General features: G+C 41.0%; 3 protein-coding genes and 1 pseudogene across 4 annotated transcripts; 3 read left to right on the top strand and 1 right to left on the bottom strand.

Annotated features, from left to right (window-relative positions):
* The first annotated feature begins 9,708 nt into the window (after window positions 1–9,708).
* On the top strand, window positions 9,709–19,042 carry gata4 (GATA binding protein 4). Its single transcript, XM_061091285.1, has 6 exons — window positions 9,709–10,425; window positions 15,127–15,293; window positions 15,390–15,515; window positions 15,847–15,928; window positions 16,100–16,263; window positions 16,800–19,042. Exons 1-6 carry the CDS (start codon window positions 9,909–9,911, stop codon window positions 16,923–16,925), a joined length of 1,182 nt encoding a protein of 393 aa, XP_060947268.1. The 5' UTR covers window positions 9,709–9,908; the 3' UTR covers window positions 16,926–19,042.
* A 2,475-nt stretch (window positions 19,043–21,517) lies between these two features.
* fdft1 (farnesyl-diphosphate farnesyltransferase 1) lies at window positions 21,518–27,499 on the top strand. Of its 2 annotated transcripts, XM_061091556.1 has the most exons (8): window positions 21,518–21,692; window positions 23,536–23,633; window positions 24,808–24,991; window positions 25,093–25,221; window positions 25,845–26,036; window positions 26,201–26,377; window positions 26,731–26,883; window positions 26,975–27,499. In XM_061091556.1, the coding sequence occupies exons 1-8, from the start codon at window positions 21,594–21,596 to the stop codon at window positions 27,200–27,202; spliced, it is 1,260 nt and encodes a 419-aa protein (XP_060947539.1). In that variant the 5' UTR covers window positions 21,518–21,593; the 3' UTR covers window positions 27,203–27,499. The 2 variants fall into 2 exon arrangements, with proteins under 2 accessions (XP_060947539.1, XP_060947538.1); XM_061091555.1 differs by lacking the exon at window positions 21,518–21,692 and having other exon boundaries at window positions 22,899–23,633.
* Window positions 27,500–28,188: 689 nt separating this feature from the next.
* LOC133024886 (uncharacterized) lies at window positions 28,189–53,331 on the top strand (annotated as a pseudogene).
* An 11,903-nt stretch (window positions 53,332–65,234) lies between these two features.
* On the bottom strand, window positions 65,235–86,329 carry kcnk2b (potassium channel, subfamily K, member 2b). Its single transcript, XM_061092047.1, has 6 exons — window positions 86,126–86,329; window positions 78,524–78,641; window positions 73,038–73,198; window positions 69,568–69,754; window positions 67,409–67,554; window positions 65,235–65,579 (listed from the first exon to the last, which is right to left on the bottom strand). The coding sequence occupies exons 1-6, from the start codon at window positions 86,312–86,314 to the stop codon at window positions 65,235–65,237; spliced, it is 1,146 nt and encodes a 381-aa protein (XP_060948030.1). The 5' UTR covers window positions 86,315–86,329.
* Window positions 86,330–112,148: the final 25,819 nt, after the last annotated feature.

Below are 112,148 nucleotides of genomic sequence, written 5' to 3'. Positions count from 1 at the left end.
AATTTTCGAACCCTAACAAGACACGTCCATGAGGAACTTCTCCTGAAGCTCAAATACATCGTTTGAGCTAACCTCTGCTAAACCCAGAAATAAACAATTTCAAAAACTGCACTGGATGAATTCCCCTCTAAATCAAACACCGTCTCGATGTTGCACTCTGATCTGTTGCTCGGCCTGCGCAGTGTTTCCATTGGGTCGGTTTACTTAAGCCTGGCATTTGTCCAGGTCACGGACCGATCTAATACAAGTGCTCTGGACCAATTAAAAAGACTAATGAGGCCTGAACTGATCACAACACCTCAGGGGGAGAGAGGAGGGAAGGCAGGCAGCATGCTGCAAAACCAAGAGAGCGAAACGGACGGCACACTTTTGATTGGAAGGTGATCACATACTGATTAGTCAAATAGAAAATTGTTATCTACAAAACAAGAGCCGGACAGTTCCGTTCAAACTATTGCAGACCTCCAACTAACCAGTTTCCTGCTTTGTGACCTGCTGTTTGCAGAGTCACACAACGTGGAATATGAACTCAGATCCCACTGAGAAAGATCATTTATTCCCTGGTTTCTTGATTCAAGCAGCAATAGTTTGTCTTGTTGTAGTAAACTGCATTTGCTGTTAGCCCCTGTACGTATACAGGTGTCGCCGAATCAACCAGCTACTGATATCTTTTCAAAATGCCACATAAACATATGCACAAGTTACAGCTGCTGCATGATTTCCCACGCATTGTGCAATGTTGAATGCCCAGTTGTTCTTTAGCACATACATGTGTGCCAGTACTATTATGTAATTATTCATTATTACTGATTTATGTGCAGGAATATACTCAATGGGGACTGCAGGAGGGCTACTGAGACTGTTGCATGCAAAGAAATCACCTTTAACCGCTTATTTAATTAAAATACACCTGCAAAGTCAAGTCAAACTCGAGTCCTGCACACCACTGATCTCCAATTGTTAATCAAAATCGTAATGAGTCAAATTGCATCAGGTAAAACTGGAAAATAGTTGTTCAGATTTGTATTTGTTAAGAGCCTTTTTTGTCAAACCCATTCTGAGAGGTTTGGTGGTACAGTGCACAAAGGTTCCTGGTTGAAATCCCGGCTTGGCCTTTCTGTGTTTGCATGATCTAAAGGTGTGAATAGTTGTGGGTCTCTGGGCCCTGTGATATGATATTTGTCCAGGATATACCTCACCTCTCATCCAGTGACAGACGAGTTTAGCTCCAGCCCCTCCACGTCCCTCAAAAGGATAACGGTTGAATGGAATCATTATGATGCTGCCACCTTTACTGGCTTTTTGAAACCTTTCCTCCTCGTCACTTCTTCGACACTGATACCCCGATACAATACAAAATAATTCATAAAAATGTCCTGTGCATATTTTTCTGAGCTCCTATCGATAAGGCTACAGTATTTCTATATGAATCCACAGAGGATTCAGCTTCTGCTGCCAGAGTGTCATATCAGCATGAAGTTGTATTTTCTTCTTTTCTCCACACATCAAACCGTTTTACAGTGAGAGTGCACCATGAGTGCAGCTATCATTTTTCCTTTCGCACATCCATTCACCTCCACTCCCCAGTCTCCCACTTGTTTTACAGTTATTTACACCCAAGTGCGCCATGGCCACTGGTGAAATTTAGGGAGTGTGCGTCTGACAAAGAGAGTGAGAGAAAAACGACAGCGAGAGGTGGAGGATAAGCAACTCAGAAACAACGCTCCCTTTCTTTTCGCTGCTTCTTATTATACATCTCACCCTTCCTCTCGCACTGTCAAGGCCACTCTTTTCTTCCTCCTACTCGCTCAGCCAAGAGGAGGTCAGACTGAGAGAGAGAGAGAGCAGCAGACACACACACACACACACACACACACACACACACACACACACACACACACACACACACACACACACCCTCACACAAAGGAGAAGTCCAGGACTGACCGACCGCAACCATTGCAAATCTTCTCCACCTTATCCAGGACAACACACTGATAAGTGTGTCTCCACTCCCCATCCGACAGATCCATCTCCGCAAACATCTGACACACACGTACGAAGATGTGGAAATATATATTTGTATGTGTGTGTGTGTGTGTGTTTGTGTCTGTGTGTGTTTGTGTCTGTGTGTAAATGGCAGATTGATGCTTCATTTCACTCCCATTCCCTATAAATAAGTCACACATGGGAGTTAAGACTGATGCTTTTTGTGGATATACCCTGATGTTGCAGGATGATAATTAAATAAGGTTGTGTGTGTGTGTGTGTGTGTGTGTGTGTGTGTGTGTGTGTGTGTGTGTGTGTGTGTGTGCGTGCGCGCGCGCGTGTGTGTGTGTGTGTTTGCAAGTTTTTGGGAGTGCTGCACCTGCAACTAATGATGTGAAACTTGCCAGCTTGCTGCAGACCTCCACTCACTCCCCACAGATCAAACTTGCACCTGTTGACCCCCCCCCCCCCACCAACATACACACACACACACACACACACACACACACACACACACACACACACACACACACACACACACACACACACACACACACACACACACACATGACAATAGCCATTCCACCACTCAGGGCTAAGTGCCTCCTTAACCTAGACTCTGGTAATTAATTCCCAGATTTTTTCCCCTTCAGTGAATTAATGTTTCGTGGCCTAATACCGACCCTGACATCAGAATCTGTCAACCGCCTTTTTTATGGAGATACATGGGCTGACGACCAGTGTCACAAAAAAATAACCATTGCTTCATCTTTGACCTAAACGACAGCTTCCTTCTCCATGTGCTGTCAGGTTTAACAAGCTGAGGGGGGGGAGACATAATGTTATTTTTGTCAAATGAAAGTCAGTCATGATGGAAAATAATATACTGTTTAAGACCACAGAGGCTCAAATAGACGGGTCCATGAAAGTGGGGAATGCTCATATCTGAGATAGATGCACATATAGGGCTCAGCGATACAGCCAAACATGTTAACAAGATAACATTTAAACAATCAGTCAATATCAGTAACTATCATGATAAAATGACAGATTCATATTTCCTCTAGGTTTAGAGGCTGGTTTTTGCTCCTGAGTAAAGGTTGTGGTTTTAAACCTTATGAGGAAATAACAGACAAAACAAAACATTTTACAAATCAATGATGTGTTTCACCTCTTCCCCCATGTTTACACAGTGCACCAGCAATACATCGATATGTATTGAGTTTTTGTCATATTTCCACACATTTTCTCTTGAACTGTGCAAGATTTATCAGTCGGGATGTGGAGAGATGCACATGGATTTATGTCATGGGCCCCAGCAGGGATTTTTTTTTATTCAGATTTTTTATTTATAAAACACAATATGTAACAATTCGTCAGTAAAATGTTTAAAAACTAGAATATCCATTGTTATGTATTTTTTTGACTGGTGTACTAAATATCGAAAATAATTCCAACAATATTCTGCCATATATCTACGTATGATGAAGGGAAAACACATTGCTAGCCAGTTAGCCAGTAAGCCAGTTAGCCAGTTAGCCAGTTAACTTTAATACAGGATTTGCGCCTGCATGTCAGATAGATAATTCATTCATCATCAATAGTGGTGATGACAACAACTCCCATGATCCCACTCTGCTTTACGATGTCAACAAACTAGGTATTTTGGTATTGTTTTAATTGAGAGACCCCTAGTGGCCAAAGTTGAATGTTGGTCCTTTAAACTGAGTGAATGTGAAGATACTGGTGTCATCGTGAAAAATACCCATCATGTGTACGTATATAATTGTAGAAACGCTCCCCAGATGTACAGAACACCACAAAGGCACAAAAAGTGTGTGTGTGTGCGATTTGTCAAATTAGCCGCACATTTATGTCTTGGTGTTTGTGTGTTTTGGTGGTGGACGTGCAGGGCCACCGGGTCGAGGTGGGCTGGGCCCGCAGTTCCCACAGCCTGTGCGGAGGCAGCCTCTGCCGCGCTATCAGACTCCGTCTCCGGCCCCCCTAGCACCAGCGGGCCCCCCTGACGTCAGCCTTGGCCTGATAACGGGGTCCACAGCAAGCATGGTGGAAGGGGGGGTGGAGTTGGGGATGGAGGGATGAGGTGGAAGGAGAGCGGTCGTCCAGCAGGGAGGGAGGGATGGAGCGGAGGGAAAGGGGTTACACTAACAGAGCCGGCGGTGGATAAGACCCCTCAGTCAGATAAGACGGAGCGGAGCGTGGAGCCTCTTTTGTTTTCCATTGCTCCTCCTGTCTGGTGTCATCTCCCTTCTCCTCCTCTCTGACATTCCCTCTCTCTTTCCCTGTCCTCTTTCTCATTCTTGAACCAATTTGTTCCCCGAAGCCCCTCCTCTCTTTGTCCAAACTGAAATATTCCTGCTGTTATCTGGCCTGTGAGCTGTGACAGTCCCTGGATTGAGGCACCTTTCCTCCTCAGGCTTCCTCATTGTGTTTTTGTTTTCTCTTTCAGTGCTTTCAGAGCGGGAGGAGCCAGCTTATAACGGACAGGAGGAGAGAGTTTTTGACGTTGACAAGAACGTTCACACACTTGTTTCCAATCCTCATTCTCTCGCCCTCCCAATCTGCATCTTCTTAGAAAATTTTCGCCGCGGTGTCACATCTTTAACCGTCTCTGCGTGAACTCTGGGTGAACTCCTCGAAGACGCCTCAGTCCATTGTGGTGATGATGTCACCTCACCTTTGCCTAACCTGAATCTTACCCCTGACCTGCCCCTGGACGTACGAACAAACAGCTTTCCATCTGCCCGCCACATCACACTGCAGCTCAGTCCCATGTATCAGCATATTAAACACAATGTGTGTGTGTGTGTGTGTGTGTGTGTGTGTGTGTGTGTGTTCCATATTTGTTCTTCAGACCTTCTCTTGCCTACGGACTTTGGCCACTTCTTATCACAGGGAGAGGTACTGGGATCCCTGAGTCCTCACTGCTAAAAATAAATTAGCTCAATAGCTTTTAGCCCACACACTCTTAGTATCATGGGATGTCCCGCTAAGAGATATTAGGCCAACCAAACTGGTTGTGGAGCTTTGAATGAATTGGATTTCGCTTACTTTATAGCTGAGCTCTTTGAGGGAGCAACACCCAGGAGTGGAATTTCAAATATTAGCGTACGAGCGTCAAAGAAATGTTCAAACGTTAGTTTTTTGTGAATTGGTTAAGTAGCTTTACAAACTTTGGACACCACGGGGAACAAAGGAGATTTTGATAATTGGATTCTTATCATGTGTAATTGAGTGTTGGCTGATTTGTTTGCGCTGCTCTTCAAACAGTGTGAACCAAGAGTCCGATTCAGCCCTTGAGCCCGACACATGAGAACCTGCAACCGAGGAGTTAATAATTTATTCAAAAAAACACACTCCTGGTTAAAGCTGTGTGTGTGTGTGTGTGTGTGTGTGTGTGTGTGTATGTGTGTGTGTGTGTGTGTGTGTGTGTGTGTGTGTGTGTGTGTGTGTGTGTGTGTGTGTGTGTGTGTGTGTGTGTGTGTGTGTGTGTGTGTTTGTGTGTGTGTCTTGCTGAGAGGACTTGGGTCTCCCCGGTGTGACTCCCTGACCTTACCTGCTCAAACACACTTAATCCACAAGCATAACACACAGATACCATAGAATAACACACAAATCCCCATGTAGGATCCTATAAGAAATTTGTGCCTATTCAATTAATCAAATTATCACGAATGCTATATAAATATATGTAATGTAGTACCTCATTGAGATGTGACCAGGGTGCAAATGTGTATTTAATATTAAATTAATTGAATTTATGTCAGTGAGTTGAACTAAATGACTTATCCTACCCTCAAACTCAGCTTTAATGTCCAGTAAGCCAAGAGTTTAAACAATCCATCCATTAGCTGCATCTCTTATCCTAAAAGGGTCGAGGGGGGCACTGGAGCTAATCCCAGCTGATGTTGCGTGATGCAGGGAACACCCTGGACAGGTCGCCAGTCTATCGCAAGGCTGACATTTAGAGACAAACAACTAATTGGACACTCACATGCTCCTATGGGAAGTTTAGAGGAAGAACCTGTGTTATATGTTTTGTTGACTTGTGTACTTACATCATCCAAAATGTTCCCAACAATGTTCAAATCCAGAGAAATCCAAATCAGAAATCACAATTTTTCTTTCTTTCTTTAATTTTTAATTTCACTTGAATTGCGTCATATCTGCTTTAACTGTGGCTTTGGCCGTCTCTGTTACAGTTTATCTTCAGGTGCAAACAGAATATGATAAAGGAAAAACACACTATGAGTAATTTAAGTTAAAGACAGCAGTCAAACAAACAATAAAAAACTATGTCACTTGTCACTAAAGTCATCCAGAAGCTATAAAAACCAGGGGGACAGTCACATTTAAAATTGATTTCCAGGACAAAATGAGATATTTTTGAATGTAACAAATAAAACAATGTGAATTGAACACATGTTTACTCAAATTGTAAAATACCTGATTTGAAGTTCTGACTGAATAAATAAAATAAGTCAATGAGGTCAAACCGAACAAAGGGGAGTAACGTGTGAGTCATCAGATGTAATCATGGGTCTTTATGAGCTGGTTTCACACACTGAGGAGATATTGATTAGCACTGTTTTCACATTTTCACATTATCACATGAGTGAATCCTCAATGATCAGTGCTGATCAGATAAAACAGTTAACGCCAGGAAGAGCTGATTCAGAAAAAGATGAGAGAGCAAAGAAAGAAGAATTTCAGCTCAGTCTGCATAACGAAGAGTACAACTGAGTGACGTGTGTGTGTGTGTGTGTGTGTGTGTGTGTGTGTGTGTGTGTGTGTGTGTGTGTGTGTGTGTGTGTGTGTGTGTGTGTGTGTGTGTGTGTGTGTGTGTGTGTGTGTGTGTGTGTGTGCGTGTTTCCCTCATCTCTGCTAACAGGGTCTTCTGCCTCCTGGGTTTTTCCTGCTTCTCCATTTGAAGTCTTCTTCCTGGAGCCAGGAGTCTACTAGCTACACTGTGTGTGTGTGTGTGTGTGTGTGTGTGTGTGTGTGTGTGTGTGTGTGTGTGTGTGTGTGTGTGTGTGTGTGTGTGTGTGTGTGTGTGTGTGTGTGTGTGTTTGTGTGTGTGTGAGGAAGAAGGGCCAAAGAAAGTCACCGACCCCAAATGATCGAGCCACTGCCCCAGCCAGGACGGGGACAGTTTTCCTGGTGCCTGGTTTGGAATTGGAGACACACACAGACACACGCACACACATGCATACGTACAAAAACACATACACACACTTTCTTCTGCAACAGTCGGCTGCTGTCTGCCACATTCCAGCATCTCTATCTGGTCCCTCACCTAACACCTCCTCATTCATACACACGGACAGCAAACACACACAGTTGCAAAGAATCACGGTAATAAACACACAGACAGACACACACACACACAGCTCTGGCCTCTGTCACTGTCAGTGATACAGCCTGGCATGTTCTAACACATAAATCAAAACACAACCTGTACAGTAGAATAACAGAAAAGAGGATGAACTGGGATTTTTCCCTGTATTTTTGTAAACTGTTCACCCTTTATTCTCTCAGATATAACAATAAAGTTCTATTCATCTCCTCTGCACCACCTGACCTTCTATACATTAACTGCAGCCATAAAATCATGAATCACCTCTGACTGGTGTCCAACTTTGCGCCCTCGCAGGTGAACAACACCACGCCCTGATATTATTAGCCGGCAATTGGTGGATGTGTTATCAGCCTGCAGTTACACATTGATGACAGTTCCCCATTTCTGCACCGCCTATAGATAGATAGATAGATAGATAGACAGATTACCATGTGTAAACTATCCCTGCCAGCCACACAAAATAACACACACCCATAGATATTATTTTCCTGAATAAAGCTCTCTTTTTCATCAAGATATCTGCATTATAAATTTAGAAATCAAAAAAATCCTGGATCCGGGTTCTTTCCTGACCTCTATCGCATCCTTCCACCAAATGTCGTGGTAATCTGTCCTGTAGTTTTACAATAATCCTGCTAATAAATAAACAAACCATTAAACAAACAAACAAACGCAGATGAAAACATAACGTCCGAGGTTGAGTTAAAATGTACAGAGAGCAAATTTACATCTGCAGGACCCTGGAAGGTCAAAAAGCAAACTGTCCAACCTGAGTTTAAATTTTTGAAAAGAAGGAAAAAGGTGTGTTTCTTCGAGGACACTTACATTAATCAGGTTTTTCATTTGATTTTATTGGTAAACATCTTTTACTTTTTGTTTTCAATATGTCCCTTTCTGGCAGGAATTGGAAATCATAGCTGTGATCAAGCTAACATGCTGGGAACTGCAATGCCATAAAATATAGTGATATGAACCGATGGAACAGAATCACAGGGAAAGTTATTTGTTATAGAGATTGGAAACATATATAACTCTAAAAGCATTATTAGTTAGAGTTCAACTTTCCTAAGTTTGTGTATTTTATGTTTCATCTTTTTTATTCCAGTAGCATTACAGAGCAACCTGAATAGGACTGTATGCTTATAATGCAATTATTACAGTTATTACATTACACACACACACAAACACACACACACACACACACACACACACACACAAACACACACACGCACGCATTATTGGCAGCTTGTGCAGTCACATAATTCACTGGGAGGTTGTCAGTGGGAAGTGGCTGCACAATGAAATGGCCTCGTGTGTTTACGTTTCACTGGTGTTGATGACAGGTATAAATCCGACCAAAGGCGTCAAGCATCCATGCGCCATTCATCATCTTTGTCATGACGAGAAAGAAAAAAACAACAACACTGTGGTGAAAAAGTTCTTGAAATAAGACAAATCAAACCAGTAATAACGACTCGTCAGATCCTGCAGGTCGCAGCTGATATATCCACACATGCAGAGAGTTATCTTTACTGCAGTGTTCCTCGAAAATATCTATTAATGTGTAGAATATTTATCCACCACACCCAGTCCTGTTTCTATCAGATGAGATAAGTGTCTCTCCCCGATTATTGAGACTTTGAAAAGGTTTAAAAACTGATAAGCTTATGGCCACGTGCTTATAATCTATACAGGTCAAACATGTATTGATCACTTGATCAAACCTTCGTTTATGATCTAATTTATCCTCTAAAATGTACAAGTTGTTTTATTCTCAGTTAGTGGGAGAAATGTTTTTACAACTCTATGAGATTATGACTTCAAATACCAGCAGGGGCCAAAACGGAATCGCAACAGACACACAAGAAACACTGACGAGTCAGGAACAAACTAGATATTTATCAATTTAGTCAAAAGTAATAAACAGCATCATTTAGAAATAAAAATGTATCTGCTTTTACAACCTTTAACTGAAAAGAACAGAGAGATACTCGTTAATTTAAAAAAAGGAAAAGCATAAAATTATTATCAAACTCCATAACATCATGGGGGTTTTTTTTCTTCATTTTTTTTTAATTTTTATTAGTAGCAAGTTTATACGAAAGTATAAGTGTCTTTTCTCTTTATCAATCAGCATCAATCAAATACATCTCAGATATTTGGATTAACATAAAAGTAAACTCCAATCTGGTTAATCGATTCTGAAAGTCGAAATGATCAAACATCAGGGAGAGAGAGAGAGACAGAGAGAGAGAGAGAGAGAGAGAGAGAGAGAGAGAGAGAGAGAGAGAGAGATGATAACAGCTGGATCTTGATCACAAGGTGTAGTCACTCACTCCTCCTCCTCTCTCATGTCTCTTCTCTCACTTTCCTCTTACTTTTTCTGCACGTTGTGTTTGACTCCACAACACATCTGATTTTTCACAGGGACCCACAGGTGATTGTGGATCTTCCGCGTTAACACTCGGTCATTTCGTGCGTAAAAGCATCCATCATTCCTCCATCTGTCCACACGGATGTGCAGCCTCAAGGAGAGGATATGTACCCGGGCATAATGACCACCAACCACGGACCCCCTTCCTATGAGGCCGGGTTTCTGCACAACGCCTCGGCGGGCACCTCCCCGGTGTATGTGCCCACGACGCGGGTCGTCACCCCCATGATCCCGGCGCTGCCTTACCTCCAGACCCCCGGCGCGTCGCAGCAGAGCAGCCCCGGATCGAGCCACTCCGCCTGGGCGCAGCCGGGCGCAGACTCGGTGCCCTCGTACAGCCACTCCCCGGTGTCGTCGCGCTTCACCTTCTCCAGCAGCCCACCCATGTCCTCCGGGGTGGTCGCGGCCCGGGAGGTGGCAGCCTCTTACTCCAGCCCGCTGAACATCTCCGCGAACGGCCGGGAGCACTACGGGGCCCGGGGCCTCAGCGGGTCGTACCACAGCCCGTACACGGCCTACATGACCCCGAACATGGGCGGGACGTGGCCGGCGTCCCCGTTCGATAGCCAGGTCCTCCACGGTCTCCAGGCCAGTGCTACTCCAACACGGCATCCAAACATAGGTAAGCAACCGGGAATAAAACACATTTTTAAGAGTCGTACTGTAAATATTCTGCATTTCCCGCAATAATATGTGATGCAAATATACGAAAGGTCAACCTATCCGCTCCAAACGAGAAAGGAATACTTTAAAATCTTTTTTATGCTATTTAGATTTGTCAGGATTTAATTAAAATGCATCAATGACCATGAAAACACACGTGAAGGAGACGGAAGTTTGAATCATTATTATTCTGAATTAAAAACCAAGTTCTGCTCCAAAAATCATTTCAAAATGTTGACATGCATCAGTGCAGTGAATAAATAAAAATTATGAGAACATGTTTGCCTGTTGCTGAAATAATCTCTTAATTTTTAGCCAAAAGATTGAGGCTTTGACAGTGAACCACTATTTTTGCAATTATCTTAAAGTCCTGAAATAGGTTAAAATACAACAATAAAGCAATATAAAACGATACCTTGTATGATTTATAGTTTCTCAGATAAAAAATACAAATTGATTATACGTCATTGACTTGATAATGAAAATGTTATCTTTACGTTTTGTTTTTTTATTTGAATGAGGAAGACTTTCATTTACTATATTGAACTCGTTGCACCCTCATTAACATCATAACGAATTTTAGACAGTTATTCAGGCTATGATTTATAGTAATATAATTATTTATAATATATATTCATAGTGTTGGGTCAGAGAACAATTAAAGTCTGAATATCACTTTGTATAAAATGGATTCATTACGTGATTTATCGGGAAAACAAATCGAAAAAATAAAAAACAATCTTGTTCTTATTCCTGAACTAAAAGTGAGAAAACAATTTGATTGTCACCATAAACCACATTTTAATAAGCAATATAACGCATACAATGCAACATTTATTACTTTTATTAACTAAATAGATCATCTTTCTGTCTAAACTCAAAGCAACATTAAGTAGCTGATTTAATTAAATCCCAGAAAATGTATACTCTTAGCCTACTGATGAAAGAAAACATTTAAATATGTTCAAATATAAAAATGGAAATTTCTTTTATCATCAAACAGATAATCTGTCAAATTGGAATATAATAATTAGATTATATAGATATGGAGTTATAGAGTAATTTAACCTGTCGGGTTTATTAAAGTGTATTGTTGAATGTTTAAATGGCGTAAAAAGTTAACGTAAACATTTTTCTGAATCAAAGTGATTGAAGTGATAGAAATTAATATTTAACTAAGGCTGAATTGATAGCACTGTTTATTAGGATTATAATTTATGAGCTGTGTCATGAGCCTGTGGATCAGTAGAGATCGGCCGCCCTTTCTTTTACTGAGGATTCAATACATTTTTTATATTATACACATATGTTATTTAACAGTGGACTGCAGCCGAAGCCCTGATCTGACTGATGGATCCTTTAAGTCCCAGCTGGAAGTCAATTTGGCCTGTGCACCCTACGGGATCACAGCTATTTCACAATGCATTGATTGGACTCAGGTTGTCAGGTTCCTTTCCTGATGCTTTGACTTGCATCTTGTGTTGTCTACATAACTAATCGAGTAGGAGTTAGTTGGACCTAAGACTGTTTTTTTCCAATGAAGTATCACTTCACTTACATCCAATTTCCATCAGTTTAATCCCTCATTCAGTGCTATTAGCTGCTCTTACTCTCTGCCCATTAATGGGTGACCCGTGTGTTGATTATGTGAACAGCTTTAAAAGTCTCATCTACAAGGTCGTCCCCTTGAACTGTTTGATGAAGAAACATCAGCTATTAGAGATAAAGAGCATTGATCCAATCTGACCTCTTCATCTGATTAGGATCACGCTGAACTCACAGTGTGGCCTCTTCACTGATTGCTCCTGTTTATTGATGCAGGAAAAGACAGAGACTGCACCTCATTGTTTTATAACAATGTCAAATGAAATCAAACATCAGAGATTCATACAGTGGCAGTCAGTCTTAAAGTGAGAGTCTCTTTTGTTTGTGAAAAGAACGGAAATGTAACTTTTCTTCTGTCAATGACAGAAGGAATAATAACACAATTGGCTTTATTTTAATGATAAGTACATTATTGTATTTGAATTTAATATTAATGACATGCAAAAATCGAATTCTTATTTACCCTGATACATGAACTTAAAGTCTTGCTTTTGAAAATAGTTTTAATTTCTTTTATAGTACACTATAAAAACTACTTCAATGGTTTATAAGGAAATAGTTAAAAGCTTTAAGTGAAGTTAGTTTTAGGGGGAACAACATTTTCCTTCGATTTTTTTAGCTTTTCTATATAATATTTTATAACAAATGGTCTTAAATTGTAAATGTCAACAAGAAAAGAATTCCTTCAATGACAAGAAAAGCTTTTTTTATTATACTTTATGTATGATTTTTAATACATAAGTAATAGTGATGACACTTAACTTTAAAAATTATAATTCCCATCACAAGAAAAGCGCCCCTTGTGTATAATATCTTAATTATATATCGATATTATTAACAAAGTTATCAACTTTGTTTATAATATGACAGTTTAAAAAAGTGACAGAATAGATTTTATCATTAGATTATTACTGATACAGTGACTAAATTTTGCTTTTAACAGCAGCAGTTTAATGTAAAAGGTCGCATTATACTTTCAAGGTTCAACATATGTTAAATCTCAATTTGCAAAGCAACTAAAGTAGTGGAGTAAATAGATATTATTTTAAGTAAACAATTATTTTATTTATTTTTGGAGAAAGAGTACATCAATATTTCCCTCTGATGGAGAGTTTAATGCACCAGACTACAAAAACGTTACCTTTGTACTTAAGTACAGTTTTTACTAAATTAATTTAGCTACATGAAAAGGGCTCTCTATGTGTTAAATTGTGAAAGCAGTATACTGATATAGTTTTGGTTTTAAATAGTTAATATAATAGTAATGGTTTATTAAATTAGACAATTTGTGATATTTTAATGACATGTTTGTAAATTACACTTATCCCAAACAGTGTGTGACCTCAGCCATCAGATGAAGTGGAGGAAAAAGTACAATAATGCAACCTGAAATGTACTAAAAGTATAAAATATACATTGTCTTACTTTTAATTGTTGTCACTGAAACATATTCTTAACTTCACAATGGTCTTAAATATGAAAAAACCTGTCCAGACAGTGACTCTTCTATTGAGTCTTTCACTCAATGTTCACCTTTGGTCTCCTAAAGCATTAGCGTGGCTGTTTTTAAACTGCACCCTGATAGTCGGCCTGTATCTGATAGAAGATACACCCTGACATTCGTACAGCGGAAAAAATAAAACCTCTGTTCAGATAGATGTGGAACGCTGCGGTCATCTTCCTTTTGTGTATTGTCTCCGTGTTGATGCGTTGTGTTGGCTACAATTGCTGCCTGGCTCAAGGTTAGCCTGCCCCAATGTGTCTTGTTTGGCTCTCGGCCTTGGTGGAGGCCTGCGTGCGGCTGTGTATCAGTTCGGTTACCGTTGGAGGAGCAGATGGTGGCCAGGTTTACACTCTCTGAAGAGGAGTAATTATGGAGAGTGGAGTGTGTGGTTAAAAACACATTGTGATGCCAGTCAAATGTACATTTTTACGAGTTTTACGTTGAGGTTTTCTGAAGTTTCTCAAGCTATGTTTTAGCAAATTGACGTTTTTTCCCCTCTGTTTCTGTGGAGATGTGATGTGTCAGATGAGCAAGGGACAACTACATTCATCAGACATTGTGCTATCTGGGAGGCAGAAGGAGATGTGACATACACAGAGTCTCTATTTGAATACGATGAAGCGCTACTCCGTCTCTATTTTCAGCCTGCTCTTTATCTGCAGGGGGAGTTGGGAGATAAGGGGGGAATCCAGGCTGCTGTTGTGTGGGCCTGTTGTTACTGTGGGTCTGCGCCTCCTGCTGGTGTACAGATGTTCCTGTACCATATAACCAGCCTGTCAGGGACTGTTTATTAAAGAGAGGATGGAAAGAATGTCTGTGGCACGAGCCCAATTGGAAGTTAATTTTATCTGAGCATAAGGGATATAATTCTTTGGTTTCATGAAGTGAGGGTTTGCTAAGTAATACCAAGGCCCTATAGTCCCCTTCTGAGACCACGTTTACATTCACTGGATCCAGATTTCGTCCCTTATTCATGAAAGATTTTTGTTTCATCCATAACCATGTATTATTCTCTGAGATTCAACGAAAATGTTGGAAATATCTCAAAATGTTAAAGAAAGTGTAAATCCTTGACCCGCCTGCGGATCCGCCCCACAAATGAATTGGTTCTTCCCTGATCTGTACCGCAAACTTCCACCAGTTTCCGTGATAATCCGTCAAGTAGTTTTTGTCTTATCTCGTTCACAATCACACAAACCAACCCACGAACAAACAGACTGGGGTGAAAACATAACCTCCATGGTTCACGTTTTATTTGTCATATGTAAGCTAACACAGGGTCAACGCTACAATGACAACTGTGGGTCGAGAGGCTCAGGTCAGCTCAGCAATGCAATAAAGTAAAAGAAGCTCAATATAAAATAGCCAAATACAATACTATAATACTTTTTTACAGAAATCAAGTGTAAAAACAGACAATTAAACAATGATTAAGATGATTTTAAATCTTGGACTGATTTATCCTCTGGGCCGGGGAAGATATTCAGTCAATTATCCGTGAAGCAAAGGAACATTTCCTAACCTGATTTCTTCCTTGTCATCTCTGATCAGATTTGTTCGATGACTTCGCTGAGGGCCGAGAGTGCGTGAACTGTGGGGCGATGTCGACGCCCCTCTGGAGGCGGGACGGCACCGGCCACTACCTGTGCAACGCCTGCGGGCTTTACCACAAGATGAACGGCATCAATCGGCCCCTCATCAAACCCCAGCGACGACTGGTGCGTGACAGCCTGACTCACAATCAGCTCGTTCTTCACAAAAATTTTCTTTTGTGACAAATGAATTACTGTCTTATTTCTCTTTACTTGAATCAGTCTGCCTCGAGGAGGGTGGGTCTGTCCTGCACCAACTGTCACACCACCACCACCACCCTGTGGAGACGGAACGCAGAGGGCGAGCCGGTCTGCAACGCCTGCGGCCTCTACATGAAACTCCACGGGGTAAGAGACATTGGATCACATAGTTCAGACAAATTCTTAGTTGACCCTAAACACGTCATCTTTTAGGCATCATATTGGTGAATGTGTGCATGTCATTCCAATAATAATATAACTAAATATAACTAACAGAAGACAAGTAAATCATGTAACGTTTGGTTTTTCTAAGAGCGTTAGCAAAAAAAAAGATTAGACCACTAGGATGACAGGAATCCATTTTATGTGATAAACAGCATTTATGTTTTTTTCAATGATATCTTCAGGAATTAGCAGGACATTTTTTTCTTGATATCAGATTTCATTTAGTTCTCTGCTCGCCTTGGTGTCTCGACAGGTACCACGACCCCTGGCTATGAAGAAAGAGGGGATCCAGACCCGCAAACGCAAACCCAAGAACCTCAACAAGTCCCAAACCGGTGAGCTTCAATGATTCAATGGATTTGAATCAAACCTTGAGTCACAATCCCTGCAGACGTTTAGATCCCTCCGTTATTGACCTTACCGGTTGAGTGTGTATTTCATGTCTCAAGGCCCACTTTTGTGTTCTGACTATACACGAGACATGACCACAACTCTGTGCCTCACAGGGACTCCAGGCTGTGAGGGGACTCAAGTCCCACCCTGCAGCACTCCCCGCCACGCCACCGGCAGCACCAGCATCAGCAGCGGCGGCAGCACAGAGGAGCCTCGTCAGATAAAGACAGAACCGGAGGCTCACAGCTTGTTCTCACACCACAGCGCACACTCACAGGTGAGACGCTGAGAAATATCAGAGAATATTTATCTGTCTAATTATGGCCTTATGGCATTAAAGACCAGGAAGAGACAGTTAAACTATTGTAAGACCATAGTCTGTACATAAAAATAGACGTAGACTCTGGTTCTGTAAAGTGAAACTATTGCGGAAGTGTGTGAAACACGTGTCCTCTTGAATGACCAGCAGAGGGCGACTCCACTGGCACCAGAAATAAGTCTGTTTCTATAGAAGTGAATGAGAAAACGAACAGTGTGACGATCATTTAGTAAATAATGGTCCAATTTAGAGTCAAACAGACGATAAAGCACCATTAGCACTGGGGCATGGATATCGCGTGTTTGACAGACTATAGGTTACAAAATGGCCGTTCACAAACCAAAGGGTGACGTCATGGCTTGGACATAATTATTGTAAAACAAAATCTACAATATTTAATTTGATCTTTTCCTGTCTTGGAAAGGAAAAGTGGATGTTAGAGGGGTAGACTAATTGTATGGGTCGTCTAATCGGTTTCTTCCGTTTTTCTATAGATTTCCACACTGCCGGCCTACATGGCAGCTCAAGGTGGAGCCATTCCTCTAAAGATGCCCCCCGGGGGCCACAGCGGATCTTCTGGATCCAAAGCTGAGCCGTGGAGCAGCCTTATCCTGGCTTAGAAGACCTACAAACCAGAACCAACTTATCTTTGAACTCTCCTGATAGACAAGAGTGCTGGGAACGTGGACCACTGCTGTGGATGAGGATGATTCCACCCAGCCTGTTTGTACAGTGCAAAGATCTGAGACATGAAAATGGAGGGCGCTACAAAGATGGACGTCTGACGGGATGGAGTTTGACAGTTATGAAGGAGCAGCTCTGTGATTCGATCCACACGCAAACGTTTGATATGAAAAACTGCAACTTTTTTAGACAAAACGTTTCTTCGCCATGCGAGTGTGTGACACAAACTGTGACATAAACCAGTGACAAATAACAGTAATGGTCAGACTTTATCTCACTGAGTTCTTTTTAATTCAATAGATTTTTTCATTTTGAGGATAATACTGAGGACAATCTCCCAAAGAAATGAAAGTAATGAATTACAGCAGGACATGTTAGCACCATGGACAATCCATATAAATAAGAAAAGTAGCAACCAACGTAAATTCTTTACACTTACCTGAGTAGTACATTTGTAAAAGATGTCTGATGTCTCAGGATGGGACACAACATATGTGCTGCTAACATAATGCAACACTATGCAACTTTTTCACATTAAAATAGCAGCTTTAAAATGATTTTAAAGGTTCCCTGACTTGGAATAGGGAGATTGTTGACACTTTAATTCCCACTCCTCACCTCAAACATCTGATCTTGCTCTATGTAACTTTGGTGAGAGGTTATGATCTTCTATGAGAAGTGTGGAATTAGTCGAAGCTTCAATTGCCAAAATCAGGTCTAGCAAGTTCCAGAGGAGTAATTAAAAAAAACAGTGTTAATCTTCAATGTTCAGCAAAGAAACATTTAAAATATGCAGAATTCTCAACAGAGTTTTGTGCATTTGTTACAGATACAGCTTCCTGTTCAGGAAGCCGGGGATCATGGGTAATATCCACTGTTCAGTTGTGTTTCAGTTTGGTCAGTGGAACTACGCAGTCTTTGTTTTTCCTCTACATGAAAACCATTGAATCGCTCAAAATGGAGCTCAACAGAATGAATCACTGCCCAAGGCTGCAGAGGGCGCTGCTGCTCAATAACAATGACATAGTGTTGCCTTGATAACCCACACGCCTCATTTTTCAGTATTTTCTATGTGACTTTGTGTAATTTCCCAAAGAAACTGTTGCATTGTTTTGTTTTTTAGCGAGGCAAGTTGCTGTGGAGCTTTTTACTGGTAGAATTCTACTTTATTCAAGCACCTCAGTTGTATTGGGGCAGCAGCCAAAGTCTTAGCAGCTTTCACCTCCACATTAAGAAAACACAAACATGGCCAAACATCGTGTGATTAGGTTTATTAAAGATAATCTTATACAGTCGGGTTTAATCACATATATTTAATTCCAATGACTGTGAAGTCTAATTAAAATTTCACAGCAAGACTTTTTAGCCGAACAAACACATCAAAAATAATTTCTGGAAAACTTACTGAAACTAAGAGAACTGCTCTTGACATCCATCACTCCTCAACACCAGTGATTATATGACCCTCAGTAAAAGAACACATGACCCACTCATTGCAATATGAGCTGCTCCCTGGTGGACTGGATCAGCTTCACTTTGTGCCTTTGTCCTTTGGATGTAAAATACAAAACAACACATCAGTATTGTCAACTGTATGAAAAGATACATGAAAAACTAATATGAAAGATGCACATGACCAATATGATGCGGATGGACTGCCACACAGCCCCCTCTGCTGAAACAAGTACAATAGTGCATCCACACGAGGAGCCTCCTAAACACTTCAGAGCCTTTCCAAGATAAACAATCCTCCACCTACTTATTATTATAGACCCAACTCAAACCACATTATCATCTAATAATCATCTATAATATATATATCAAGGTTGTTTGATAAACTATATGAAGGAGAAGTTTACAGTATGATAGCAATACTGCTTGAATTTGCTTGTGACAAGCATGGAGGCAACATGTGTAAATGTGGGATTCTGCCACATGTAATTTACCTAAATAAGCATATGAGCGTGTATGTAAAAAAAAAACTCCACTCCAGTATAATTGTGTAATACACCATTTGTGATATATTGTAAGTAAAGACACAATGAGAGACAAATGTTTGTGTGTATGTGTGTGTGTGTTTCTCAGTCTGTGCTAACACTACCTATCCCTACAGCTGCTTTTAGACAAACACCGAAGAATTCCTTAAGGGGCTGTATCACTCTGTCCACACTGATACGGATACAACAAACTTTCCCCACTTAAATTGAGATTTTTACAAACTACTTTCAAAGTGCAAATAAAATTTAATCGGTTGCTGCAGACATTTTCCAGAACATTTCCTGCCAACCATTTATAAAAATTTCCTGAAAATGTCAGAGTGAGCACATGTGAGAATAGAGCGGGAATATTTCCTCAAAATTCCAAGCGTGCAATGGACACGAAACTGGATGAAGTTCCTGTCGGACCCAAACGATGTCCTGCTGTATTCTTCGCATGTGAAAGGCAAACCCAGTTTTTACATTTTCCTCCCAGTTCATATCTTAAAACATCATCAGGGCGTTTTCACACCTGAAAGTCTGAAAAAAGCTTCATGTCATTGTTTCATTGTTTAGATTTGACCTGGTAAATTGTGGTTTAACATTGTAATTCAGGGAGTGTGTGTTGTTGTGGGTTTACAGATGAATATTTAAAATAATGCTAACGGTATGAATGAGGTGGAGGTTTGTTGTCAATCTTCCTGCTTTACAAGCATTCCAAAGTTTTGTTGAATCAAACTTCCTTGTGTTGAGTTACCAATAAGCTTTTGTCCTTTTGACTCTTCTTCCGAAAACTGTATCCTCCCGATGTGCAAATACTTGTTTGTGAACTTTTCGATATGTTTGATGAAGAGCTGGACGGCAAACCGGTTGAACTCTTCAGTCGGCTTCCCCCTGAGGAACTTTGCGTATTTGTCCTGCACCATCTCCCTCCAACACCGTTGAAAAGTGAGACTCACTTCATTATGGACGGCATCATCATTGCTGAACCCAACAGTTTGATTTAGTGTGAACGCCTTCCCGCTTTCTAGATGTTCTTCAAAACTTTTCTCTGACAGCAGAGCTAGAGCATCTCCGATCTCAGTATTCAGCATCAGTGTCAAGTCTTTTTTCTCGTCCTCTGGTTTGCTTTCATAAACGCTGTGCACGTTCTTGAAATAACTCTTCCAGTCCTGTTCCTGAACGATACCCATCAATGGTAAACTCAGATTCACAGAATTCAAGAGGCGTTTAACTGCAGCACTCTGATTTTTACACAAAGGATTGAGATCAGTTCTATTTGTAGCTGCTTTGACATATTCCTCATGGTTCTTCTTAGTCAGATTTATACAGTTCACTTGGCTGTAGGTGCGTCCCTGAAGAGAGTTCCTTTGCTTCTTTTGAATCCCCAGTATCTCACAAAGCCAATGTCTTAATTCCGTTAACACTCCACCACTCCTGAGCTTTCCCAACCAGCTTTATGTGCAAGTAAGAAAACTATAGGAAGAAAATGGTAACAGCAAGAATCACCCACAGTACAAGACTTATTGAAACAATGAAGGAAAGTTATGTGATGGAGAAACTGAGCTTTTCTGTAAAGCTGCACATAAAGAGGTCAGTGATATACTGGGGTTAGTAGATGTAATATATAAGTGACATCGAACCTGGGAGTTTCAACTAATAAATCAAATCAAAAAAACTTTTTTTACCATTATCATGTGAAGGAAATAAGTGAATGAAATGCTTTTAGTAAAGTAAGTTGTCCTATCTGAAATGTTCTCAAATTAAACATAGGTTCTTCTCCCTATGTAATTATTTGTTTCATTGTTTTTTCAATTTAATTTCTTACTGATTTATTCTTATTTGCAGGCACTGTTTTGTCATTGTAAGTTTGGCTATTTAGATTATATACACGTGGAAAAAAGGAGTTTAATAATGTGGAAGATCAAACATGCAAAGAATATTTTTGGGAGGACTCTCAATAAATATATGTGTGTTGGTGTAACTCATAGTGTCCATGCAGTTGGTAAATTCATAATAATAGACCATAAATATATATATATATATTATATACACAAATTAATGTACTTAATATGTTATATACTTATATGTTCTGTCTACTTATGGTTTACACCGGGGATCAGAGAGAAACTGCATTTCAATTCTTTCTTTGTCCTGCACATATTTCAGAATTGAAAATAAAGTTGTCTTTGACTGAATAACAGACCAACCTTCTTTAAAACACATATTCTTTTAAATAATTATAAATCTCCGTACGTTTTAAAAACATCCAGCGAACAATCTAATACAGTGTGAACACAGCCAGCAGGTATAAGCCCTTCGTTATTTATTTTATTCATAATGTCAGATATTATTTCATTGAGCAGGTATGTTTCCTCCATGGATAACATCCCCGACCAATCAGAGGCCGTGGTTTGTTGCGAGTCGGCCGGGGCGGGGCATCACACCAGACGCTCCGGCCGCCCATTGGACGCCCCAGCCTAAGCCCATGACTCTCCAACCAATCAGGAGCATCATTCGATCTGACGAGCTCCTGTGACGTGTGTGTGTCTGGTGTCTGCAGCTGCAGCTCCTCCGTTCATGGACACTGCGACTTGACAGAGACACACCTGAGACACCGGCAGCATCATGGACATCCTGAAGTCACTGGGTCACCCGGAGGAACTGTTCAACCTGTTCAAGTTCAAGATGGGGGGGTGCTCGACCGTCATGCCGAAGTTGGACTATGTGAGTAAAACGCTGTATGAGTGATGTACACATGCAGGCGCTGGGACAAGATGCGTGGTTGCATTTGTCTCACGGATCGTGCGGGACACGCTGTCCCCGGTGTGCACAGCATGGACATTATCACTGGAACCACACGGGCCAGCTGACCGCAGATCTGCACATGCTCAGCTCAGGCTGCAGTGTGGATGGATTGTCCCCGACTGCTGCTCACTTCCGGTCCTCAACCAGAGTCAGATCACAGGGATTAAAGTCAAATGGTGTCACTCCTGTGCTGGCTCACACTCACTAAGACAGAGGTGACCATTGACTTGGGATTTGTGTTACGTAATGAGCTTGGGGGGGGGGGGGGGGGGATATGCTCTGCGCATGTTTGACGGGTAATCTCACTATTTAAAACAGCAATGTGACGCTCAGAGAGACAGTGTCTCTGCAGTGCAGACAGCTGGTGTGTCCAAGTTTTAACCAGGCTCTTACTTTGATAGGTCACATCACAGTTGCCTCAGTGATGATCAATGGAGAGAGAGAGAGAGAGAGAGAGAGAGAGAGAGAGAGAGAGAGAGAGAGAGAGAGAGAGAGAGAGAGAGAGAGAGAGAGAGAGAGAGAGAGAGAGAGAGAGAGAGAGAGAGAGAGAGAGAGAGAGAGAGAGAGAGAGAGAGAGAGAGAAGCATGGTATCAGCACATAACACAATAAGCTCAAATGTAAAACGATAAGATCAAGCCTTCCACAGTAGAGTCGATGGGATTATCATTATTATTATTATTTTATATTACATGTAAACCATCTAAACCCTGGGTTACACACACACACACACAAACACAGACACACACACACACTGTCGCTCTTTGGCCTTTTGCCACAAGTTCCCCTAAACGTATTTATACTTTTTATTATTACTATCATTCATTTGTATGATAACAACTCCTCTACGTCCTACTGTCTTTCCCACTGTGGGCCACCAGATGTCAGCACATTACACTTCCTGTATCTGCAGCACACACGTTGATACAGACCTAGAGAACATCTGATTACTTACAGTGTTGTTATGATTTATTCTACATTAACGATAGAAGTAAATGGCTGTTTTTATAATTCATGGACTTTCTGGTTAGTTGAAACCAGAATATAATAGTTCCCCTTAACTTATTTATCATTTTCTATTATCTCTATTTCTTATTTATCTACTTTTGCCCAGTTACTGAGAGAAAACATTAGCTAATACGCATATAAAAAGGCCTTTTGCCATTTTAGATCTGACTTTTCCATTTAAAACACTTTATGAACTATAATCTAACTTTGTTTAAAGCAGTCACACGAATATTGTGGTGAATCCGTGCTACAGAGGCATGGACCGGGTTAGTAAACAGTGAGGAGGTGACGGTCGTGTTTTGGGTCGAAGTGGGAGGAGGAGCCATGTATTCACAACATTAGATCTACAAACGCTCTGCACACACTACGCTTCACGTACACAGCGTTTGTAGATCAGCGGCGCGCTTGTTTCCCTCACCCTGACGTCCTCCCAAAAACATTTGCACGTCGCTCGCCCTCCCCGCGCCCGTGTCCTCTGCATGGACTTCATGTTTGTGTCTCGCCATGGCCCCAGTCGTCTGGTAGCTCCTCGTCGTTCCCATGGCCGGAGCTGGCTACAAGTGTCCCGTCTCCCTGGCCGTGTTCAAGCGCTCTCTGTCGGTGGCTCCGCGGGGCTGCGGAGGGTCGGCTCCCCGGGGGCTGCTGCCGGGCTGGAGGCTCGGGGAGCGGGGCCTGCAGGAGGCCGCCCGCCCCTCCAGCGCCGTGAGAGCCGCCAGCTTGTACCGACACAGCACTTTCTCCTGTCTGTCCTGCCAGGAGTCCATGAGCGACAGCCTGCGGACCTGCTACCTGTACCTGAACCAGACCAGCCGGAGCTTCGCGGCCGTGATCCAGGCGCTGGACGGGGAGCTGAGGTGGGTGAACTGGGGGTTACTCCAGGTGAGGGGCGGGAGGGGCGTGTCTGCAGGCATGGTGTCCTCTAGTCTAGTGCGTAGGCTGCAGCAGCTTCCCTTGCAAAACATACAAATGGAGAAGAATAGATCTAGAGTGGAAACTACTATCAGCTGCACACTGACTTGACTTCAATCCATCTTTTGTATATTTTTGCATGTGTCCTGCTTTACCCTCATAGAAACAGTCCATACAGAAACCAATGGTGTTTCCTGTGGAGGGTTTCCTTGCTCGCTGGAGTGATTTAACAATGGCCTAAACTCTAGCACATTTATTAGAAAGATAACGTATCAGTTCGATCACAGACTATGGAGTCAGTTATCCTTAATGCTATGAAGGTCATGAATGATCTAATTCTAATCTAGTATTATACAAATCAAATGCACATCAGCAGTCTCGTGTCCACTCTGTTGGTTTGCTTGTTGTTGCAGGATAAGATCTGATCTCTGATCTATGGAGATGTGTTTAGGTGTTGTGCAACATTTCGGCATAAAATGAAAATCTATGCAGCAATGTTTTCAAATAGCTTCCTCTGGTCTACCAACATTCAACGGTTCCCAAAAGTTCAATATTGAAACAGGAAATATTTGCTTTTTGTAGAAGGATGCTTCATTTATTATTTCATTATATAATTTAATATAAGATGAAGTCCTTTGGGCGATAGGGGTCGCTGCCAGTGTTGAGGTCCTAAACAAAAATACATTATTCCTGCAGCAGAATGTATACGTCATGTCCCGCCTTCTGCATGCAGTCACACAAAGACATTAATAACAAATGACATAAAAATCCTCATTGTAACCTGCCGCAGGAAACTGATAATGTTGCAGACAGATAACTCTGCTGCTGCTGCTGTTTCTAATTTAAGCTCCCTCTTTAGGTCAGAACTGTCAGGAAAGAAATGACAGCTGTTTGTAAACACACATCTTTAGTGAGTGAGTGAGTGTATGTGTGTGTACTTTAAATATCCTCGGACTCTTCTACATTTAGGTTAACCTGATCTCTGAGCTTTGACCCCCGAGTCATGTCTGTTATTTTTGTCATTTAGTAAATCAGTGACGAGGCAGCTTTTCAGCCAAGTCACACACACACACAGCTCCACGCTGACTCTGTGTCCTCCCTCCTCTCTCTGCCATCCAGACATGCAGTGTGTATTTTCTACTTGGTGCTGCGAGCGCTGGACACAGTGGAGGATGACATGACCATCCCCCTGGACAAGAAAGTCCCCATGCTGAATAATTTCCACACCTTCCTGTACCAGGACGAGTGGTGCTTCACCGAGAGCCAGGAGAAAGATCGGCAGGTCCTGGAGGATTTCCCCACGGTCAGTGGTTCAGCATGGTCACACATGAAAGGGTATTACGCAGGTGAATCAGGTACTCACGTTTTTTTTTACTAAAATCTTCTTGTGCCCTTTCAATCCAGATATCACTGGAATTCAGAAACCTTGCTCAGGAATACAGAGACGTCATCTCAGATATCTGCCAACGTATGGGAGTGGGAATGGCCGAATTCCTGGAGAAGAAAGTGGGATCCATGAAGGAGTGGGACCTGGTGAGAGTTAGCCTTTTGTTACTGTATATTAGGAGAATAGCAATAATAACTCGAATGGCGCTGAATTATTCCCTGGGAAATTGGTGAAAACATAAAAATAATCTTGCAATGTTAAGGGATCTGAAAAAATAATTAAGGGGTCTTTCTTGGCTGAGATCCCATTCTTCCAATAAGTTTAGTGAAAATCAGTTCAGTAGTTTTTGCGTAATCCTGCTGACAAACAAGCAAATGGGCAAGAGCAAGAACAAAAACACATCAACATAAATAGAAATTTAAATGCTAATACATTTAATAGATCCCTTGACGAAAGAAATAAGCAGAGATACAAAAGAAACTTTGATTAAACTACGATCTTTGTTTTATCAGGTTGGTGTTCGCTTGTAGAACAATAAACCTAAAAAGAAAAAGTCTTAATAATTTTTGTTATAAATATTTATGATGTTTTAATGCTTACACACTTGCGCACTTGTTTAGCAGCTTTATTCTGCATTAATAATATTCTTCCCATACACCTCAAACTGTGCAAAGCAGCGTCCTTTTAGCCTGATATAGATTCAACACGTCTCTGACAGTTTGTTTGTTGTGCATGATACACCTGTAGAACTGTATTTTCCTCTGTGCAGTATTGCCACTATGTGGCCGGGCTGGTGGGCATTGGCCTGTCTCAGCTCTTCTCTGCGTCCCAGCTGGAGGACCCTGATGTGGGGCGGGACACCGAGATGGCCAACTCCATGGGCCTGTTCCTCCAGAAGACCAACATCATCCGGGACTATCTGGAGGACACGCAAGTGGCACGAGCCTTCTGGCCACAAGAGGTAGGAGCCTGCTCTTTAGTCTGATATGAGAGTGTTTGTATGTGAGTGTGACCTTTTAAGTTGTCACACCACAGTCTTGGGCAGATTGCATCTTAGATTTTTTTATTGTCCTCAATTTTCTGTTATGATGTTGTTTTAACCTGCGTCCTTGTGTCCCCTTGCAGGCTTGGAGTCAGTTTGCGGGTCGTCTTGAGGACCTGGCCCAGCCGGTCAAGCTGGAGTCGGCTCTGTCGTGTCTCAACCTGCTGGTCACCGATGCCCTGCGACACGTCCCAGATGTTATCGCCTACCTGTCGCGGCTGCGCAACCAGAGCGTCTTCAATTTCTGTGCTATTCCACAGGTATTGACTGATGTGTCACTCACAGATTCATTTGTTCTATGAGCTCTCTGCGCTGACAAAAAAAGCTTTGCCAAGATGGACTTAAATAAGATACAATTCCCTGTAGGGTTCAAACTAAGAGTTATTTTAATGTTGTGCTTTCTTTTCTTTGTAAATTGGAAAAGCAAATGCCTTATACAAAATCACCCAGCCTCCTCTGTCCAACCCTGTAGAAGTGAAAGTTATTCAATGCACAATCATGTCAAACTGAGAAATTTCAACATCTGAGAAAACAAAACCAGGAAGTGTTTTGTAAAACCAAAAATGGCATTGATTTCTTCCCCTTGTCTATGGGCAATTCCTCTGATGACCAGGTGATGGCGATAGCTACATTATCAAAATGCTACAACAACCCCATGGTGTTCCAGGGAGTGGTAAAGATCAGGAAGGGACAGGCGGTCACCCTCATGATGGAGGCCACCAACATGAGAGCTGTGCACACCATCATCAGCCAGCACAGCCAGGAGGTGGGTGTTTTGCTGTTTTTTGTATCCTCTGCTAACGTTTCATTTCAACACTCCTGAACCAGATTTTACCCTCGTTCTCTCCTCTCGGCAGATTTTACAGAAGGTCTCCCTCACCGACCCGTCACGGGACAGAACCCTGCACATCCTGGCTCTGATCCGAGAGAAGTCCGCGCTGTCGCAGTCCACCCTCCCCTCCAGGACCCACCACCTGTCGCCTATGTACCTGTCCGCCGCCATGCTGCTGGCCGCCCTCAGCTGGCAGTACCTCAGCACCACCGCGGCACAGGCCCAGGGCACCGGCAACATACAGGGACAGTGAAACCCCTTCACCCTCACCTTCCCTGGGGGGGCTACAGACTCAGAAACCCCCTCTGCCCACTCTAGAGGTCTGGCTCTCTCTCACTCGAGGACTCTGACGCACCTTTTCCCTCACCTTCAACTCGTTGATATGGCCGTCACAGAACCATGGACACACGTAGACTGCAGGGGGCGCTCTTGTAGCAGGCTGGTCTCAATAGGTTTGACTGTGATTTGTCGTTGTCCTCCTGCATCTGGATTCATTGTCACACAATGTTGTGTGGTTATATTCACCAGCATAAATAGCACATTGAAACAATTCAGGGGTGTTTTATCATCATTTCATGTTTACCCTGATCATGTGTTTCCTCTATTTTTGGAAAAGTTTAAAACATTTTGACCCATTGTTTGGATGGATTGGAATTATTGAGCAAATGTGAATATTTCATATAATATTTCATATTTTCTCTTGATGAAATGTTTAAATATGCTAAACACAACATTGCCTACTTTAGGATTTAGTTAACGCAGTCACCAACCTTCAAGTTCTATTTTAATAACTCTCAAATCCTATTTTTCATGTCAAATCAATGTGAGCTTAAAGGAGACATATCATGCTCATATTCAGGGTTATTACCTGAATAGGTTTACATGCTCTAATGTTTAGGAAACTTTCCTCATACTGTCCATTACTGCAGCTCCTCTTTTTAGCCTCTGTCTGAAACGCCTGGAAGGATAAATGTCGCTCTTGCTTTACCTGGATTTGTTAGGCGACGTACCAGACTCATCAGGGCTGTTCGGATGAATTTTCTCTAATATAATTCAAATATTTAAAAAAGATCTATTCCATTGTATACGATTCTGTTCCAATGCTGTTATTGCTATAAGAATGTTTTTTTTGTTGTTTATAAATTAGCTGACACTGCAACCTCCGTGCTGATGTACTGTGGCAGGGGCGTGCATCGTGTCCACATAGGGAGTGGGCCTATACTGCGGCGCCACTGCTGCTATCTGTCTCTATTTTTAACAATGTAGTTCTTTTTACACTTGTTCCGAGAAAGAGAAAGAGTGTGCGTTCCAGAAATGAACAAAAACTGCCCATGATTTTCTCTAGAGATACAGACATCGCAACCACTCCTGGAGAAAATAGACGAGATCCTGAATCTCTAGAGGAGCAGACTGAGACACGTTGCCGTATACCTGGTGTATGACAAGAATAAGAAAAATGTTCTAAGAAAAATTTATAAAAAACATTTATATAATTTGAATTTAAAAAATGATAAATAAAGTAAGAAATTTGAATGGGATTATAGAGGAAGATCCCTAGTGTGCATTATTATGCAAATGTCGGACTATCAACGAGGTGTTTTAGGAGCCTCAGTGATTTTGGTGGGAGAGAGGAGTTTCCTTTACCAAGACTTTTTAACTTTTTAACAAACAACAAAAACCTAAAAAACACACTGGAGGAAGGAAACACTGAAAACCCGAAATATGTCTTCTTTAATATTCCACTTATGTTTCTGTACGAGAAACTCTTTACCTGTTACAGCAGTGCACTTCTCTCATTAGCACTGTGTGTATGTGCTGCGTAGATGTGTGTAGCATCCCAACACTCTTCTGTCTTTGTTGGTTCTACTCCAGGTACTTTGTAATAGGAGGAAGGAAAGGAAGAAGAAGAACAGTGTATTTCTGAGGTGGCTTTGTCAGATGTGGACTGTTGGTGTGAATTGTATTGAACAACTTTAATGTCTTTATTGATATGTGAGAGAGAAACGCATATTGAGACTGCTATAGCTGAAGTGTCCTTAAAGCAGCTTTGGTGAGTAGAAAGGCCGGCACACAGAAACCTTGCACCGATCCAAAGGAGAGCTACAAACATTGCTATGTAATGTGAAACTTTGATTTGTATATATTTGAACAAATAAAGAGTTGAAATTATGGAAACGGCCTGAAAGTTGACTGTGCAGAAAACTCATTTACAGATGGTGGATTTTAGTGGACTGACCTCGATGTTATATATTCTACACAGTAAAATTATATTTTTTATTATACAGCAGCAGGTTCAAAGTTCATGTATATAATTAGGTGCTTTGATTTGTGGTTTTATTTCTGTCTATGTGTGCAGCAATAGGAAAAAACACATTAAACATGTCAACCTTTGGAAACAGATTGTTGGTCACATGAGATTTAAACTGATGATGAATCCATAACCCAGACATGTGATGATATAACGAGTGGCTTGTAAAAAGGAGAGAAGTAAAAAGGCGGAAAAGGAAAGGTGATTGTTCAGTGAGGAGAAGGAACTGCACAGAAGAAGAGCATCAGTCAAGGAAAGAAACAACACAGGTAAGAGTTTAGACTTAGTTGAGAGTTAGCGGTGCAATATTTTGCTTTTCAGAATTACGGCACATACATTACCTACAACTCTCTTGTATTCTCTAGTTATGTTGAACTTGTTTAAATACCAGACAAGTGTAGCTCTGTCTGAAAAAACGATGAAACTGAAAAATCCATATTTTAAATACACTTAATTTAAACAGTTTTGAGGGAATCATAGTGAAAATCATTTTAAATATTCTGTGAAATCTTCATGCTGTCATGTCTCACAACTCTAATTTTAAAATCGCCTGTGTTGCAGGATGCATCGACTCGTCCTCCTCTGTGTGCTGGCGACTGTCTCGGTCTCCTGGTCCCGGCCTCACCTCGGCCTCCTCTCCTCTGAGATGGTCAACTTCATAAACAAGGCCAACACCACGTGGAAGGTGAGATCACCTCAAACCTCTGATCGTATACTTCAGGGTATTTGCTGTATTTCTGGTGACCTCTGCAACTGTTGCAGCTGCTATGTGAAATGGAGGAATTGCAGATTTCAATCAAAAAGAAGACTTGATGGTTATTTGATGAGAACAATGGTCTTTTGCTCCAGGCGGGACAGAACTTCCGTGACGCTGACATCAGCCATGTGAAGGGACTGTGTGGGACCATACTGAACGGACCCAAGCTGCCAGAGGTGTAAGTTTGTACTACCACAGGCCGTGTGTGTGTGTGTGTGTGTGTGTTTGTGTGTGTGTGTGTGTGTGTGTGTGTGTGTGTGTGTGTGTGTGTGTGTGTGTGTGTGTGTGTGTGTGTGTGTGTGTGTGTGTGTGTGTGTGTGTGTGTGTGTGTGTGTGTGTGTGTGTGTGTGTGTGTGTGTGTGTGTGTGTGTGTGTGTGTGTGTGTGTGTGTGTGTGTGTGTGTGTGTGTGTGTGTGTGTGTGTGTGTGTGTGTGTGTGTGTGTGTGTGTGTGTGTAGTCTCTCACATGTCCAAGCAGGTGAGAGTCAGCAGGTTGGTCTTTATCTGCAGTGCTTCAGTGTCTCGTCCTCTCTCGTTTACAGGGCTCATAATATTGAACACTTGCAGCTTCCAGACAACTTTGACGCACGTCAGCAGTGGCCCAACTGTCCCACCCTCCAACAGATCCGAGACCAGGGCTCCTGTGGATCCTGCTGGGTGAGACTGGCGGATTATGATATAAAGATTTAACAGTGCAGAACTAGATTCGTATTTTGTAAAGTGCATACCTCCGCCAAGGCCAAACAGTTGCCTTAAATTCAATCAAACTGATCTAAATTTTACACACTCAGAAATACTGACATATTTCATCAAGATTAATGAATGATTCCCTGGGAAAATGTGAAAAAATCTGTCTATCTCACAATGTTAAAGAAAGTTAAAAAAAAAATTCAGGATTTGGACCTTACTCTGGATTTGTGCCAAATCTGATCCGTAGTGTTTGCCAAAATCGGATAACATACAAAAAATGACGATATAACCTCCTTGGCAGAGGTAACAAAGAAGAGGCCATAAAGGTCAAAGAGGAGGTCATCAATAATACAGGCGTTCCTTTTTGAAATGTCCCCCAGGCCTTCGGGGCAGCTGAGGCGATGTCCGACAGGTTATGTATCCACAGCAGCGGTCAGATCTCTGTGGAGATCTCAGCTGAAGATCTGCTTTCCTGCTGTGATGATTGTGGCATGGGGTGAGTGTCTGTTGAGCAAATAAACCCAGTGTAATTATGGTCCTTCAAGAGTAACACCGAGCAACGCATGTGGTGTTTTTGTTGGTCGTAGCTGCTTCGGTGGTTATCCCTCTGCTGCTTGGGAATTCTGGGGGAAAACAGGACTCGTGACAGGAGGCCTGTACGGCTCTAAAGTCGGTAAGTGTGCACGGAACCGGGTTTACAAAGCTGCTCGGACAGACTCAACTGGGACTGACTGTGGTGTTGTGTGTTAAAAGGCTGCAGGCCCTACTCCCTCGCTCCCTGTCAGCATCATGTGAATGGAACTCGTCCTCCATGTCAGGGGGAACAGGAGACTCCCAAGTGTCAAGAGATGTGCATCGATGGATACTCACCCTCCTACCCGAAAGACAAACACTTTGGTATTCACATTTAAAATAAAAACAATTCTCCCACACTATGTTTTATATAACATTTTCAACTTTGAAGAGAGTGTGTCTTGTTTTTCAGGGAAACGCACGTACAGCGTCCCCCCCCAACAGGAGCAGATCATGAACGAGCTGTTCAACAATGGGCCCGTGGAGGCAGCTTTCTCTGTGTATGCCGACTTTCTGCTGTATAAGACTGGTGAGGCTTATACTATATATAATGTACGCACACAAACTTCTACCCTGCTGATGTTAACATGAACCTGGATTGTGTATTAATGGTAAATCTTTTGCTTATACTTTGCATTCATGCTGAGACTTTTCCAAAGCATTTCCTCAGAAGTTAAACTTAAATTCAGGGTAAAACCAATTTGTTGCTTTGACTCCTCTTCACAGGTTACCAAAGAGGCATTTTCATTTTTAAATCATTTAATTCAAAGGATTGACACAGAGGGATAGAAGGGATCAAATGAATTTGCATACACTCTCTTTTTAATGTTTTCAACTGTTTCTTGTCCTACAATATAACGTATATGAGGGCTCTCGAAGCTTGGACGCTGTTATTTGAACACACCCCTAGTTTAAGAGCCGAGTTTCTTTAGAGCATCTTAAAGATGCAGCGTGTAGAATGTAGTGACATCTAGTGGTGATGTTGCAGCTTAATACCCCTCATTAACTCTTAATTTGTTAGCCTCCGGTTGTCGTAAAAACTCAAAAGGTATTAAGTTTGTCCAGTCTGGGCTACTGTAAAAAACATGCCGGCCTCCATTGAGAGAACCCGTCCTCGATGTTTATATAAAAAGGCTCATTCTAGTGTAAAGAAAACAACATTTTGTACAATTTAGATAATTACACAATAGTAAGAAGATCAGTAGGGTTATCTTAAATTTAAATTCTGACAACAGATTCCTTTCACCTCAATCTTTCACACTGGACCTTTAAGTAAATGACCTTAAGATATGAAAAAAACATCACTCCTCTGATCCTCCGATGTAAATGTTTAGCATTTTTATTCTATTTTTACTCCACTTAAAGTGCATGTGCTATTTGTATTACTGTAGGTGTGTATCAGCATGTGACAGGGGAAATGCTTGGTGGTCATGCCATCAAGATCCTCGGCTGGGGGCAGGAGGACGGGACGCCCTACTGGCTGGCTGCCAACTCCTGGAACAGCGACTGGGGAGACAAGGGTACGACAAAATGTCACATTTTCTCTGTCACATATTCTTTCACGTGCAGAACATGTCTATGTGTAAAAGCCAGGAATGTGGTGAGAGAGATGTTTTGGCCTCAATTAACATTTTTTTTTGTGTCTTGTGATTTCAGGTTTCTTCAAGATCAAGCGAGGAAATGACGAGTGTGGTATTGAGTCAGAGGTGGTGACAGGAATCCCACTCAACTAGATACTATGAGTCCTGGCTACTGAGGATGACCTTGTTGTTCTAAATAAACCATTGTATCGATCTCGTGCTTTTATTCTGACATTTTTTTCACATGGGTTGTACAGTAGTGTAACATAATCCAAATTGTTAGAAATAAAGGCAAATTCAAGGAAATCTAAAAAGACATGAGTGAGATGTTTTAAATGAGCCTATATGTAAAAGGTCATTTGTTGTTATGGCTCCTGTGTTTCTTCATGTTAGTGGCCATTATAATGGATGTTATTATAAGAGCTGCACAGAGGCAGCACTTCCTGAAAGATGAAGCTCAGGGAAATTGAAACATAAGGACTGTAAAAAAGTTACAAATGATTCTCCAACCCAACAAATCAGAGATGCAATGAATCTTTAGAGTTAGTGCTTAGAGTTAGACCATGTTTGAAACCACCTATAACAAAACTGATAACCCAACCATGGGAAACTAAAATGACTTGCAAGGGTTCCCAGCCCTTATTTAGACTGGACCCATCATGATACATTAAAACGAGAGCTTTCACTGTTTGCCATGTGTAGGAGTCACAGAGGTGACATTATCCTCCAATCGAAACATTTGAGTTCTGTTGGGTCCCTAGTTACAGCAGCAGACAGTTCAGAATGAGGTATAGACAAGAGAATACAAATATGAAAGGAGTCAAAATAATATCTATACTAATAATAAGTGAATAAATAGAAAATACAGAATATGTACAGAATATATGTACCTTTCACTACAGAAACATTTTTTTGTATAGTAAAATATATTTCAGTAAATGGCAATAATATATTATAATATAATCCTATATGAGTCACGCATGTACACATTGAAAATGTTATTTCTGAAATACCTGAAGCAAACACAGGGGGCGGGGCAGCGCTGATGCTCCCCAAAAATATATAGAATATGAAAAAGAAGAAGAGAGGCGCATGCGTGTTTGTTGACGTCCATGTTTGGAGTCCCCCTGTGTGTGCGGGGGGGCAGTGAGGGGGCGGAGCTGGACATTTGTCATTGGTCCAAGGTCCGAACAGACGATCTGCGGTCACGGGAGGAAGCAGGAACCGAGTCCGCCGGAGGACCGCCTACTGCCGGGGGACGAACACCGCCGAGAGGAGCCTCTCACCGGCTCTGTATCCGCTTCCAGGGGCAGGACGAGCCGAGAGACATCTTGCTGTTCGGCTGCCGGTGATGAAGACGGCGGGTCGCGCTTCTCTCCGGTCCCTGTGCAGACAGATCCCAGCAGGTCGTCACCATGTTGTTATCCCACTTGGATCTGTGGAGGTTATACTGGGAGTGTGTCACCAGACCTTCCACCGTGTTCATCTGCTCCATCACGGCCGCTCTGTACTATCTGTGGGGCCGCCAGTGTCAGGTCGGTGCCTCGGCTCCACAGCCGCCTCATTGTGTGTTTCATAGTTGTCTCCTTCCGTTGTCATAACATCCTCCTCTGTGGCTTCAAGTTATTTTTATAATTTACTTTAGTCAGTTAGTACTTTAGTTTCATTGTATTCTGCTCGCTTTGTTATTTTATTTGACTATATTATTATATTTTAATATTTAAATCGTATTAAATGTAACCTTATAATTGCTTTATTTTTCTTATTTAAATTGTATTTTTTTATCCCACAGTATTTCGTATTTTTTTTATTTTTGTTTTACTTTGTGCTTCTTTTCGTATTTGAATTAATTATTTGTTATGCAGTATTTTATTTTATTTTTCTTATTTAAATTCCATTAAATTTGAATACATTTTTTTTTGTATTTTATTGTATTTCAATCAAATATTTTTGTATATGCTCTTTCAATTCAGTTTATTATGTCATTTGTTTGTACAAATTTCATTTAAGTTGTTCATGAGCAGGCAGCACAGAGCTTTACGTGGATAAAATTAAACTTCAAGCTCAAATGAAAAAACTGAAACAATAATAATGTATACTTTGTATATGTTTGTTTTCAGACAATATACTTGAGCTCTGAATAATAGTTTTTTGGTGAATGTTTACCCTATCCAGCATTAACAAGCAGAATATAAACAATCAATAGATGGTTCATAATGCGCTATAACACAGACAAGAGGGTATTTTTAAGTGTTGATGAACTTTAAACATCCATAAATGTTGTATAACACATTATTAATACTTGATAAGGTAACATAGCTGTAGTCAAAAGTGTGCAAATAGTTGTGTGTACATATACATAGTTACAGTTAAACAGTTTTTAATGACATGTCTCTTGTGTCTCTGGCTCAGACACCAGCTCTGGTTTGTAGTGAGGCGTTCAGTGCATTCCTCCACGAGCACTGTCCCCTAGTGTCCGAGCGCTTCAGTCCCACGCCGTGGTGCTGGGGAGGCCGCTTCCAAACCCTGGTCTGTTCTGTCCTCAAATCCAGACCCCACGTCACGTATCGCAAGTAAGTTGAGTCTCCCAGTATCTTTCTCTGACTGGTGGAATCACACATCTATAAAATTGTTTTTCAAGTTCAGGCCATTTCAATCCTCTCCCCTCTCCCCTCAGTGAGCTGATCCGTACAGGTGATGGCGGTCAGATTTCGCTGGACTGGGTAGACAATCACGCCAGTGCATCCTACCCAGAATCCTCTACCCGCCCCACAATACTGATCCTCCCAGGCCTGGCAGGGAACAGCAAGCAGCCCTACGTGCTCCACACCATCAGCCAGGCCACCCGCCGTGGCTACAGGTCAGCCGTTGGAAGGGATTCAATTATTTTTCCTGTGTGCCAAAATCAGAACCAAACATTTGTTTGAGTTTAAAGCAGTGAACTTACATGACCCTGACTGAATGGAATTTACTTTGCTGGTCCTGTTTCCATTGACATTTTCTCCTCTAGATGTGTGGTGTTCAACAACAGAGGGGTCGCAGGAGAAGAGTTGTTGGTAAGAACGATGATTACATAATGAGTTATCGTCATGTTAACAGACTTTGTTTGTCAAGTAGCTTCAAGGTTTAGAGTTTGTTTGCTCAAAATCTGAAACAGAAAAAATATTTTGGGTTAGTTAGAGCAGACGAAATCAAGATCTCAAACTCTATTCAAATTGTACTGCAGTGAGAGGAAGTGAGTCTTAAGCAATGATTTAAATGTTTCACAGTCTTAGCGGTTCCTACATAAATAGATTAGCTGATTCCAGAGATTAGGGGCAGCCAGAGGCCTGCTCACCTCTATTTCAAGCCTTGGGACATTAAGCCTGATCTTATTTCTCTGTGTAGATCTCCATTTCAACGAATTTTGGAAACAAATTAATGAGACACATTTGAATACTTAGCCCTGCTGCTGGGAATACTCATAACTGCACTAAATGTTAAATGTTAATCCGCAGCTGAAAATAGTCCCCAACAAATACACTATTTGCTCATGTTTGAGATATTAAATTTTAGCTGATTTAGGAATCTTTTTTATTCTTTATATATATATACTGTGTGTGCTTATATTTTGACACTTTTATATATTTACATTTTAAATATGAAGAAATGGGGTTTTAAATGCTACAGATATGCAGTTGGAAAGTACTGACAGAAGTAATTACGCTTGTTGACGACCTCTGTCCTCCTGCTTCAGACGCCTCGTACCTATTGTGCAGCCAACACCTCAGATCTCGAGCATGTGGTGCAACACGTCAAAGGACTCCTCCCACAAGCCCCTGTACTTGGCACCGGAGTGTCGATGGGAGGGTGAGTTGGCGTAATCTTTCAAATGTCTTTCCTTTTTATCTGAAAAACATTATTATATATTATTTTCTCTGCCCTTTAACTAAAGTCTTCCTCTTCCCTTTAATTTCCTAAGTTATTTTTCTTCCACCCTCTGAAAGAATGTTGTTGTTAAACTACCTGGGCCGCAAGCGCTCGGAGTCGGGGCTGGTGGCCGGATTCACCGTTTCCGTCCCCTGGGATGCGCAGAAATCCTCCGTCTCTATGGAAGAACCACTCAACTGGCTGCTCTTCAACAAGTACCTCACGTCTGTCCTGTGTGGTCTGATCACCAGGTCAGATCTGTTGCGGTTCTTCGCAAATTTGTGAATTTATTTTTTTAATCAATCTGCCACGCTGACTCCGGTGTTTTTTCGGTTTCTCGCAGGCACCGGAAGATTCTGGAGAAGGTGGTGGATTTAGACCACGTCCTGAAGGTACGCTCTCCTTTTAACATGCACACCAATATCCTGGTTATTGTCAGCTTTGGACCAGTTTTTATGTTTAAGCATTAAAACATCACACCCTGATTTCAGTCACCTGGATAAGCCCTTATCCTGGTTTTGAGAAAGATGATTCTACTATATAGAGTACTCTGAAAATTACCAGGATATGGGGACGAATATACATAATATTCCAATCCCACCAGTCAGGCCTCCATATCTTCTTCCTTTGCATCCTGGTGAAGGACATGTTTAATATTTGCTGTCTCTCTTGGATTCCATTGCTGACAATAAGATGAATAAGCCAAATCTGTAACGGTGTGTTGGCTTTTAATGGAGCGAAACCCGCTTTCAGTCAAATTGGCCTCATTTTTAATAGTCACGACGATGCCGGAATCAAAATTCCCTGGAGGCTGTGTTGCTGTAACCGTGGTAACGTTAAAGATCACAGGCACCTGCACAGACAGCACACAGTCACAAGTAGTCTGGATACTTGTATTTATTGCGTGTACGTGGATATGAAGAACCAGATTTCTCAATCTTCCATTTAAATTCCATGTTCAAAACCAGGATAAGCCTCATCGTGATGATAGCAGTGGTTATGTAAACACGGTCTGTGTCATAGTTTCTCATCTCTGCCGCGTTTTTGTCTCCCCTCATCTGATTCCCACCTTCTGTGTTCCAGTCACAGTCGATCCGTGAGTTTGACGAACGCTTCACCTCTTTGCTTTTCGGATATAAATCTTGCGAGGACTACTACATGGACGCCAGCCCAGACAAGAAGCTCCACAACACAGCAGTCCCCATCCTGTGTCTCAATGCCGCTGACGACCCCTTCTCTCCTAAAAGTAGTGAGTGGACGGCGCGAGGAGAAGAGATTTTTAAACGCTTGAATAAAAATAAGTTCCGTGCCTCGTGCTAATCTCTAGTTTTGAGGCCCGATTTTTTGTTTTCTCCCTCACAGCGTTCCCACTGTCGATAGTCCAGGACCTGCCGAACGTGGCGCTGCTGCTGACGGAACACGGCGGCCACATCGCCTTCCTGCAGGGTTTGTTCCCCCGCGGTGAGAACTACATGGAGCGGCTGTTCAGCCAGTTCGTCCACGCCGCCTTCGAACACCCGAGGGACATCAACAAGGCCTGTTGCATCAAATAGAGGCCGACGAGCTGATGATCATTCCCCTCCTGTACGTACTCTTGAGCCCGATCGGATAACACGATAACTTTCCACTGCGAAGAATACAAAGTCGGTGGCGTTACGGCAGCAGAGGAGCGATTCACAGGAATGCGTTGCTCTGTTGTTCTGCCACAGAAAAGTTGCGTCTCCTTCACCTTACACTGAAAATGACCAACTGTATTGTACAATCATGTGACCTCGATGCAACTCATCTACCTCCTTCAAAATTGGATGTCTCATCAGGTAACAAAGAAATCTGGTAACAAACTGATAAATTTAGGTTCTACAAACAAACAAAACGAATCCATGTTTAGTGATTTGGATATTTAAATAGAAATGATTTGAATGTGTAGTAATAGAGACGTGTTGTTGTTGGATTCTTTTGCTTCTTTGGATTTTGCAAGACTTGTTTTCTTTGAAATGTGGGACCGGATGATTATACGTCTTTCAGGTCTTTGTACATACTTTACACACTTCATTCCAGACCCCCAGCAGAGGTAATCCTGGTCGCTGCTCAGTTGCTAGAGCTGTAATTATCCACTGGAAAACAAGGGGGGGTAAATTGCATCTTATGCAACAAACCCCAAACGGACACTGAAGTCAGAGCTGTGTCACTGACAAAGCCTCACATCTGGATGAGGATGTATCAAAGCTCAACCTCACTGCAGAAGCACCATGAATTCTTTTTAACTTTGGAAACATGCAGCAATAGGGAGAATCAGAGCTGCTCACAGATTATTACAGTAAGAGATGTTGGTTAAAATGAAGGATCCAAAACGATGAGTGTTTTGATAAGTGTTAATATACTGTCTGATTTGAACAGAAATGGAATCCTATAACAAAGAGGTTTAGACGAAGGAGCTTCATCCATCTGCCAAGTGTCTTCTTCACAAATTCTTCCTCACTAACACGTTCACTGGCCTGTTCATATAAATACTAGTAGACACCCAAGTTAATGGAAGCTTCCTTTTAAATTTTTTAATGAAATATATGCAAGCATATATGCTTTTAATGTAAGGAAATATTAATTTTAGAGTCAAGACCAACCAACAAGAGCCTTTGTTATTGAATCTGACTTAACCACACACTATAAAACATTTTTTAGAAAGATTTCTCAGAATAAGAATCTTAAATGCAAACAGTCAACTTTATCAAATATTTGTAGACACAAATAGCAGCTTGATTCACTTGTTATAAAGAACATAACAGTAGATTCAATAATCAAATTAGCTTGTCCCCATAATTACTGTCCGGATTTTTTGAGTTGAAAATAATTCAAAAATCGTAAAGATAAAAGTGATCAACAGTTGTTGGAGCTTTCGCAGGAATTTTCCTCTGTGGCATCTTTGTATTTGTTGTCTGTGGTTCGGTTGAGCTTTGATACGACCTCATCCCAGGGTCAGACCCCGGTTAACACCGATGTAGAAAGTACTCACTTATAAGTTAAGGTTTAGCATTTTCATATTTAATTTTAAATGTCAGACACATAAGTAAATATTGTATGTCTTTAAATGCTTTTGCGGTATATATGCACCCTTGCAATGTAAAGTATGCAGCACAAACTAATATTTCTCTTTGTGGTATTTGAAGTATTCTTTTTCCTCTGTGTGTTTAAATTGCTTTTTCTTTCGTCCTTTTCGCACATTATTGTTTGGAGGGTTGAGTGACAGATGAAGGATTATCACCACTTTCAGTCCACATGTTAATTATTTTACAAAATTCACAGAAGAGCTGCAGTTGTTTTTGACTCGACTTTGATGTAGAAGTGTTTTTAATGATGACTCATGAACAAATGAAGATTGTGGCAGATAGTGTTGCTGTTGTGGTTTCACTGAATTTAACTATTATTAACTCACCATTTATTTGCAGATATAAACTATGATCACTTTATTGAACTGCTGTGTATTTGTGGATGTTTTTTTTTTCAGTATTAGTTCTGTTTTTACAAAGTCTGTGAACAAAGACTTTTGGACATTATTGGCTATCTGATTGGTTCCTGAATTAGACTTGAATTAAAGAATTATACATCTACTTTGTTTGATTAATGGTTTTCTTTTGTTTGTTTTATCAAATGTTTATTGGGTGTAGTATTTGAAACATGTGTTCCCTGTACAGTTAGTTTGGATGGTTTGTATTGAACTGGTCTAGATAACAGACCACATGGATATGTATTATTATATATGATGGGTCATTTTATTTTATTTATTTTATTATTTCTAAAACCTTGTGCTATAAAGAGATACAGAATTGTGTCTTTTGATTAATGAGCACTTTCCCCATAATAAAAAGAAACAAAAAACTTGAAACATACCAGTAAAAGTAAAAAATAAATGTTCAAATTAAATTGAAATTAAAAGTACAAATACAAATGAAAAAAAAGATAAGTGAAATAAAAACAATCCTTTTAATTCCAGCTGAATACTGAATTGAAAACTGAAGCAATTGTGAAGAGTTCTGTGGCTGTGATCAATAGCAACACTTGAGCCTGGGTTTGTTTTAGTTATCACCATATTGCTACTAATGGAAAAAAGTCTTATCACTCGAAGTCCCCTCCAGCTCCACCGCTGAAACCAGAGCCCTTTTATCTCGGAGCGGTGGGGTCATTAATGTCGTTGATTAACCAGACGACGTATCAATAATTAACCCTGGACAATAAAGGCCCACGCCCTCTGTCACAATGCTAACCCTTCAGCCTCATTTAGATTCATGTCATTCAGCCTGGAAAAAGTCCAGCCGTGTTGAGTCTGTGGAAAAAGAAAAGAAAAACACACTTTCCAAATTTGGTAGATGAAATCTGTGAGTCTGAGCTGCTTTGTCTCAGCTCTGATCATTTCCCACAGCTCTACCTGTTGCTTCACTTCACTTCCCCTTTCGGCCGTTTTACGCAAGAGATTTACACTGATGAAACATTCACACTGTTTACTTACGCACTTTGACTTGTCACCATGACACACATATTAGTGTCAAGTCTCAACTCTGTGTCAGTGGCGGGTACAGTAATACACAGACTCTAAAACAACGAATAATAAATCACTGCTGAATATCACAGAAATCAGTGTCTTTCAAAATATGAATAACTAAATACTCTGAATATATACTGGAAATGTACATGTTCCAGTCAATCCACTGTCTCTTGGCTTCAGCTGGTGCAGAAAACAGCTGCTCGCATTTAAACACCAAATGTATACGTTAATTTATGCCCAGTTAGATTTAGGATTGATTTTAAGAATCTTTTAATAACTTTTAGAGCTCAGCACAGTCTGGTGCCCAGTGACATTAAGACAGCTACTAGCTCCCTATGCTCTGAGCTATAATATAAGATCTTCCAACCAACACTTATAACTCAAGGCTGGCAACTGGTTTTGTGCTGTGTTGTTTTATTCCCACATATTTTGTAAAGCACTATTGAAATGAAGTTTATTATCATATTATTATAACAAAATCACACTTAATCAAACACTGTCAACTGAGCTGAATGTATTTGTACCAAACTTCAGCTATTCTCCATCCTCCTCTTCCTCCTCCTTCTCCTCCTCCTCCTCCTCCTCCTCCTCCTCCTCCTGTCTGTGTTCCTCTACCTGGTTTGATGGGAGGAGCCGCGGGTCACAGTTAATGATTCAACACCATGAGCTGCTGAGACTGATAGGTAGAGAAAGAAGAGGAAAAATTGAGAGTGCGAGAGCACAAAACTGAAAAACATATATATGTGAGAAGAGCAGCCATGGCTGTGTAAGCTGAGGAAGAGCAGCAGAAGGAGGAGGAGGAGGAGGACAATGCTGGAGACGGGGCTGCATGTTGGTGTCTGCTCAGGTGTGCACAGTCTCTAGTCAATCTGGGGGTCAGGCAGGTCGCAGGAGTTGCTTATGTACGAAGCAAAAATACATCTGTACGACTGAAAGTGGAACTCGAAAGTGAAGTCCAGGGAGATTTGACTTGTTCAGCTTCTGGAATCCATGCGGCTTCGGGCAGGAACTCCTCATCTCTGGTGATCACACACAGCCTGCAGGTGAGTCTACTGACTCATATCATTCGTGTGTTAGGTCATGTAAAGGTATTCTGGCACTTTATGTTGAGTCTGTGCTGCAGATCCAGATGTTGTCCAGTGTTTGAAGTGCAGCTTTAAACACTTGCAAACAGTGAAATACATATTTTTTCAAGTATTGGGTGTGTAAGTTATCGCAATCACAATTTTAACAAGTAAAAAAGACGAGGCTCTGCATGTGCTAAAAACTCTGACTTGCCGTGAATGAATGCACCACCGCACCAGGCACTGGTTTCTGTTACACAGCATCTTATGAGAATCCAGCTGTAGCTACACTTGTCCATGAATTAGTAATGAGGGAGTATAGAGTGTAATGTATGCTGCCTGTATCTGAATAACCTGCTCCAGCATCATGTTCCTGCTGAGAGAAGCAAATCCTTCTTTCTCTACATCTCATTCTTTCCCCTGAAATAAACCAGATGACAATCTGCTTATCTGAATGTTTACGACTTCCAAAGAGTCAATGTAAAAGTGTGGCTAAACTACACGTTAGAAAATTGCATCACGCAAGACAAGAATAAAGCAGCTGACACACAACCAGCCACTACTTCTGGGTATAAAATCTCTATTTTGTTTCTCCCGGGCTAAAAGTGCAGGGTTAAACTAATAGCGGTTTAAATAGTTGACCAGCAGGAACTAAAGGTTATCATCTCTATGTGCCCAGTTTGTAGCTGCAAGTTCCTCGACAGCGTATAAATTGTGTTTGTGCACTGCTCTGTCTCTGTATGAGTTGACAACGGGTTAATAAAACACCCAGAGGCACAATTGACTTCCAAACATGATGGGGCAACCTTTTTTTGTTGCTATTATGGTTCCAGTAAAATTTTAATGGCCGTGTGCAACGACGCACGCTAAGGTTTTATGCATAGGACTTTTCTTGATTGCCAATCATAGGTGTAACGGAAAGTATGATGTTGTAAATGTGTTATTTAAACATCGTAAATTCTTGTCACCGTCTGCATAAAGACACACTGTTTCTCCACGGGTGGGACAGGAGCCATTTTATATTTTCCCCGTCACAGTTTGTTGCTCGGCGACTTTATGATCCAACATCACGTCTAATCTCGGAGCTGTTCAATGTTCAGGGTGAGGAGGTGGTAACCGGGGTCATGTGACGAGCACAGCGATTGAACGGCAAACAAGACCTCCGCCGCAGACTCTGCTGAGGTGGATGTTTGGTGAATTAATCGTATGACCGGCGTCCTTGTGATTCTGTTGATTGTCGTGTTTGCCCTGTCAACATGAGCCCCATCATCTGAGCCAAATTAAAAAGGTGAGGACGCCTCGTTACCAGGGTGATGTTGGCTGACCTGTCACACACAACAGTACCTATGAATCTTACTTTTACTTTTTTGCATGTGCATACACACATTTTGCTGATTGCCGGCTTCTTCTCTCACATTTCTGCAATAAAATTATACAGCGGAGGCGGTTAATGTCACACATTATTGAAGCAGCACACAGGCATAAAGAATAAAGTAATGCACATACACACATTCTGCAAGGAGGGAGCCATTAATGAAAAGTTTTCGACTATTTTGACAGTTTCTGTGTCGTTATCAGTCATTGGAGAGGTAATAGATCTGTGGGAGCAGCTGGAAGGGTGCGACAGGATTTCAGAAAGCACCCCGTTGACTGTCCATCATTAGTGTGCATTATTCAGCGGGCCTCTTGCTGTGTGCAGGCACAGCAGCAGAGCTCAGTTCCCTGTGAAAAAGGCACCAGTTTATTGAAATTTAAATATGACGTCCAGGACTTTGCTTGGTTTGTCTCTACACAAATCAGCTGCTCGGCACTGTGTTCTTTGTCTGTGTCCAGATGCGTAGTTTAAACCTCCTATGGTTGTACACACTTCACTCTAGACTCTGTAGATTCCTCTTTTGTAGGTTTTTTTTTACTCAGCGCCACCATTGCCATGAGCGGGGTGTTGTTTTTCGCCCATGTATGTGTATATGTTCAAAATAACTCAACAATACATTGACAGATTTTTACCAAAGTTGGTAGGGATATTGCATAGGAGAGTGTTCCCAGATGATTCACTTTTGGAGTTGATCGGTTAAAAATTGGGTTTCAGGTTAACAAAATTATGGTCCAAAAATACATTTTCCATTATATATCCAAAAATGATGGTGAGGCAATCCAAAGCTATCATTGTAAGACAGGTTTATCTCTTCGCCTTAACTAACTTACATAAAGCTGTGGGTTAACAGGGACAGATTTGTCTGTTAGACTCCACACACGTTTGAAGTCAGAATCCAACAACGCAGATCACAGTTGCACATCACATCTTACATCGAATCACTCAATGGTAAACATCACTCACATTAGATGCATGTGCCACATTATAAAGGTCCAGCTCTAAATTGAGGAGAAGAATACAATATATTTAAAGCATAATTACCCTAATTAAATTAGGTAAATTCTCTAACATAAACTCTAGTAATCTGCAAATATGAATCCCCACCAAACACAAGTCGCATATTACAGTATGATGTCATAACATCTTTAACTAAATTGAAAAAGTCACAAAGAAATAAAAAAAAATCACCTCATGTATATTTAAAAAATAAAGGTATATGAGGTATGTCTACATCATAAAGGATTAGAGAGCTTGTATAGATCAAAAAATACTTATGATAATTTGCGAGGACTGATGTCATATAGTGCAGTAATGCATTAACTTATACAACCAATAACAAGTTCTACAGCTTATTTTATCATATAAATGATGTCTTAAGGATGTCATTGAAATGGCAATGTTGCAATATAAAAATTCAGCATTGTCTGATTGCGATATTCCATTTTTTCTCTCTGCAGCCATGGAGAAGCAACTGGAGGACCTGAAGCAGCAGCTGGAAAAACAATGTCTGATCAATCAGGAGCTGCAGAGGAAAAACACAGACCTGGGTGAGCACAGACATAACAGCACAGACAAATTGTGGAGGAAGAGCCCTGGTAAACAGGCTCAGACCTTTCAGTCTGCAGTGGAGTCACCAGCTCTAATGTAGCAATGCACCCACTTGTACCTCAGATCAGTGGGTACATAGGTAGTTGCTTAGGAACAGGAAGAATGCAATAGCCACAGATTTGGCCCATAAACTCTCACATGGAGAGATAAAGTTCAACTGTGTAAAAACTATCAAGGTTGTTCAATTTAAAAAGTTAAGTTCAATTGCTGCCTTAAAAACATAATTAAACTCAAAATAGGCTTTGTTTCCACTCACAAAGTTAAGTTAAACAAGTTGTTTGATTAAAGATGTGTCATTGTTTAAAGTGGATATTCTGTGTTAAAACTACTAATATATGTTACATTATCCATTCAAGAAAACATATTATATCTTGTCAAAGACACGTAGAAATTCCACAACAATTCAAACGCACATTTTGAAGTTAAGATAACCAACATGTACTACAGTTTTCATGCTAGGTAGACTATTGTTTTTAAATTGTATCAGTTATCTTCACTAATAATCAACTTTACTTCTCTTGAATATAAACTTTCAACTCATCTGTTAAACATTTATTTGAATAATTTCCTTTACTTACAGCCTTCATCTCAATGTCCTCTGATATTTGCTTTTTTCCCTCACAGAACAACGACTGCAGGAGAAAGATATCATTTTGAAGGAACTGCAGAGTCAATATCACGAATTGGGTAAGAGGCCAATGTGGGAAGCAGGGACAGACTCACACACACACACACACACACCCGCACCTGCACACACACACACACACACACACACACACACACACACACACACACACACACACACACACACACACACACACACACACACACACACACACACACACACACCCACACACACACACACACACTCACACGTATAATAAAGGTGAACTTTGACTTTACATTTGGCTGAAACATGGCAGCCGTTTACAGTACTAAAGGCTCCATTAGTGTGACTGTGTTTGTCTGTCGCAGAGTGCCCCTCCAACAGCGGTAATGAGATTGAACCCCAGGTCAGGACGAGCCGTGCGGCCGTCATTGCCTCCGAGCCAATACACGAGAACCTGGAGATTACAGGAACCGGGGTCAAGAAAACTGTCAGGTTGGTAATCAGGGCTGCTGGTGAGAGAATATCCCATTTTAAATAGGCGGCACCGGATTTGGCAAATCCACTGTGACTCTCCAGCACATGTCAAACAAGTATTAAATCTATGAACTGTTTGTATGTTTCATTGGAGCTCTTCCCATGACCTTAACTCAACATGACCCCTCTCACCCCCCTTAACCAGCGAGAAAAATCTGATCGTGAAATCCATCCAGAAGAACGACTTCCTGAGCCGCCTGGACGATGAACAAACCGCCATGATGGTGGAGCTCTTGGTGGCGTCTGACTTCAAACCGGGCAAGGATGTGATAAAAGAGGGCTCTGAAGGCGACAGCATGTACATCGTGGCAGGTGGGGACACATGTAAAACAATACAATTGTAGAAGATGTTCCAGCACTGTCTGACATGAAAACCCTTTATCAAGAAGAAGCATCTATGCAATATTTATAATGTGTAGAAAAAACATTAAAATATATTGAAACTTCCACATGATTCTGTAGCTGGGGAGCTCCTTGTTACGCAGGCGGGCCAGGACCTCCGAACTCTGACCAGCGGCGATGTGTTTGGGGAGCTCGCCATCCTGTACAACTGCAAGCGGACAGCCACGGTCAAAGGTCAGCCTCTGTCATGGGACAGCTTACTTTTATACTCTGGCCATTCACAGCAGTTTATTGTGTGATCTACTATATGTGGCTCCATGGGATTACTTGTGTGTGTGTGCACTGAAAAAACACAAAACTGTTGGACCAACAAAAAAATCAAAAAAGCATGCAGATGAATGAAGTTTGTCTGACGTATTTAAACGCAATTAATGACTTTAATTTGGAAAATGAATTGAAGTATTTTTTTCCAAGTTGGTAAACAATTTCCTTTTTTCAGTGTGCAGTGGAGTTTGGGCTAATCAAGGACTAATCAATCATTCTCTTTGCTAACGACTGTATCACTCACGTCGCAGCAAAGACGGTGGTGCGTCTGTGGTGCATGGAGCGTCAGACCTACAGGACCATCATGACCAACAAGTCCAAGAAGAAACGTGAGCAGCTCATGGGCTTCCTGAAGACGTGAGTTTACTCTAAAAACATTTTGGAAACTACTATTGCACCATGTTGCTCTACTCATATAATTCAGGGGTATACTCCAACCATAAAATTCTAACAAAACACTGTTGCAATTCTTATTCTTTGCTTAATGGACCATGTAACAGCTACTTCTGACCCTTAAGCTCTTTCCTGTGTATTCTGTCTCAGGTCTCGTACTCTGAAGGACCTGAATGATGTCCAGCTGTCCAAGATCCTTGACTCCATGGACGAGGTTTGTCAGGATGTTGTCTTCTTGTGGAAGGACAATAAAAATCAAGTTGTGATGATTCTACCCTGCATCTGAGATAGCAAAACTCCTCGTAAAACACATTAGAAAGAAAAACCTCTGACATATCTACAGTCGGGGTAAATATAAGAATGTTTTTCCAGTTTGCAAAATGTTAAAATGTGGAATTACAGTATTCAGGATTAAAGGCATTTTCTGTGATTTGCATTTATTGTTATTTGCACGTAATATCTTTTGCATGACGAACATAAGATAATGTGGGTTAAATATGTGAAAGTGACTCTTAATTTGTATTTATGTGTTGTGTTCATTAGGTGAAGTACCAGGACAAAGACGTCATAGTTCGAGAAGGAGCTGAGGCGAACACATTCTACATCATCCTGAAAGGAGAGGTAATACACCATTGTGTGTGTGTGTATGTGTATGTCTGTGTGTGTGTGTGTGTTTGTGCATTGACTATATATGACCTCCATGGCCTCCCCCTTCAGGTCCTGGTGACTAAGAACGTGAACGGGCTTCAGAAGCACATTCGCAGGATGGGGAAAGGGGAGCATTTCGGCGAACAGGCCCTCATACGGTAACCGTGGCAACACAACACATGCCTCAGGACTTTTGTCTTATGCAACATCCAGCGCTCTGTGCACCCTGGCTGGCTGCTTCCAGGTGTTTTCAGTGTAACAGTCATTGGCAGAACTTTAAATTGCTCTAATAAATTAACCAGTTTTCAAAGTTTCCCAAAATGACTGGTGCTTGACAATTTCTGTTTGTAAAAACCAAGAATACAGTTTGTAATCTGCAGTTTAGTAAAGTACATATTGATTTGATTATATGAAGATGAAACTAACTTTAAAAAAAAAAAAATACATTATCCTGCTTATATCTTGGTGTGTTAAGACGATTTATATTGCAATCACGTGCAATGTGTCTCCTGTTACAGGGAAGTTTTGAGAACAGCCACCTGCACTGCCGACGGCCCTGTTACCTGCTTCTCCATCGACAAGGAGTGAGTGTGACTTTAAATGATTAACATTAAACTCTGAGTGTAAATGACGGTGATGTTCCTGTTCATGGCTGCAGTTAAAGATTCCTGAAGGAAATTCCTCCAGGGTCTTTGTCCTCTGTGGCCGTGTGTTTGTTTTTCATGTTGTGTGTTTGTCACTGCAGGGTATTCGAGGAGACAATTCCCATAGAACACCTGGAGCTGTTTGATGAGTACGTATCATAAATCATCACTTCTAGTCTTCTCTCCACCTCGCTAAGATTAAAACATATTGACTCTCCTTTGGTTTTTAATCCAAAGCTCCAAAGTGCTGCAGGAGGCACAACTTCCAGAAAAAACAAAGTGAGTCACTGTGGATGGAAAATGTACCACAATCACAAAAATCACACAAATAAGTTCCTTGAAATAAAAAAAAGTTCCCATTAGCTAAAATGTTTCTGTCCTTCTCAGTCCCACAGTCTCCACTATGAGGTTTAAGGATCTGGTTTCGGTGCTGTACCAGGAAGGACGCTACCAAGGAGAACCGGTCACACTCGGAGTCGGAGGGTTCGGACGGGTTGAGCTGGTGAGAGTTTGTATCTCTCTGCTGCTTAAAAAGGGAAATTCATCACTTCTTTCAGACATAACCTCACTGGGGTTGTTGTCATATAAAAATCACTTTGAGAAAAACTTAAATCCTCCTTAAACTTAAGTATATTAGACTCTGGCCCAGTAAGACAAATGAAAGGGATCGGACACTGACTGGCAGATACTTAGGGAACTCAGTTATCTGTATGATAACATGGAAACTTTCTACCATACTTCTATACTTGTAAAGTAATACTGTTAAATAAACTGTATTCATATTACCTGGATGATTTTATTACGATAAGGGAAGAATGATTAACAAAAACCCTATCTCCCCCTCCTGTATAATTTGCATACAGTCCACAAATGACTGACCCTGTTGACCCAGTTCAAATTAAATATTAGCTGACATTATCTGGGTGTTTCCGAACACTTAAAGTTAAATATTATAATGATATTTAGAAAAATTGGCCCTGTACTAGTTGAGTTTATCAGCTGACTTGTAAAGTGTCGAAAAAAATGTCCAACTATAAAAACTCCCGTAAACTGACACCAACAACCAGAGTCTACAACATCATCCGATATTTCTGTGTGATATAAGTATGAAAACCTACAGGATACAATACACTCTAGTTGTTTTTAATTAGAGTTTCTTTTGTATTCCTAAGATGACCACTGTGAATCATGGGAAATATTACGCCGTGAAGCGAGTCAGCAAGAAGCACATTGTTGCCAAGAGACAGGAGGAGCACATGCTGTTTGAGAAGAAGATCCTGAAAGCCACCCAGTGTGACTTCATCGTCAGGTATCTGCCAACGACTGGAATCATTCATGAACGTGGCACGGGAACGTGTCAGTGAATGATTTATATTCTGCTTTTCCTTTCTCTTTGTGCGACTGCAGGCTTCACGCATCTTTCAAAAACACCCGATACATCTACATGGTGATGGAGTTCTGTGGTGGAGGGGAGATCTGGACCAAACTCAAAGAAGTGTGAGGAAACGAATGAAAATATATTTTTCAAGCAGTGTATTTGGCATCTTTGTTCCTCATTGTATATTATAGGATAATCTGAGAGAAAGGCAATTATAATTTAATGGTTTCATTGGTAGCCAACTTCATTTATTACCTTTAGGGTATCTGGAGATCACCACTTAAATAACAGTGAAAATACAAACAGTGACTGTAGAGCCTGCGCTGATGTGATATATACAGTACAGTGGTGGCAACGATGAAATAAACTTTAATTCCCAGCAGCAGCTTGTGCCCAGACAAATGAAAATAGCAGCCAAAAAAGGTGTCAGGATGTAATAGCTTCATTTGAAAGCAAATCAAAACGTGTGTCTGTGATTTCAGAGGGCGCTTCGACGAGCCTGTCGCTGTGTTCTGCACTGCCTGCGTGGTGGAGGCCTATGCCTACATGCACAAGAAGAACATCATGTACCGAGACTTGAAGCCTGAGAACCTGATGCTGGACATTAGAGGCTACGTCAAACTAGTGAGTTGAAGAGGAAAACTGTTCACTTATTTCTACAAGCTTATATCAAGCTTATATAATCAAATGTTTAGTTGTAATGCATCTGAATGTGAAGTATGTTATCATCTTTTGTGCTTTGCTCTTCCATTTGTCCTCAGGGTGTTCCATTCTGTGGATGATCTGCATATGCTGTGTATATTGATATGTGTGTATCTGTGTGTATCTGTGTGTGTGTTTGTGTGCAGGTGGACTTTGGTTTTGCTAAGGAGTTGGTGCGTGGGGAGAAAACCTACTCCTTTGTCGGCACTCCTGAGTACATGGCTCCAGAGATCATCAAGAACCAGGGACACGACTTTGCAGTCGACTTTTGGTCCCTTGGCGTCCTGATATTTGAGCTACTGGTGGGAAGGTATTACTAATACTAATTCTAATACTAATACAAAAACTAACACATCTGCTTCATCTGGATTTTGTCTTGAATATTTTGACAAATCTTCGAAAATTAAATCTATTAATTGTTAGAATTAATCAAGCAAAACTCAAGGATTCTGTGACAGTAGTCACAAAAATGTATCTTGAGCGACTCTAAATATCCACCAGTAGATGGCAGCAGTGAAACACATCTCTTCTCGTAGTCTGCTGTCACAGGTTCAGTTTAACCTGAGAGCTCTTACATACATGATTTCTGAGACATTTAATTCCGATTGTTAGATATTCGTATTAATAACCTAAATAACAAAACAAACAAAAAACGTAATTTTTTTTTTTTTTTTTTGTCAGTCCTCCCTTTTCAAGTTCAGAGCCCCAGAAGATTTATGCAAAAATATTGGACGGGGTGATGAAGTTTCCACCTTATCTGAACGAGGCAGCCAAGTCCATAATCAGTAAACTCTGCAGGTGAGAACAACACAGACATATAAATATATATTAATACATTCTTTGGCTTTGTTAAAGTTTCTTTAATAGTGGAAACTCGTCTCCAATTCACGTCTTGTACTTTGTTTGCAGACCTCGGCCGGGTCAGAGGTTAGGAAACACCAAGAATGGAATCAAAGACGTCCGGCATCACAGGTAACAAGTATAAGTACCTGTGTTTGTGGTTGTATTGAGTTGCCTGTTGCAGTTTAAGTTTCTCTACTGTCGACTGAGCTTCTCAGTTTGGTTTTAATGATGCCCTTCCTCTCTGACTGTATGAAACTCTTCTCTGTTCAGGTGGTTCAGCAATATGAACTGGCACAAACTTCGGGAGGGTCAACTCGACGCCCCCACAGTGCGACTCATACGCAAGGTAAGTCAATCACCAGCTGAGGGTTTCCTCCACCCAACCTTTCCTCTACACCTTTTTGTCAGTTTAAGAAATACAGAAACAAAGAATCCAAAAGTTTTTGAAGAGCAAGATTCTCAGACTTCTAAACTGCAGACTTTTCAAATATTCTATGTTTCATGGATTTGCAATTTGACTTTAACTTTAAAACAATGCCTCTGTGCTTCTTCAGGATAATGTGGCTGCACTTTACAGAAATATCCCACGAGACTAATTTCTCAGGCAAACGTCTGTTTTCTCCTCCATCAGGGCCCCTGCTACATAAACTTTGATCAGTTCCCTCTGGACCTGAGCAAGGCGGAGGAGGAGTTCTCCGGCTGGGACCGCGACTTCTGATCCTGCAGATTTCTAACGGATCAAAAGGCCTCATGATGGTAGGAGCTCTAGGAGCTCTACACAGAAACGGCATAACCCACATCATGATAAATTGGTTCTTCGGAGCTGCAGGGAATCACAATTTCTCAAAATATTTATCATGGCTCCATTGTTTCGACTTTAGATAGTGAAGCAGGTGGCCAAAAATATGTGGACGGGTAGTGAAAGGTGGTTAAGACGTTTCGTTTCCAAACGAACAAGTGACAATAACATCACCCGTATGATACCAGTGCCCTGAAGTGGAAATCAACGACAATACACAAACCACAACATAAGAAAATGGCAAATAACATTAACTTAAGCTTATTTGCTATTGTGTTTTATTGATTTACTGTTGTGTTTTCTTGTTGTTGTTATGTTATGTTATTGGGATTTGGACATCAGGGCCACCACCGTAATACTAACGCTTATCCCTGATTAGAATAAAACACCTTTCCAATTTGCTAATAAAGGCTTGATATGATACATTATGTATCAAAGGTCGTCTCTCGCCAAACCTGAGAATAGAACAGAAAAAATCAATTCTACCACATCTGCCATATCTGTGTTGTACTTTAAAGTTCATTGTTCTTTTGGATCTGTTCGTTTTTTAGAGATTACACGTGTTTAACAGCTCATAGAAAAGCTGTTTAATGCTTTAGTGTTGTTAAAGTTGTGTTTTTATTGTAAAATGTCACTTTTTAAGAGTTTATCTTTGTTTTTTGGAAAGTCTGCTTCAGCTTAAAGTAATTTAAAAAGAACAAAGACTGTCCTGATGAAAGATTTCTACTTGACTCATGTTTAGTAAATAAAGGTGCTCTTATTGGATACTTTGTTTGTTCCCGACTCTAACTCGCGACCAATAGTGCATATCTTTTGCTGGTGGGTGGCAAATCGCACACAAACAGTACATCCAGCAGCGAGCAGTAAGAGTATTTGGAGATTAGGGGTGAGATATAGTTGGAGAATACATGAAGGGGAAATATTGAGCTTATAAAGATGTTATCAGTGAGGAAACCAGCCTGGGACAGAGCGAGGGATTTACAGGTTTAATCTGATGTGTTTGACATCGGTTGCAGCTGATTGTGAGGCTCTGGAGGGTTTCAGCTGTCCGTCACAGCGGCACCATTTAAGGCAGGAGGAAGGAGTGATCCTCTTCCTTCCCGTTGAATGGGAACCAACAGATGAGATCAGTTTTCCACATCAGGACATGAAAGCCATCACATGTTCCATAGGGGGAAAGACACGCTGCCAGATGTTTCCCTCCTGCCGAAAAATACACAACATCTATAACTCGTCCAGAATTTAGTGCAGTGACAGCAGAGGCCCAGAGGATGCACGGTATAGTACATCGTGATCTCTCCGCAGCAGTGACCTGTGGTTTCCTGCTGTCCTGCTTGTAGGACAGAGTTTTCATTTTGGACAAACTTGTTTTACCTGCAGAGAATATGACATCAAAGAAGAGGATTAAAGGATAAAGCTGAAATCCAATGAAAACAACCAAAAAAGTACCAAATACAGTCACAATTAGAATAAGCAATAATTGAAAATCAAAGCTGACCCAAGTCATAATCGGACTATTATATGTAATATGTCAACAGGAATATGAATGGAATGTTCATTCAGCAACTCTTGTAAACATCATGACTGAAATAATGTCTTCTTCATTATCAGGTCTTTAGTCAGATAATCGGTGTCCATGGTAATGTAGTAACGGGCAACTGAGTGTCTCCAATTAACCTTCATGTCTTCGGAATGTGGGAGGACGTCGGACTAAGTGGAGAAATGCACTGATGCGTCAGTCGTCTATAAAATGTTTTCATTTCACTATATATATGTTTAATACAAAAGAAAAGAAAGAAAAAGTGAGAGCACAGGACATTTTTTTCCAGCCGGTCTCTTAAATTATTAATACTGCAGCAGTAATGCTTTTCTTTTGGACTACCAATAGTAGTATATTTTACATATTTCATAAACGTGGATATATTCTCCTGAACATTTGTACACAGCAACAGGCAACCCAGTTTGAGCCTGACTTCTCTCTGTGACTATCCTCAGTTCGATCCTGATTTAAAATGCGTGCTGTTCTCAGTCTGACTCCTGCAGCGGATCATTTGACTGACAGCAGCTTCCTCTGTTTCTACTCTCACCTGGTTTGTCTCTGTTTGCTCTTCCTGGTTGAGTTTTTCTCCTCGGAGCAGCCTCCAGTGAATTGTTCTCAGTGTTTACACCTGTGTCGATGAATTATTGCTCGCTGCCCTTGCTTGTCACTTGTGTCCCAGGCGTCTGAGTGGGCCTCTGTTTGTGTGTGGGCAGCTCTGATAAATGATCAGCTGTCGCCGACAGACCTGCAGGGATTTATGTTGTACAAAATGTTTGTCCTTCACATCCATTTTCCAAAAAAGACTAACAGAGTCCAGGCACTCTCTGTTTTTTGCTCTTTTATACCAAATTTCCTGTTTGTCGACTGACATTTTATGACCAGATACTGCAGAGAAGTTTTGCAGAGAACGAGCAGTTTTGATGTCAAATAACCAAAACCTCTGTTAATGTTTTGCAAATAATTTGTGCAATTTAAGTTGATGTCTATCATCCAGTTTCATTTCTGTTAGTATCTAAAAAGTGTCCATCAAACTTTCTGAAAGTGAACAAATTTGAGTTTTTTTAGCATGAGACAAACATTCGATTTCTTTTAGCTCCATTTTTGGTCTCCACTGACGCTACAGAAATGTCTGCTTGTCTTTCTTCCTGTCTTTTAGTTGCAGTAGTTGTAGGTCTAGTGAAATGTGGATTGATGAGGGGGAGAGTTGATGAGAAATAAAAACAAATGAACTATTCAATGCTAAACTACATAGAGCATTGATGTTCTACTGGTTGGCTGCAGTGTATTAATGCATCCAGCAGACACATGGCAACATTAGACTTCACCAGTTGGGTGAATATTGGGTAATGTCATGTTCTCATCATATCATTCAGACATTAATTATGACCAAAAATAAATAAAAGAACATGCACTTCAACCTCTGACTTCTCATTCCTCTCATTCCAAGCAATGCAAATGAACTAAAACAAACAAACAAACCACCAACCCAAAGCTCACATGTACAGGAAATATAACATTATTGAGAAAGTCAAAGATTATATTTGATGATATTCTGTCTTTAGAAGCTGCTCTCGCTCTGTTCTCTCCTCTCCCTTGTTTCACTTTGACTGCAGAGTCAGGACTCTCATCTTGTTTCAACTCATGTGTGAGATTTCCTTTGAGATTTCCTCCTCTCCGTGTTTCCCCAGACTGAACACAGACCACTCTCCTGGGTGTTTGATCTGCTTTGAGTGAAGAAGTTGACAGCAATCACTCATCTGACGCCCCTGTCCCCCCAAACCTGTTGCACAAAGCAGCCTGGTGTTCTTAGTGGCTTTGCTGAAATGTCAGATTTTGGATCCTGCTAAACTGGGCTTCACACGTTCAGTGGTGAATCTAAGAGCGTTTCCACATCTGAAGGTTTGCACCATGATCTAAAATAGGGCTCACGTCTTTGTTACAGACGTCACGTTGCAGTTTCGGGATCGGACTAAAAACTTTGTATGACATAAACTGTAAATGTCATGTCATTGTTATCTGTGAGGGCTGCATCTACCTAATTTTGGATTGTATTCACAAACTTGTTTTAATAAAGTGCATAGAATGAAGTAGTCTTTCTGTTTGAATGGAGAAGATGAGTGAACCTCTTAATTTTGTTGCCACTGTAATAACATTATGGTATGACTACCACTACTAGCCAAATCGAACATCCTCGTTGTTCAAACATTATAGCATTGGAGGGGATAATTACCATAGATAATTACAACCAATCCTGACACTTCCTCACACTTTCTTGTATTGTTTAATGCTGTTTCCTTTTCCTGAACTTTAAGTCCAACTATCCCAAAGAGTGCTTTCACACAGCAACCAAACTGATCGGTGGTTCGTTTGATCCAGACGTGTGCATCATGACTTTCTCCCCCCCCCACCCCCTATCCTTCATCTCCCAACACTGATTGAAAGGAAACTTACTTAAAAATAAAGATTGCTGGCAACAGCTGAATGAACATTGTGCACATCTAATCCTTTGTGCCGATCTATTGTGTCTGTAATGCCGATGTTCCGCGCGTAGCTTTTCCCAAGAGACCAGCGGTTGTTACAGATTTTTGGGCCAAGGCTTTGTGCACAATCACATCAAAGTTACAGGAGCGTGTTTGTGCATGGGTTCTCTGTATGTAGAAGCTGCCTACTTATTTGGCATCATTGATTGGATCCTCTTCTGCATGAATGCACTTCAATCCCTATGGAACAGCTGCATTTAACAGGTAACTACCATGTCTCATTTCCCTTACAGAGGCTGAGAAGGTAAGTAATGATACGCTCTGGTTCACCCGGGAGGAAAAAAGTGAAATGAACAGGACTTTTAAACTACATCCAGCTATAAAGCTGCACTTAACTGCACAGCAGTTGCGTTTGAAATGCCATTATAGGACAGCTCACGGGTAATGTCTTTGGCATCTAAATGCAAAAGAGACATAATTTATTTTTCTGTTTCTGCGATGTCAAATCAAAATGAGTGAAAACTAGAATTACTGCCCTGTGGTTGTATGCTTCTGCCAACCACTGAGATTTCTGTCTGCATACAGATTTCTTCCAGACTCATTTTAGGCCCCTGTGGCACTTAAACTTCTACCCCTGAAATCTTATCAGTTAATCTTTGAAACAAAATAAACCTTTGTGGCAAATTTGAAAGAATTATCTCGAGGTAATGTGTTCTTGAGGCAAATAATGGTTTGTGGGGTCACAGTGACCTTGACCTCTGTACCCCGAAATCGAGTTAGTTCCTCCTTAAGTCAAATTGAACATTTGTGCCAAATTTAAAGAAATTCCCAGGATATGTCTTGAAATATCATGTTCACAATAATATGATGTGCGGACTGAGCTACAACCTGAAAGTATAATGCCACCGACCACCGGCTGTAACTTAATTTTGGCTAAGGTTTTCTCTTGGTTGCTATGTTCCTCTAGCTGAAAGTCTAAACTAATCTCATGTCTGTCCGGAGGATACTGAACATGATCTTAAAGACTGGAAACAGAGGATAGCAGACTCCATCCAAAATATGCCAAACTCACAAAGCTCACTCATTTGCACACTGTATCTTGAGTGTTTGAAAACACTCGATGCTTGCAGTTATTGCAGAGTTTTTGGCATCAGTGTGCTGTTACCAGGCAACCAGTCCAGTGGAGACTCAATGAGAAATCATTTAGAAGTACTGACATACCTTTCTGTCTATTTTTTACTTTTCATATCCAGTTCAGATGTACGAGGAGTCTATCCCAGCATCTTAACTCCGAAAGACATTTTTTTGAGTTTCTATGTCTTTGGGTTTTGATAAAGAAACTGAAACCACCACTATGAAGGACTTTTTCTCTTTCTTCCTGTCATGTACTTTATCATTCAAGGAGAGTACAACGGTGTGCACTTTCGGTCATAACAACCATTACATATTCTCAGTTATGTGGAATGAAACTGTTTCCATTTACTTGGTATTTACAATACTTTTAGCCCTGTTTTTGATCTCCACCTTCTTGAGTTGCCATTAAGGAAAAATCTCGTTCAATGCTTCACTAGCTCTTTGCCTTTAGTTGCTCTGCAGGCATTTAAAGAAAAAATGCCGATTAGTTCAATTTTAATGGGCAAAAACTTTCCTTCACTTCTCCACTTCTTTCAAATTCCAAATACTCCCTAAAACAACTTTTCAGGAATTCCACGTAAGAACTCTTTTGATATCTGGGGCAACTTGTTCCTTCAACCTGGTTCAATTATATAACTAAAGCATCAAATAGCTGAAGCTGCTAGTTCCTAAAAAAACCTCTCCGGCTTGTGAGCACCTCCACATCTCTGCTGTGCTGTTAAATCACAACTGTGTATCCTGCTGCACAGCCTCCATGCTTCGACATCTGAGGTCAAACAATGAGATCTCTAAAACTGTTATATATAAAACTTTTGTATATAACAGTGATAGTTCAAGGAAAAAAACTAATTAAAATAGTGAATTCTTAATTAAATTACACAAAAGCTTATTTTGATTTTGGATTGCATAAATTATTTCATTTATGCAACTTCTATGTAATAGAACATGTCAGCGACACGCTATGCTTCCCAATGTATATTAATGTATTGTCGGGTTGCTGCCATTAGTATTTATGAAGGTCACTGTCTCTAACTATACTTCTTCACACTCCACAGGGAGTATGGAAGCAGAAAAGGTCAGGATGTCATTCATCCTCTCAGTGTGGGAGGATATCCTAATGGCAACAGCCTGGACACAACAGGAAAATGCTGTTAAATCCAGCTAAAGGTCAAAGTTTAAATGATTCCTGCCTGGATTAAAAAAGCTGGACTTTGTAGTCGGGTTGACTTTTACGCACAGATTTGTGATTGGACGATTTAAAAGGTCAAAATAAGGGACTGTCACTTTATTTGGACGTTTTTTCAGTAAAGAGTAGAGTTGGATGTCCATCTTCAGATTATTGGGTTATTGTATAGTTGTAAATCTTACACACTGGACCTTTAATACATACAAAATATAATGTGGAAAAATAACAGGTTGTGGTAATAAATGTGTTAGTGAATAGACTTTGTTTTATATTGCCAGAGACAAGCAAGCTGCCCAGACTGTGCTGAGCTTTAGCCTATCTAGCTGTCAGCTAGTTTTATATATATATATATATATATATATATATGCATAAACTTGTGTGTAGGTGTTAAAGAGAGAGAAATAAAGAAAAAAAGTCTTAAAAAAGATTTAAGTATGGTGTGAAGCTTTATTCAAAATATCAAATTGGATGCGATCTTTCAATGAATTATACAAAAAATAATTGCAGTTTAAAAATTTAAAACAATCCCCCAAAACTCCAGCGCTAAATCATTTTTTTAAATTGTTTTTATGGTAACCGCTTTTTGGCTCAGGACTCTTTAAAAGGTGCTTAGAAACTACTTCTTTAAAAAAAAGGGGGGGAAGGAAGAAAAGAGACATTATTAAGCCAATTATAAGCTAAATAATCATGTAGAAAGAGGCAGACTGGACAGGACCTGTCACATGAATTTTACACACACACGCACACACAAGCTACACTCACACACAGTCGAGCTCGCTCTCAACCTGTGAGGTATTCGCCTCTCTCACTTTGTTCCTCTCCGGCCCGATATAATGGTGGTTGCTGGCTGAGTCACTGGTTTTCTCTGAAGTCCCTGCAGACAGAATCACTAATGAGCCGACCCGTCTCCAACCAGGATGATTCTGTGGTCCTCAGTATACAAAACCCTCCTGCTCCAGTGCTTTGTGGTACTTGGATTCACGAATACAGTTATGACCAATAAAGATCTACTCTGTGCCATGTGCTACGAGTGCTTTAAAAAAAGAAATATCCAAGGTTTTTCTAAATTCTAATTCTTCTTAATTTACAGTATTGACAAGAACGAAGTGAGACGGTTGTTTACGAGCTCAAACAAAAGGCTGGAACCTGCTGCTTCCTGCTCGTCTATTAATTCAATTTACAATCGGAGTCATTCTGTCTCCCAGTTGAAGGGCGCTGAGTCGTGGCTGGAGCCGTCTCAGTGTAATGCAGCCAGCGCTTGTGGTTCTATCTGAGCGTTGACAGGGCAGAAGCTGGAAGGTGACGCGACGTGTCACTCCCCATCTTCAGAGTCATTAAGTAACCTGTCAGCTCGTATCAAAGGAAAACCGCCACGGGCTCTGATCGGAGCACGTTTTGACCTCCATGTTGGAAGACGTCTCCAGGAAAATTGTCCTTGTTTGTACAAACGGTACAAAATGGAATCATCGAAGAATGAGATGTTGTGATATCCAAAGTGATCGAAGGTGTCAATGCGGCGACTCATGAGTGGCAGCTGTGCCAGTGAGGCCCAGAGAACATTTTGTAACTTGTGACTCAGATCACTTTGTCAGCCGTGATCCATTATCTGCTGTTCGAGTGATCGGAGCAACGTTGGCTCCATCACCGTCGAGCTGCAAAGAACAGCTGCAGGTTGTTTATCCGGGAAAAAGGCTGCATAATTAAAAAGAAGAAAAATAAAAACAAGGGTCTTTTGTTGAAACTCACAATAACAAATGTCTTAGATCGATAGAATATTAAATGAGTGCTTTCTGTGCACAAGAAAGTCTTCAGAAATAAATGTTATACGACTCTGGCTTTTATCCCAATGAAAACAAACAAAACCAACAATGAATTGATTCATCCAACATCAAAGTTTTATCAATGCATCTAATATAATATAAACTTAAAATATATAGATGTACCTCATCTCTGCAGGTGACGTCTTATTTCTTCACATTAACATACATGGTTTCATTCCAATCAACACCATCCTGCTGCCTGAGATAATCACAAGAGCAGCAAATGTCTGAAATAATACATTCAAGTCATGTTGGAATAATCGGAAAAATGTGTTCCCGATTGGTAAAAAATCCTGTGAACGCCACTTCAAGCTGGAACAACAACTCTGACGATTGTGAACATTTTGGTACACGAGTTGCTGATGTAGTTCCTTTCAATGTGAACAGATGTTTTTAGGATTAACATGTGTCTACACAGCATCCATGTTTTTTTTCACAACCCGGCTTCAAAGCACAGGAACGACGACAACTCGGGAAGTGGGACATTCCGAGGAGCATGTGAAGTCAAAGTTAACCTGCCACTGTAAATATCCCACAACAAAGGCACAATCCGTAAGAATAAAAACTGAAGCTTTTATCCAAATATCTACAATCTTTTTTGAGAGATTGTATGTATTCCACAGACAGCCTGGGGAATTAGGAGGGAATTGAGCAACAGACTCATTTTACTGGTCGTTAAATTGAAATTGTTGAAAAAAAAAAATCAACTAGGAAGAAAACAGTGATCGTCAGTGTTTTTGAATAGAAAATTTTATTCTAAACCTTCTGAAAAGTTATTTGAGGTGACATACCCACAGGAACATATCGACATACTGGAAACACATGGTCGCCATACAAGGAGAGCCACGTGATTATAGACCCACTGGATCTATAACCACTGGAAGTAACACTTAATAGTCACATGCAACACCTGTGGAAATCATTTATCGTTCTAAAATGTACAATTGTAAGTTCTACAAGTGGCTTTATTCCAAATGTAAATGTGAGAGATGTTGCTTGGGCCCAATTTAAAAAAATTATCATGCATAAAGTTTAGACAAAAGACCAAACCATAGATGAAAACATGGATATTGACTCCACTAATGCACATTTATAACGACTGCTCTGAAACCACGTGACTCCCCTCTCGTCTGTCATCATGTCTTTGATTGGTATAATCATGTTTTTTATGGCATTATGTTTTCTCTAGGATTAAAGGCTTGTGGCTTTAAGACGCCTGGAGTCGTCTCCACATAATTAACCACAGAGCTAATTGAGCTGCTCTGCCTACACATGCATCGCAACGTTAAATCATGAATGCCCTTACATTCATTAATGTGGCTCGTGTCTTCCATTGTGAAAGGAGCGATACATTCAACATGCTAGAGCTGGGATGTTGACGTGAGCCGTGGGTTTAATTAAAAACTGTCACCCTGGGAAAGGAAGAGGCTGCCACATGTGAGTGGGTGGAGATGAGATGAGCTTCCTCAAACCCCAGTGCACACACAATATTCACATGTTCATTCATGCACGCACACACACACACACGCACACACACTTACTGTAAACACAATAATGCACATGCATCCTGGCATGTGGCCTCACATGGACTGACATTTCATGCAACGCTCCTTTTACAGCACATTGTGTATTGAAAGTGTGACATACAGTAGATGCTGTGATGATATTGATTGCCTCCCATTAATCCCATTAAAATGGCCTGATGCTATTTTTAGTCCCACATCTTTACAATTACTTTCTCAGTGTCTTTCTGTGACTCCTGTTTGACTTGATTGCACATGACAGCAGTTGACCTGACAGTACAGCCGGAGCTCGAGTCGGCGGCTGTGCTCACGGTGGCAGAGCAGCTGTTTGAGCCCGTGAAAGAAAACAGAAGATCCAAGGAGAGAAACTGTGAGACAATCTGAAGGTTGCAACAGCTATTTGTAAATCCATCGCCACATTTTATCTTTCATTTGTGACTACTGGCTAATTTCAAAATAGCGATTTACTAAATCAGATTGGAGCTAAGGCGTAAAAAATCTCCAACATCTGTTAGTTTTTCTATTCAAAAGTAAACAACTGTATACTAAGTAGCGTCCATTCGATAGATGGGAAAATACAGAATGTGTTTGAGATTATGGAGATAATAAATCAGGTTTAGAATAGTGGGATTTATGTTGCTCCTTTGTTGGCTCATTATCATTATTTTCTTGATGTCAACTTTGTATTGTCTAATGTTGTGAGATCGTAACTATATTATGTAGAGGCTTTATAATAAGCCCACTTGGCTTTCTGCCTCCCCCTACGCTGTATATTATTCTTTGTCATTTTTCTATGTGATTTTTTAATGTGCTAATCAAACCTAAACTAATCTGGTCGGGTTTGGTTAGTTGGTTACCTCTTTCAGTCTTTATTCCAAATTGGTTACATTTTATCATGCCAACGTTAGCTTTGATGGTTGAATGGATATGTAACAGTTACCTGGCAGTGAGTGTAAATAGTAAAGATCGCTACGTAAAACCTAATTAGTTTGGTCAATTTACAGAATTTAAAAAGAGCTGGTGCAAGGACATTTATTTTCCTTTAGGGCTGATGCTCGGAAGCAAAATGTAAAAAACCCATGAAGTCAAGTTTACACCCTATACCCCATAAATTAAAGACACTTGGTATAAAGTAGACTTGGTTTGCCACATGAAATACTGTCTTGCGAGATGCAATGAATTTAAAATGTGCTTCATAATGCTACAAACTGAAAACAGCTTTATCAGATGTATTGAATATTCCAGCACATTATGCTGCATGAAAGCACTGAATAAGCACTGGAAAAATCAAAACCATTCAGCTGGCAGAAAACACAACCTTGCATAAGAGCATCAAATGCAATCCGGCTTTTCAGAAAAACCTTGAATACCAAACATAAGACCAACTTAATGCGTAAAACTCTACATGTAGATGTAGATATAATGAATCAGAGTGAGATTCTTGCCGTTTTCATGATCTTTATCAACACAAATTCAGCAGCAGAGGAATTTATTCAAACCAGTTCCTCTATTTCCATCTAATGCCAATCGAAGACATCTATAGTGTTGATAATTGAGTCACCGTATATGTACATATATACATACACATATATACAGACCTATATATACACACATATATATATACACACATATATATATATTCAGACATACAGTATATATAAACATATATACAGACATACAGTATATATACATATATACACGTATATACACACATATATATACACATACAGTAAATAAAGGTGTTTGATGGCGTACATTCAGTATTGGCACGATATAATGGATCTCAGTGGTAATACCAAACTCCCTCCATCATGAAAAGCAGGAAGGTAAAGAGATGCTTCACAGCCCCACAGCTTCATGATACATGCATGCATGAAAAAAAAGAAAGTGTTTACCCACCATACACTGAGCAGTGGGTTAAATTTCAATTTCTAAAAAACCCACAGGACAGGAAATCTTTAGAATAACCAAAAAGCACTCCTGATCCCTTTGATGAGGCTGGAGACCTCTCGTATCCGTCTGTCAGAAAAGCAGGATCACTACTTTGGTTTGGGGAAGAATGGGGTTCGATCAGTGAGCCCGGCACCGTGTGGTTAACATAACTACCTCAGCACATCAAGACTGGCAGTAAATACACACCGGCAAGACAGAGAAGCCACAGTTCATCTGATTTCAAGATGATCAAACAAATTTCCCTTCTTCTTTATACCGTTTTCCCCCATGAAAGCTCCTACTTTATTACTGCTGTGCTCACATCTAACAAGTATGAGTGGACGGACAAAGTCTTTCATGCATCACCATCCTCACATGTTCAGTGTGGTTTTCAGTAAGGCACGAGCGGATTATTCCTTAGGGTGAAAAGCTGAATGTCAGTCGTGAAGGAGCGAGAACGTCAACATTCATCTCTGCAGTGAGGGCAGACTGACAAGGCATATCAATTCATACTGTCAGAAGAATTGTAAACTTAAATAAAATGAAAAGAACAAGCCACGATCGGATGGGTCCTCTTTATCTGATGCAGATTTCAGGGCCACTGGAAATTGAACAGGAGATGAGCACACGTGTGTCTATTGCTTTTCTAAGTTGGGTGAATGTGTTTGTGTTTACGAGCGACACGAGAAGATGAAGAAGTTCAGTGTGTGGCGACCTCAATATGGGCTTTAAATACCTTCCTGCTCAGAGAAGACGGTGAAACTCCAGACAAGAACACGCTTTGGATTTGTGGATCATGTTGTCATAGATGTTGGACTCCATTGAATGAATGGAACCTCTGAAACTCTACCGCACCCAGTAGGATTTTGTTTGTGAGTATTAAAAACGCACATGAAGGTACGGAGGACGACGATGGGTCTGTTTTTGAGTCACTCTCAAGGATTTCAATCAATTGTTGGAGCCAATTCAGCCGATGAACACGCACGGTACCTTACCACCGCAAGTGTGTATTGTGCATTCCACTCTATCTGAATCTCATTTTTACTCTGCTCCTCAATTGAGATTTTCGATGATGGCGATCTCCCGCCGGTCGGCGTAGTCCGGGCTGAGGCCGTTTAGGTAGAGGTTGCCGTTCCTGGTGTGGGCCCCCGAGACAGGGCTGAGTGAGAGAGTCAAGTTGGGGTAACCCTCTCTGTCCTCGCACAGGCTTGCCGACAGCGTCCTCTTGCCAGGGGTCAGTTCCTGGTTGATGCCCAGCTCCGATGACAGCTTGCGCTTGATGGACGCCGCACGCTGGAACTTGTCATAGATGTCAACGCTGAGCCGCCGCCGGGTCTCTTTGAACTCTGCCGACACATTCGCCGTCCACTCGGCTGCGTGAGCCCGAAACTCCCCGACCTGCGGAGAGAAGACTGAACATCAATGCCTGCAGGTTGTTGTCTGAGCAGCACTTGTGTTAAAGTTCAGTTTGGTGCCAACTGATTTTCAAGAAATGACGAGCAGTGGGTTTCCTGGAAATAGAAAAGCCTGAGGTGTGTTGTAGAAAACCTGTCAGTTTACTGTTGAGCACATCAAATAGTGCAGGGTTCACTAACAGGCGGATCGTCATCAGGGTGTGGACCCAGATGCTGTCCTATTCAAAACCGCAATTAATTATTAAGATTTGTCAAATTTTTGACAGCATTTCTACTTTAAAGGGACAGTTCACTGAAAAATGAATGAAATGCACTCATTATCTACTCAGCACCGCACGATCATGTCTGCTAGCTTAGTAACTTCCCGTGGACTTTTTTAAAATTACCTTCTCTCGAGTCGAATGTTAATATCTGGGCTTGTGGACACCACACGAGCAGAATGGAGGCATGTTATGTTTTTTCAGTTGTTTTATTACATCTGAAGCGTAGGTCACCATTGACTTCAGTTGTATTGGATTCTGCTGCAACAAAGTTTACCCCGAGACTCCAGAAGTGTTTTTGTGACCTCAGCACTTCACCTTGCCTTAATCAGCATAGTGGTGAGTAGATAACGAGTGAATTAAAATGTTTCAGTGAACTCTCTGTTTAACTGATGCAGCTTTTCAAGCCTTCGACACTGATCTAACAGGGAATCAGGGAAAAGTTAAAATAAAAGTAAATTGCTCTAAAAAGAGAAAGGTAGACAGTTTTTAATTTATTTATATTCTAAGAACTTATTTTAAATTTTCTACTTAACATAAAAAAAGAGTTCATGTGAGATCTGACAAGGAATGTAATAACATATTATTGCATTATACTTTCATTAATTTAATACTCAGATGTTGACAACACACAGATACATCCAATATTTCAATAGACATCGCACTAAATCATAACGCCAGTCACATTTGGCTCTGGACCTTTGCCTGAGAACATTTTCAGGAATTTTAATTGAAATCTCCTGAAAATACTGGTATGTTAATATCACATTCTTAACCACCAGTTATGACAAGATAGATATTTTGATATTACAGACTTCGGCCTGACGATATTTTCAGGAATTTTAATTGAATACCAAATAAAACATATCCATCCATAAACAGTTATGTGCACAAAGAGACTAAAAGCAATCTGAGGCCATAGAGGTGGTGAAGACATATTTTTTTTTGTCCGTGTAGAATAAAGGATCCGAACAATAGTGCTGTTGTCTTTTTGGTGAATAATGAGCCACCACACATGCACAAAATCCTTGTCTCTATTTTCTAAGGCATTCGATGATGGCAGACAGAATAGGTTCATGGAAAAGAATAACCCCACTGCGAACAGCTGACCAATAATTGATTCAGTCTTGTGAACATCCATTTATTTGACCAGAGGAATGTTTAACAGCCTTCAGCCACGTCTCAGCTGCTCTTCGATTAGCGAAGCCCATGAAAGAACTCTCTAGTTTCATTAATTATTTTTGGTGAATTGTCATCCATCACAAAGGCCAGTACAGACGTGGAAATTTAAGTATTGAATAAAAATAGAAATTAATTAACAGAGGATGTTTTTGGAACTGAATCTATTAGGTATAATTAGTTGTTAGATGTCTGGCTTTAAGTGTATGCCTTAGAATTAATTGGGAATAAGTCTCTAAAGTTATTATATACAGTGTGTAAGATACACGAGTTACAAAAAGCTACTGGCTACATACATGTATAATATTAAACTATGAGCTACATGTATAATATTGAAGCTACATACATGTATAATATGAACAGCATCGCGTACCTCCTCCTTAGTTTTCTTGGAGATGACCCGGAACCAGTCCCCGATCATACTGAGCACGGCGGCAAAGTAGGCCAGGCCCACCAGGATCCAGAACCACACCACAGGCTTGTAGTAGTCCAGGTACTCTGGATTTTTCTCTGAGGCCCCTGCAGAAACCAAGACGTCACATCATCCATCAAAAAAGCATGTGTTCAGTGTTACTGATTAAACGATGTCAAACTGGGAGAAAGAACGAAGACAAGGAGATTTGAAAAAAGGCTTGACAGATACAGTTGGGTCAGTGGAAACTAGAATTACTGTTCTATGCCCCCGCCAACCAGTGGAGTTTCAGTGTTCATATTTCAACATAACTTTTTTTCCAGATTTATTCAGTGTCTGTGACCTTTGGCCACCGAAATATAATCACTTTATCTTTGAGTCCAAGTGACAACTGATCGAAAGTTGAAGAAATTCCCTCAAGTTGGTGTTATATCACATTCAACCTTGTACTATCGACCACTGAAAACTAATCAGCTAATCAGTGAGTCCAAGTGAACATGTGTACTTTGTGTGTAATTTGAAAGAATTCCCTTGAGATGCTCCTGAGATATTACATCCAGAAGGCAAAACATTAATTGAGAGCTCATAGGGACCTTTGACCACCAAATTCCAATCAATTCATCATTGAGTCAGAGTAAATATTTTGACCAAATTAAAAGAAATTCCCTCAAGGGATTCTTGAGATATCATGTTCACGGCGGACGACCGTAACCAAAACAATTTCACCTGCCCAGAGGCATAACAATACAGGTCTTTCCATGGTTAGCCTTTGTATCCCCCTATTTCCAGTCATATCTTTCTACTGTGTGCCTGGGTAAGACCGTTTTGTACGGATAGAAAAATACATACACTGTTGAATAAAACATTCTGAGATATATGTATACATTTAGGTTTATATGGTCAATTTCGAGAGATTGTCAGGGGAGAAATTTGTCCTCAAAGTTAAAAGCTCCCTGAGGCGTGTTTGATCATTAGCAATGGTTTGTGCGAGTAGGTCCTTGTTTTGTTTGTACTGATTCACACCCATTTCAGGCTTCTCTGTGATATTTAGATAAAACGACTTGGGAAAAGATATAGATTTTTGCGTCCATACTGCATCTACCGAAAAATATGTAAATCAGTCCTTTCCAGGTGCAAACATAACCTTTTGTGTGTTTAAATGTCGTCTCGTCACTTCCCACGCTCGGTACCGATGGATCGATTCTTAAAATATCAGCAGGGATTAAGCAGCACCGGCCGCCTGCTCACTGTGCGGTTAGATAACCACCCATCACAGCACCAGTTCACCTAACAGGTCCGGGCTGATGAATATACTCCAACTACCTGGGTTGGCAGAGCTGCCGTTTTCTAATCTATAATCATTAGGTCTGCTCTGGATAATTTAATCTAGCTGTTTTTCCCCCCATCTGCCTCTCTTGTTGTCGCCTGGAAACCAGACCGGTCGGTGAACTCGTATGCATTTGCTCACGCACATGGGTCCGCCCCCCCCCCCCCCCCCCCCTCGGCCCCTTTTAGACAGATTCCCATCCATCCTGAGACAGGCCCGGACCAATCACAACCATTAATCTAAAGTGGAGCAGGTTCAACACGATGACTGATCTGCCTTATTAAATCAAATGGACGGTAATTTTAAGATTAAACCGCTGCATTAACCGTGCTTGTTGCTGCATCACATGTTTTGTTACTGTGTCGTTGCGGGTCCAGCTGATTGGGTCCTGGGGGGGGGGGTCAGCAATCATTAACGGCGGCTTGGAAATTGAAAATGAAATGTGATTTGGTCTGGAGATGCCTGGCTCTCTCAGCCATTGAGTTCAAACAGGTCAGGTCAAGCTAAAACTAACCGCTCGCTCACAGCACGCACACACACACGCACACGCACGCACGCACGCACACATACACACACTTTTTTTTTAAATAATGTTTTCTTGTTGAGCGAGATGAGACAATTATTATTAGAAACTATTTGCCTGGGATGACTGTGGTCGTTTCATCATTTTGACAAACATCTGTTGAGTCAGACTCAGTCAACCTGAAATCACTCAGCTATAAAAACACACACACAGATGAAAGACGGCCTGCATGTGAATACGAAGGGCAGAAAATCAAATGACCCTTTTCACCGGCCACGAAGTCCCCGAAGCCGATGGTGGTGAGGGTGATGACCACGAAGTAGATGGACTCCAGCGTGCTCCAACCCTCGATGTGCTTGAAGATGACGGCCGGCAGCGCCACGAAGATGAGGCACCCGAACAGGATGAAGAGCAGCGTGGAGAAGACGCGGATCTTGGTCTGGCTGACTTTCCATTTCTGTGGGGAAATGGAAAATAAACTTTTTACCAATTAGCACGAGAGAGACGAGGGGAATGCTCGGAAGGAATTCACCCGCTCGTCTGTGCTACCTCGCAATGTGGCAGAAATCTCTTTCGTATTTCGTTTAAATAGCATTGGCCTAATGAACGTCATGAACATTTTCCTGTTTGATCAACAGGTCTCGCTGATTTCTTTGTAGCCCACGACCTGCACTCTCTGCATTTCCCTCTGATTTTCCTACATGATTTTCTTTGCGATTCCTCCCACCTCCATCTAGGAACACATTCAATCCCTTTTCTAACGTCTCAAACCTCCAGCTGTCAAGTTAATTTCACACAACTTTCTCGCCCACCCAAGCTGCACATGACTTGCCACGTGTTAGCTGGAATATCAAAGAACTGGGATATTTCACAAGCAGTCATAGTAGCATGTATACCAGTGGATGCATCGCAGCTACAGTCTGTGCTTCCAACTGTAACTGTGATGATTTTCATTAGAGGTGACGCCTGCACTCCCTCTTTCTCATCACATATTCGGCACTTACTGTGCTCTGTGTGCTGCCGCTCCCTCTGCTGCCCTTCCACTTGAGGTGACTGCTTTCAGCTGGTTCCCCGTGTCTCCTGCCCCCCCCCCCCCCACCCCCCCCCCCAGTTATGAGAGTTATGTAAGCCTGGTGCTTCCGAGGGGGGGGAAGCACGGGAGAGCAGACAGGCCTCAGAGCACCAAGTCTGTGATGTGTAATGTCCTCGCTGCACGGCGGAGTAGAAAACAGCAGCGTACAGTTTACAGGAGCAGATGAAGTGAAGAGTAAACAGTGATGTTTTCCAAAGGGACTAATGAGGTGGAATGTCAGGCGGTGTCTTCACTGCACAGATTTCAGCAACTGCTACAGCTAATCAATTTCCGTTGTTCAAACAAGCTGCCAACCTCTCAGCTCGTCCCCCGGGAGGGCCGCCACGGAGCCAACGAGGAAACAGTCGTAGTGTTGAGTTTTTATTTGGTTTCAGTCGGCCGTTTCCTGAGTCATTGCTGCCGTCTCGAGACTTTGGGCCATTGCAACAAAGCTACAAAAGCTATAATGGAAATTAACCTGGGTACGATAACGGAATGGTGAAGGGATTCTCATCTTTTGTTGCCCAGGTGTCATTGCTGAGTGGGTCCACATCATCACTTTACGTAAAGATGGACGACGCGTTTCTTCCTCCCTAAGCCCAAATATCCTGAATACGAATGCAGCCATGTTGCACCGATGCCGCTGTTTGTTGCATGAGTGTGTGCCGTTGCAAATCAGAGGATGGAGGCGCGGTTTCGAGGGTCCCATCGATTTAATTAGAAAAGAGACGGAGGTCTGAGTCAGCCAACACTTTATAATTCACATTCTGTTCTAAGCAAAAATGAAAACTAAAGAAGGAACAAACGAAAATGAAAAGACACAATAGGCTGTACATAGACACACACACAGATCCATCACTGCTTCACTGCCTTTCATCTCCAAACTCATAATCATGTGCAGCTATAAAAAGCACACAGGGCGAATACAGGTCCATGTCCTGGTAAGCAAAACCGATACCCGCGCCAATCACAAGTCACTCTTAGCTGTCAATCATGCGATGCAATCAGTCTTTGAAGCATCAAATAACTAACTTTAACCAAACTTTAAAGAATATTTGAACAAACATCATAAATTACAACTGTGACTACTCTGTATACGAAGAGACAGAGTTTACGACCTATACTGCAGCCAGCCACCAGGAGGCGACTGAGACACTCTGGCTTCACTTTTGGGGATTTGTAATGTCTTCCATCTTTATAAACAGCACAGTCTATGGTTCAGCTCTGTGGCCGCCGGGTCCACTGACGTCAGATTTAACAAGGAAACATGAGATAATTTCCCCTCATTTTTACATTTTACACATTATTAAAACTAATTTGCAACAGCCCTGATAACCCACTGCGACCTGCAGGTGTCAACAGCTACTCACCATGTCATTAACATGTACGTGCGACTGTTAGAATCCTTCATCATATAGCTGAATAATCAGTTTTTCCACCCTTTTGAGTTGCCTGCTGCTTTATAGGAATCCATTCAAACCACTTCACAGCCACACTCGACAGTGTTATATTCAGAAACTAATTATAGTGTCGCAGTGTTCACGAATCTGTGTTCTGACGACTCTCAAATCAACTGTAACTGCTCCCAAAAGCCGACATGCATTTATCTTGTTTGTCCCCCGGTACCGAGGATGTAAATTCCTTTAATAGCTTGATAATAATGATCTTTTCTTTTTGCATTTATAGGATCTCAACCTAAGTCTTTAACAATTCCTTTAAAAGTGTCTTTACGGTCTAAAAGCTTGTTTTTTCTTCTACAGCATGTTCTCTACACTGTTTCCATCCATCTATATGGAAAAGGTTAGTAATGATTACGTGATTTATTATCAACCCTCCATAAAAAATGTACAATTAGCTGCACTGTCGATTTCATAAATGATTTAGTTAATTAAACAGCAGAGGTGATCCTGGTAAAGTAGCAACGAAGAAAAAACAAATATCAGCTTATACCTCAGAGTCTTCTGCACATGGTCGACTTTTTGGTGGTTGATGCTTCTTGATTGCCACTGCTCCTGTCAGATAGTGGACTTGTGCACAAGCATTTGATTGCATTGGTTTTTCAGGAGAAGCCAAATCACCATCGATGACCCAGACTCTCCTGCACAGTCCATTGACACTCAGACTGAATACTGGGGCCTTCTCACTGTACTGTACGTACTTATATGTTATATTATATATACATTATTTTAGAGTGATGCATAGATCTCTCTCTGTGTGTGCGTGTGTGCATTTCACTGCCATAAACAGATGTTCATGTGTAAGTTCGGTTAAAAAAGGCAGAAAGAGGAAAAGCTGATTTTTGAATATAAAATAACTTGTTTACTGAACTGAGAGCCCACTACTGAAAAAAAAATGCCGTTATTACATTTTTCTGTCCTGGGCTCTGTTGACATGGCAACTCAATAAAAAAAATAAATAAAATGCATTTCCTTTCCACATGGTGAAATACCAACTGCTGAAATCGGAGTTGACCACTAATCTTGCTCTGCAGGGCTTAAGATCATCCACTACGCAGCCGTAACCTTGATAAATGGCTATCGCAGCAATTTATGGAAAGGTCTCCGAACACGATTTTACAGCTGCCCTCGCCCCACCTGGTTGTAAAAGGATCTGATTACAACAGCTCATAAAACACAGGTAAACACTCAGAGGCGACAAGAGGTCTCACCACTATCATCTTCTCCACTTTGGCGATGCCCTTCCCAAAAATGGTCCCCAACTGGTCGCCCACGCCAGCCAATAGGAATCCAAACAGGGGGATCCCCAGCAGAGCGTAGATTATACAGAAGATCCGACCTCCTTCTGTGTGAGGAGAGATGTTCCCAAACCCTGAGAGGAAGACAGATAATTAATCCAGTGGGCAAATTTATTTATTTATAAATGCATAGTTCTTTATTTACTTCAAATCTGTGTCCTAACGTTATCCCATCCTCCCCCCAACCCAGGGTCACACAAGTAGAACGATTACAAAGACGATTATAGAAGTAAACATACAAATATACATATACACATAGAGATCGAGATAATGATATGTAATATATATATGTATAAATAAGCAATGCTAAGAAGTTTTATGTTGTAGTACAATCCAACAAATGTAAAGTGAAATAGTTGCAAAGGACAATTTCTACATTTTGGGTATTTGAGAACATTTTATTTTTATAACGGGTCTATCACTAATCAGGTTTGTGGTTCAAGTCCCTGGTATATTGAAGTATTCTTAGGCAAGATGCTGAGCCCCAAACATCTGGGACAACAGGGTGTGAACGAGTGAATGTGACCTCTGGTAGATAACAGTAGAAATAAATGTAGACAATATAATGCAGTCCATTTACCTGGTGATTTACTTGAATGCATAAATCTGTTTGACGTTGCAAATATCTCCAGTGAATGCTGCGTTTCTCTGCAGAAGCAAATTTGTGGGTTTGTGATTTAGTTGCTGTCTCTTTGAGAAGGAAAGTGTTTTTCTATCCATTTGAATTTTTATTGTCTTATTTTTCTTTCTTTGCATGTTAAACACCCTTCAGTTCTTCTTGTTTTGGACTTTTCCTTGAGAAAAGAGAGGCAGCTTTGTTTACTCTACAAGTGCAAGGAAGTTTTGCTAGTGTCTTATGTCAAAGCAGTGAAGGACAGTTCTCGGAATTGTGGTCCTTTCCAGAGTATATACATATATTTTTACTGGCAGCTGTGGCTCAGGAGGAAAAGAGGTTCGTCCACAGCTCCTTCAGTAAGCATTCACAAGTGTCCTTGGGCAAGATACTGAACCCTAATCAACCCTGACGGCTGTGCCGACAATGGGTGAAAAGTGTGTGATAGTGAAATCAAAGTGTTGTATGAGTGAGTGTGTGTGTGTGTGTGTGTGTGTGTGTGTGTGTGTGTGTGTGTGTGTGTGTGTGTGTGTGTGTGTGTGTGTGTGTGTGTGTGTGTGTGTGTGTGTGTGTGTGTGTGAGAATGGGTGAATGTGACTTGTACTGTAGAGTGGTCGATAAGAGCGGAAATGTGCCATGTAAATACTATTATTTTACCATTAATGTATATTATAATTTCATCCAAGCTGGGAGAAGATGATACGAGTTAAAACTCAACACCTCACAAAGCTGGTCTGTGAATACGTCAATCTAAAAACAGCTTTGAGGAATTTCATTAGAAAAGAGACAGAGGTCTGAGTCAGCCAACACTTTTTAATTCACATTCTGTTCTAAGCAAAAATTAAAACTAAAGAAGGAACAAACGAAAATGAAAAGACACAATAGGCTGTACATAGACACCCACACAGATCCATCACTGCTTCACTGCCTTTCATCTCCAAACCCATAATCATGTGCAGCTATAAAAAGCACACAGGGCGAAGACAGGTCCATGTCCTGGAAAGCAAAACACAGGACCTATACCTCACTGTACATAAACCTGACTGCATGAGCTGTATTATTTAACGTTTCACAAGGCATCTGAATTACGAAGTCCTTCCACTTCTCCTTCTTGTTGCAGTCATCAGTCTGAGGACAGGAGCTGCAGGCGGCCTCCTAATGACCTCGGAGTCTCACTCTGCAGTGAGGTGACACTAAATGTGAGAAGAATCGTAAATCAAGTCACACTAATTTCTGGACTCGATCGATAGCACACAGGATTCCTGATTATTTGTCTTAACACCTCCAGCTGTCTCTGCATAACAAAATGTAGAATCAGAAGCTGCACTGAATTATATAACAATATCAGTGATGAAAAGCAACTTACAAACACCAAAAGTATAATTTTCACACGATGTAGAATAAATGTGGTATTCATTAGGGGACATTTATCTCGTTTGAATTCGATTAGGAAAAAAATGTATTGTCCTATTCTGCTATAATATTAATGATAAAGTAAAACAGCCTTAAATGAACATTAGGTATGAAAACATGTGCAGTGAAAAAATGGGGGAAAGTACAGATTTGTTTAAAAATGCATGAGAATACTGTATATGGACTGAAGATTCAAGTGTAAACTCTGGAGAAAATAACTTTTTTTTACCACCTGCAATGTTAAAATAAAACCTGGCTGCACTGTCCAAGTGGGACAGTTTTATAAAAGTGAGTTATAATCATTATTCCGTAGAAACTGTTTTTGATCTATAAACTGTGGGGAATGTGATTTTCAACAGGAATTGCTGAGACATAACTCAGGGGTACAACATGATGAAGTGCAGTGAGTAACTTTTACAGCCAGCAGGAGGGAGGGAGAGAGACAGGAGTGGCAATGAGTTGTGAGTTATTGCAGTTCATTGTCAGGTAAAAGCGGGGGGGATACCTTGGCCAAGACCCAACAGTCCCTTGAATTCAATTAAGACGCACTAAATACCAACGCCTTATAGATACCAGTCCAATAAATATGCCTGAATCGTCAAGATCCATTAATTATTTCCGGGGAAACTGGAAAATATTTTCTTAAACGCCCCAAATCACAATGTTAAGAATCTTTCGTAGAATCTGCTTGAATCCACCAAGAGTCAAGAAACGTGCAGAAATCTGTACTTTTGCTTTTCCACCTGAATTTAGTTAACCCCTGTGAATAGAAGCAAACTGACATTATTGTGTTGGTCAATGATCACTGTCAAGGAATTTGCACAAAGACTTCAGGAATCTGTTCTGTGAAATGTGATTTTTTTGTTCCGGCGAAGCATCAGCTGCAGAACATTTTGTACTGAACGGACAAAATTATGGTGATTACACAGAGACGGCACTTAAAGGATATGCTGTGTATGCTAACGAGCTGTTTTCCATTACCGTGCACTTTCACTTTGCAACCTTTGCCTTGATGACTGAGTTTAACACAGAGTACAATATGGCTGAGAGCTGTGTTGTCTTTTTTAGATAAACTGCCGCAGTGCACATTATGAGAAAACATCATCACTGTATGTTCAGTCACTCCTCAGTTCAGTAAATCTGCCTTATGTCGAGAACAAGATATAAAACACAGCAGCACCTGTGAACAACAGAAAGTGCATTTGTTGATTCTCAGGTGAGAGATGTTATGATATCGAAACCAGCATAAATGTCTCAGAAAACACAGTCATAAGTATATAAGTGTCTTTCAGATAAAGCTACAATTTAATTTCCCGTAGAAATCATTTCTTTGTTGCTCCAAAACAGCAGCTAACTACAATGTAATCAATGAGGCAATATTTCACGATGGAAAGTTCTCCAAGAAACATCAAAAATACTTCAGTTTCTGGTTTTATAAAGGAATTAATCATCATGTATTTCTACATTCATAAATGTATTTGGTTTTTTTCTTCACTTGCTTTTCAAAGGGTTTAACCTGAGCCAGGCTTTACAACAATATCATCACTTTCATACAGGGTTAGTAGTACAGAAGTTAAAATACACTCTGCCTTCACGTGATTGCTTAAAGATGATATATTTTATTCCAAACCTCTTACATTTTGCCTTTGCCAATTAATCTCTTACTGGCGAGCAAAGGAACAAGCACAGAGTTAATGCAGCGCAGCAAATTGTAGGAATGTGGAAATGTTTTTTGGGGCTTGGCAAGTTCAAAATCAGAACATTTAAAAAAAGTAAGTAGACACATTTTCCAACCAGAGAGTAAAGTCCTAAATTCATAAAAGAAGGTATTACATTTAACAAGTGGAGGCTGAGCTCTGACAGGATGCTGGAGATGTGAAATGGAGCCCAGCAGCCCTCTTAAAACACACACCAATTTGTCAAGGTCTGATTGGAAGAGCCAGAGGAGCTGTCAGACAGGCCGTGTGTGTGTGTGTGTGTGTGTGTGTGAGAGAGAGATCGGTGAGCTCTTGCAGCTGGATGTGACAGAGTGAGTAATTGTGTAAAAAGGAGCATGGAGAAGAAGTCCTTAAGACTGAATAAGGACAGGACCCTCACGATCATATTCAAATTATAGTGTCAGATCCCTTCAAGCTTCAGTTCCTGTTCAATGTAACAGTCTCAGAGAAACACCTGTCTCACTGCTGCCTCATCTTCCACATTGACTCTATATGAACAGAATATTAGTCTATGTATCCAGTTATCATCGTTACCGCCACCAAGCAGGTTGTTTCTCTCAGTCTGTCAGTGGAATTACTCAAAAACTACTAAACCAATTTCCATGACACATTGAGGAGGGGTGGATCAGGAATGGGCGGATCTTGCCTGATCGATAACACACAGAGAAAGCAAGCTGGCCTTGGGAGAAGGGTGCACTCTTCAAAGCCCCTCTGGTTAGCATCCTCTCTACAGTGGAGCAGCCGTTCTATAACCTGTCTGTTTGCAGCTTTCTTGCTGAAACTGTAAAAGTGAACTGCAGTAATCGAGTCACGGCAACTTAAAACCGACCGGTGAACCAGGAAGCTGCGCTGTTCACCTGTGTATTCAAAATTCGGTGAGCCTTGACTCAGAAGTCAGAACTCGAACTGGAGAATCGACTGACATCGTTATCGACCACTTCACTTACGCTGCTAAGTCCCAGCCTCTGCTATTGGGTGCATATTTTTTTATTCAAATTGAATAGTACTGAACATATATAGTGTACAAATCCCACTAAATTCACCAATGCGCTTCACTGGGCTCTTAGTAATACACACGCCAAGTGTGAAGCTGATAAGAAGATTTCGAGAGATATTTCTTTGGACGGACAGAGATTTATGGAATTTTCAAGTCTCTGAATCTTACTAAATCTTAGCAACTCACCATTGAGACACATTTCAGGAGTAATAAGAAATAAATGTTTCCCTTTCAGTGGATAAAGCTTCCCAAGGTGTTTAAACTAACATGTCTCAAACTCGCTCTTTAGTCAGTGTGTCTTTGGCTGAGCCAGACACTTGGACCTTTACGTTCCTGTTTGCAAGTCTGGGTATTTGGCCAGACACATACTTGAATTCTTTCAGAAGAAATTATTTTTGTATTGTTGCTGAGAACTATATTTCCAGACAGTTTTTGTTAAAGCAGTAGCAAGTGCAAAGCAACGTGTTGACGCGAGTGAAATATAGTCTCCTGGTGTAATAAGGGAGCAATCTGTAAAATAAGTGTGTGATTTTGTTATGCCAGAGGTATGTCATGTCAATAATACCCTGTGTCCCCACAACAAGTGTTATCAGGAGTCTAGGAAGAGATTAGGAAGAGAAAGGAGTTGCTCAAAAGTAAGAAATTGCTTTTTTCTTACCGATGGTGGTGATAACAGTTCCAGCAAAGAAGAAAGAGGAACTGAGGTCCCAGAGGCTCGTCTGATTGGATGGATTTCCCGATGGGTTCACACCCGCTCGAACTGCAGAAACCACTTGCTGGAACAGAAAAGAAAAGAGACCAAAGAAAAAGTTAGCGCACAGTCTGTCTCTCAGAGGGACGGTGATGTAAGGCTGAAGGAACATGAGAAAACCAGCGGTGGGCATCCAATTTTCTTAGGGAATAAGAGTCAGCCAAGAAACATATCCAACCAAAACCAATTAAGATCTGTGAGAAACAATGAGGAGAATATTTCACCTTCAGAAAATGCAAGAGATATTTTACATACCAGTTTTATTCTTACTGGCTCAAATTTGGGATGTTTAAAATGTACAGAGTTGTTAACATTTGCATATTTTATCTGTTTAAACAAAAGTCACATTTAAGGCTGAACTTAATCCACAGGGTCAAGGATCCTGATTTTATTTACAAAATTCGGATAGTCAACGAACACCCACATATTTGGACATGCACCATTTATATTCATGCCACTCAGGTGATGCACAGGGAAATGACAACTGCATCAGTCTGAAGCCTGCAAAGGCACTAGTGTCACACTTGGTGCTCTTTGGTTCCAGATGGATGAGGCCACATAGGTTTGCATGAGTTTGCATAAGACAGCATTGTGTTAACCCTCTGGAATCTACAATAACACCAACATCAAATATAATATGTCAAAGTGGAACTGTTGAGTCATATAGAAATTGTTGCATAGACAGAAAAAGACACCAAACACTGGCCGAGCAAAGATTTTCTTGTGATGTTCTGTCATTTTAGTTTGTTAATTTTCACTCTCTTTGGGTTTTCTGTTTCCTGTTTTACTTTGTAGTCTCGTGTTCCTTGTGTGTTGTCTCTGTCTTCACTTCCTGTCGGTGATTATCATCCTCAGTCCTCATGTGTTTCACCTGTGTCTAATTGCCCCTGCCTTTCCCCTTTGTATTTAAGCCTCTGTGTTCCCCTTGGTCCCTTGTCGGGTTTTACTCGTTTCTACACGTCGTCATTTTATGGTTTGTCTGTTCTGCTGTCTCGTCAGCTTTCCTGTCCTGGATCCTTCGTGTTTTCCGTGCGCCTTGTCGCTGGATTTTGATCCTCGGGTTCCGGTACCTTTCTTTATAACCTCTGCATCCTGGGTCCACCTCTCCCTCAACAAACCGTGACATTTATTATACAAAGACAAAATCCAAAGCATTGAAAAACAGACAAAACAACCCAGGACTACTTTTTTAGCAATGACCTTGAAGGGTATTTTTACAAGCATGAAAAACCAGAGGTACGCACATGACCAGAGAGGAGTAAAGCCAACAGCTGGAGGCAGCACACCCCACTGCACAGACTCTCACGCCCACTGACACCTAAACACAGACATAAGGAGCTGAGGCTCAGACGCACACTGGAGGATCAGCATCTAGATTATTGTACTGCAGCATTCAAAACAAATGTTCTGCTGTAACACCACTAATAATGATTCCTTGACTAAATTTGAACCACAAGCGTAACACGGCTTCTCCATGTGTTAAAGGGTTTTGCATTATTGAAATAAAACAAGCAGGTTAGTAGAGTTGCGTTTGCCAAAAAACCTGAGGCGCTCCTGAGCCCACGAGCCTCGTCTCTTCAGTAGAGTGAAAATAGAGAAACTTTTTGCCCCCGATGTGCTGCTTATCCCACACAAAAAATGTAAACTTGAAATGCCTCGGTTTGTGATAGGATTGTTTAAATAATGTGAAGAAATTATATTTATTGGCACCTCTTGATATCTGCAGTCAATTGTAAAGTTCTCTCTGTCTCACCACACATCAATATGGATTCAGTTTTAGGTTTATAGTTTCACACACGCTCACATCAGCATCACAGGTTTTGGTCACATTATTTGACAAACACAAGTAGTCATGTTTGGTTCAAAATCTTGTTTATTGATGTATTTTTGACAATACATTGTGTTCGCACATTTTGGGTACTCTGTTTTGTCCTTATTTGATGTATAAGTTCAGTTTCCTTAGTTGTTGAGTTACCGTGAATGCTGCACCCGTCCTACTTCCTGGTTTGGCCAAAAAATGTGACTGAGGGTGGAGCCTGATTAAATGCAGAGGCCCAGTAAAATGAACAAGACCAAGTGTTGCATCAGCATGGGGGGTAATGGGGTTTCTTTGTATGAAGTTTTATTTTGTTTCTAATTTGTTTCCCCCCTCATCGTTTCCTGATGGTCCGATCAGCCAGTTTATATGTCTCCCCCTTGGGCTGATTTGTCAGGTCAGTTGTTTGGAGGCCTCTTTAAATGAGCCCAGTTATCTACTTAATTAGCTTTTTTATTTGGTCACTACTTTGCATTTTGGTATTTCTGAGTGAACCATATCCAATCTTTTAAAAAGCAGCCTTGTGCTGATCAGTCCATCCTGAAAAAATTAGACAAATCACATCATGATGGTGATTGAAACATGTTCACATCTATATGAAACGTACTGGTACAAACAAAGAGTATTTATACCTCAAAACTTAGCATTTTTTTTATAATTATGAAAAATAAATAATGAAGAGGGGTGGTTGATTTTCAGCATGATATTACATATAAAACGTCAAATGCCTTTTTTTGACGTTGGTCCACCTCAATGACCCACTGTCTGAAAAATGCTATGAATTTTGAGTGGTATATCTTCCCAAGAGGCAATATGTACTGTGCTAGAGTTAAAACCCATGAGCATTAGATGGTCAATTTCCCTGAATGTTGTGTTAGCCGGCTCTCACTGGGGCTTTTCAGCTCACTCAGTGCAGTTCCACTGCAGAAAGACAAAGGGGGTTTGTGCGAGTGGATTCTCAGTATCACTACTGAGAGGAAAGCTCAGATCTCAGAGGAACAGCAGCACTGAGATTATGCAGAGGAATACTTCACTGGACTAGAGCTTTTATTCCCCTCGGTATATGTGGGATATTTTTTCCCACTCGAGACCAGTAAAAAAAAGGTTTTGGTTCTAGTGTGCTTTAAAACCTGCATCTGCAATATTTGTATTTAATATCAATAGACCTGCAAGAGCAGAGAATATATAATAATGATGTGGTAACACTACACACAGTCCTCTTGAGCTGGAGTCTGTGCACACACACACACACACACACACACCCACACTTTATGGCCACTGCGATATCAGGCAGTGTTTTGCAATGATCCATCTTCCTTGGTGAAACTGGGAGAGCTCTCATTAACCTATGACTGTTGAGCGTGATAAGGCCGAACAGGTCGAGTGTGTAAATGGACGAATAATGGACTGGAAACCGAGGGAGCACCCCCCCCCCCCCGATGTAATGACACAAGGTGATCGTGACATGATGGGTCAATAGGTGGAGAGATAAAGGCTGATGCGGTTGAACAGTGTGATGTTTTAATCTGTGTCGCTTCCCTGCACAAGCTAACACAAGCAAAAAGAACAGTGTGTAGGGTGCAGAGGTTGGTGTCTTTCCAACAAAGCGTCTTCTAGTCCACTGTTTTAGTTTTATGGTTTACAACTTTTACCCTCATTTGACATTGTTAAGCTTTTAAAACACATCACTGTTGCATAATTTATGTCCACACTACTTCAGAGTTTTCAAGCGTGTGAAACAGAGAAGCTTGGATAGCCTACTGGCCCCAATTTAGTCTGGAAACTCTGAGACTGTGTTGTGGTATGGATGGTCAGAAAACAGATGTTTGGAAACCATGAAGCGAAATCTCTTCCTGATTGGTCATTATTCGTCAGGACTCAACGACCAGTTCTCAAATGCTTCACCGAACGTATTCGTATAATTTAGCCTTATGGAAAAGCAAACAAATATTTTTTCTTCAGGGTTGTTGGAGACCAAAATATAGCTAAAAGGCTCACAGACATGATGTTGGATGTGTAAAGAGGCAAGTCATGTTTTAAAAAGTCTTATTCTTATATGTTAGTTGTAAAATATCACTGTTCACTTTGTAGATATTGTTAATGGTTTTGCAATAGATTTCTCTAATATTCCAATAGCTACTGGCATGAGTAAAAAAGGTCCATACTAATTGAGACCCCCAAAGGACAAAACTGATTAACTTTGACACGGAGGAACTAAATATATCCACAGATAAAAGGTATGTTTTGTACCAAGGTGAATTATTTTATAATTAAGCATGTTTGTTGTCAGTTCCATTTCTCATAATTCCCAAATACAATAAAGGAGACAGTTCAAAGATAGACTTCTGAAACCCTGGCTCCAATCTATCTCTGAAATAATCATGGCTCAGTCAGCCCCTTTGTTTTCCAGCCAAAGCAGCCATATTAATTCAGCGGTTTGGCACAGAGTTGCATGCAAACCAACCACGGCCAAAAGAAATGATAAGACAGGATAATTTGACGACCACGTTGGCTGTGGCCAAGCTGAGCACAACAAACATGGACAGATGGAATCGTCTGCACTTTTTGACATCACTCACTTCTTTTTTAAATTACTCCTTTGAGAGGACATCTCTAAATAATACTCTGCTGTACTGGATTTTGATCAGCAAGAGAATACAAAGGATGGTGTGTGTGTGTGTGTGTTTGTATAAATAATTAAGAAACAGTGAGTGGGGGGACACAATAGAAGAAGAACAGAAGAGAAGTAGTTCGGTCAAGCTTTTGCCTAGAAAAACCCCAAAGACAGCAGTTTCTTTGTTAGTATTGTTCTTTTAAAAACATGCTCATAAGCCTAATACCTAATGACATTAAGGCAACATTATGTTCTCCACTGCTGTTATTTTTGCAGAGAGAGCCTGTGTATAGTGTTTTTTTCTTTCTTTCCGGAATCTGTAATGACACAATCTGATTCAGCAGAAAGGTCATTAACAGAAGGAGTGGAGGAGAGGACAGAGGACAGTTTGCACTCATTGTTATGGGTCTTACAAGGACACAAACACACTTTCGGCCATCTGTTTCAGAGCAGATGATATCCTTGAATATAATTAGACAAAAAGTAGAGAGATTGAAATAGAGCTGATGTTAGTCGGAAAATAGACGAGTACTCACAGCACAGTGTCCTCAAAACACCTGAGATTCTCAAATTAAAGTCAGGAAAATGGTTTTGTGAGCTATTGCAGTGATTAACCAGGTGAACTAAAACATTTGACTAGTTGGCAAATCAGGATTCTATAGCGCAAGCCCCACCCCAAAAGTCCCAGTGCTTTCTTATGCCTTGAGCGAGGACTTTGTGTGGGGTAAAAAGAAAGAGAAAGTTCCTGTTCGGAAGTATCTAAATGCAATCCTACCTCAGGAACTTTCCCTGTAACTGGACACTGGTCCATGCATTGGAAACACACAGTTCCTGCAAAGGTTCCCAGTTCCTGGGGAAAGCTCCTGCGGTGGAAACACAGACAGATATCGTTATCCCTGGAGCTGCGGTGCAAGTGTTGCTAAAAAAGAAAGTGGTGCAGTAAACAAAGAGCACTGGTCTTTATAACCAAGGACTCAGCTGCTGATACTGTTACTGCCTCCAACTCAATTAATATCTGCCATGTAAAATGTTTGCACCACCAGCTGAAGCGATGGAAAGCATTATGGGAACTGTGCTATTCCAATTAAAGCGCTGCCAAGGGTAACAAAAAAGATAACGTATGATTATAGTATCAAATAATGGAAAGAATAATGGGCAGCATGAGCATGTGTATTATTTGCTGTAGTTCCTCACAAAAAACGTTGTTATGCTGTTTTAAGGAAATTAACCAATGGATTTAAAAAGGGTTTGGATTCAAGAGACCATTAAATTCATCTGTCCAGAGATCCAAAGTCATTAAGTCCCCTCTGACATGAGAACATTATCTTACAGTCAATCTGATCTCAGGACAGAAATCTACACCATCTTCTAACATAAACTCAGCCTCTCAAAGATTAATCCCATCTCAATCAAAAACAGCCCACATACATAGACTTAATAGTATGCAATTAAAAGCACACAATAGTGGGGGTCAGTTTTAACATGTTCACAATCTACATGAGCTTATTTCATTGAATGTCATCCCAGTGGACAAGAGTGAAGTAACACAGAGAAAACAGAGCTTTCACATCTAATTCAACCTCATACATCCAAAACTTCAGAAGACAACATGGATGTAAATATCAGTCTCATATCCAGGGAAATTAATAAATACATTTCAGTATAAAGGTGAATAACAGTTAGACAACAGTGAGCAAGAGGATGCTTTGGCACTGGGATGCAGATTGTGACTGGGAGGCCCCTTTGCTGCCAGAACAGATAAACCACCTGGATTTAAAGACCTTTTATCTCTGCCACATTAGAGCAGTAATCATCATCAACAAGTCTAACATGTCAACTGGAGTCCTCAGGAGGAAACGCTGCAAATCAAACCTGACAAGTTTGACTGGTGATGAGATCCAATAATCAATAAAGGAAAAGCCATTACACCAGTAGATCTCCTTCATTAGGAGACTCCTCTCTCATCTCTGATATTCATAGTGGAGTTTTATTCTTAGTTTTTCAATTGAAAATGACTTCATGTTGAAAGAATGGATTTCACGTTTCTGTTTTTAGATTCAGTGCGAGTTTATTTTAATCCAATTTGTTCATACGGTGCTGAAAGAGAGTCTATGACAGGTATTGTGATCAAACAGGAAGTGAGATGTCAAATCATGACAGGAAAAACACTTTCTTCTTCTTCTTTTTTTTTATGAAACCGCCTCCGGTACCACATAATAAATATGTATAAAGTCTTGTCTTTGATTCTTCAACAGAGTGAAAATCAGGCTGAAGCTTTGGCAGCACTTTACTCCCAGCAACTGTGTCCACAAGGCTCAGGGTTAGAGAGTGTAAAGCTGTCTACACACTGATTCTAACCTATTGTCTTCTCTTTGTCTTTCCGTGTAGAAAATTGAATAAAAACATAATAAATAGGAAACAGCAGAACTTATATCTCCGCCAAGGTCCATCAGTCCCCTAACATTCATTCAAGCTGCACCTTATTCCACACATCAGTCCACTCCCACATAGCTAAATAGTTTAGGCCCGGATCTCTCCCCCACTGTCTCCCTGTCATCCCGCTCATATACCACATGGAATGATGGAACTTGGGCGGCCAGAAAGTAAGACATAGCAATCCCGTATGTCAACCAAAGGTGCCATAGGTGGCCCTCCTTTGTTTTGTGCTGTTTGGGCCATATTCACGATTTTCCACATGGACCACTTTAGGTCCACAACCAGATTACACCTTGCAAGGAGCACCACATGTTTGCCGAAAAAGGGCCACATTTGCTTTTTTACAAATGGACCAATTTAGGTTCATGAAGATCCTTGACCGTGTGTCTTTATTACCTGGTAATGCTAAAGAAAGTGATTTAAATAAATCCAAGATCCGCTCGCTGATCCACAATATACTTATTGGCTTCTCTCCTGACCCAAACCGCTTCCTTCCGCCAAGTACTGTGGTAATCCATCAGTTTGCTTTTGTGTTATCTTTCTTCCAACAAACAAACGCGCAATGAAATGGACAGGGATGAAAACATAACCTACGGTATTTCGTCAATCATCCTTCAGAAGAGACATGAACACAATCACCTACCTTCACCAGATCCTCCAACTCGGAGGAGTTGACGCAGGCGTGCGTGGCCAGGAAGTCCAGTTTTTCTGCGAGAATGGCCAGTTTCTGGTAGCTCTCATGCGGCTTCTCAAGAGCCCGGAACACCGTCGCCCCGATTATCAGGTAGAGCACCACCAGGAAGAAGATCGCTGACACGGTTTTCCACCTCATGACTGTAATCCGGGTGTCGCACTCCTCCTCCGGAAGGTTCAGCACCACAGGATGGCCCGAGAAGGACAGGCGAGGCTTGGAGTTGTAGGCGGCAGAATTGGGGTCAAGAAGGTCAGGTGCAGCCACTGCAAGGACGGAACTGATTAATGTGGAATCGATTTATTTCCATAATAATAGACTCACTCATTCATCACCTCACTATGTTTTTTACCAAATCACTATTGTCTTGCCAGATTAATCACAGCAACCTTGTCACGGTCTCACAACGTTGCAGGAAAGAATAATTTGTCACTGTCAATTCTGATGAGAATTTTCTCGATTAATCAATTAACTGGTCTAAAGAGTATGGTGGAAAATCCCCTTAGCAGTTTCCAGTTTGTCCAACTTCCATTTCTGCTCTATTAAAGACAATACTTACATATATTGTGATTTAATAACTATCTAAAGGAAGTTGGTTCAGCACTGAATTTTAGTGCTTGATTATTACAATGCAGCCAAACCTTTTTTTAATGTCCTCCCCTTCAAAATAAAGGTGAGGAAACGATTTTCAGTCACAAATATTAGCAGAGTATAGAAACACTTTCAATAATGATCGCAATCTAATATTAATGAATCGTAATAAATATACCAACTGTCAATTAAAAACGGAATTTTTTAAAAAGGGAAAACAGCCCTAATCTAAGATGTTAATGTATACATGCGTGCTCACTGCGTCTGTATCATTACTGTGCAGCCAAATGCAGTCTCATTTATCCGCTCCTGCAATAAGCCAGTAGAACAGCACATCGTGCAACATGCAACGATCTGCAGGAGCTACAGAGCTGCTGGTTTGATTCACACAGCGTTCAATGCAATGTGAGCAACATCTCCACATACAGCACCTGCACTTCTCCAACACTGACATCAACAGGCACATCAGTGTGAGGTTGATCTAACAATGGGAATCTTGACTTCTACTTGAATTCATGCTCCTTTCTGCCTACTCAGGTGTTAAGTTTGTATATTCTGGTGGAACAGATGATCCCAACCTTAACATCATTTCACTCCACATATATTAATGGAGCAAGTGTCTCCCTGCAGGACTGCAACCAAAATACTATTGTGATTCTTTTTTGATTGCTTTTTGGTAAATAAACAGCGGGACTGACTGGAGGCTCATGAAAAATGGAACAGTCTTTATCTCGCTCCTGTTTTCCCAACAGCTTGCTTCACTAGACACAATTACATAATCACCCCATCAGCTCCCGATGGCCAGTATTTTACCGTAAACAACTTATGGAGAGGCTCAGTCCGAATAATGGGCTGAAACCATCATGCGCAACTATCGCATCAAATAGGAATGGATTTAATATGATAATTGTGGAGTTACATTACTGTTACTGTGGTTTCAAATGAGAAATGAAGCCTCATACATGTGAGAATAATGAGAAATTATAATAAAACTATCTGGAAGAGATTAATTTGTGCAAGAGGAAGAAAAAAAAAGCCACATTTCTCTTCAATTAACTCACAAATAACCTAATGTTTCTTTTAAAAGAGCACATTTCATTATTCTAGTGCTGAATTCCAAATAGTTGTTGAGGCACTTACTTCTCTACCATCCCTTCTCTCTATCGAAGCATCTTTTATCCAAGAAAGCGCACGGAAATAAAATAGAAAGATCCTCTCAGAGTCTGTTCCTGCCTCCGGGGCTCGCACCGAGGGACGCGTCCTCTCTCCTCCACATGGTCTCAGAGAGCTGCACCTTCTCCTCCACTTCTCCTCCTTTTTTTTACAATCTCCGGAAAAAATACATCCCGGACATCTCGTTCCCAGCACCAGACGCGCTACGACGCAGAGTAAAGGGAGCAGCGGGTTTGGAACAAATGGCCTCCGCGAAATCCAGCCAGGTGTGTGGAAGCATCGCAGCGGTTCAGAGGAGGCGCATCATCCAGTGTGACACACGCTGGATCTGCTGCACGCTCCGGGAGGACCGTGCGCCTCTGCCGTGAGGAGAGGGAGAGGAGAGGGAGGGAGGGAGAGAGGGAGAGAAGAGAGAGGGAGAGAAGAGTGAGGGAGTGAGGGAGGGAGAGAAGCTGCTCCCTCCTCAGCTCCTCAGATGATTCAGCAGGGGCGGATGGAGATAGAATTTGGGTTTGGGGCCAGGGGCACAATTGGGGAAGTTGGTTAGGATTGAAACCCACAAAACTAGAGTAAATCAAGTTTTACAAACTTGACACACTTGTTTAATCAAGATCCATGAATTGTTCTATGAAGAAATGCTGAAAATATTGAAAAACATCACATCAAAGCGTTACCGTACATACATGTGAGTCCAGCATAAGGTGTAGAAGGACAGTTGAGTTGCTGGAGGTGTTAAATGGAAAGACGGTGTTAAGAATTGTCCAATCACATTAGCTCAGAGACCACTGTCCATTAAAGTGGGATTGTCCGGAGAACTTGAAGCAACCAATCAGAGAGCTGCCCGTGCTCACATGAGGGAGGCATTGCCCCAGTGACTCGTGTTGACGGACTGCTAATGTCAACACAATACAATGGATGAACATGATGTTTTCGTTGCTTCTGTCACAATTGTGCATAACAGGCGGTGACTCAGTATGAAGATAAAATGTTGGACATTATGAAAGACTCTCACAGAAGCTGTCAGCCCAGCCCACTGGTTTCCTGAGAGAACCTGTGCCTGCAGGAGCACACCGACACATGTATTACTGCCCTGCCTGAAAAAACATGATGTATCCTGATTTGTACATCATTCATTCTTCTGAAGAAAGCCTTGACACTCTTGCCTGGACATCACCATCATCAAAGCGTTCCGTGTTCAGTTTTGGTCTCAAAGACATTTTGCTGCTGAGGGAGAGAAAAGCTTCATCCTTGCTGCAGCACCGGCTCACGGGCGGGCCGGTGCTGCAGATAAGCCTCAAACATTGTTATTTTCAGAACTGCCTCGTACCGCTAGATACTGATGCAACATATCATTAGAAAGCTAAGATTCTTCCGATTCGACTGATGTAACCATGTACCATTTCAAGATCCGAATACCACAGCCGGTACAATAAACCTCTAAGTCAAGACACTAACACACAAAAACCAATCACAAAGTCTACGTCACTCACCTAAGAAGAATCATATTAATCCACAGATCGATAACATTCCAACGAAAACAGTCTTGGTACATTGCCAAAGGTCCAGACGATCCAATCCAGTAACATAATCAGTCCAAAACACACAATTACATCAAAGAATAGCCACAGTCAGCTGTTGCGTAATCTCAGCGCAGCCAGCATCAAGATGTAAACAACATGAAAGATGTTTATTTGTATACATTTTAAACCATATGACCGGTTTTGCCTCCTTTATATAAAAGTATGATTTTGAGTGTAAAAGTAGCCTTTTTAGCCGGGTTGGTTACCATAGTTCCAAATGGCCTTTGTGGAAAACGCCTAGACATGCCCTCTCTGTAAAATATTCATTTTCTGTGGTATTGCTATCAAATTTGAACCACGGCCAGTCAAGGCTTCATGCTAGGGTCCCAGTGTGTTTTCCAGCTCATAAGTCCCAGCTAGAGTTATCTGCAGGCATCTGTTTAACAAAAAATATTCAGGCAGAAATAAAAACCTTCTACTTCACTGTGTTCCAACTGCTATTACTCAATGTCAGTAGCACTTAGACTGATTCTGACTGTTGGGGGGGAAAGTTCACAATGTGACCTTTCAAAGAGACCAAGATCATGCATGTACTCCAAATGGTTCAAGAACAGCTTTCAATTTACTTTCGGTACTCCTAAGACAGGCATTTTAGGCGAATCTCACCCGCTGCTTAAGAGGCTACACTGGTGTCCTCCCAGTCACATGCACACGTCTCGCATCCAGGCAACAGCCGGCTAATCAGTAAGTGGAAGCAGACCTCAGGTTGAGGTGGCTACATGCCCTGAAGGGCAGCTGTCAGAACATTAATTCAATCCATCTGAATTAGCGGTACAGTGTGTGTTTTTGTGTGTGTGTGTGCTTGTGTGTGTGTGTGTGTGTGTCTGTTTGGTTAATATCACACACACTGTGGCTTATCATTCACCTCATATGCAATGGTGGCCACTAACAGACATTGTCTGTCATTGATTGTCAGTCGCTGTTGAGCTCCTTCTTTCTGTGCGTGCACGGACATGTGTCCACAATATAGATTGCATTTGCATGAGCTGCTAATGTTAATTGAATTGAGACTTGCACAGCTGTGATGTTCGTCTTTGGTGCTCTGACACTGTCACACACACACACGCACGCACACACACACACACACACACACACACACACACAGATTCACTGGAAAACTCCCTCTCCCCGTCCAAGAAGCTCCAAAATATATGCAATTCTTTATATAGGTTTAAAATAACTCACTCAAGCCACTTCTGCAAAACAGAAAATAGAAAAGATTTATATATTTGTTGTGCGATATGATTTCTCACATGCACTAATGCTCCTCCTCTTAAAATGCTTTTATTAGATTGTGTCCAGTGTTCAACAAGTGCTTATTTCTTTAATCAATTTCCTGACCCTGTCTTCATGTCTGTTCCCTGAACAATCATCCGATGACAGATGATATTTTGAAGTGATGTTTTCATCTCTCATCCAAGGTACGTGCCTGTGTTGGGTTTCTTTCATTCAGGAGCTGAAGAATCCAATGATACCTGCTGTGTGAGGCTGTATAGTTATATAACAATGATGAATTATTTCGCTGGTCCGCATCAAGTCTTTGATTCACTTGTTTGCAAATTCTTTTTATTCTTCTCAGAGACACACTTTGTGAATGCAATGTCTTTGATGCAGCTTTATGAACCTACACTTGTTCTGATTCGTCATCCAATTACTGTGAAGTCAAATATCTTCTATATCTGTGATTATTTTCCATACTACTTTTCATTTAACCCATAGACTTTATATAAGGTTAGACAACGTGGTTGCTACCCAGGAGTGAGGCCAAATCCTACTAATCAGGATTATAACTCTATTGTGTTAATTTACCCACTTAAGGAACCATAAACCAGCTAGCTGTTTATTTTTCTTGGAGGGCAGCCACTGTGTAAAACGACCAGATGGAGACTGAGAGAAAAACATTCTCCAGCACTAAACCAGAGACAGCCTTTGACATTTATGCTCTAGTCAACAAATGCTGTGTTCGCATATCAACCCCGCTGAGGCAGAATTTTCTCCGGGCTCCATGTCCTCCGCAGAGGTCCGAGGTCGGGTTGGGGAAGAGCACGATTGATTAGCTCTCGAGCAGCATGGACACTTGGAGTCAACCAGGCTGCTGCTGCTGAGATACTCTGCTGGTGCGGTGGTGTTATGTCAGCAGAGCTACAACACTGCAGCTTTGTCTGCTTGTGGGACTCCGACAGCCTGCAACTCTGTCTGAATTTGTGAGTGTGAGTTTGGTTTACTTCAGGGTCGTTAGATGGCCCCGGGCGATAGGGATGTGGGCTACATCCTAGTGTTTACGCGTCGTACACTGTACGATTTGGGCGCAAATTGAAAGTTATAACCTATAATATCCGCCATCGGTGCATTGACATATTACATAGAAGCAAGTGGACTATTGGTAGCATTAAAAATGGCAACCAACCCATTTTCTGCTGCTACAAATTAGCCTCTTGATATAACGTAAAGGTATCTCTACTACTCTACTACTTACTATTTATTTGCTTATTTGACTGTTTACTTTTTCTGTTTGCTCATTGTTGTTTTTTGTTTCTTACTTTGTTGTTTTGCTCTTTCGTTTGTTCTTGTTGCACTGTGCCTGCGCTGCTGATGTAAAACCCTCAAATTTCCCCACTGTGGGACTAATAAAGGATTCTATCTATATCTCACCAATGTCGCATTTTTTCTTTCCCTCCTCTGCCTTCACTTTCCTTTTAGACTCTGTGGTGTGAACAATACGTGTGTTTCATGGCTGATATGAATATAACAAAGCTCCTGGCAGCGAGGTAGCGGCATGGGGCCTCGTTACAGGTTTTCCGACTATGGTGTTGTTACAGTCTCCTGTACATAGGCCATCATAGAATGTTCGGGGGTTCTCATGAAATGTCAATGCTGTGTACTGACGTAATCAGGCGTTAGCGGAGGCCCCACTCTCGGTTCGGAGCTCCAAACAATTTCGTGGACGTTTTTTTTTCACACAGATTTCCATTAACCTTGGTGGGGGGATGGGACATGGGTCCGGAAGGAACTTTTCTTTTGTCCCTTTTGGACATTGGGAGATAGTACAGCGCCCCCTTCTGGTCACTGCATTGCATTCTCTCACAATATTTTTGCGTCACTTCACAATACATTGCATGACCACGCAAACGTTTTGTGTTATCTCGCAATAGTTGCTCGTTCGCATCATGCAACACAGTCATTTCATTATGGGTGCATAACTTTAAATTCATACTTGTGCAGTTGTACAGAAACTCGTTCTTGTGGAGAGACCTAAGTAAACTTATACTACTTATATCACCATGCCTATTCAGCAGTAGTACTATAACATGGTATTTCATAACCAGTTCAAAGTAAATGCTTGTGATATGATTTCCCTTCATCACAACTTCATGATTTGTCCATTATAGTCGTTTCCGCTTCTTCATTTCACTTTTCGAATCACTTCTGAGTGGAGATTTCCGCCAGACAACACAACAACATCGGAGTCATAAGAGGTAAAAAATCAATTTAGAAGCTTGGATTTCCATTAATGAAACTATTACAGTCCAACTCATTCATGATGTAAAATGACACAGGAGGCTTATCTGTAAATTGGCTGCCGGCTGAAATTTATTTCCTATCTCTGGCTCGGCTGTGGGGGGAGAGGCCACACTCAATGGAGCAAAAATTCAATTTGCAAACATAGTTATAAGTTAAATGACCTGAATTCCTATTGACTTTGAAAGCTTCTTATTTATGAATGTCATGTAGATGCACAAAATGAAATTAGAATTAAAAACATGGCGGGTCTAGAGATATGAGGGATGAAGACTCTTTCTAAACGTCGTCAACAAAGTGATGCATCTTCATATGTATGTGAAATAACTTGTAGAAGAAAAGCATTTTATTTATTTGAAGTGGATCCAAGTAGTTATTTTTGGACAGAAAACGGCCTGATGGATTCATTTGTCTCCTTTTTCATCTCATCTATATTCTCCTTGTGATGCATAATCACACGCGTCAGCATCTCTTGTCCTTTGCTGACTGTTTCTCCTGAACAGCCACTGTGGCAGGAACATATGGCTTTTGTTGCTTGACAGTAATCGTATTATCGGTGACATTGTTGCATTAATGGAACCTATTACCATAGTAATCTCTCCTAATGCCCCAGAAAAAACGCCAGGCGCTGGTGGAGCGATACGTTTTACAGCTCACCTGTGACCTCCTTGACAAAAACGTGCTTACAAAGAGGTTTCTTACAGAAATCTGACACTAATTAGACTTCAAATTCTGACATATTATTTATAATTCATTGATTTCAAAGATCTTCCAACACAAAAATTATACATCTTATCCTGCCACGCTCAATTTTGTGGTGTATATTTGCTCTGTTTATATACAGTTAAATGCACATTGGGTCTTATGTACAAAAAGTTGGAGATAAGCCACCCAATGCTACACACTTATCCAGAGCTACACAAGAATATTGCAACTTTCTCAGTTTCAAATAACAACATTGAGTAAAACAACTTCACAGCACTTGTGTGAACGAGGTTGCAAAGAGCTTATATGAAATACATGGAATAAAACCACACAGAACAAAACATGACAAAGCAAAAATTAAAGATCAAGCATTTTTATTTTATTCTCTTGTGTCCAAGGTTGCATAGTAGATACTTTTATTTTTAGACAAATGAAATGCACCTCTGCACCAAATCCAGTTGAACCGTTTCTGCTGACGCTGCAGTTTAAGGGACTTTGCTGTATATGCAATGATTGTGTTTAGATCAATATGTCATCTATAATCACATTAACAGATACTGACTTTGTGTTGAAACATCGTAAAAACAGGTTTCTTTGAGGAGAGATGTCTGTGCAGGTATTCATTCATTTAGCTTTCCTTGGACTTACACCATGTTATATAAGTGTTAAAGAGCAAACTGATTAACCAGATTCCAGGTTATAGAAGAGGCTGTAATTGAATACATGATTTCACTTAATTGCTCTTTCGTGATTTCTGTTTTTTATATCAATCACTGACTCTGAGGTGAAGCTTGAGACCGGAAAAAGTTTCACATACAGTTGGCACTCATGTGGAAACGGTGTCTAACCGGCGCTGGTCTCGAGCTTCTACCTCATTACCCTAGGTTTAACACGACGTTGCACATTTTTTGTCAGGTTTGCTTGTTCCAGTCGGTGGCTCTTGATTGCAGCCGCAGCTCAAACAGAATAATCCTGCTTTCGCCGTAGAAAAAGAAGAAAGTCTTTCATCTCCTGCTTAGTCAACTGAGCCCTGTGCAAAAAAAACAATCATCACCAACAACTGAGCGACATTTCCTCGTGCACGTACACATGCAACACCTACACAGGCACACATTCACATGCTCTGGCCTGTTAAATGAACAAGCAGGGTATACACACACTCTGGTGCCTGCAGTGTTTGAAGTGTAAAAGCCTGGAGAGCAGATCTGAAGTCTGCAAACAGTTTGTGCTGCTGCAATAATTACTTGATAGTGTTGAATGGGTGTTCATCAGGATGTGAAGGGCACCTCTTGCACACAATATACTATCAAAGCAGTTTTAGGGGTTGATGGTTACAGTATTTCCCCAAACTATGAATATATTAACCTCTATTCCCCTCGTGATGGCAAAATACATGCAGGACAATTTGTTCACAACAAAATACACACTAAGACGGAGCGTGAAATGAACCAGTGGAACAAATGGGTGCTATGAAATCCATCCAGGTGTCTCGTCTGAAACACAATGTTCCAGTGCTCAGTCTCAGCATCTGTCCGGATCCAGTGCTTTGTTTAAATGCATCAACCTCAACAGACTGATAATAAGGAAGCATCTAGAACTCAGTCAGACTTGTTTGCTCGACCTGACCTGGACGAGGTTGAATCAATGTTTTGTAAATTGTTTATTGGTTTTGTAAAAGCAGCGGCATCTCAAATGTCACTGTTGGAACAGTGGAACCTGCACTACAAGGTTTTCAGGCTTAAGACGAGTCTGACTAACAAAGCGTCCTTTTGTTATGTTGTCTACGGATTTCTGCTTGAAGAGAACACTTCAAGATAAATGTGGTTGATCACAAGGGTTTTGCTGAGTGAGATGACACACACACACACACACACACACACACACACACACACACACACACACACACACACACACAAACACACACACACACACACACACCACACACACATATATTCAACTTTCCAATGCAAGCTGGGGAGAGGAGATAACGGCTGGGTTGGTGGTCCATGAATGCAGTGATATGTATCCATGAGTATAATGTAGATATATGAGGTTATAAAGATAAAATATTGATGTGGGTTCTCACATGGCATCTCAAGTATCAGAAACTTTTATTTGATCTTTTGAAAAAGGTTAAAATGTATGTTTATTACAAGAGTAAAACAGCCATTACCTACAGATTTAGATTGTACATGATTGAGTATTTTTTTGTTATCTATGTTTTATCTGTATACTTTAAATAAAGCTGGATGGCACATCTCAATTTCCTCCCTCTATCCAGAAATGAAGCAAAAATGTCCTGGATACAAACGCTGCCATCTTGTGCCAATCCATCCCATTCTTATAGCATCAAATAACTAGTAAAAACTCAATTTACTTGAAAAACGAAGACTTGAACATACATCAGTGTGATAGCTACACTCACAGATTGGCTGAACAGGAAACATTCATATTGATCTCCATGTCCAAAAAAGGTAGAGTGGACTTCTTTGAATTATAAAGCCAAACAGGTTTGTCAACGTCAGGTGAAGCAATATTCAGTGTGGATGAATTGCTATTTTTGGTCTTGTCGGGGGGAAATTTAATGAAATAAAGCAGTTTAGAATGACCTTAAACGTGTATGGGCTGTTGATAAAAGAGCAGCAGGAGATGTGGCTGCAGCTGTAAGAAAACCGCTTGTCGAGAATCACTTAAACCAAACATTGGGTATTTTTAAAACAATCACATATAAAGTTACAGAAGTCATTTGTTGCAGAAAATTGCTTTTCTTCTTCTTTTCTTTTTTTTTGATTCTGCTCTTTTCCATTTTCTTCCTGCTGCAGGATCCATGATTATCATGGGCTCAGCGCCATTTCCTGTCATGATGAGAATAAGGAACTTTTCCTCTGGGGCTGCTTGTTTGACAGGGAGTGCGAGCTTAAGTGTCCACACACACACACACACACACACACACACACAAACACACACACACACACACACACACACACAAACCAGTCCATCACCATGTTTGTACATCTATCTCAGTGAGGACACTCACTGGCATAATGCATTACCTAGCCCCTTACCCTAACCTAAACAATCATAACTATATGGCAAATTATATAACTATATGGTGTGTGTGGCCCCCCCTCGCCACACACACACACACACTGGGGAATCTTGCCTCTGTCTTTACAGATAAGTGACAAACCGAGGTCAGACAATGACAGACCATCAATACACCTGAGAGCCCATCTGGGGAAATCCATACAAGTGAACTGGGCTCACACTCCCTCCCGCCTCGTGGATCCCCACAGAGCCGAACAACATCATCACCAAGCCACAACCGATCGTAGGAGTTTTAATGGAGAGCACGTTGTTGTGGAGGCGAGTAGTAAAAGTGCGCTGTAAAATATTCATGCTGTTGGACGTCGGGGAATCCTCTCGAGTGTGCGTCTGCTGGAGCGTGTGTGACTGGGGTTCTGCACCTTGCATAACAAGCTCTCACCCAAGGATATTATTATGTGGTGGGCTTTGATAAGGAAGCACCCACAGATGTCCTGCCACTTCCCCCCCCCCCACACACACACTTTGTGGTTACCCATTTCCCTTCGGAGCCTTCAACACGCAGCAGCCCAACAGCTCATTATCTGCTGGATTACACTCTCCTTTAGCTGGAACCTAGAAGTATAGGCCGCTTTTCCTTTGCGTGAAAATGTGAAAATGCAAACCTGTGATTAGATTCTTTGTATATAAACAAAAAACTGTTTATGTCGTCTCCAGTTCCTCCCATTTCAGGGCGAGTTAAAAGTGATTTAACTTTCCCACCGTGCACAGCAGCGCAGACATTTTTATTGCTGCCTTTTAAACACTCTCTTCAAACACTCATTGTGCTACACATCATTTCCAACAGTGTGGGTGTGAGATCACAGTGCTGCCATGTAGGTCACAGCAGATATGCGTTATTCTGTCGCTCAAAGGCAAACACACACGCGTGCACACATATACACACATATACACACATATACACACGCAAAGACTGAATATAAGAATAGGGAAATTCAGTGTTTGAAATTCAGCCGCATGTGTTGTGTGCTTTTGTCGTGTCTTGTGATCCACAACAGGAAACATGTGGCATCTGTTTGGAAGTGATGCTGGAGGGGAACGGATGCGGGCTAACTGGAAACTAATCCATGACTTTCTGTTTACCTACAGCAGTTTATATGTGAAATTACATCCATGTTCACTTGCTTTGCACTTTTCTCCAAGTAGCGACTGAGGGACGACACTAAAGCTTCAGCACAGACTTCAGACGGTGGCGTCAGTACTAATTGATAAATGTGATCATTGAGACAAAGTGTAGGTGATCAGGTCAAGAAGTGCCACCAAATTAAAATAAGTGCTACTTAGGTATTTGAGGTGTAAATGAAGAAAGACGACATGACAGCTCCCTTAATATGAAGCCAAATTGTCGTGATTGACCCCTGGTGGCTGGCTTGAGTATCGGCCATAAACCATGCCTCCTCCGTGTTAGTGCATGGGACACAGAATCTTTCTCAAGGGCTGTTTTTGTCATGTTAGGAAGTTTTTAATCACAATGAAGTTCGGCCACTTGTTCACTTTCCCAGTAGGTTTTGTTTCAAATAGTTATTCGATGCTATAAAATGTGTAAAATGTCATTATTGACAGCTGATATACTGACTCGTGATTGGTCGGGCGTGTGTATAGGCGGGACCTCGAGACAGATTGTTCAGTGACAACAGATTTGTTTGCCAACATAAATCTAATTGTAATGACTACAGCATTATAATCTTTTTAAAGGTAGGGACTCCACCTACACAAGCCTGTTGCTTTAAATACACTTCTGTTTGCTCGAAAGCCCCTGTTATCTATTTGAACATGTATTACCAACAACTGGGGATTGCACTTACAGAGAAGGGTCACTCAAGTGTCCTCGAGATTCGCTTTTCTTAAATAGGCACTCTCATACCTGGAAAATTGTGCAGGGACTCTGCAAAACATTTGTATTGTGTTGAATAGCATAAATATCATATTGTTTATGAGTGCCCACATTTAAAACACCATTATTTAAATGTGGGGACGATGGCTCAGCCCATTAATAAAAAGCAATTGTTAAATTCAACATTGTCCAGCATCAATATCCTCTTCTCTGTTAAAGCCTTTAAATATCATTCTTTTCATGTGGATTTTTTTTTTCTGTTTTCTATTCACCCTTGAAGTAAATTGCAATCTGTTCTGCTCCGGTGCGTCCATGTGTCTCCGTGCTCACATTCACAGTATTCGTTCTTAAGCCGTAAACCTCAAATGGTTGGTGCCAATAGTCCAAAGAGAGTATATTGAGTGTTTTTATTGCAGACCTGGTCTCTCTGGTTTGTTATTCAACTTTAGTCAGGCAGGAGAGTGAAGGGAAACCTAAAGACTGTATATAAAGATGGATGATGCTGATTGGTTGATGGAGCCGCGATGCAATGCGATGTTACGTCTATACACAAACACAAGTTAGTTATTGGTGTGATAAGAAAAAAACTAAATAAATGAAGCTAAAATGACAGAAACATTGTTTGAGAAAAAATTATATAACTTTGACTTTTTATTTTGGTCCATGCTTCAGCTGTTAACATGGAGGAGGCAAGATTTATGAGCTTTACTGTAGCCAGCCAACAGGGGGCGATCACTGCTTTGTGCCGTCATGTCGTCCATCTTTATATACTAAAACACAATAGTTGTTTGGCGTATTTATCTCCACAGAGTCGGGTTTGAACTTGATCAACTTCAAATGTATTGATTTCACGTAATTTCAACTAACATGTATCGGCTACTTGTGACACAGGCGTGACAGAGAAATAAAATTGATGACTGACTGCAGCAAAAACTGCAGAGTGTGTTGCTGTGCAACGGATTTGAAGACCACCCCACCTCCCCTTGCTTCCACACTGCACTAAAATTAATTTCTTAGTGTGCAAGAATGCCAAAATGTATCTGATATGCACTACAGTTTGACTCACTGACTGAAACCTGCTGGACCTTTTTTCAGAGTCATATGGTGAAGACGCAAATGTTTTTCATTTCAACAAATAAGATAAAAACTGTGTCAGAAACAATTTACCAACCCCATCTGAAATGAATGACAATAAGAGTTATCTTGGAGGTGGTGAAATCTAAAATGCATTAACTGTTCGCTCATAAGAAAGATTTTCTCAGTGAAAGTATTCTGCAGGAAGAATGTTTCTCCTGAAGCTACACTTTATTCCTCTGCTGTGTTTCAAAGAGCGAACATTTCTGAACAGGCAGCACTGAGGAAGAGCTCGATCCTACGGTCTCTTCTTCGCACCACTGTGAAACATAAGTGCTGTGGGCTGTTCATTCTTTTCAAGTGTAGCTGCCAACCTGAGGAGCAGTTAACCAGATGGCTGCAGCAACAACAGACATTTCAGCTCGGGCAAGATGAAGTCGGTAATTCTCAGAAGTGTTTCTTCTTTGTGCACAATGTTGCGTGATGAGGAGTTGCCGGAGACATTGTCATGTTGTTTACTGCTCTTCAATTGATGTAGCTGCCTCACTGAGTGCCAGAGTCACTTTCCAGGAAGGCACGTGGCTCGCCCTGTAATTGCATGTGTTTCTCTCGCTGCTGGCATCTCGAGCTCCATTAGCCGACCGAGACACGGCGCGGGATTGAGCAACAATGAGGTACAAGACTGTGAACACCTGGTGTCACCTGTCGCCAGTCATTAAAGTTATCCCCGATCCATTCTGCTCCTTCTTCAATTCAAGCCTAAACACAGCAATCTTTTAATTTTGCGTTGGATCAGAAGGGCCGTTTTTATTTAAAGTGCAAAGTATTCAGAGGAGAAGATGCTGCCAAGTTGAAGCTGTTCTGTTTCTTCCTGCTTTCACAATGCACAAGCATTATATGAATTTATATTGAACTTATGTTTTATTTCTATTGATGAGAATTATATTGCGATAATGACCCACATTGTTTTACTGCCCAGCCCTCTCCCACATTTATGTGATGCACAGTAAAAGACTGGTCTCAGACAGCTGGATGTAAGCCGGTGTCTTTCTGTCCAAACAGATGAAGGCTACGTAAGTTTGAAATTTGATGGAAGCCGAAGGACATTTTGCAAACTGGACTCCACCGGGGTATTATATTATAAAAAATGATGTTGGCTTTCAGAACAAATTAAATGAGGGAAGAATGATTGTGTCTCAAGGTTACATTCGTCTTGACTCTCTGTCTGCGCCCATCATTTCATATAAGATTAAGCCTCCATCATTTCTACGTGTGTAAGCCTAAATATTATATATTGTCCCATGAGCCAGATCCATGTCACTTTGAATTTTGATTTAGTTGTCAAAGTAAAATTAATTTTATGTATGTTTAATGCAAACTGATAATAAACAGAATTGTATTATGGCCCATTAAAATTCTGGGAAAATTAAACTAATGCAAGAAAAATCACATCTAACCACCTTTCTCAGAATTCTAATTTTTCATGCATCATGTTGGACGATGAATAACACAGTTAGCAGTGTACTGGTGTGCAGGAGCTTATAAACAGATCATTTGTGACAGAGATGCACCACATTAATAATTATTTTTGATTGGATGTGTTAAATGGTAAACTATGGAATATGCATCACTTAAAAAATCTGTGGGTAAGTATGTGATTAAATAACCACATAGTGTTGAACACATGCACATCATGTGAAGCAGCACTAAAACATGCTTTTAGTGTGTTACATAATTTTCACTTATGCAGTTTTCATTGCAGCAACTGGATTGTAGAAGAGGAAAAGCCTTTCACGCTCAGTTTCATTAAAAACAAACATACTAATATTAAAAAGCTGCTGTTCTCTTTCCTCTCTTGCCAGTAGGTCTGAGTCTGCGGGAGGATGAGACTCAAACTGAACGGAGGCTTCACTTAAACGAAGAGACCCTTGAATTTAGAGAAATTAAATTACCCCTCTCATCTGGCTGAAATAAAATCCTTGATCTAATTCAGGAATGCAGTTTTCATTATCTTTGTCTCATGAGACTTGGAGTCCTATCAAATTTGGAGACAGATTGAATTGACCGTGAACTGCCTGACAACACGAATTGCATAGTATGTAACAACTATTCATTATTTATTTTGGGGTATACTTGTGTGCTCACATTATCCAGCAATGTTTCCGGCAATGTTCTAACCCAGGGAAATCCCCATTTTTTTCCGGGTTATCATGACTTTTCATTTTGGTCACCTTTAATTGCATCATATCTGCTTTACCCGTTTCTGTCATAACGTGAAATGGGTTTTCATTCCCGTACAGATGCAATCTTGTTGAAAAAAATTCAAATATCACCCAGAGGCAGCTGGTGAACAATAAAATGTCAAGCGTCTCCCAGTTGACATCTTCTCAAGCTGAAATGAATATGGTGTTTTCTGAAGTGCTGGTCAGTGCAGTTCTAGAAATCTGTCTCTTAACAACCACTTCATCAAGTGGTGACCTCTCCTTCACACCTCTCGCTGTACACATTACGTCTTCATTATCTATTGCTCGGTGTCTCCATCTATCTGCCTGTCATCTCTGAAATGATTTTGCTAGATTAAACCCCTTCAGCTTTTTTATTTCATTCATGACATTTCGTTACTTATGAAAGCCTCTTATTCTTTATTTATGGGAGTTCAAAGACGGGTTACCTTGGTGTCACACAACCCACTCTCCAAGAAGTGGTGTCACGCATACAGTCGGAGTCATTACAATCACAACGTGTATACAAAATTCTTATTCACCTTTATTCGCTTAAACTTAAAAAGTAACTGTGTTGACAGGCTCCTCGGGGGGAAATATTTCCCCTTTATCTTGATTTTAGAGTCCAGAACTGCATTGCCCATTCTCAGCCAATTTACCCTTATTCCCATTAGTGACCCAAAGGGAACCATGAAGCCCACTTGGGTTTGCCAATGTGAGACGTCCTCTCTGGTTGACCCAAGTGTGTCCCTTATACAGTCATCTACTCCCCTCATGTCTTATTTTTACAACAAATCAATAGCAACTAGTTGGCAATTAGTCTCTTGTTACTATGAATGGGGAAACCCAGTAAAGCCCATTAATAGTCCTCATAGAGGCATCAGAATCCTTTAATTAAAAGCTGCCAGGCTCCACAATGGCCGGACACACACAAACGCACATTCCTTGAGTCCTCATCATTATGCAAATGCAAATGAATAGACCAATGTGATGAGAACACAAGGTGTACAAGGATCATCAGCATGGCCAGAGTGGGAGGATGGAATTATGCTTTGACTGACAGTCTGGGGGATTATGGAAACTCATCAGTGTTCTGTCAGTCATTGAAGCAAAAGGAAAGAGCAGGAGCTGGTTTCCAGGCATCCTCTATTTCCAGATACAAACATCCACCCTAGGTTTCTCTGTTTTTCATCATTTGTTCTTAAACCTTTGTCCAAACAGGAATTAGACTCTTCTGTCTCTCAAATGACCATGTGTTGTTGTTGCCATGGTTACTGTGTCATGTCAGGCAAAAATGTAATATAGGGCTCAGGATTGCGTTTAGAAACTCAAAGTATGTGTTTCTCACCAAAATATTTGTCAGCCTGTATCACCAGCAATTTGCAGCCAGACATGAATTCTTGTTGTCAAATTGGATGAAACCACATGTCGATCATGTAATGTTGCTTTCGCAGCCCTGAGCAAAGAGGAAACTAAACTTACAAAGGTCAAACACAGATGCCTCTTTGCATGATCATAGACTTTTCAGATTGTCACCTGGCGGCTGCCTGCAGTACAGGTCCATGACCCCGCCTCCTCCATGCAGGTGGATGGGATATGGACCAAACTACAGAATCAATCATTTTGATTTATGTGCTAAATTTTCTGTTTAGTTTGGTTTTAATTTGATGACGTAAAAATGGGGCTTAACGTCTTGATTGACAGCTGAGACTAACTCTACAGTTTTCAAGCCGCAGTAATAACGGGACTTGCTACCATGGCGTTTGTTTTCTGGCTTCATTTCTGGATAGTGGGAGGAAGTGGGGAGGCCTCATCCATCTTTTTATACAGTCTATGAGCAGGATGAAACAAGATACATGTCCTTAGTAAGAGAGTGTGAGAGATTAATGAAAAGTTTTATCACATTTACTATCCACACTGTCACATGGCAACACATTTCGTACTGTGAGTGATGTAGGTCTGTGTGGGAAGCTACTGAGGAACCACAGCCTTGTTCTTCCATGAACTCCGCTCCAAAAAATTACCATTCATCTTTAACTACAAAATGTTATTGTTTGTATTGAGAAAATCTAGTTTGTGACGAAAAAATTCACACAATGTCATGCTAATTAGTAAGTTGTTCAACTCAGTGCTGAGAGCGACAGTGTGAGAGAGTGAAAAACACCATTTTTCATTCACAATGCAGACAATTACTTGACACTTGATTACGTAAAACTGTACAAGTGTGAGTCATTGTCACAGCTCGGCCGGGATCAAGAACATAACAAGCAGTGGTCAAAACTCACAAAGTCAGATGAACTGATTCAAGTATCCAACACACACAAAACACAAAGACGGTCAGTGACTTTAGAGACAATACATAAACACAGACAGGCAAGAGAATCAGAGATGACACATTATTATGGAGAGCATTGAGTCTCAATACTGGCAACAAATGCAGTTTTTGTGTTCTGAAAATAAAAAGACGTAGAGATGTGTAATTTGGGTTCACAAATGCATTTCTCACCTCACAGCCATTGACGCTTGCACTGTTTCTGTCATTTGGAGCCAGTCTCTCCAGGAGTGATCGAGGGGTTGGAGCCACGGTTGTGAGGTCCGGTTGTTGCAGCCCCTTAACCAATCACCAGTCAGTCTCAACTGTCAATAATGAAGTTAACTAATGAAAACCAAACTCCCCAGAGAAATTTGCATATAAAGAGTCTCCGAAGCAAAATAATAGGAACAAATTGATAGTACAAATAAATACAGCATAGATAAATAAAGCTCTAGTTCCATTATGCTTTAATGTTATATTATTATGACTGATGTTTACAACTAACATTTGTCCTGCGAATGTCTAACAAATAGTCCCCAGGCCAGCACTGAGGCTAATTGCCCCCTATGAATAAAATGCTGAAGTCTGGAGAAAAGCTGGAAAATGGCTTATTAGCCATCTTTAATTCTTTATTTAAAGCCCTGAAAAAAAAACAACGACAGTTCAGATCAAGTCTTCCAGGTCTACTTCCTCAGACATCACCCTTTCCCCACCAGCAGCGACTGTGTGTGTGTGTGTGTTGTTGTAGTGGAAGCAGCCTTATTCTCTCCCAGCAATCAGCAGTGAAAGAGTCCGTATGGATAATGCAATTGTCAGAAAACCACCACAGTCCCTGTTCACGTCATCAGCAGGGGGGGGGGTGGCGGGGGGTGCAGGAACACAGAGAGATGTGGCATTCATAAAACATTCATTCAGCACCTCGTTCTGCTGGAGAGAAGCCACAAGCTGTGAATAAGGATGTCAGATACAGTGCATGCTGGTGTGTGTGTCACAGTGGAGGCTTTGGAGGATGGAACCAAAGTGACGTGAGGTCAGGTGCGTCCAGCATTTACAACAACAGGTCAGAAATGTGTTGTGAGTCACAACTGCTGAGGTCTTACATAACCCTAACAATCAATACTGTGATGGTCTTCATCACCTGGACATGCAGTTTTTCAGCCATGCAAGCACACAAGGGTTTTATGTGTTTTTATGTGTGTGTGCTGTTGCTCTTTTCTTGTCCGATCCGCGAATGTCCCCTTGCTTCATCTGGCCAGAGGGTATGTGGACAAACACGGGGGACATCGAGTGAGAAGAAAATCAACACTTGTCTTGTTTCATCAGTAGCTTTTATCACATTTTAGAGGCTATGCTTAAAGTAGCCACAGTGAAGCAGTTTCTAAGAAGTAGAGATGAAGGTTTGCCTGAACCTGTTCTGACCCATTTTAGCTAAATGTTGTTGTAGGGATCGCCACGGACATGTTACAGACGTGAATGAATGCTAACACCTGAGCAATCCCCTGACTTTTCCTGTAGAATCGTGCGACTGATGTGTTTGGTTATAAGCCATTTAAAACCATTGAAAGTTATACTTATGCACATAGAACATTAATAACAACAGAAGTGGAGCCAATGTGCTGAGATATCATGGTAAGATGTCGGCCTAGTAGGTGGTGATAAAGTCTTCATCAGATACCAGAGAGGAACATTGTGAGCATGCTCAGTGAGTGTATTCTTATTTGACAGTACTGACGTGAAACCTTACTTTTACTTATTTGACATCTCTCTTGTCCCCTTGTTCAAGTCCTTTGTGGCAACTGTGTGCATTTGTGAAGTAATCTGTTTACCAAATGCTCTGTTTTTTCATTAGAGGCTCAAACGTAGCTCATAAGGAGGAAAAATATTCTGTGTGAGTGTAGACAGGGCATGAAGGGATTGCATTTATATTTGAAATTATTGATTGAAGCGCAGGACCTGATGCAGCCTGAAGCTCGGGGGCAGCAACACAGTAATCTTTCGTTTTCAAACAGGAAAGTGCGACAGAGTGGATTTGTTTTGAGGATGTCATGTACGAGGTCAGTTTAAATGCAACCTGACTTAGTTGCAACCTGAAATATTGAAATTAACATAGTCATTCTTGTAATGTGAGTTTATTCTGAGATAATCTGTATGTCAAACTCTGATCTTTACTGGCACCTTTATTTGCCGGGTATTTAGTGTAAGTTCTACAGTCAATTCTTTACACTGTGACGTAAGGGACCTGGGGATAGAATATTGAAACAGAAGTTATTTAACAAGGGATAAAAACTAGGGCTGGGCAAGTTAACTCGTTTCAATCGAGTTAACTCAAGTAATGAGTTAACTCGATTAATTATTTTATCTCGCATTAACTCAGGTTTGATTATTTATTGTTTTATTGTGAAAGTCAGGCTTTTATTTTGTGAAAGTCTGTTGCTGACTGCTGCAGAACAGGAAAAAATAAAATAATTGGCGGATAAACAATCGAGTTAACTCATCACTTGAGTTAACTCGACTTGCCCAGCCCTAATAAAAACATTATCAAAAATCAAAAAGTAAGATTCAAACATTGTAAAAATAAAATATCTGTTATTGTAAGTCGCTTTGGATAAAAGCGTCAGCTAATTGAAATGTAATGTAATCTCAGGATATACGTGTTTTCATGAATTGAGTTTCAGTCATTGACCCCCCCCTTATTCTGAAATACTTAACTAAGATCAAGCCCACTAAACATCAGCATGCCAGTTTGTTAGTATTAGAGGGAATGTGCAGCTTCACAGCCGGTAGAATGGTTTCCTCTTGTTTTCATGGCGCCTCGCTGAGCATCTGCTTTCCACCACTGTGTTAAATGCTTTGTCATCTCCTGTTGCTTTCGATTTGCAGCTCGTACACAGGCCTCTAAGACAGAACAACACCAGAGAGAGAGAGAGAGAGAGACAACTGCTGAGCAAAACAAGACATGTCTGAGGGGGTTGGTTTTTAATGAATAAACCCGGAATATTGTAATTACTGTTGTTTTCTTCTTTTTTTTCTTCTTTCTGACGTTGATTTGTTTATTTATTGATATTATCCTGTGTCACATACTTTGACTTTCAAATAGTTTTTTGAAGAATTTTCTTTTGAATGTAATTGTCAAGTGATTTCATTTGGAGGAAATTATGTTTGGAGAAAGTAAACTGTCGAAGTAGACACTGTTTATTAATCATTAAATCTATTTTATGCGCAATTAATGGAGTCTGTCAAGAGGCCGCTTCAATGATCTGCATCGCTGCTGTAGTCATTAATGGCTTGTGATATTTGTTTCTCCTCTCAGAGATACTTCAAAGTAGTCACAAGAATGATTGTACTGCACACACACACACACACACACACACACACACACACACACACACACACACACACACACACACACACACACACACACACACACACACACACACACAAACACAAACACACACACACACACACACACACACGCTCATCACCTTGGAGATGAGCACTACCTGAAATCATGTTCCTGTGATGTTCCTTTTTAGATAGGATATTTGACAGGACATTGTTTTGCAGATAGGCCAAAGACATAAGAGCACCCCTTCCTTAACTTTGATTATAATCCAAATACAAGTTGTGTTTGTATTTGTGTTAAGAGTTTAGAGAAAACATACGTGAAGAATAGGAATAGGAATATAATTAGTTTGACACAGAGAGAAATCTGAAGGATGAGTAACTACCAGGTGTTTTGGATTGGGCTCCATCCAGACCACGGTGGAGATGCATAACGTCTTCTGATTAATTGATTGATTGATTGATTGATTCATTCATTAATTGATTGATTGATTGATTGATTGATTGATGTGGATACTCAGGAGCTCTCACTGCATTTTATGTCAAGGACCGATGACCTGACTTGTAGTCAAGGGTTGATAAACAAGTTTATTGAAAATCAATAGGTTAAGCGTGCAGGTCACGACGCTGCTGGAATTAATTTGTGCATCTATAACTATTCATCACAGCAATCTGTCTGCTAAGATGTCTGTCCTATTCCATCTGATGTGTGTTTGGAATCCAACTCGACAGAAGCCCCTTCTCTCTCTGCTGCTAATGAGGACCCGCTCACATCCTTTCTCTCAGTAAAGTGTCAGCCTCTCACCCACAGCCTCTCGACCCGACACTATTTTTCAGCGATGTCACTTCAGAGGCATTTTATTTCTGGAATGAAACTGCCCCCGCGGATGAACAATTCATTTAATGTTTCTAAAAGAGAAATATAGTTCATTCATATGCGGAGAACCGTGTGGGTCCTTACACTGTGGCTAATCAGTAACTCCCCCTGGCGTGACTGTTTATTTATTAGTTGGCAAAACTAATTTACAACGCGGCTGTGTAAAGAACTCAGGTGTCCGTGTTGCCAAGAATGCTATCTCCAGTGAACCGCACCCTGAGACTTTAAACAGAATATTCAACTTGGTTGACTAATTTGTACATCTGTATGGGAGACATGATTTTGTCTGTGTTTGTAAAATTAAGTTTGTTTGTTTGTTTGTTTGTTGGTGTGGTGTAATGATGCGATATGGGTCAGAGAACAACCACTTAAATCCTGGTGCTGATCCAAGATTTTTTTTTACACTTTCTTTAAAATGACGGTATTTACCAAAATTCACAGTATATAGATGTGAATGGTTGTCTATGGATTTTGGCCCTGTAATACTCTGGTGACCTGTCTAGGTTAAACTTGGGATTTTAAATGTGTTTAATGTTTCAGAAGGAGACCAGTGGGCGGAGGTATGAACTCTACTGGGGTCTATTCTAGATTCTAGGGGGGATAGTTTGTGCTGGGTGAGTGAGGGAGTGAGTTTGAAAGCCACATGAAGCCACGTGACTGTTCTATAGGAAGATGAATCCATGCACGTCCTCCCATTTCATACAGAGTACATATGTTGTATGCAGCACAGCCAACCAGCTCTCATGGCCTGGATTATTGTGTGAATGTAGGATATGTGCAGCAATAATATTCGCCGTCCAGGCTCTGATCGCATCAATCCCTGCAAGAAAATACTGAGCTCAGCAGCAGGGAGTTTGAGCGATGACAGAACCCCCCTGGGAACACAGAGCCTACTGGTGGAGGCTGGATGGGAGCTTCATTTGATTGGATTCTGCACCAAATTGCACACACTCATCAATACAAACATCCTAAATAAGCCCGAATTTTTTTCATCAAGATTTCAGTTCAAATCAACGAAAAATAACTCCTGGATCCACTTGCTGATCTAAAAATTGTAATGGATTCTTCCTCCACCTCTATCACGTGACCTCCTTGGTGAAGGTTTAAATCTGATGAAAGTGAAGGCCACAGCACAAGATCCACATATAGATTCATACTAATGAGACCATTAAGTGACCTTTGCTCCATTTCCCATATGAAAACCTCTGCATTCGTTTATTCGGGTCAGTCATCTGTATGCGGCGGAGAGATAACACTTCACAGACCCAATCAATCCATTCTCTGTAGACACTGGAGCCAGGGTTTGTTTAACTCTATTCATTTAGAAAAAATAGAGCAAGCTGTGTCTGCTCAAAGGATTTGAACTGGGATTTACGTACGAGATGTACGATCACTCTCCCGCTCTCTCCCTCTCTCTATACACACATTCATTCATACATGTTATTCCAGGAATCTAATCCACACCGGTTCCCCGTCAGTGGAGCAGCAGCTGCTTCACACTCAGTAACAGTCATTTCACTCAGTGTGATGGACGTTTTCCCTTTGAGTCCCACATGATCGATCTTCAGGCTCACAGCGGGCAGCTAGCCTTTCAACTAACAGTAACTTAGTGTGAGTCTGACGCACACAGTCGGAGAAATCAGCTCAAACTCTTTGTTTTTTCTCTCGTTCTTGCTCCTGTTTGCGTCATGTTCCCAACACTGACAGCCTCACCCGCAGCCTTGCCATTTCCATTCACTCCCTTAAAACATTCCCACCTTTCCTCCATCCTGTCAAACTGCAGTGTCACTGTTCAGATTGAAGTCGACACGACAAAAAGCCACTTAGCTCACTAACAAATGTTGACCTGCCTTTTTCGTATTATGAATAATTCATCGAGGTAAACCGCTTTAAATGCAGAAGAAATTTTAAACAGCTTTTCGTCATGTCGCCACTGACATGAAGTAATTTCTAAAAGAAGTTGCAAATAGGGTAATTATGAATTCGGCTTTGCAGCAGCAGGTTTGAATTGTCGGTATGAGCCATCAATAAAGGAACTAAAGGCCGGTGGGGCTAAATGTCACTTTTCCACTTGTCTCCACAAAGTGATCATCAGCTGGGTCTAAACAGTCTGTGAGCCAAACACGGCAGACTTTCTAAATGTAAACTGAGAATATAAACTACTGAATGAAGAAATCTTGTTCATCACATTGATAATAAATCATTAATTTGCTCCATGAGGCTCTGAAGACTTTTCCCAAAGAATTCTTCTCGACAGGCTTCAATGCTGCCTGTAGGAAAACAGCAGCTTGTGAACTTGTAGATCTCTTGAGTTATTTGCTGCTTGTTTTGTTTCTCTGCAGGTACATCAGTGGGGAAGCTCTAAGACTGTGCGGTAATTAAGTTGTTACGTGGTGCCACCATGTGGCCCTGGGAGCATGGTTTATCTCAGAGGCATCCAAAACAATGCATCATATCGTAACATGAACAGCAAACATTTTGAGATATATTTTATGTAACATCTATATTCACATTATCAATATATATATATATATATATATATATATATATAATATGTGATAAAATGATAATATGAAGGCAAAATAAACCGTTTCTGTGGAATGAGCTGAATCCTGAGCCTTTTTACGCTTGAATCCATATAAAAATAACAAGCACACAGAGGCTCAGAGGTTTTTCTCTCTGCAGGGCCTCTTCAACTACAAAGTACTGAAGAAACAAGCCTGGAGCCGATCAATGTTGCACAGTCACAGTGCAGACAGCTGGTTTAGGAATCTTAGAATAGCTGCAGTAGAAATGTGCCTAAAGTCATGTAACAGGGTCGTCATTAGCAACTCAATTTCCACCTGACATCGGGACTGTTTGTGTTTCCGAGCCACGGTGGAGGGTGTGAAGATGGAGAGAGTGGCTCGGCCTCTGTAATAGGATCAGCACCCCTCGTACTCCCACTCTGATCGGCCTTCATTACCACCAGCTTCGATCGGGATTATTGTGCCTGCAGGTGATGCTTATTCACTGCATGTGGGCGTTTTGCTGATGCATGTGATGTATGCGCTATAAGCTCTGCAGCAGCGCATGGACTCCATACGTCCTTCTGTGTTACTGTCCTGCAGCAAAATACCACTACTTGTTTTCTATCATTTGTCTTAACACATCACTTTATTCCTCACAATAACCAGTGAATCTAAACCTATTATGACCAGGATTTACAGATGCAGCTGAGTTTGATGTATGAAAACAAAACAGCACAATAATTTGAATAGTTTATATAAAAGGAAATGTGGATATTTCTCGCATTTTCTAGCATGTCTCACTTTAACCATCATTTTTTAATTGCCTCCCTACTTTATCTGCCTCTCTCAATCCCACAGTCACTGTGAATCCTCTTACAGGTGGATTATAGGACTAAGATACCTATACAGAGGGAGACAGAGGGTGAGAGGGGGAGAGAGAGAGAGAGAGCGAGAGAGAGAGAGAGAGAGAGAGAGAGAGAGAGAGAGAGAGAGAGAGAGAGAGCGAGAGAGAGAGACAGAAGATGAGCATTAAACACTCAGAGTAAGAAAGGAAAAGATTCGTGAGGAGATACAGGAGGAGGAGAGGAAGGAAATGGGCAGAACTCCTCAGCCCGAAATGGAAAGGCCT

This window comes from Limanda limanda, chromosome 18 (genome assembly GCF_963576545.1).
Source record: "Limanda limanda chromosome 18, fLimLim1.1, whole genome shotgun sequence".
Taxonomy (NCBI): Eukaryota; Metazoa; Chordata; class Actinopteri; order Pleuronectiformes; family Pleuronectidae; genus Limanda; species Limanda limanda.
The sequence above is the reverse complement of the archived record's forward strand: the minus strand, read 5'-3'. Positions and strand labels throughout refer to the sequence as shown.

Coding starts and splice junctions, on each gene's coding strand:
- fdft1 (XM_061091555.1), top strand. CDS start 23,320: ATGGCCGGAGCTGGCTACAAGTGTCCCGTCTCCCTGGCCGTGTTCAAG. Junction 23,634..24,807: donor GCGCTGGACGGGGAGCTGAG/GTGGGTGAACTG, acceptor TCTGCCATCCAG/ACATGCAGTGTGTATTTTCT. Junction 24,992..25,092: donor TCCTGGAGGATTTCCCCACG/GTCAGTGGTTCA, acceptor CTTTCAATCCAG/ATATCACTGGAATTCAGAAA.
- kcnk2b (XM_061092047.1), bottom strand. CDS start 86,314: ATGAGGTGGAAAACCGTGTCAGCGATCTTCTTCCTGGTGGTGCTCTAC. Junction 69,755..73,037: donor AAGTGGAGAAGATGATAGTG/GTGAGACCTCTT, acceptor ATTTCCCCACAG/AAATGGAAAGTCAGCCAGAC. Junction 65,580..67,408: donor CCAAGAAAACTAAGGAGGAG/GTACGCGATGCT, acceptor TTCTCTCCGCAG/GTCGGGGAGTTTCGGGCTCA.
- gata4 (XM_061091285.1), top strand. CDS start 9,909: ATGTACCCGGGCATAATGACCACCAACCACGGACCCCCTTCCTATGAG. Junction 15,294..15,389: donor TCAAACCCCAGCGACGACTG/GTGCGTGACAGC, acceptor TACTTGAATCAG/TCTGCCTCGAGGAGGGTGGG. Junction 16,264..16,799: donor ACCACAGCGCACACTCACAG/GTGAGACGCTGA, acceptor GTTTTTCTATAG/ATTTCCACACTGCCGGCCTA.